The sequence below is a fragment of the Lissotriton helveticus genome, chromosome 3_1 (genome assembly GCF_964261635.1).
Source record: "Lissotriton helveticus chromosome 3_1, aLisHel1.1, whole genome shotgun sequence".
NCBI lineage: Eukaryota > Metazoa > Chordata > Amphibia > Caudata > Salamandridae > Lissotriton > Lissotriton helveticus.
The window spans coordinates 852,486,575-852,630,753 of NC_136061.1; positions in this window are offsets into that span (position 1 = coordinate 852,486,575).

The window sequence follows — 144,179 nt, forward strand, 5'->3', positions numbered from 1 at the left end:
GACCTATTGCATTGCTGTGCTTCTCTCCCCTGCTGCACTCTCCTGCTCTCTAGAGATGTGGCCTAACGACCAGAGCTGCCATCTAAGTGACGTAAATACAAAACATGTTGCATTCCAAATGCTATAGGTGTCACATTCACGAAAGTTATAACTATTGGCATTGTAAATGACAAAGCCATCAATTTAGCAATTTTAAAAACCAACAAATAAATAAAATATGTCATTTACAAGACCAATAACTCCAACTTTTCTAATGCGAGACCTATTGCATTTCCAATGCTTGTTTTAAATGGCAAATATTATGTAATTTGAAAAAAAAGGGATGGGGTTTAAGAATTAAGGAATGGATAAGGGTTATTGGATAGGTATGGGTAAGGTAGGGTAGCAGTACAGAAAGGTAAATGGCTTTAAGGGTTTAGGGGTAGCTAGTAGTAAAGGATAGTACGGTATCTTAGGGTTATGGGGAGGGTAGTGCTCCTCCAATGCTCACCAGTACAAACAGGTGGATCCTCCATAACCAGGGATGCGTAGACGTCATCCGGGTTACAGCGTCCCCCAGGGAGGTGGATCAGCTACCATCAGCAGGTCCTGCAGCCCAGTGGTAGGGCAAATAGCATTGTATCAGACTCCAGTGGCATGCGTCTCACTGCACATCAGCCCATCAGGCCTCCTCCCTCACACCAGACTATCCCTGGGCACCCCATTGGCCACACTTCCAGGCAACTATGGCCTTCCGGCCAGTGGATCGTAAGGCTGGGCGGTGGTAAGTAAGGATGTGGCTCCTTTTGGGGAGCACCAGCCAGACTTGTTGAGTGCCCCTCAGCATATTCTTGCCACCCAGCAATCCTTGAATGGCGGGGGCGCTTAGTTATTGTCGCCAGGACCCACTTCCCGTGTGGGGGCTAGGCCACTCTATAGCTGGCTTCCAAAACAAAGGTCTAATCCAGGGATTAGCATTCTGATAAAAGACAAACATCTACAGTAACCTATGGGGCAATATTCTGACGAAACAATGACATCTACAGTAACTTATGGGCCAATGTTCCCATGAAACAATTACATCTCCAGTAACTTATGGGACAATGTTCTATTGACACAAGAATATTTACAGTAACCTAAGGGCCAACATTCTGATTAAACAAGGACATCTGCAGTAACCTATGGATGCACCTTCTTTAATTTAAAGTGTGTTTCTCTTTTTAATCAACAACGTAAAACATTCGCCACTGTACCCGAGTGACTAGATAGGAAAGAAATTTCTCACTGTAAGTAAATCCCTTCCGTTTACTTTTCATATACTACGAGTAGATCCCTTCCGCCTACCCTTTACACAAGCATTAGAGAACCTGCTACTCCTTCGGACTCATCCACTCCGGGATATATACTAAAGCCAAAGTTTCACCAGAGAACCCCTTTGCTATCAATCAAGCTCAGACGAACCTGCTACTCCTTCCTTGTGATCCTTTCTAGGCGATATCACAACAAAATTTTTGCCAGCCAACTCTTTGCTATCATTTATTCACACATTCATACAGAAAACCCTAAATAGTGCTTCCGGTTCTGCCTAACCATGCACTAACTTCCTGCGAGTAAGCGACCTCACTGCGATGTGGCTTCCATTTACCACCCGCCATTCTGCCCCCGGGATTCCAGACAAACAAATAACAGGTACGAACGATTTTGGTTAATACATAAAATTCATAAAATCAACAATCGATAACATTTCAAAACATTTCAAACAATATCACATTTGATCGATCCATTTTTAATGATGTCCTCATAACCAACTAACTAACTACCTTTATTTAACTAATCCCTAACCTTTCCTCTGCTACCAAAGAAATATACTGATAGAGCTCGCAGGTCACCCAACTATAAATTTACCATACTCACCTGGGCCCATAATCAATTACACATTTAAGTCAGGTAGCCTACGCTCTAAGTACCAGATATTTTACCTACTAGGTCCTATACCATTGACTTACCAATCCTTGTCACTGGTAACTGTAACCTATTGGATCAGGGAGTGAGATTAAATTTTGGTAGCGATATAACATATACACTCATCTAATAACCACAGACTCCGGAAAGTTTAAACTATTTATCTAAATTTCTTCATAAGTCATGATCCAGAGATTAAAAGCAATAAGGCTATCAACAACCAAGATTAGAAACAGTGTATAACTATGCAAGAGATATATTATGCCAATCATTTAGCAATGTAATGGGAAGGTAAGAACAAGGAACATGCTATTTAAACTTCAAAACGGATTTGCACGATGTGTCTAAGGGTAGGTAAAGAAATGGAACATGCTAAATAACACAACTTTAAGCAATTACCAAAGGGTGGGTGAGAAGAGGGAACATAATATGCAATCACGAACAATAATTGGAGCATATAACTACAGGGAAGGTAAGAAAATGGAACACACTATTAAATCAAATGACTAATTTGATCATGGCAAAGGGAAGGGTAAGAAAAGGAACATATGCAATCAAAGCTTTTATCGATTTTGGGAAGGTAAAGAAAAGGACACACAGAAAATATAAGGACGATACCCACACAGATTTATATTTACCTAGAATGGTGTGAAGACCAACCCTGGCCACGGGTCAGTTAAAGACAGAAACCCTGAAAGTTGCTGTTGCCAGTAGGCCAGCAGGTGCAGATCAGAATCAGGACAGGATAAACCAGATTTGGAACAGGACCGGACCACCAAAGGTTAAGACCAGCACCCGCAGTTCAGTTGCAACGCCTGCGCTACTCCCTCTTTGCAAGGAATCAGCCAAAACCCAGATTGGGTTACAGCATATACCAGCAAAGTGCTTCTCCAGGACTTCAGCTTTCCGAACCCCGATTGGGTCAGCAAGTCTTCTGTCAGAGTCCTCCGCAGCCCTCTGCTCTTAGTCACCTATTGAGAGCGTTGGGTCAGTGACAGGTCAGCTATTCGGACAAGTCGGACAATTTCTCTAGCTAAACCTAGGCTAGTTATACTATTTTCCAGGTGAGTGTACCACCCTCCAATGTTGCAAGTGTAAGGATCCCCAATTTCGATTGGACAAAAGAATAGGAGGGGTCGTCGCACCATACCAAAATGTAGAATTTTGCTGTCCCTTACTCAAAGTAACGTTCCCGCCCATCAAATTCAGGTTCTCATGCTGGTTTATTCCACCCAACAATGGATGTTCTATTGAAAAATACATTGTTTATACATTGTATAATTTTGAGTTCATAGGGGCAAGTTCCCAGGAGCATCTTCTCAGTCAGTCAGCTCCTTGGCTATAGTCCAAAGGTCACTGTTCCAGAGACTTGCAAGTCTCGCGCAGTTGCAGTTTCAACAAACATAGAGTACAGCGTTACGAGACAGGCCAGTTTTCAAAGTGTAACATGAAATGGAAAAGAAACAGTTTTAGAACACAGAATAAATGAATACACTGTATACCATGTATTTCTACTCTATACCCATTATCTTAATTTTAACTAAAGCATTAGGATTAGGCAGGACGAACAGCTTGGCGAAAGCAGCAGGGCAAGCTTCTCGCATGTGAGAACATAGAGCAGCCATATTAGCCCTAGTGCGCAGAAGCGGCAGCTTCCCTCCAAATAACGAATACGTCATGTCACGTGAGTATGACAGACGCATGCGCAATAGAAACCCTCGCGTAGCAGCAGCCATTTTAGATGCAAGCGTATTAGGATAAGTAAAACACATAAGCAAGCTTCACTCGGACACCCCGTGCAGATGTAAAATATGCAAAATTAGTAAAACAAACATGTTGGTTACTTTATTAACGTTATTCGAGGTTCATGAATACGAGCAAGTCGCTTCATGTGCGAATCCTTGCTCCATCAATCCCCTTTTTGATGATATTGTATATCATCACAAATTAATGAAACAAATGCCAACTTTTCACATTTCACCCAACTCAATCTCTTCAAATTTTCTATTTTGCTTCTTCTCAGTATTACCATGAGAATTTTTCATTTTCTTGTATATCTTACTATTCATCTCTTCTAATTCGAGTTCGTCAATATTTCTTTTTACTCCTCGCCTATTTACGGAGTATTTCTTTCTATGTTTTCAACATTTGCAACAAATTATTATACCTAGAACTAGTTAGCCTATTCCCACCATTGGCATCAGTATTCTACCTACAATACTTTTTCCTACATTAGAAAGCCAACTACCTACAGAGGAGAGACCATCAGTAAGCCTCTTCCATGCACTATCAACCTCCAGTGGTTTGAGCTCTTTTTCCAAATTAGTAATATTTCTCACATACCTTTTAATTTCAACACTTTTGTCTGGTATGTAAGTGCAACAATGTTGCGCCTTCAACATTCTACAGACTCCGCCCTCTTTTGCCAATAACGTGTCAAGAGCAAGTCGATTTTGTAAAACCATTGATTTAATCTCAACCAATTCGGTATTGACCATTAAGAAACCTCCAGCAGTGTCAGTTGATAACCGATCAACTACTGTTGACAATTTGCAGATTATGTGTGTATGCAGAGCCACTCCCACTGTAGGTATCAATGCACTAAATATATCACCTACTATTTCACCAAAACTAGCTCTTTTACTACGTACTAATCCATTAGTTTCTTCGTTGTTTCCAGTGAGTTTATCCACATGATATATATTTTGGGAAGACTATTCCGAAATAACAACTCCCATACCAGTGATCTGGCAATTTGTAATAAGCCTTGTTTCCACATATATAATATACTCCGGAAAACACAGGTTCAGTTCCATCTTTGAAACCCCAACCGTCAATTACCTTATAATTGTGTTCACACTCACTGGAACCAATGAATATATTGTTATAATAACTAATTCTTTCTCTGTGGAGACAAAGTGTCCGCTTCTTTTCGAAATTCAGCAACATAGCAGCATTAGCCCCACCATTTGAGGTGTTTCCCATGCTTTCAGCCCCTTTAGGAATTTTATTGTTCTTGTCATTTGCTTTTCTTTGGAAACTCTCTCTCCTTTTCTCACCCAATCATCAGAAATATTTTCTCCTTTTCTTGTAAAAAACATGTTAAATTATTCTTGTGTGCGTCAGCTATATCTATCGTACCTATAGTTAGAAAATATTCACTCATGTAACGTGCTACATTTCTAGTGGTATGTACAGGGTTTAGGTTTCTACATATAGGACGTTTAGAAAATATCATGTCCAAATTAGTATAATAATACTGTAAAGGTCCTTTCTTGTAGAATAAACTAGCTAAAACACTCCAGGAATTCCATATCTTAGTGGCAAATGGTGATAGGTTACACCTTCAGCTACCGAAGTAGGCAGTTTCATACAAACATAGCAATCTTCTATTTCCATAGCTTCTACATAGTGTACTAATAGATTTGCAAATACATTCAAATGTGTTCTGTTTTTAATTCTCGTATAATGCAGTCCTTCCTCATCTGGTGCTTCTAAGTCTACCTTCTGTTATCTAATACTAAGTGCTTTTTCTTGTGTGTCTACACTTTTTGGTGTATCTTTTGTTTGTAATTCTTCTGTTTCTAGTGGCAGTTGTTCATTAGTGTTAAGTTTTGTCTCTCTACTCATCATGTAAGGAATAGCTATTGTTAGTCCTATCCAAACTATAAGTACTATTGCTATACTACATAGACAAAAACAATTGAGATTTGGCGTCGTAGACACATACCACAATAATACCTATCATAACCACAAATTATTGTTAATCAAACCTATGGGGATGTGTTTACTTTCGATGCATATTTAATGATACATTTATGATTCTCTCAACCAATGACACATTCATGTAATTAACATGCATGTGAATGCCTCGGGCAATTGTGGTACTGAGTCTTGGAGAGCCATAATAACATGAGCCAGTGTTTCTGGCTCATATGATAATTTATATAATCCATATCATTGATATTACTTACTTTGATTGAAGTGACAGCGACAAAATGGAGGTAGCTTAAAAGTAGCCTAAAAGCGCCATGGTGTCATTGGATGAGAGTAGATATATAAATAAGAGAAGGTAAAGAAAATACAAATGATGTACATACTTCAGACTTTGGCTCTAAAATGAGAGTTTGCCCTGGGAAAGAGCTGAATGGATTGTGGCAACAGTGGCAATATGGAGGTAGCCTAAGAGTACAAAGTGCCTTGGGGCTATTGGATCGCATTAGATATGAAGAAACACCATATTGAAACACATACTCAGATGTTTGTACTTTAACGAGGGACTGCCTTGGGGAAGTGTTGAAATGAAAGGGGTACTAAAAAAACACATACGAACTACAATTGATGATGCTCTGACGTCACTTTGTAGTTCTAGCCTCGGGACTGGGAATTGTCTCAGGAAGTAGGAACAAACAACATCCTGTTAGCTCATTCAAGTAGGAAGACAAGGTATGGGTTGCTTGAATGAGTTCATATGATGGGATTCGTTCCTCATTGATGTTTTAATATCGCTCTAATATCGTACTGTTGCCAACACTATGATCGGCTTTGGAGCAGCGCAGAAGGACGTAAAATAGCCCCAGCTTTGTCGGAACTTTAAATATGCCGTAGCCTGCCGTTTCGGTGCCTCCCCCAAAGACTCAGGCTTGAGCTTTGAGGCACCAACGGACAGGTAAGACGGGGGGCTATCCTGAGGGAAAGCAAGGTACATAACATATTTAACTGGCACCTATTGAGGCCCTAAAACAAACCTAAGTGAGAATAGATTTTCTCAGCATTTTGTGCAGAGTTATGAATAAGTAGGAGGATGTTTTCTACATGACATCGCTTTAGTAATGGGCAATAGATTACGGGTTCTCGCTAAGAACATAAGCTCATGCTTAAAAACAGCGATTGAGCACACACATGAGATATGGTGACACCTATTGATGCTCTATACCATACTTATGTGAGAATAGGCTTTTTCAGCATTTAGTGCACATTTATAAACGAGCAGGGGGATGTATTCCCCATTACATCGCTTTGATAATGGGTACTACACGAGATAAGAGAGCATGGGTTCTCGCTAAGGACATCAGTTTTACGCTTGAAAAAGGGAGATTGAGCCCACACATGAGATATGGTATGGGACAGACTTGCAGGACCTATGATCAACATACAAGCATATATGATTGAGCCCACATGTGAAAGACTGTTGTATTTATTTATTTACTATAAATCTATAAATATCAAGATCACAATATCTATATAATGGTTGAGTTTTGCGGTGTTGAGATGGAGTAGCTTTTTTACCAATGGGTTTATATCTGGTAAGAGATTAGTTTCATAACCATAAAGGACTCTTGAAAATTTGGGAGCATTACCACTATGAGCTCTACAATTTTCCCTACTTGTTTTTTTCTGTTTATTTTCTTTGACCTTTAGAACGGGGTCTTGAAAAACGTGAGCACGGTCCAGGTGAGGTGAGGTCCAGTCCCCGGTCAAGCTGGGTGGGAATATTTAATTATTACAAATTTGTGATGGGAATGGTGCATGGTTACATTCACATACATTATATTTAATTTGTGCATTTTTACCTTTTTTTACATTTCTTTATAGATGTGTTCATGCATCCACTGATACGGATGATTAGTATACCACAGGTTGTATTTGTTCCAACCTCTAACATTTGTGTTACACATTTGGTATTAATTTGTATATCACTTTTTAAGCAGTAGCAATATATTGAGAGCAGAGGCCCTGACGAAAGCCGGGGGACTTGCAGCCCCTTTAGGCAGAAACATGTTGGCCTTTTTTTACCACAGATATTTGTTTCCACTGTCGTTTGCACTGTTCTGGTTTTAATTAGGGGGTGTGTCCTTTGTCTAATAATTTTTTTTAGGACATTTCACTCTATTTTAACTCACCACATTTTTTGTTGCACTGCGCGTTCATCACTTTTATAACCATCAATGATCGGCTGTCATTTGATCGTCCATAAGTGCCTGTGGGCTTGATCCTGCATTACTATTTAGTTTGTGGTTAAATGGTTTCGATGATCAAGGGAGCAACCACGTGATACTGGTGAACCATATGATATGACTGATCACGAAGTCCATTTGATGGTAATCCATATAATAGTTATTGGGATTTTGTAAACTGGCACTGTATGTATGTGATTCCATGTACGCAGACCTACCACTATACTGTATCGTGTTTTGTAGGCTATTTAGGGTGACTAGGGCACTAACTCACAATCTACGTTGGAGTTAAGGATAGCAAGCCATACGAGGTGGTGTTTAGACCCCCTGTGTTCTTCTGTGTATATTATATGGTGTAGCTGGGGACTTGAACCAGGAGAGGTCTTTAAATATATTTTTGTCCCTATGACCCCCCTCTTCCCTGTATTTTATGAGATACTACATAAACATGCTCTACAGCAAGTTTTTAGACAATTTCTTTTCGGTCTTCCATTAACAGTATGATCAGCCATTTCTGACTCAAGGAGATTCAACCCCTCTTTGTAACTTTTACACAGTTTCTTTACCCTGTGTGAATTTCAGGTCGGTCTCACTTCTTCGTCAGTTTGATCAGTAATCAATTCTTCATTACTTTCGTCACTTATCTCCAGATTTTCAAAATCTTCCAAAACAATGTAGGTCCACTTGGGGCCTTTCTATTTATTATTCAGTCTCTTTAACCGGGGACTTCTCCTTCTTGGTTGTATCACAGGTTGATCAGCTTGACTTGATATTTCATCAACTTGTTCAGGTTCTTCATCAATTGTTTTTAAACGCAGTCTCAGTCTTTTGACAAATCTAGGCCATTTGTCTCTTCTTCTGAGTCTTTTAGCTGGCACTGTGTCTTGGCTCTCTTCAAATGTTCTTTTATTTTCATTCAGTTGTGGCACATCTATTTCAATGCTGCTTTCTGTTTCCTTCTCTAACTGGCTAGGTCCAGGTCTTATTTCTGTTTCTTCTGCCTGGTCGCTAATCTGCCCTTGTTCAGGTAGCTGCTGAATTTGGCTTTTGTTTGTTTCACCTTCTTTGTCCTGAAAACGATTTTCTACTCCTGTCTGGTCCTGCTCAAGCTCTTCGAACCCTTGATTTTCTTCTGCTTGAGCCTCCGCCCTAGTTCCTATCTGACCCTTTTCAGGCTCAGGAGCTCCTGGCGGAGTGTCGATTATCTGATCTCTCCCTATCTGGTCCTCCTCAGAATCACTTTGGACTTGGATTTCTATGATCTGAGTACCTTCTTCTACACATGTCTCGTCCTCACTATCACTTTGTCTATCTAGATATATTTGGCTTCTTGTTCTCATATATTCTGCAGGTATGTCGACTACTGGAATCCAATCATCTTGACTGGTGCTCGGCTGTTCCTCTTCAGCTACTTCAGGATCGATCTCTTGTGACCCCTTAGCTGCACAACCTTCCGCCTCAGTTTCATCAGGTTCAGTCACCTTTTTCGTATGACTGGCATGGATCCAGTGTGGAACTCCTGCACACTTTACAGCTGTGGTGATAACAAAAATTACTTGACGTGGTTTTCCCCACCTTGGTGCAAGGCAAGATTTCCGAGTATGTTTCTTCAGCACCCCCCAATCACCTGGGTTCAAGTCATGTGCTGGAGTTACTGGTCTGGCGACAGCGTCTTCCCCAACCTGGTGAGAGATAGAACACACTTGGTCAGCCAGTTCTTTGCAGTACTCCAGTACTAAATCATCCGATATATTTAGCAGCTTGTGTCCTGGCACCCATGCTTGCCGCATTGCTCTTCCCATCAGTATTTCATGGGGACTCAAGCCCGTGTTCCGGTCTGGAATACTTCTGAATCCCATCAGAACCAAGTGGCAAACCATCTGGCCACTCCAATCGGGTTGACTCATACATATTTCCCAATCTTGACTTGATAGTGCTATTCAATTGTTCTACCACTCCAGAAGCCTCTGGGCGATATACACCGTGCAGTTTTTGCCTAATTGTGAATGCTTCCCAAATTAGACCCATTATTTCACTATTAAAATGTTTTCCTCTGTCTGATTCAATTGTTACTGGAAAACTGAACGCGGTATAAGCTCTCTGAGTAAAAGCTTAGCTACAGTGATGCTGTCGTTCCTACGTGTGGGGTAAGCTTCCACCCATTTCGAAAACAGGCAGACAATGACAAGTATGTATTTTAGTCCTCGACAAGGGGGTAACTGAATGAAGTCAATCTGTAATCGAATAAAAGGACCTTCTGCCTTCCCAATTTTTCCTGGTAACACTACTGTTTTCTTCCCTGGGTTCATTTGTTGGCAAATCAAACACCTCTGGCAGAGTGCCTCTGCTATGTTCCTGAATTTTGCATTAAACCATGTTTGTCTGAACACACGTATCATAGCATCTCTTCCCAAATGAGAATCTCCATGAATCAACCTAGCCATAGGAGCAAGCAGACAGTCGGGTAACACTGCCGTTTCATCAAGATAAACAATGACACCATCTTCAGCCCTTCTCTGACACTCTATTTTCCTCCATAGTTCCTTTTCTTTTGGTTCTGCTGCATTCTGCAAATCTCTCACTTCTTCCCATGTATCCACACCTTCCAGCAACATAAGTTGACAGCTGTTTCCGCCCACCTCAACCTTTTTATTAACAGCCATCTTATATTTTGCACAATACTGGGCTAACTGGTCAGCATATCGATTACCAGCTGTCACTTTGTCATTGCTAGATTTGTGAGCAGCACACTTGACCACAGCCACTTCTCTTGGTAACTGGATTGCTTCCAGCAAATCTTTTACATATTTTCCATTCCTAATCGGAGTACCTGAAGAAGTCAGAAACTCCCTTTGCATCCATAGTTGGCCTTAGTCATGCACAACTCCATAACCATATTGGCTGTCAGTGTATATGGTTACTTTCAGTTTTTCCCAAATTTACAGGCTTTTGCCAAGGCAACCAATTCGGCTATTTGTGCAGACTTGACTCCAGGCAAATGGGATGCTTCAACTGGACCTCTCAATGTGCACACCGCGTACGCAGCACTTAACCCTCCTTCCTCATGTCTCATACAAGAGCCATCTACAAATAGCTCATAATATGAATCAATTAATGGCTCTTCTCTTATGTCTGGCCGTGGCTTTGTACTGTACTCAGTCAGATCAATACAGTCATGTTCAACTTCTCCCTTCACTTCTGCATTATGTGACTTAGGTAGCAGTGTTGCTGGGTTCAGGATATTACTCCTAGCAATGGTTACGTTTCCTGCACCTACAAGTATTCTCTCGTACTTAGTCAGCCGACTAGGTGTGAGATACTGAGTCTTAGTCCTTGTCAGCAAAATTACAACTGCATGTGGAACATACACAGTTACAGGATGTCCCATAATAATGGATTCACTCTGTTCAAGGCTCATGCAGGTTGCAGCAACTGCTTTAAGACATCCAGGCAATGCAGCTGCCACTGGGTCCAATGTGGAAAAAAAATATGCCACAGGACGTCTCACTAAACCATGAATTTGAGTCAAAACTGAAAGTGCACAATTATCTTCGGTATCACAGAAAAGTGCAAAATCTTTTGAATAGTCAGGCATCCCTAAGGCTGGAGCTGTACACAGACATTCTCGTAATTTTGCAAAAGCAGACATGCTTTCGTCATCCCACTCTACTGGGTCCTTGGCTCCTTTCTTTGTCATTTGTATCAGTGGGTTTGCTAGGACTGTAAATCCCACACTCCATTGCCTACAGTATCCCACAACTCCAAGAAACATCCTGATCTCTTTCTGGGTATTAGGCAAGTCCATGTTTTTAATTATTCTGATTCTTTCTGAGGTAAATCTTCTGATATCCTTTTCTATCTGGTGCCCGAGATATTTCACTGAAGTGGTGCAGAATTGCAACTTGACTGGTGACAGTTTATGTCCTCCTTTACCCAAATGGTTCAGTAAGGCGATAGTATCAACAACACAGTCATTCCGAGTTTTAGACGCCACCAATAGGTCGTCTATATACTGGACCAAGACTGACTATCCAGGTAGTACTAATGACTCAAGGCACTTTTTCAAAATCTGATTAAAAATCGAAGGACTTTCTGTGTACCCTTGAGGGACACGATTCCAAATATAGACATGACTGTCGAATTCAAATGAGAAAAGAAATTTGCTGTCTGGGTGTAATGGAATCGAAAAAAATGCGTGACACAGGTCAATGACAGTGAACCATCTAGCCTCCCACGGTATCTGATATAAAATCACTGCTGCATTTGGCACGACTGGACAGCATGGGACAACAATCTTATTAATCTTTCTCAGGTCCTGTACTACTCTGTACTTTCCGCTCGGTTTCTTTATACCAATTATGGGAGAGTTACATGGACTGCTCATTATTTCTTGTAAAATGCCTGCTTCATCCAAATGTTTTATTTCTACTGCAACACCTGCTTTTATTTCTGCACTCATTTTGTACTGTCAAGTATTTGGGGAAAAAGGCTTCTTCTTTTATTGTCAGTTTTATTGGGTCAACATTCACCATTAATCCTACATTTTTCCAGTAAAGTCCCATACATCTGGTTTTACCGTCTGTTGCAGTTCTACTGTTAAGTCTTCTATTGTCAGTCTTTTAATTTCTGTCTCTGGTCTTGCTAACATTAATTTCTAAATTCCATCTTCGTCTGGGGTATGAATTTCAACACCATTTGGGGTACAGAAAATAGTGCAATTCATTTTGCACAGTAAGTCTCGACCTAGGAGGTTTACTGGACTTGAATCACAGACAACAAATCTATGCATCTCTTTAAAATTACCTATTCTAACTTCCATTGGCTCTGTAACTGGGGTACTAATTTGTTTATTTGAAACGCCCACTACTTGGATCGCTTCTCCCGAGAGGGGTAGGTTTGGAACGTCTGCTGTTCTCACAGTAGAACGGGTAGCACCAGTGTCCAACAGAAAGGTGACATCATTTCCTTCAACCTTTCCTTCAATGTATGGCCCTGACTGGTCTAACGGCAAGGAGACGCCAAGCGCGCACTCCTTGTCCTACCCCCTCAGGCACCCTCAGTAAGGTTCATCACAAAAGAATGTATCACTTAGAAGAAATTGTGAAGCTACTGTATCTCTTCTTTCCCTTCCTTCCCAATTTGTGGTATCTACACTCTGTTGTGCTTTGCTCCTGTATTTTGGCATAGGTGGAGGGGCTAACTGATTCAGTATTACCTGCTGCTGGGTCTTCCGTGGCACCTCATTCTGCGTCTGTGGATTTAAATCATTAATCGGCACATTACCATTCTGCATAGCCTTACACTCGTCCTTCCAGTGCCCCAACTTGCCATACCTGTGACATGGGAACTTCTTTTTAGCCTCCTCTCTATTGAACTTTCCCCATGGCCTTCCTCCATTTCCATCACCCTGCATCTGATTACCATTTATCTGGTTTAACTGTTGTTCTTGTTGTTCTGCTAATTTTACTTGTGCCCACATGACGTTTTCTTTCAACTCTTTTCGTTTATTTTCTAGCTCATCTTCACAATATTTGGCATATTTAAGGACTTCGTCTATGGGCTTAGCCTCCCAACAAATTTTATTATCTTTAATCCATTGTGAAATTTCATGTCTTAATCCTAACACAAATCGATAAATGAAATGCGTCATGTCCTTCATATCAATGTTATCTAGTCCGCTGTACTGTTTGAATACCTGCAATAAGCGTTCATAATAGGCATGCACAGTCTCGTCTCTATTCTGAGTGGTTCTATCTATTCTCATCCAGTCTGTTTCCTTTGCAGGCACCTTTCCTTTAAGGTAAAGTATTACCTGATTGTACTTTTTCATAACATCTTCGGAAGGTGCCCCTGTCTTTGGGTCTCTAGGGTACTCGTCACTAGGCCAATCAACAGCAATTTTACATTCTGTCCACAAATCTACTGGAACTACAATGTCAAATAATCCATCTAAGTCTTTCAAAAGACACTTTGAAACTTTTACAAATCTGTCGACTTGTCTGTACCATTCTACAGGAATTTGTAAATGACACAATATCCTGTTGGGACCATGGGACATGTACATAACCTCCTCCTGGTACCTCTCGCATAGGACATAATTTTTCCACTTTTTCTGCTTCTTTTAAAACATATTCTGAAGTCACTTGTTTTGATCGAACCTCTTCCTTTTTCTTTGCCCACCTGGCTTTCCATTTTTCTAATTCTCCCCATTTTTGTAACAATGTTAGTAGCTCTCGTATCTGCACTTTTCTTCCGGACACATTCATGTTTTCTAAATCCTTGTCAGAAAATTCTGCTCGATATGGTTTTTGTAATACCTTAGATTTACCCATGTCAATTCCCATGCTAGCTGCTATGTCCATTAACTTTTCATGAAACACCCTTGTATTTCTAGTAATGCTTTTACAGATAAATAATAGTTCATCTTCACTAAGCATATTTAACCTGCCCAATCCCACATTCCCAGCCATCAATTCCTCCAATTCAATTCTCAATTTATATATATCTAACGGCTTCGGCTGTGGTTTTGGTTTCTCTATTTCTCGTGTCCATCTGTCTATTTCTTCAGGAGTCACTACGGTTGCACTTCTCCTACCTGAAGAGGTCTCCATCTGTACTTCTCTTAAATTTAAAGGAGTGGTTTTCCTAATTGAACTACTCTCTGGTTCCCTAATGGGCAAATCCATTAAGGAGATTACTGACACGCATTCACTTGCCTGGTCATCTACTATCAATGGTTCTCTTTTTGGCTGTACTACTGATGTAGTTATAACTGGAGCTTTTGGACTAGCCTGCTTCTCTCCATACAATGGAACAACTGGGCCGATAGTTACTGAAATTGTCAGAGCTTCGGGACTGGTATTTAATTGTGAAATTTTCTGAATTAATTTACTTCTTTGTTTATTTAATGCTTCTTTTTCTCTTTTTTGTAATACTCTTTCAATGGAGGTTTCATGTATCACTTGCGGAATCAAGGGTGTTTTTTTTTTTTCAGAACAAATTTTATTGGAGTTCAGCAGTTGAAAGAATATAAACAAGACACCGCTTCCGTAGTATCAGGAAGGTAGTGAAAATAAAAGAGCAAAGAAGTCAAAATATTCAATCAACGTTCACCCAGGCCCCCCTCCCCGTATCCCAACCCAACGCCCCCCCCCCCCACCCTGCACGGTGTTTACATTGTCCAGAACATAACCTGAGGGATCACATCAGCAACCTGTGGCGCAGTTCACACAGGGGCAGAGCCAACAAGGTCTAGACCCACGTCTCTCGTCGCTGGGGGGTCCAGCAGTAGGCCCCGGTAATCTGCCCATTTCTTCCAGATTCGGTAATGTTTTCGAGGGCAGCCCCTAGCCTCAAAGATAGGACGTTCCAGGCCCATGTTGAAGTCCATGCCTCGCTTCCACACTCCCACCAGCGGAGCTCTGGGTGCCTTCCAAGCCTGAGCTATGTCCCTCTTGGCCACCGTGAGACCCAACAGGAGCAGATGCCGTTTATACCTATTGCCCCCTACTTGCTCCATAACATGGAGGAGGCCCAGCTTCGGCGTGCGAGGGAGGTCCCATGCCAAGACTTCCTCCAGACAGTCCCATACACCCGTCCAAAACCTCCGCAGCCGCACGCACTCCCATACCGTATGTAAGAAGGAGCCTATCTCAGTCCCACACCTCAGGCACTCCGGGGAGGCTATCAGCCCAGCCCTCCACAGCCGTCCCTTGTATAGTATGCTCTGTGTAGGTACTTAAATTGGATGAATCGCAGGCGCACTGCTATTGCTGCTCCTCTAGGGGCTTCCAGAGCCTCCCTCCAGTCCTCCTCCTCTAACTCCCCCAGCTCACCCTCCCAAACCACCCGCAGTTTATCAAGGGAGGGGGAACAATGGGTAACCAGCGTCTGGTATATAGTCGAAATTTTCTTCGTCTCCAATTCCCCCATAAATACTTTAGCTTCCAAGGGCTGAATTCCGGCAAGGACGTTAAAGTCGCAATTGCGGGGGTCAGCGCGTGCCTGAGCTGTAGGTATCGGAAGAATTGAGACTGGGGCATGTCATATTCTACTCGCAATGCCTGTAACGACTTGAGGACTGTGCCTTTCAGTACGTGGCCCAGTGTCGAGATGCCAATAGCGTCCCAACCGTCAAAGCCCCGCAGGGAAGCCAAGCCGGGCAGTCTCCCATTGTGCCACAGGGGGGTCTCACCTGTTAGCCTATTCCACCATCCCATGCGGCGGAGAGCGTCGCGCCACACCTTAAAGACCACCTGGTGACCATCGGGAGTCGTTTCCGGGTGGCAGCCGAGTAGAGGATAGTATGGAGTGTGTCCGGATCCATCAGATACCTTTCCAGGGCATAGGCCGGGTCTCCCCGGTCCCCATACCACCATTCATTGAGGACAAGCAGGTGCGACGCCTGGTAGTAGGACTGGACGTCCGATGTGGCCAGCCCTCCACAGTAGGTCGACAGGAAGCAGGTACGGAGCGCCACTCTTACCGCTCCCCCAGTCCACAGGAATCGACCCAAGGCAGAGTTCACCTGCCGAAACCAATGCGGCGGAACTGGGTACGGGTGGTTCTGCAACTGGTACAACAAGCGGGGTAGTGCCACCATCTTGAAGATGGCCGAGCGGCCATAAACATTGAGGGGCATCCTGGACCACGTCTGCATATCTGAACGGACCCTGTCCCAGACCGGCACTATGTTTCGGGACCATGACACACCCGGTATATCCGTCAAGAAGACTCCTAAATATCTAAGGCCTCCCACTGCTTCTTGTAAGGCCGAGGCCCAAGGACCCAAGGTCCCCCGGTCACCCAGGACCCACAATTTCGACTTCCGTACATTGATCCTGAGACCGGACACCTCGCCAAAAATGCGCATTATATCCAGGACCCTCGGTCCCGATTTATTGAGGTCTGTGAGGAAAAGGAGCACATCGTCCGCATAAAGTGCAATCCTATCAGATGGACCTCCCACCCATTCCACTCCGTGCAGCTGAGCGTCCATCCGGACCCAAGCCGCAAGCGGCTCCATAGCCAAGGCGAACAGGTAGGGTGAGAGGGGGCATCCCTGTCGGGTGCCCCGACCAATGGGGAATGAACCGGAGACCGCCCCTGCGACCCTGACCGCCGCCGTCAGGTCCGTAAACAGCAAGTGGATATACGACAAAAAGCGCGGGCCCAGATTAAGCCGGAGGAGGAGCGCTCGAAGATACGGCCAGCTCAGGGAGTCAAAGGCGCGGTCGATGTCCGCCAGCAGGAGGGCCGCAAGAATGCCCGCCGCCCGCACCGCCTCTATCACTACATGCGCGCGGCGTATATTATGTCGTGTCGCTCTGTGGGGCATGAAGCCCGCCTGGTCCGCGTGGACTAAGTCCGCAATATGCGGGAGAAGGCGATTCACCAAAGCCTTTGCCAGTATTTTCGCCTCGAAGTTCAACAGCGATATCGGACGATAAGATTCGGGACTATCCTGGGGCCTCCCCGGCTTTCAGAAAACCACAATCTCGGCGTGTCGCCAGTCCGCCGGCATCCTGCCGCGGTCCCTAGCCACTTCCAGGGCCTTTTTATAGCGCAGCCCCAACTGAAGATGGAACTGCTTCATGAACTCACAGGGGAATCCATTGGGCCCCGGGGCCTTGCCCGTATTTAGTCCGCCTAGAGCAGTTCCCAGCTCCTCAGCAGACAGCGGAAGGTCCAGCTGCTCTCTAGCTTCATCTGAGAGCGCCCGGGGCGGGAGGTCCGCAAGGAATCTATCGATCTCCTCTGCTGGGAGGGAGTCCTGGGGGGCATATTGCGCCTCGTAGTATTGGGCAAACGCTTGGGCCAAGACCTCGGGAGCTGATATAGGAGTTCCGGCAGCATCACAGAGTCCCGGCAAGGGCTGGGCCTGGTAGGTGTCTCGACATAACCTATAAAGCATCGTACTAGATTTGTCCCCCCATTGATAGATTCGACTCTGTGTAGCTAGCCAGTTCTGTCTGGCTTCATCAAGCAATAGGGAGGTATAAGAGCGCTGGAGGTGCAGCAACACAGTTACCGCGTCGTCGCTCTCCCCTGTCAGGCAGGTCGCCTCCTGGGCACGCACCTGGTCCGCCGCGTCCGCCAGGGCCAAAGTACGGGCCCTGCGATTCGCGGCGCACCACGCAATGTCCACACCCCGGAGCACAGGTTTCAGGGCCTCCCACAAGGTCACGGCATCAATGCTCGGGTCCTCATTCTCTATCCAGTAATGTGCTATCGCCTCCCTCATGTGTGATCGGTAGTCGTCGCGCTGCAGGTGCCACGTGGAGAGTCGCCAACGAAACGGCTGCCGCCGCGCACCCAGACTCAACGTCAGCGCGGTCGGGGAGTGGTCCGACAGACCCCTAGGAAGTATGGAGGTAGAAACAACCCTCCCTATCCAGGGCTGTGGGATAAACAGGTAGTCCAGACGGGAGAAGGATTTGTGGACTGCAGATACAAAGGTATATTCGCGGATACGCGCATGGTAGTGTCGCCAGGTGTCAATCCACCCCATCCCCTGCACCATCCTACTCAGGCGTGTAGTGGCATCTGTCAACTGGCCTCCCCCGGGTCTACAGCGATCCAGCCTCCCGTCCATCACGTCGTTCCAGTCTCCACCCACAATCGTCAACACAAGCGGGATGCCAGTCCAGATATCAAACAGTCGTTCAATCAGAGCGTCTTGTAGTGGGGGTGGAGCATACACACTGCCAAAGACCACAGGCTCACCGCCCAGCTTCCCCTTAACAAACACGTACCGTCCATGCACATCCAGCCACTGTGTATCATGTGTGTAAGGGACCCTGCGGTGTATCAGGATCGCAACTCCCCTGGACCCTCTCGTGAACCCAGCATGAAACACTTGGTCATAGCCATACCTCCGCAGACTAAGAACTTTTGTACCCATGAGGTGCGTCTCTTGAAGTAACAATACATCCGCTTTTTCAGTCTTCCCCAATTGCAGAACCGCACTACGTTTGATTTTGTCAAGCATACCTCTCACGTTCCAACTAGGACGCGTATCGTAGCATGCGGGGGGCTCGCACCCTGTACATCAGCCGCCATCAATCACCCAAATCTCGAGAGTATCGGGCCACCAAGACCACACGCACCTATGCAATCGCCCCCAGGTTCCCGCAAACACCGTGCTAGAGCTAGATCCAACTTCCCCCCCCATGTTTCCCGAACTCCCAAAACCCCGGTTCCCCCCCCTGCACCCCTTCCCCTGCCCCAAACTGTACCAACGACCCCCTCTCCAACCCCCCACCCCATACCTCAGAAACATTGAAGTACCTGTCGCGGTGCAGGCAATCACAGACCTCCAACGGGAGATCCAAGACCCACTACACCAATGGATCCCACCCAACTACCCACAAGGTATCTAACAACCTCCCACTTAACACGTGGGAACGAACTCCGGGAGTAGGCCCGCCCTTGGAGAGGCGTCACCCGACCCACTGTCCACCCATGAGTATGAAATTGTGTAGTCCATCAATGAGTGGCATGTCCGAGAGCAGCGCTTGGCCTATACTATACAGCCAAGCACCTCAATAGTCCTGTAGATCCATCGCCGGAGTCAGTGTGAAGAGAAGGGCGTCAGGATTTCGATGGGGAAGAGTCTGTCTCCTCCGGAGCCTCGGCCGACTCGTCGCGGGGAGGAGGGCGTTTCTGGGAGCGCGCCCTCCAGTTGCTTCTGCTGCGTGACCTTCTGGGTGGTTTCGGAGGTCTCCCGGTGGTCGACGAGTCCGAGTTCCGCCCGGGGGGGGTGTTCACCTTGACACGCACAGTCTCGTCCGTCCATTCAAATACTTCCTCCGGAGAGTTGAAGAACTGGGTGCGGGACTGGAAGACCACGCGGAGGCGGGCCGGGAAGAGTAGAGCATAGGGAATTTTGAGCTCACGTAAACGTGCTTTTGCCGCGGTGAACGACTGCCTCTGCTGTTGGACCAGCTTTGTGTAGTCCGGGAACACAAGGATTTTGTGGTTCTCAAACATGAGAGGGTCCTGGGCGCTGGCCTGTCGCAGGATAACGTCTCTGTCGTGGTAGTTGAGCAATTTGGCAATCACCGAGCGGGGGCGAGCTCCAAGAGGTGGTTTTGGAAGGAGTGCTCGGTGCGCCCGCTCTACCACAAAACAGCGCGACAGGGTGTCTGGGGGGAGCCATCCCTCAAGCCATTGGGTCAGGAAGGCCTCCATATTTCCTTTCTCACAGTCCTCCGGGAAGCCAACGAAGCGCAGGTTGTTCCTTCTGGCCCTCCCTTCCGCATCTTCCACCCGCAGCGCAAGTCCCTTCTGAATCCCCTCCATGGCGGCAACTTTCTTCTTGAGGACGGCCACATCATCCTCGACCTCCGTGATCCTGGATTCCGTTTCGGTGATGCGGGCCACCGCATTGCGTAGGTCCTGCCGGAGCAAGGTCACGTCGGCTCCGACCGCCCCGATCTTCGCATCCAACATGTCCCTCGACTGCGTGATCGCCGCCATCAGCGCCGCGTTGTCGGGTCCCGCGCTTTGGGGACCCCCAGATGCTCCGGCATTCCCACTGGGTCCTGCAAACTTGTCCATTGGGCCCTGCTTTGAAGCATTGCCGCTGTTGCCCCCTCTCGTCATGGCTCGGATAGAGTGATGGTTTCGACCACGAGGGACCAGCAGTCCAATGTGCTCCTCACTTCGTGCACGGCCTCTGATAATGAACGTCTCCCTGACCGCCGTGAACCTTTGGAGATGGAGCGCACCCCCGTGGAGCTCCCGCAAGGCGCTATACGCGCAGTGGCAGGGGATGGTGCCACGCGGTATCGGGACCGTTCACTCCGCTGCGGGCCCGCAGCAATCAGCCCAACACCCGTGCCCCACCTCTCGGTTGTAGTATCAAAGCAATTTGGGGGGCCGCTTGTATGCCCAGGATCGTGCCAGTAGACTGCGAGGGTCTGTCCAGGTCACTTCCCCCCCACCGCGGCCCGAGGCGGCCACCGAGCAGGGGTGTAGCAGTAATCCAGCCCCCAGGAAGAGTCCAGCAGGGTCGCAGTCCGAATATGGAGGGGGGAGGGGGGGGACGAGTAGGGGGTCGGCAGGGCCGCCACCCCCCTAGCGTTCCAGTGTCTCAGAGCCCCGGGGCCCGATCCCGCCGCCGAATGGGGCCAGGCACAGTCCCAGGGCGTCCCCTCCCCCACTAGGCCTTACACCCAGTCTCCTCTCCTTACCCCACCTCCGCTGGAGAACGGGCGCCGACTTCGTCCTCCCCAGCCGGTGTTGCCGCCACCGCAGCAAGTGTCCAGGCGGCAGCGGGGCTCGATCAGTCCCGGCCGCCTCTCCGCCACTGTACTTTCACTGGAGCGGCACCTTCCGGCCGGCGCGCCCCGGCTGCCACACACTTCCGGGCAGATCAGCCCAAAATCGAGGTCCCGGCAGTGGTGTGGAGGCAGGCCCCTTCGCCGTCAGGACTCCCGGCGGCTGTATCTCCCCAGCCGCAGACCGCCGGGACACCGGAGTCACTGCCGAGGCGTCGCCGTCGGATCCGCCGTCTGCCACCAGGTTTTTGGGCGCAGTGCAGTCAGGGCGACGTAGGATGCAGGCAGGATATGCGGCTGGCGGGACGGAGCTCGGTTAGGCTACGTCCGCCATGTTCGCCGTCTTGGCCACGCCCCCATCAAGGGTGGTTTTAAAAACGGCGCACTTGGATTTACTATACTTGGTCCCTCATTATAAGGTGGTGGATTCTTCAGTAATAAATCCTCCATATAATCATCGTCTGAATCACCACTAGTCATTAAATGCTTTGTTTTCTCCGTCCTTTTACTTCCAGTGGGCTCTTCTAACGTTAATACAGGATATAATCCTTCCACTAACATGTTCTGTCTCCATTGTTTCATCTGTTTATCTCTGGTTTCTCCTTTAACTTTAGGGTGGAATTTACTCATCCTTTTGTCGGATCTAGGTCTGTCTCGCTCAAAAGCCTCAATGTCCCATTCCTCTAATGCCTCACATTGCATCAATCTAGGTCTAGGATGTAAATCATTCATTCGAGTCGTTAAATTGAACAAAATTCTGCCATTAAATGTGCCTTCTAAGGGAAATGCCAAAATTCTGTCATCTTTAGTGTATTCCACCCAATTCTCTAACCATACACGAGTGTGGTAACCCCTGTCAAACATCATAAATGATGCGGGAGTATTTGGTGGTGGAATAATAACTCCTTCTCTAGTTTTAAACTGCTTATCTTTTTTAAAGTCATTCTTTACTCTGATTACGAGTGACAATTTTCTTTTGCTTCCACACATTTTGCAAGGTCTGCCCCTCATCATCTGTTCCCTAGCAAACCCTAAATATATTCGGTCAGGTCGAGTTTCTGGACTATTTAATTGCCACATATATTTTCGCAAAAATTCAAGACCGTACAATAATCACTCAACTTTGTTTACAAAATACTTCCAATACTAGCGTGTCTTTTATCTTCTTCAACCAATCAACAATGTGGTTTCAAATAATTTTAACCAATGATTGCGCTGCTTTTCTCGTGAGATGAGTTCCCACGCTCCTGCGCTCACCCCTCCTTTACAATCACTATCTCCACTACACGCCTGCTGGCTCAAACAATACCAGCGCGGCTCTGAGTGACGTCAGCGCAGCTCCACATCTGACTCCCTCCTTCACAAGGTAATGGAAAAATTTTATTTTTTTAATTTAAAGTGCGTTTCTCTTTTTAATCAACAACGTAAAACATTCGCCTCTGTACCCGAGTGACTAGATAGGAAAGAAATTTCTCACTGCAAGTAAATCCCTTCCGTTTACTTTTCATATACTACGAGTAGATCCCTTCCGCCTACCCTTCACACAAGCATTAGAGAACCTGCTACTCCTTCGGACTCATCCACTCCGGGATATATACTAAAGCCAAAGTTTCACCAGCGAACCCCTTTGCTATCAATCAAGCTCAGACGAACCTGCTACTCCTTCCGTGTGACCCTTTCTAGGTGATATCACAACAAACGTTTTGCCAGCGAACTCTTTGCTATCATTTATTCACACATTCATACAGAAAACCCTAAATAGTGCTTCCGGTTCTGCCTAACCATGCACTAACTTCCTGCGAGTAAGCGACCTCACTGCAATGTGGCTTCCATTTACCACCCGCTATTCTGTCCCCGGGGATTCCAGACAAACATATAACATGTACGAACGATTTTTGTTAATACATAAAATTCATAAAATCAACAATCGATAACATTTCAAAACATTTCAAACAATATCACATTTGATCGATCAATTTTTAATGATGTCCTCATAACCAACTAACTAACTACCTTTATTTAACTAATCCCTAACCTTTCCTCTGCTACCAAAGAAATATACTGATAGAGCTCGCAGGTCACCCAACTATAAATTTACCATACTCACCTGGGCCCATAATCAATTACACATTTAAGTCAGGTAGCCTACGCTTTAACTACCAGATTACCAGATATTTTACCTACTAGGTCCTATACCATTGACTTGCCAATCCTTGTCACTGGTACCTGTAACCTATTGGATCAGGGAGTCAGATTAAATTTTGGTAGCGATATAACATATGCACTCATCTAATAACCACAGACTCGGGAAAGTTTAAACTCTTTATCTAAATTTCTTCATAAGTCATGATCCAGAAATTAAAAGCAATAAGGCTATCAACAACCAAGATTAGAAACAGTGTATAACTATGCAAGAGATATATTATGCCAATCATTTAGCAATGTAATGGGAAGGTAAGAACAAGGAACATGCTATTTAAACTTCAAAACTGATTTGCACAATGTGTCTAGGGTAGGTAAAGAAATGGAACATGCTAAATAACACAACTTTAAGCAATTACCAAAGGGTGGGTGAGAAGACGGAACATAATATGCAATCACGAACAATAAATGTAGCATATAACTATAGGGAAGGTAAGAAAATGGAACAAACTATTAAATCAAATGGCTAATTTGATCATGGCAAAGGGAAGGGCAAGAAAAGGAACATATGCAATCAAAGCTTTTATCGATTTAGGGAAGGTAAAGAAAAGGACACACAGAAAATATAATGACGATACCCACACAGATTTATATTTACCTAGAATGGTGTGAAGACCAACCCAGGCCATGGGTCAGTTAAGGACAGAAACCCTGAAAGTTGCTGTTGCCAGTAGGCCAGCAGGTGCAGATCAGAATCAGGACAGGATAAACCAGGTTTGGATCAGGACCGGACCACCAAAGGTTAAGACCAGCATCCGCAGTTCAGTTGCAACGCCTGCGCTACTCCCTCTCTGCAAGGAATCAGCCAAAACCCCGATTGGGTTACAGCATATACCAGCAAAGTGCTTCGCCAGGACTTCAGCTTCCCGAACCCCGATTGGGACAGCAAATCTTCTGACAGAGTGCTCCGCAGCCCTCTGCTCTTAGTCACCTATTGAGTGCGTTGGGTCAAAGACTGCTCCAAAGCTTTAAGAGAGCTGAAAAGCTGCCTTAAAACTAAGCCAAGGGTTCCCTACAAAGTTAAGGAGTGCAGAGAAAGGTATAAAAAGGAGATCAAGAGGAGGAAACTCGCCTTGCAGGCGGAAGCGTGGGCAGATTTACGAGAAGCAGGGGAAAGAAAGGATCTAGCAGGTTTCTGGAAAATAATTAATAATCCAACTTTCCAGGAAAAAGATACTCCTGATTTAGGGGCCAATATTCTCCCAGAGCAGTGGGTTACCCATTATAGGAGCCTATATAATCACGAGCCTGGCTCTACCGTAGAGCTACCGGCCAATCCAACTGAGGCTTCATTGGTAGAATTCTCCATCAAGGAGATCACTGCAGGGATTGAGGGCCTGTTTAAAAATAAAGCGCCGGGGCCTGATGGAATCCCCCCAGATCTGTTCCTGAGTAACATAGAACTCTGGGCTCCCCTAATGACAAGGGTTATTAATACTGCCATTATCTATGGCCTACCTCCATCTTGGTCCACGGCAGTAATTGTGCCGATTTTCAAAAAGGGCAACAGGGATAACCCAAAGTGCTACCGCCCGATTTCCCTGATCGACGTGTCGGCAAAACTTTTGGGGAGGGCAATTCTTAATAGACTGTCTGAGCGGACCGAGGAAAAAAACATCTTCTCGGACACTCAATACGGATTCAGGGCAGGGAGGTCCACTAGTGACCAGTGCCTGAACCTCTACATGCTGACTGCCAAGTATACTATGGCTAGCGATGAACCCGTTTACATGGGTTTCATGGACCTGGCAGCAGCATTCGACCATGTCAATAGGGGAAAATTGTGGGGCATGATGTTTAGTATGGGGATAGAGAGTGGTTTAATTAATATATTGAGGGAACTGCACAGCGATACCACCGCTAAGGTCCGTTTTAATAGGGAGGGGGGACTGACTAGTTCTTTTCCTTGTATGAGTGGAGTCAGACAAGGCTGCATTCTTGCTCCCTTTTTGTTTTCCCTTTACATAAATAATCTGGAACAGTTTTTGTTAGGTCTAAAGGCAGATTGCCCAAGGGTTGGGTCGCGTCACATTCCTGTTCTGCTTTATGCAGATGACGCGCTACTTATCGCACGCACACCAAGGAGCTTACAAACCCTGATTGATGGATTTGTTAAGTTCATGGGTGACTTGGACCTTTCTGTTAATTTGAGTAAATCCTATGTGCTCGTGGCAGGGAAAAAAACCACTGCTAAATACACATACACAATAGGGAGCCACATTGTGGAAGAGGTTAAAACATTTCCCTATCTTGGTGTAACATTTGATGGTGCCCTGCGGTTTGATACCTTGGTGGAGGAACGATGTGGTAAAATGATCGCACCTAACGGGGCAATTGCTAGCTATGGCAGGAGGCTAGGGAGATGGTCCCCGGAACAGGTGCTAAATCTGTATAGCTGTGTATCATGCTCCAAGGTAATCTATGGGGCAGAAGTATGGGGCTTTGTCAATACCACTAGTATCCAACGAGAAGAAAATAAATATTTGAAATCACTCTTGAGGGTACCACAAAGTACTGCTGGTTTGATCGCCCATAGGGAGTTAGGGAGACCATATATTGAAGATCTGATAAAATTGACGCCCATTATTGCTTGGTTAAAAATTTGGGTTAACCCTGATGCGGCACTAAGTAGAGAAATCCTATCGGACTGTTTAGAGAGGGACAAGTGTATGCGTATCCCCTGGCTCCTTTATGTGAAGAAAACCCTCGAGGAGCTAGGTCTTGGGAACCTTTTTACTCATCCTACAACCATTGTAGCCCAGAATAAACTGCATGTTGGGAGAATTTTTCTTGAGCGGAAAAACCTATGCAGAGATGAGGCTGAAGGGTGTAAAAAGACAGTGAGGGCCCATCGCCTAGTGAAGAGTGTGGATGGTATGGAGCCATACTTGTACCTCATGTATAATGCACAGGATAGGTTCTCGATGTGCCGTTTCAGATTAAACCTACTCCCATTTATGTTGGCATCACCAGCGGGATTTGCTACATCAATAGAAGAGAAGGGGCCCTGCAGCTGCGACAACAGGTCTCCGCAGGACTCCCTTCACTTTGTTTTACTCTGCCCCTTTTACTCAATGCCTAGACGCAGATACTTGGTAAACCTCTTGAAAAAAGCTAACTTGGTCCACGCTAGGGAGGCACTAGTATTTTTACAGAAAGCGGCGGAACCATTAATACTGTGTAGCATCATGAATTTTATTAAGGTAGCATTGCGCTTAAGGCTCACCAAAGGAGAAGACTGAATTGTTTTTACTTTAACTTTTAAGCGTTAAATGGGATTAAATTGTTATATTTATGTTTTGCAAATTCAGTGTACAAAGAATCTTGAAATGTTTAATGATTTTTTACTATGTATATATGAGTGTGCTTTTATGGTGTTTTTTAATCACCGAATAAAGATTCTTTGAATTGAATTGAATTGAGTGCGTTGGGTCACTGACAGGTCAGCTATTCGGACACGTCGGACAATTTCTCTAGCTAAACCTAGGTTAGTTATACTATTTTCCAGGTCAGTGTACCATCCCCCAATGTTGCAAGTGTAAGGATCCCCAATTTCAATTGGACAAAAGAGGAGGAGAGGTCGTCGCACCATACAAAAATTTAAAATTTTGCCGTCTCTTATTCAAATTAACATTCCCGCCCATCAAATTCAGGTTCTCATGCTGGTTCATTCCACCCAACAATGGATGTTCTATTGAAAAATACATTGTTTATACATTGTATAATTTTAAGTTCATAGGGGCAAGTTCCCAGGAGCATCTTCTCAGTCAGTCAGCTCCTTGGCTATAGTCCAAAGGTCACTGTTCCAGAGACTTGCAATTCTCGCGCAGTTGCAGTTTCAACAAACATGGAGTACAGCGTTACGAGACAGGCCAGTTTTCAAAGTGTAACATGAAATGGAAAAGAAGTAGTTTTAGAACACAGAACAAATTAATATACTGTATACCATGTATTTCTACTCTATACCCATTATCTTAATTTTAACTGAAGCATTAAGATTAGGCAGGACGAACAGCAGGACAAGCTTCTCGCATGTGAGAACATAGAGCAGCCATATTAGCCCTAGTGCGCAGAAGCGGCAGCTTCCCTTCAAATAACGAATACGTCATGTCACGTGAGTATGACAGACGCATGCGCAATAGAAACCCTCGCGTAGCAGCAGCCATTTTAGATGCAAGCGTATTAGGATAAGTTAAACACATAAACAAGCTTCACTCGGACACCCCTTGTAGATGTAAAATATGCAAAATTAGTAAAACAAACATGTTGGTTACTTTATTAACGTTACTCGAGGTTCATGAATACGAGCAAGTCGCTTCATGTGTGAATCCTTGCTCCATCAAAACAATGACATCTACAGTAACCTATGTATGATGAATGTTCATCTAAATCAATGATTCATACCTCAGGGTCTCAGTCTGCACTCAGTTGTTCTCCTGCTAGGTTTGTAATCTAGAATAGCATTCTATGCATATTTTATGGTGACCTGCGAATCAGTGTTCACTTACAACAGAGAGCAAGAGTGCAATGGTATCTACAGACATTGTCAGTCATCATAACCTACAAATCAACATTCATCTTGGCCAATGGCATTTAGGATAACATATGTACCACTGTAAATTAACATCACTGAGCCCATCCTAAGCTGTGAAGCATTATTCATTTACCAAGGACAGGTTGCCTACAAGACGGATTGTCTTGGGTTGAGTGACTGGCAGTATTTGTTAACTGGACATCATGTTGTGCCCTTTGTCTTCCACTTCTCTCTACAAATCAGGATACAGCAGTAAAGTAATTTTACTTCTGATACGGACAATTTCTTTCAGCATGCATGAGCAGAAGCCAGCTTCCAGCTCTCCCTCTACAGGTTCTCTGCAGGTTCACCCTGTCCACTATTTAGCATGTCTGGCTGAACTATGGAGGCCTGGTGACTGAATGAACCTTCCCGCCCATTCAGGCACACCTCAGTTTCTCTCCTACTAGTTTATATCAGGTCCCTTCTGCTTTGTGGTTTCCAGAATATTTTAACGGATAAAACACAAGCAGTCAGCCTGGCACCTTACTCCTTGGATGGTTGCAAACTCATCTGTGGAGTGCCTCAAGGTTTATTTTTTCAGCCCCAGCCTTTTTAAAGCATACATGATTTCTCTGGCCAAAGTCATCTATGCACCCACCATCAACATCCTTTCCTACGCCAATAACATGCAACAATGGCCGGAATGGGAGCTTAAAACAGCCCAGGCAAAAATCCTTAATTCAGCCCCCACGTGCAGAAGTGCTAATGCACACTAGACCCAAAGCAACTCCTTCAAGTTGCAGCTGAATCGTATAACAAGTACCACCACTGGAGGCTGAAACTGACCTCCAAGTGTCTCTCTTTGAAAAGACCCCCAGTAGAAGGAATAAGTTCGCTGCCTCCATGACCAAAGTCGCTAACTGAAAGAAAGCCAACTATCTCAAGCTCGACACCGACAAGGCAGAAGTGATCTTCAGAAAGAACACCTCAACATTGGACGCCAGCTTGTTGCCGGTTGAACTCTGAACCACACCCAGCCTCCATGCCAGGAACCTCGGAATAATCATGAACAGCAAACTGGGCAGAACAGCAGAAGTCTACGTCGCCACTGCATCCTGCTTCCAAAGCCTGAACATGCCGGGGAAGATATTCAAATGGCTGCCAAGCAGCACTAGAAAGACTGTCGTTAATGCCCTAGTTACCAGCAAGTGTGTCCATGGGAACGCCCTCTATGCCGGGAACGCCAAGCAACTCACTAGTAGACTACAAACCATCCAGACATGGCAGTGAGACTCATCCTCAAACTCCCACACAGAACTCCTATCACACCAAACCTCAGCAAGTTCTACTGACTCCTGATACACAAAGTGCTCATTTCAAACTCCTCACGCACACATTTAAGGCACTACACAACTTACGCCCCACCTAACCGAACAGTCACATCGACTTCCACCAGCCACACAGACAGCTCCTCTCCACAAGACACCTGTTCGCACACATCCCATGCATACGCAGAACCAGATCAGGAGCACAAGCGTTCTTTTACATTGCTCCTAAAGCGTGGAACAGACTCCCACTCCACATCAGAGCCTCCTCTCTTCTTGACTTCCACAAGGAGCAGTACACCTGGCTTTTCAATTAACCAATCTACCATGGGATGGGCTAGGCACACACAGTAGCGGCCGGCATGGCTCGCAGGTGGGGGGCAGCCACAGGGGGGAGGGTCACGCAGGGAGGGGGGGTCATAATAATATATATTATATATATATATATATATCTCCCTTTCTGTCGGGTCCTGCATCTTCTTTCCTCCTGCTGTCCTGTTCTCCTGTCTCCGACAGGAACAGGAAGCAGGCAGCCAGGCTCCCTTGCCTAAGCCAATCACAAAGCTGTAATGCAGAGTTGTGATTGGTCGGGTGGCACCCAGCCAGGGGCTAGTGAGGTGGGCATGTTCTCCATGCAGGCTGAAATGAAGCCTGCATGGAGATGAGCAGAGTGCCCATGACTGGTTTGGGCGGCCTGAGAGGGCCGACCAAACTATCTTTGCACACTCAGGAGTGGGCAAACCCCTCCTCCCCTGCCCTGCTTGGAGAGGAGAGCAGCCCTGCCCACCCACCCGCAAAGCAAACATAAAATTATAAAAACGTAGTTATTACAATTTTATGTTTTGGGTTTTCGCACTGAGAGAAAGCAGTGGGGCTACACTCATCTGCCACAGCGGAAGAGTCGCCCCTGGGCACACACACCTCCACAGCCCCAGGATACCCTCAGGAGTGATAGTGCACTTTACAAATGCACATAACATGTCCTGGTAAGCACTAAACTAAATTTTAGCAGAGAGCTGTCACCCCTGGGTAGTCTCCTGTTTTATGAGTGGGAAGCTCCTACCATCACTGGGCCATTATGGAGGTCCAACTAAAGAACATACATATCAAGTGTCAAATACATTTTTCTAACAATTTTGTCCCAATTTCTACTTTGACGTAGTGTGGATTTACTGTTTGGGCCTTGCTTATTGTCGCATGTATGTGTCCGAATGAAAATCTGACGAGTGATATGAATGAGTAGAGGCATTGAAAGAGAATTGGGAACTGAAGGATTCATCTTTTTGTACTTGTTGATAGTACCCTATTCCTTTGGTTCTGCCAAGGGGTCCCTCTCATTAACGTTTTGACCATTATGGAGGTCTCCACCTCCCTCTTAAGCTTCTGAGCTTCCACAGTCTTTTAAATAGGCAGGCGCTGGTAGGTGCTGAATACTTACACTTTAATTTGAAATGTAGAGTACCTGCACTACTCAGCATGGGTGCAATACTTTTAATGGGAAAGTACTAGCAAGTTGCAGTAGCAAACAAGTGGTTGCTGTGGGACAGGGCCAGCTTTAGCGCTAGTGGCTCCCTGTGTGACAATCATTTTTGGCGCCTCCACACCCCATGACTGTCCCATGGTATTCCCTCACTACCACCAGGCAAAAGTGCCACGTATCTCCCTAATCATGAGTTATTGTTAAACACAGCAACCCCCCTGAGGTCAGCGCCCCCTCCACTGGTCAGCACCCAGTGCGGCTGCACCGGTCGCACTGCCCTGAAGGTGCCCCTGCTCTGGGATAGTGGGTACTTACACTCCGATACTACCATTCCGAACTCTGGAATCCCCACATCAAAGTAAAAAGCAACAGTTTTTAAATGTTTGTAAAAATTTCGATTAGCTGAACAAATAAATGTTGAACATGGAAGCAAAATATTTATTAGGGATAAAGTTGAGACCAGATGCTACACACAAGGCAAGGCCAAGACCAAGTACTTATTGCATCCTTCTAAGTTCCAGAGGCTGAGTAGCATTAAATCGAGCTCTGGTATCTTTCATCACTTACAGCAGTTACAAGCCGCAAACGTTGCAAAGTAGCATGTACTGCGAGAGAACAGTGGTGGAAAAGTGTTACAGTCTCTCTTTGTATGGTAGAATTACGCAGAGGTCTGCATCGGTAACAAGAAACACATGGCCTGATCCTTGCTACGGTTTTCGAAGATTCTAGAACCTAAAGACTGAGTCCAACAAGTGTGCAGTCCGGGAGCGCGCGCGCTTTTAGATGTTTGCGGCGCCACATCCGTTACCTGACGTGCTGAGCCAGCTAGGCGCAAAGGCCAGGCGCGACCTGCGCGAGAAGAAGGGTTGCCCTGGCAACGGCGAGGAACAGGAAGGAATGAGAAAGGCTCGCGCATCTGCGAACACGTTCTGGGGAGTTCATACCCAATCTGTTATCCAAAACAGCAGTAGAGCTACTGGAAAACTGCGCCGAGGAGAGTGGGCGCGCAGCCACGCGGATACAGCTAAGACGAATGCGATGGAGCACGACGATAGAATGCAGAACAAGGTTAGGAGTCGGACACAGGCATTGGCAAAGTCAAAAGGTCTCCACTTTTGAACCTACTGGATTTGCCAATGCTATGTGCCGACACTGTGCAGCATCATGCAAAGAACAATCATTGAAAATGCAATAGGCCTTGCCCTCGTTTAAGTTAAAGCAATTATGTTTGTAATTATGGGGGTTTTTAGCTTTGCTTTTATTAGTGTTTTTCAAACTTTCATGTACATAACATGCAAATGTATACATATATGTATATGCATGCATGCATTTATATGGGGGGACCCAGGGAGAACCGTGCGCGAGCCGGTCTCTCTCTGGGAAGGTTTGCGTGGACGGATTGGCCACAGGTGAGGTTAATTAGGGAGAGAGTCTATACATAGGGCCAGGGCAGGGTTTAGAGAGGGCTTTTCGGCGGGAGGCGGACAGCGGAGTTTGTTTTGCGGAGGTGGGGTGGGCTCGCATAATCCATTCCGGGGGTGCCCCCCCCTTGTGGCCGGAGCTTCTGGTGGCACTGGTTGGACGCGCGCGTCCTTTCAGGACGGCGGCTGGAGGCGTGGCTTCGGCGGTTCTGCCTGCCTGTCTACACCGTCGACTCGACGGACGGCGCTGCTGCCATACCCCATGAGCCGGTAAGTGGGGGGGTCGGGCGCAAGTTGGTTGGTGCTGCCCCCGCGCCGCCGGGCGCTCCTCCAGGGGTCTTTTCTTCCCCTCTCTGGGGCGGGGGGCCCGCTGGGGGGCGGCTGGTGGTGGCGGGGGGGCGGTCCTTTGGCCGGGCTGCTCTTTGGGTGGGTGTGGGTGGGGGCGTTTTTCCATGTGCTTGTGTTTGGTGCCCTTGTGTGGCTTGCACGCACCGCTTTGCCCTTGTGGCACGCGGTTTGCTACCTCTCACATGTTTTTGCCTTTGATGCTGGCACGGGTGCCACCTTTGCCTGCATGGCGCTTGTTCTTGTGCCTGAGTGTCTAGCACCTTTTGCAGTGTTGTACCTCACATGATGCTTTGTTTTCTCTTGTGGCTGCGCACTTGTCACTTTTTCCTCCTGTGCACTTTTTGCTGCCTCGTGTATTTTTGGCTGCTCACGGTTTTTACTGCCTCATGTGGTCTGTTTGCTCACAGTTGTCACTATTGCCTTTGCTGCCTCCTGTATTTTTGGTTGCTCACAATTTTTGCTGCCTCATGTATTTTGTTTGATCACGGGTGTCGCTGTTGCCTTGGGTAACGTAACGTATGGTTTTGTAATGTTTCTCATTGTGTTTCATTTCTGTTCCTTTTGTGGGGCGCTCTGACGCCTTCGGGTGGAGTCCGCGCTATATAAAAATGCATAGGTAAATACATAAAATAAAAGTGGTGGGGGGAGCGAGCCCTGTCGTGGTGAGCAGCTTTCCTTAGCTGTTTCGCACCCCCCAATGCCCCTGCTTCACGGTCTGTCTGGGTCGTGGATGGGTTTTTTGCACGGAGGGGTGGTAGGGGCTGCCTTTTTTACCGCCTGCAGTGACGTTGTCATTTTTCTTTGTGAAGAGATTGCGGACTGAGCATGAGGCGGTTCGGCCTGGGGAGGTGGCTCAGGAGAGGGATCTGGAGCGGATTCCTCTTCTGGGGTGTGAGGCGCAGTGCGCCATGACGATTTTATGGCATTTTTTCGGACATTGCTGCAGTTGCCTACAGGTACGGGGGGTTGGTGGTGGGTGTGGCAATATGGGGAGAGTCTCCCCGTCCGAGCTTTCGATCTATTGATTGGGGATGGGGCTGTTGGTGAGCAAGTTGCTCTTGGGACGCTGCCGGTGCGGCAAGCTGATGGGCATGCTGAGTCTGGAGGGGACGCTATCGCCGTCCAGGATTGGCAGACAGGTGATGCTTATACACCTATGGTTCATGACGAAGGGGACGAGACCATGTACTTCAAATTACCCTATACAGGCCTTGTTTCAGTCTGGGGGGGGGGTGCGCAGGAGGGGGATCTGGAGCTGATTTCCCTTCTGGGGGTGAGGCGCAGTGCGCCATGACAACATTTTTCATGGCACTTTCACGATGGTGAATGATGGCAACTGGCCCAGTGGCAGGGGTTTATGCTGGGCATGCAGATGAGCTGATTCTGGAGGTTTATGATGATGATCTGGAGGTGGGTGCATTCCGAGATGTGGAAGTTCCACTTGTGACAGTCATGACTCGGAGGGGAGTTTTTTGGGGCATTCTGGTTCACTTAGTCTTTTGCAGGAGTCTTGTGCAGACCATGCAAAGGCACGTTTTTTGCAGGAGTCTCGTGCGGACCACGCAAAGGCACGTTTTTGCAGGAGTCTCGTGCGGACCACGCAAAGGCACGTTTTTTGCAGGAGTCTAGTGCGGACCACGCAAACGCACGTGTTTCATCGTTTTCTCTTCGTCCAGCTAAGCCGCGACAGGGGGACCCTGTGGTGTTTCGACGGAAATTGGTTGAAAAGGGGAGAGTCTCCCAGTTACGTGTACTTGTTGGGATTGGGGATGAGCATGTTGGGGAGCAAGTTGCTATTGAACCGCTGCCTGTGCGGCACACTGGTGTGAACGATAAGTCTCGAGGGGACGATGCCGCCATTTCACATGTGCGGACAGGGGACTCTGATCGACACAAGGCCCAGGAGGAAGAGGATACGCTCCACCGTATGACATGGCCTTATTCAGGTATTAGTATGCCACTGGTTTCTCACTTGTCAGGCAAAACAAAAATCCTGGATTTGATATAATGCCGTTGTTGCTGTGTCACCTGACAGTACGGTAGGTATAAACATGTGTTCCCAATGTGGGGGCAGGCACCCTTTCACATACTGCTTCCTGGGGCAGTTTTTTGGATTTCAGGGGGGGGGGGGACAAGGGGGCAGAGGCCAGTTCTTTCGGTTTGTCCCACAGTGCTCCTACTCCTTTCAAGGTGACGGTCTTGGAACTGTGGTTGCGGGATTTCTCTGGACTTTGAGGCAGCAGTGCGCTTGTTATGGGGCTTCGCGGTGGGTTTCACGATTGGTTACAGGGGACCCGGCAGGGTCGGGGTCGGATGACTTGCACTCCGCGAACATGAGTCCCCAGGTTGTTGGGAATGACTTGGAACTTGACCTTGTTGGCATTTGCATCTTCTGGGTGGGGCGCTGGTGCGCTGCAAGCTGGCCTGTTCACTGCAGTGTCAGGGTCGCAGTGTTGCATTTTTAGAGTTGTTCCGTTTGCTGGTGGCCCTGTACATCTGAGGCGCGGAATTCCAGTACAGGACTGGGTTCTTCCAGGTTGATAATTTGGCATTTGTGGACTTGGTTCCCGGGCGAAGAGCAAGGGATTTGTGTGTGCTGCAGCTGTTGTGTGCTTTCCGTTGCGGTGCCTGCAGCTGCATATTGTTTTCAAAGCGCGACATATTCCGGGGACCTCTCATTACACTTGGTGGACACCGGTTTTTCGCACGCCACTATCCTGGTTACATGGCTGGGATTTCTTTTTATGGGCAGCTCAGGTGGGGGAGGGATCCGGTGGGGGGTGTTTTAGGTTGAACAGGTTTTTGGACTGTTTTGGGTAGCCTACAGGCTGGTTCTGGGCGGCTGCGGCAGCCAGTCCTTTTGCCTTCCTTCGGCACATGTTGTCCTAGTTGCCTTCTTGCTGTTCTGATGATTTTGAGTGCGTTATGTTTTGGTTCTGTTTTGTGTGGTTATTTTTGGGGCGTTTTGGGGCTTCCGAACTCTTGGGTTCGCGTACCGGGTCGGGCATGTCCAGTACGGAGGTATTTGTGGAGGGATATGGATTGCGCCTTTGGCTAAGTGTCTGAGATGGATCAGTTGGGTGCAGGGCTCGAGTCGGGGTACCACGCGGGCGGACGGCGTCCCCCCACTTATTTTACCGGAAGCTCGATAACTGGAGGAAATGGAGCCACACGTTCACTCTTTGGCCTCTCTGGGGCAAGATCGGAGCCCATTCAGAATGCTGCTCACGCGCTGGCTTCCCTGATGTAATCGCATCTAAGGGGTGAGCGAGGGGAGGCAATGAGTCTGATGGTGCGAGCCACCTTTCATGATGACTCGTGACGTCAGCGTCCCCCCACTTCTTTTTTTAGGACTTGTGCCCTGGTTGGGTGGGATACGCGGTTTTTACTGGGGAGGAGTGGTTTGGTTTCTTGTTGCCCGGTTTAGGAATGGGAGGTTGTTCTGGATTCCTCTGTTTTAGGCCGGGAGTTCATTTTGCTGTGAGGATGCCAGCCCAATTTTTGTTGCCCAGTTGTTGACCGTTTTCAGGAAGGTACTTTTGGGTTTGGGGTTGACTCCTTTACCATTTAGCACTCATTTCTTTTAGGCTTGGGGCGGTCCTGAGGCTGCACGTTTGGGGGGGATTGGTCTCAGATACGCAGAATTGGGAGATGGAGGTCGAGATGCTGTGAGAAATTTGTCAGACGGTACTGCACCTTCTTTTGTTGATATGTGTTTTTTCTCCTAGGCCCTTTTGCGCAGGATGGTCACAGTTATACGGAGGGTTTGGTTTGTTTGTCACTCCTTCTTGCAATGGGCCGCAATCCCTGCAGCATGCCATATTTGGTGGGAGGTCTCTTGGTCTCAGCAGTTCACGCATGACGTGTATTGGCATGGTACTTGGGGACTGTGTTGGGGGGATTGTTTCATTTTTGTCTCCGCTCTGTGAGGGTAGGGGGGGTCCACCAGTCTTGCTAGACCTTCAACTGGGTGAAAATGATCTAGTTTTCTCTATCTGGTCTGTCTTTGTTAAGAATGCTGCAGATGGTTCCGGACGTCATCGCGGACGCCTGGGAGAGCACCATGGTGATCTAGACGACATTTGTGACACGTCTCCGCTGGAATGGAGCTCTACGTCGCACAGCTATGGGCAGAGCGGGGACACTGAACAACTCTATGCAACTGTTTTGTAATGGCATGATGTTTTCATTTTGGCTCATCCTCACTTACAGGTTTCTGAGCGTCACTTGTTTCATGAGGATGGGGTTCACCTTTCTCAGCTGGGTCAGCCCTTCTCTCTTTTGGAATTGCGGGATTTGATCGCAAAAGTTCTGGATGTGCAGTTTGTGGTGTTCCCGGGCTTTGTTTAATTTACTGTTTTGGTGGGGCAGGAAAACTCTAAAGGTTTTCCTGGGTGGCGGTTTTTAGTGGGGGGTGGGCAGCCTGGAGCGGGTTGGTCCATCCTCAAAGGGCAGGTAAAGGACAGGAGGGGATAGTACAGGATTCAGTTGCCTGGGTTTGTTAGGTTTTATTTGGTGGGGGGTTGACTTCTTATCAGGGTTGCTCAGTGAGCTGAAGGATTTGAGTATTAATAAATAAATAATCGAAATATGTTGAGAGATGTTTTGCCTACACCTGTCTTAATAAAGTGGCCTTTCTTGCTTACCAAGAAGTTGTGGACAATAAGTTCTTGCGTGAGGGGGGACCCAGGGAGAGCCGTGCGCGAGCCGGTCTCTCCCTGGGAAGGTTCGCGCGGACGGATTGGCCACAGGTGAGGTTAATTAGGGAGAGAGTCTATATATAGGGCCAGGGCCGGGTTTAGAGAGGGCTTTTCGGCGGGGGGCGGACAGCGGAGTTTGTTTTGCCCCACCCACCCTCCCCTCTTTTTTGTCTTTTAGGCCTTTTTTCTTGCGATTGTGCTTTAGATAATTTTGTTGTTAGGTTTGCCACGCTAAGACAGGTTGTACTCTTTTCTTTTGTAGGCGGTTTTTAGTGGGGGGTGGGCAGCCTGGAGCGGGTTAGTCCATCCTCAAAGGGCAGGTAAAGGACAGGAGGGGATAGTACAGGATTCAGTTGCCTGGGTTTGTTAGGTTTTATTTGGTGGGGGGTTGACTTCTTATCAGGGTTGCTCAGTGAGCTGAAGGATTTGAGTATTAATAAATAAATAATCGAAATATGTTGAGAGATGTTTTGCCTACACCTGTCTTAATAAAGTGGCCTTTCTTGCTTACCAAGAAGTTGTGGACAATAAGTTCTTGCGCGATTGTATTTATATAGATATGCAGATGTATATATATATATGTTTATATATGTATGTATATATTTACACTTACATATATATAAATGCATATGCATATATATATGTGTGTGTGTGTGTGTGTATATATACACACACACGCTCATCACAGGCACTCACAAGCGAGGTGAAGCGGTCAGACGGAATCCAGTCATCAACAATATTGAAGCAAAAGTGACCGACGCCCCTGTCGCAACTGATATCGGGAGAAAGGGAGTACGAGGAGACTTCACGGCAAGAAACCGGCGGTGAGTGAGCGGGACGCTGTGGGGGCGGTGTCTGTGTGAATCTGAGACGCTGCGGAGGCGGCGCGGGAGGAACGGGGGCCCTTCACGAGTCAGAACCTACATGCACGAACCGCTTGGCGAATGAAGCCGAATGTGGTATTTTTCTAAACGAAAGCCTGATTGTGACAAATGACCCATATTAAATTGCAACTACGCTGAAAACGTATGGGAAAACGCAGGGATTTAGTCACATTTGGTAAACACCACTCGCTTTGAAGCACCCAAAACCTAAGGCGAGAACTGTCTTAATCTTAATCGGACATTAACAATCCGAATGAAAACTGGTAAAAAAGACAAAACGATATATTTTGACCTTCAAAGTATGTTTCAAGAAATGTTACATTAAGAAGAGCAGCAGTTTGAAAAGGTATCTGCCTCTCTCTGGGACAGAGTGAGGCAATCCTGTTGAGAAAAAAAGAAATACAACACAACACCTAAACAAGACAGCAAATAATTGAAAAATGTGTAACCTTTTATTCAGGAATGGCGGAGAAATCTAAAAATCGCCAACAAAGGGCATGCGATTTATTAAATGATGATGAAATTTCTCCCTCCACAAGTGTCAACATGGGAGGAGCGACAGGAGGAAAAGAAAAGGACAAAAGAACCATAACAAACATCATAAGAGAATTACAACAGAATCGGATACTGGAAATCAATAAATGGTGGGAGAAAACAACTTTAGAAAAATATATTGAGTTTAAAAGAGTTCCAAGAGGACTGCGTATACTCATTATGCCCACATTGAACGATCTTGATCCAGATCTGATAAAATTATGGCAACAGGATACCAATGAATGCTCATTTAAACTAATGAGAACACTAATTATACATGCGGAGAGGAAATTAGACAAAATCACAGGCATTATCCAAGCATTGGAACAGGAATTAGCAAAAATCCCTGTATCAGAAGAGAATAAAGAACTAATTGATATCATGGAAAAGAAAATTAACAAACATGAGGCAGAGGTAGAGAAACGAAAAGCAAGTACGTTTACAAGGGATAGGATGGATTATGCCAATGGACAAATTTACAAAAAACACAGTTCATGGACAGAATGTAGAACAATGTCATACATTCACCCCAGTACAAGGATCTGGGCCTAAATCCATCATGTTTTTGCACTCCACACCACCCTGGGTAAGACACTGGCTATATGTAAATCAGCTCTGAGCCTGTGCCTCATGGGAACAGACCAGTCCGAACTACCAAGCCATGTCTTTCCCAGACCGGAATCAAGCATCCAAGGACCGGTTTCTGGCTATCAGCCTTCATCAGCCTGGATAGCTTGACTCCAGTGGTGTGGAGAGCCTGGGACTCACGTCTGAGCATACCCAGCCCACTCGGGGTGAAAATTGGAGTCAAGCTATCCAGGCTGAAGACGGCTGATAGCCAGAAACCGGTCCTTGGATATTTGATTCCGGTCCAGGAAAGACATGGCTTGGCAGTTCGGGCTGGACTGTTCCCATGAGGCACAGGGTCAAGGCTGATTTGCATATGGCCATATCTGACCTGGGGTGGTGTGGAGTGCAAACAAACTATGGATTTAGGCCCAGATCTCTGTACTGGGGTGAATGTATGACAATGTTCTGCATTCTGTCCATCACCTGTTGTTTTTGCCTTTGTCGCTCCGAGTGGGATGGGTATGCTCAGACATGAGTCCCATGCTCTCCACACCACTGGGGTCAAGCTATCCAGGCTGAAGACGGCTGATAGCCAGAAACTGGCCCTTGGAAGCTTGATTCCGGTCCAGGAAAGACATGGCTTGGCAGTTCGGGCTGGACTGTTCCCATGAGGCACAGGGTCAAGGCTGATTTGCATATGGCCATGTCTGACCTGGGGTGGTGTGGAGTGAAAAAAAACAATGGATTTAGGCCCAGATCTCTGTACTGGGGTGAATGTATGACAATGTTCTGCATTCTGTACATCACCTGTGAAGAACTGAAATCTTCATTCTCAGGGGTCTCACTAATACAAAAGAACTTGGCACAGAAGCTGAAATATTAAAAGACATCTTTATTAAACTTAATAAGTGAGACTACGTCACACTGGAGCCTTTAGCACCTGAATGAGGCAGTCTAAAGAATACAGAACACAGAGGTCTTTTATATGCTTAGTATTTACAAACTCAGCATAAAAGAAAGGGGCAGTCCTAGCTTCTGCAAGCATACAAAATACCTAAAATGGACATACAAGATCTGCAAAATATTAGCCAATAGAAAAACATCATGTAACCAGAATGTCCCCTTACGTCGTGTTTCTGCCCAACCCTTAAGTCAATCAACTACAGCACTTATAGGTCGATCAGTAATGGCAGAACATGTCTGTATGCAGTTAGGCCAGCTAGTGTCTGAGATTGCTTTCAAAGCAAGGACAGAGGGGGTTTTTCTACACGTTGCAGTCCAAAGGGCAGAGACACTTCATGAATAGAGCAGGCTGTGTAAAGGCAACGCAAATTGAAGACAAATGTAAGATGGAGTCAAAATCAAAGAACCTCAGACCCCCTTTTGCCATTACACAGGCAAATCCTAAAATTATTTTGCAAACATTATGTATTTCAGTGACTATTGACAATGCCAATAAAGCAATAAGAATCAGTCTCCAAACACCAATTCTATACAATCGCACGGGAAATACCCAGAGTCCGTCAAAGCCTCTTCTGGCAGGCTTCTATTGTCCATCAAATCCTGTTTCTGTTGTTTTCTTCCGCATGGGCCTCTACATTCAGGCCTTTCATGAAAATGATGTTACTCAGTATCCATTGGAGTGCCTTCCTGGCAAACTCTCACAGCTCACTTGAAAGTCTCAATGTCTCAATGCAGTGCACCAATATTTCCTGTGCTGCAGGCACCACAGATAGTGTGCTCTTCATTGATCAAGGGCACAGATCATCTCATGCAGACCCAAATACTATTAATCGGGGAAGAGCAACAGACTGTCACTCTCAGCAACACTTTCAGGCTCCAACACTCTCTTATTCAGTGTCAGAGGATGCTCTGGCTGCTCTTTCATGGGCACCATAATGTAGTGCCTTTTGCCAATCTCAAATCCTCCGGTGCACTGCACTTCCGTTGGAGCAAAGGAAAAGGGGTTGTGTGGCCAAAACTCAAGGCAAGGGGCTCAAGGGACTGCACACTGTCAGAGGTTAACCAGCACATGACAGGTGGGTGGAAAACTGAAGCCTAAAACAACAAGAATCCTTCTCTTTTGCTCTTTGCACTGAAATTCTGGTTCTGTGGCAAAACCAGATCCTCCTTCTTTTCTGATGTTCAACGCCTTCTGATGAAGCAAGCACAATACGTTGGAGATATCACTGATGAAGCACTTTCTGGGTGTTGGGACTGTTCATCTGTTAGTTGTCACTGATGAGAATTAGAACTCATCTTTATCACCGTTCTGCAGGGTATCATTCTCCCTTTGACTCTGGAAGATCCCGCAGAACCTAGTGACGTAGAAAATGTGACACAGTTGTTTCCTTCAATTAAGTACAAAAACAGTTCATTGTACAACAAGGGGCTGCAAGCAAGTGGCCTGCAATCTTTAAAGGAGTGGCCATACCTTTTCTGGTCTAGAACACACTGTCATTCTCAAAGGCAATACAAAGACAAAGGCAGTAGGCAAAACAGTGCCTCTAGCCTCTTTAATTGGGTTTCCATGTGAGAGCATATCCCCTACCATCTAAGGATAGATAGCAACATGGGAATTCTATCTGAATGGATGTCCTCACACATGGTGGCATTGTCTAATGGGGCAAACACATTTTTTTTTCTCTAAATGATTACATATAGTTGATTCTAAATTCCTTATCTAGAGCACCTCAAAAGAGAGATCACATAATACATTTTATCAGAGACATGTAGATACCTCCCTTTAGGAATTGTGCATCAGGTGGACTATGCAATACAAAAGCTAATGAGCAAAATGTGGAAACAAAAGACAAGAACTAGAGAGTCCTGATATTTCCATTATTTAAAATACATCTGGTCCATCAAAAATTAAAGCAGCAGGAAAAAGGAACTAAAAACCAAATTAGAATAGGCATTGAATTTGTCATATTCAAAAAAACGTAAGGTGTCTCCTATTGAGGTGGAAAACCAGTCTGGTCATACAAAAGGGAATTATACATAATATGGGGTCTCTGGTACATTACTGCAGTCTGGAAGTGTGAACCTGAGCAATACACCAACTGGTGAAAGGAATTTGGAAAAGGGAAATGGAACTAGGTAAAAATGAAGCCTTGTTTCCTTTATGGTACAAAACCATACACTACTTAGGAAGAAGAACAAAACTGACTAATGTAAAATAGAAATTAGGTCACCATGTACAAGAGTCACAAATCTATAATTTATCCTTATGTCCAATCAGGATACATAATTTTAGGACTGCCTGTTCCTTTAAGGGAAGAGAACAGTATCGTGACTAATTGCAGATGACACACTTTGATTCTGTATATCTCTTTTTTATTTTCCTTCAAATACCATTAAAGCCAAATTTGACATACACTGATGAAGTGTTGTCTTGTTTTGTTCACAGCATGAAAAAATCATATCTGTGAAATTTAGTATCAGCGCAAAAAACCCCCAACAAAAACACACATATGCCAAGCCATCAGATATACGCGCTGTATATCAATGCACAAAAAGCATAGACAAAACAATAGCATATGTAAATAAGCGGTAACACACAACACTATTGCATGCACTTTTATGCACTGTGAACCTGCAGCTAGCTCAAATCAGAATATTCAGGCCTGCTTAATTTGTCAGGCTTAAAATCCTCGCCAGGAACAATTCATAAAAGGATAAAATGCAAAAATATGTAAAACGCATGAACATTTCTGCACATAACACACAAAATATTAACTGTAACAACCATCTTTTGAAAACATGCTAAACCTTTTTAACTTTCCAAAAACTTTTTCACAGACACTCTGCGTGTCCCGTGCGCCAACACCCTTTGAGGCCCTGCTTTTCCAAGCAATAATTTCTTCATCTGTTTACACTTACTCCTAACTCCCACCTCACTCTAAGGCTGAAAAAGACAAAAAAAAACTTCCCAACTCTTTCTAACCTGCAATAACCAACCCTATTTAAAAACACATGATATATATATTACTCCTGTTAGGGGCTACCATTTATTTCTATACTTAGATTATTAAAACAGTTACTGTGAATAATTCGCAGAACATAATAACACACATACCAGTTTTTAGAACAAATGCTTGTTTGCAATGGTACTCATTTCATCTACCTTAAATGGATGAAGGCTCAGTTAGGTCCAGCAAAAGTTAAAACCTTCCACCCTGATATTAAACTCAAATCTCTGCACCAGGCACATTGGCTCACTGACCTATTTAAAAGGAACCCCAAATGGGAACAACCTGCAAATTTGTATTATACCTAAATGTATGCTTTTACTGAAGCCTAAATCACTTTAAAGCTATTGTAAATGGCAAAATTGCCCAAATTTTACCCAAATTCGACTTTGATATTTGGGGCACTAAAAAATAAATATCCTATAATAATGTTACATATTAATCATCCTCAGAATGTTCTTTACAAATTGCAGAGATTGGACATTGGACATATCTCCTGCAAATCCTGAGAAAAATGAGTTTTTCACGCATGGTCAAGTGAAATTCTATATGCTAATGTCCTTATTATGCAGTATACCATACCTTAAATTAAATTATAATGCTAGGAGGTCACAGTATAAGTATTAAGCTTCATGAATAGTAAAAAACGAATTTTGTAGCACTGATTCTTATAACCCAATCAGTTTTGATAATTCCACATATTAAGGCTCTGTAATTCCTTGAATCTGACTTCATTTTCTTTCTTTTTTTTTTTCTTTGTGCCACTTAGGCTGACGAACAAAGTGGCCTGGCTTCCCCAGGTCATGTACACATTAACCAGATTAAACTGTAAAAAAACTAACTTTTGTCACCCGAAACTGACCTGCAAAGCCAATTTCCCTGATTGATCCTTATCTGAGATTGCCGATCAATGTTCAAGACATCGTTAACTTTTTAGTTTCCTTGGACTTGCCCTATATTGTTTCAGCATCTTTTACGGTTTCTTTCTTTTTAAATGTTTCTTCATTACATGGGTTAATTATTACTTAGGAACTGAGCCAAGAATATGCTTAGAGAAATGCTTAAAGAGAGGAAAACCCTAATTAAAAAGTCTTCCTATATTACAAAATAATGAACCTTAGTTTTGAAACCTTTTTAAAACAACATTCTGAAATTCAAAGTTTCCACCTGTGCAGCTGAGGGGAAAATCCTGGCTAAATAAAAATTCGTGTTCATTTAGCTTGTCTCTAAGTGCTTGTAACAAGCTGGCAGTCTTTTTCAAACTAAAACATATCAATGCGTGTTCTATATTATTTTGAGTTCAGCAGGAATTTACTTCAGCTGATCTGTTTGCCTGTTAATACCTAACACAATGTATCTAAGGAAAATGCTGTAAGTTTATTTTATTTTTTTTGCAAAACACCCAATTTCGTTTTTGGGGGCTTTTTATTCCTAGTGAATGTGAATTTACATTTTAGTTTTTAAACATTTAGACATCTTGCTTAATAGACTGAAAACATCAAAAAGAAACACAAACACAGATTTGAGCTCATTTCAGACAAACAGAAAGGGGTCAAACACTCAGGACACACAATACGGCGCGCTTTTAGCCATGCAATTCGTGAATAGTGCCATCGCTGTTCACTTACAGAAATTGCACTAATGGGAAAACCACATAGACATTTAAACACACATTTAACCCACATATCAATACTCAGGACAGAAATAAAGGACAGCCCACAGACTGTACTTAAACCAAACCATTTGTAAATACTAGTTGTAAGTCATATTTACAAGAAACGCTTCTCAATTGTGTTCCAAAAGACTGCAAAAACAGCCCAACAGACTGATGTATGTCCAAGAAGCGAAAATACACTCAATTCACTAGCTTTGACTAGCAGAACACCAAAAATCGCTCTGCATATCTTCATTCATAAAATTGCACAGAACAAAGGATCCTTGTATGTATTATGTCCATATTTTAATTCCCTGGGGATACAAAATCACCAAGGAAGAAATATGTTTGTAAATCTAAACCTATTTAGATATTCCCTTTAGGGGAAGCCAGCTAATCCAAACGTATACAAAGTTGGCCAACACAAAGCTCCAAATTTGCTAAGATCAGGCATCCTATAGCTCACTAATCTAGCTTCAAACTTCAAGGGGCTATCTCTATCGATACACTCGTAAATATACAAGACCCTCGGTTTTTGAAAATTACAATCTTCAAATAAAAACTAAGGACCAAGCAAAACTAAGAACAAAGAACTGGGAGCGACCCACTTATACTTAACTCTTACTTTTACTAATCAAAAGGTTATCCAAATTCTAACTGTCAAGTTCTAAATGACCTAACGGTCTCTTTATTTTTTTTTTTAATACTCACACCAAAAAGGTTCTCAGTCAGGAGTGACATCATGTGGAGGATCAAAATCAGGAAGAGCAGAAATACACTGGGCTGCAGAGACGAAGAATCTCCAGAATCCCTGTGCACAGAGTACCTTCTTAGCAGAATCCTGTCTTGTCCTCCTCAGTAGCTTTCTGTCTCCTGACAAGATCACTCCCACAGAAAGTCACTTCTCTGATGAAGCCCGCGTTGGCCGCGCCATCTGAAGAACTGAAATCTTCATTCTCAGGGGTCTCACTAATACAAAAGAACTTGGCACAGAAGCTGAAATATTAAAAGACATCTTTATTAAACTTAATAAGTGAGACTACGTCACACAGGAGCCTTTAGCACCTGAATGAGGCAGTCTAAAGAATACAGAACACAGAGGTCTTTTATATGCTTAGGATTTACAAACTCAGCATAAAAGAAAGGGGCAGTCCTAGCTTCTGCAAGCATACAAAATACCTAAAATGGACATACAAAATCTGCAAAATATTAGCTAATAGAAAAACATCATGTAACCAGAATGTCCCCCTTACGTCGTGTTTCTGCCCAACCCATAAGTCAATCAACTACAGCACTTATAGGTCAATCAGTAATGGCAGAACATGTCTGTATGCAGTTAGGCCAGCTAGTGTCTGAGATTGCTTTCAAAGCAAGGACAGAGGGGGTTTTTCTACACGTTGCAGTCCAAAGGGCAGAGACACTTCATGAATAGAGCAGGCTGTGTAAAGGCAACTCAAATTGAAGACAAATGTAAGATGGAGTCAAAATCAAAGAACCTCACCTGTTGTGTTAGCCTTTGTCGCCCCGAGTGGGATGGGTATGCTCAGACGTGAGTCCCATGCTCTCCACACCACTGGAGTCAAGCTATCCAGGCTGAAGACGGCTGATAGCCAGAAACCTGTCCTTGGATGCTTGATTCCGGTCCAGGAAAGACATGGCTTGGCAGTTCGGGCTGGACTGTTCCCATGAGGCACAGGGTCAAGGCTGATTTGCATATGGCCATGTGTCTGACCTGGGGTGGTGTGGAGTGCAAAAAAACGATGGATTTAGGCCAAGATCTCTGTACTGGGGTGAATGTATGACAATGTTCTGCATTCTGTCCATCACCTGTTGTTTTTGCCTTTGTCGCCCCGAGTGGGATGGGTATGCTCAGACCTGAGTCCCATGCTCTCCACACCACTGGAGTCAAGCTATCCAGGCTGAAGACGGCTGATAGCCAGAAACCGGTCCTTGGATGCTTGATTCCGGTCCAGGAAAGACATGGCTTGGCAGTTCGGGCTGGACTGTTCCCATGAGGCACAGGGTCAAGGCTGATTTGCATATGGCCATGTCTGACCTGGGGTGGTGTGGAGTGCAAAAAAACGATGGATTTAGGCCCAGATCTCTGTACTGGGGTGAATGTATGACAATGTTCTGCATTCTGTCCATCACCTGTTGTTTTTGCCTTTGTCGCCCCGAGTGGGATGGGTATGTTCAGACGTGAGTCCCATGCTCTCCACACCACTGGAGTCAAGCTATCCAGGCTGAAGACGGCTGATAGCCAGAAATCGGTCCTTGGATGCTTGATTCCGGTCCAGGAAAGACATGGCTTGGCAGTTCGGGCTGGACTGTTCCCATGAGGCACAGGGTCAAGGCTGATTTGCATATGGCCATGTCTGACCTGGGGTGGTGTGGAGTGCAAAAAAACAATGGATTTAGGCCCAGATCTCTGTACTGGGGTGAATGTATGACAATGTTCTGCATTCTGTCCATCACCTGTTGTTTTTGCCTAATGGACGAATTTACACCTTCGCCCGCAAATACGACACTTTAAGGAGTAGGGTTGTAATGGACAAGTGTGCAGGAACAACAATAAATATGGATACAATAGACAGCTCTGAATTGAGCTCCACAGATGAAGATGCCACAGCAACCCCACTGGATTTTCGCGGGGAGATCCAATTGGCACAAATGATAACGCGACACCGAGGGAGAGGCAGAACCACTACATGGGGGAGAGGTCAAACAAAATCACAATCAAAACCACAAGCAGGACAGGTAGAAGAAGGAGTAAAATCAAAGAAAGGAAAAGGAAAATAGAGAAAAGCCTCCAAAAAAGTGAAAGCAATCTAAATGGAAATCTGGTTGTGAATATATCTGACAGATCATTAACTACAACACAGTTAAAACTTTTGAATCGAGGACTCTCTAACTGTCCAAATAAAGATATTGACATCCCCAAAGCACGCATTGATATTTACAAGTTTTGCAGAAAAATCAAGCTCAAGAAATATTTCTTGGAGAAAAAACCTCAATGAAACACTCGCAAACCTGAAGATATGGATCCCTCCATAATCACCCAAAAAGATTTACCAGCTCATAGAACATTAATATCACTTGAAGCTGACGATCAACCAAATACAGAGAGCAGCCCAAATTCCTTTATGGCAGATATTGAACTTTGTAGGACTACAGGCTTGAGAACAAATAAAGGAGGTGAAAGTGGCCTAAAGAAACAGTTGCGATTTTGTCCACAGTTACCACCAGGGAACAAAATTGATGTGTTCCATGAGATGATGGTGGAAGAAATTATGAAAATATCAGGAAGATCAACCATGATGAAAAATAGAGGAACTAACAATGAAAAAACAATGAACCTCTCACCTGATGAATATCAAGCCATCACAGAACTGAAAAATGATCCAACTATAATTATAAAATCCTCAGATAAAGGAGGGAATATTGTGGTACAGAATGTCTCAGACTACATCAGTGAGGCAAAATGGCAATTGGGGAACAAAGACTATTATGAACAATTGAAGAACAACCCAACTGAAGATTGGATGAAGGAATATCACTCCCTCCTATTGGTTTGGAAAGAGAAGGGCCTAATCGACTTTGACGAATATTCTTATCTTAAGACGGATAACCCAATCACAGCCACTATATACTTTCTGCCGAAAGTCCACAAGTCCACTAAGAATCCACCAGGCAGACCCATAGTGAGCTCTATTGGGTCATTACTAGAAAACACTTCACGTTTTATTGATATTTTCCTAATGAACTATGTAACTAAGCTTTCATCCTACCTAAGGGATACAATGGATTCTTTTAAATAAAATCAGTCAAATTGAGTGGAAACCTGGATACCAGATGGCAACTATAGACGTATCCTCATTATATACGTCTATACGCCATGAAGATGGCATAGGAGCTGTGAAGAAATTCCTAGAAGGAATATCCATTAGTTACTTGGAACATTCTGCCATGCTAATAGACATGTTAACATACTGTCTGAAACATAATGTTTTCCTGTTCCTGGGCAACCTGTATTTACAAAAACAGGGCACGGCAATGGGGACATCTTTTGCCCCAACGTATGCCAACCTTCTGATGGCGACCTGGGAAACAGAAATCGTCGAGGAAGAGAAACAAAGACAGGACTCAAGAATAATAACGTGGTGTCAATTCATCGACGATTTATTCGTAATTTGGGATGGAAGTCCAGAAGATTTGCAAATTTTCATCAACTCTTTGGAAACAAATAAATACAATCTCCATTTCACGTCAAACATCAGCAACATCAATATCATATTCTTGGATGTCGAAGTTTTTATAAAGAACAATAAATTATGCACAAAAATACATCGTAAACCGACATCTTGTAACAGTATCCTTCAGGTGAATAGTGGACATCCCATAAAACTTAAATGGAGCATACCCTACAGTCAAATGCTCAGGGCGAAAAGGAACTGTTCAGAAATGGATGACTTAGAAACAGAAATAGAGTTGATGAGCAGTCGTTTTCTGGAAAGAGGGTACCCCTTGGATGTACCCTGAGACCACGAAACGATCTACTGAAACCTGTGGAAAAAGAAAAGACAGACAGTACAACACGTCTAATAATGGATTATAACAACCAAAGCCAGGATTTGAAAAGAGTACTAAACAGAAACTGGAAAGTTTTATTGTTGGATGATACACTGAAAGAAAATATAACACCTCACCCTTGTGTAACCTACAGGAAAACAGCTTTTTTAGGAGATATTCTAACTCAGAGTCATCTGGAAATAAAACAACCTAAAACAACATCTTGGTTAAACACTCCGGGATTCTGGAAATGCAAGAGATGTAAGGCGTGTGATCATGGTGTGAACATAACTGAATACACACTGCTTAATGGGAGATCTGAAAGAATCATTGATCACATAACTTGTGAATCAAATCATGTGATCTACAGATTGACGTGCCCTTGTGGGAAACATTATATAGGAAGCACGATCAACAAATTGAAACTGAGAATTCTACAACATCTCCGTGCGATAAAGAACGTTGACCCAAACTACCCAATGGCCAAACACTTTAATGAATACCAACAGGGTGACTGCAGTAAGTTACGATACTCTGGTATTAAAATCATAAAACCAGCAGAAAGAGGTGGAGATCGTACACTGAGGTTACGTAAAATGGAATCAAGGATGATCTTGGCAATAGGGACAGAAAACCCACATGGACACAATATGGATGCGGAACTGTATGTACATTTGTAAATATAAGCACGAGTGAAACCCATGCAATGTCAGTAAATAACGGAGAGACCTCTCCTTGCTTGATATGAATAGTTATAAATAGTTGTAAATAGGGCGTGAATATGAACTGACTTCTTCTCTTGTCTAGTTAACAGCTGTTGAATCAAAATGGGTAAACACGTATGTCATTCAGAAAAATGACTTACTATTTGGGGAAGTCTGGGAACAGTTTAGATATGTTGAAAAATCCTGATGGCTTTGGTAATAATTTTGTGAATATGTACTTTACATTCAAAATTCAAATTAGCGACAGGATGACTGAATGACTTATGATGAATGAATGAAAAATTACCCTCTAATGAAATATGTACTTTCTAAATCTAGGAAAAGACGGCATGTCTTTGCATTTAGCAGTATATAATGAATTTTGGAATAACTGTTTGCATTCATCTCTTACACTCGATGTACTTTACAAGTGAAACTAGAAAACAAACAATAATAACAAAAAGGAAATATTGAAAGCAAATTGTACACTAGATAGTACTTTACTTTGTATACAAAACAGCTTTTAAACAAAATGGTGGCGAAAATAGTCCACCTCCTGAAAGAAGGTTACTTGTCTAGTATTTTTTAGAAACTGAAAAGGGTACTTGCACGGAAAACACTTTAAAAAAACGATCTAGACGCATAAGGACTCTATGGTCCAGTTGAAGGCTAGTGAAGTCGAAACGCGTAGGCCGTCCTGTAATTTGCACTTCTTGCACATGGTGTTGTAAATAAATATATTTTAAACTTATCTGCTGCTGTGCCGTGACTCTCTCGCTGGGAGAAAAGGAGGCGGAAGGATTCGAAGGTATATATATATATATATATATATATATATATATATATATATATATACATATATCAATCACACAGTTCTTGGCGTGCTCAAGCCGCTTTACCAGCGGGCTCACGGCGGGGTCGCCGTCCCCTCAAAATTTCTCACACTCCTGGTGCAGATAGTCAGTATTAAATTCAAAAGACCAGAACCGGAGCCCAAATATCGTTCAGTGCTATATTTATTGGCACACGGATAAACAACCCTACGCGTTTCGAAGCGTTAAGCTTCTTGCTCACGGGTACATTTGTTAAAGCGGCCATTCTATTTAAAGTGACAGATTTCAAAACATTCAGTGCACGTGATTACACAGACATAGAAGAGTTACTCTGTAGCGACTGCAATTTAAATCCTTTTTAGCAATGTTGCTTTTCAGAGAATAATATCTGTCTTTCCAGTTGTCACTTTCAAAATGAAAATACGGCTGACGGCCTTCATTTTGCACAGCTACTGTGACATTTTAGTGATATTGCGCCCTAGTGGGCAAACAATACATCAGTTATCAAAAAAGCATAACTAAACAGTTTACATGTCCTGTAAGTATTTAACCAATAGTGGTGGTTACGTATTCAAATGAATTAGCTGTTTCAGCAAAAGTTCGTTTTTAGTATTGTTGAACCCAAGTGGGTTATTGTATTTCAACTGTAGATTTTATCTCCATCTGAAAAATAAAAAACAGAGTACACAATATTTAACTATGTCAATGAAGTTGCTGTGAGTATAAAAACATTAAAAAGTATACAGAATGGAAATATTTTAGAAAATTAGGCAGTTAATTAACCATTACATTACATTTACAAATGAACTGAAAGTTCTTCCCCCATGTTGTGTCCCTCGGGCTGCATTGTGTTGTATCTGATGATGTAACGGGATTCCAATTTGCGAAGTTCCAATAGCCTATTACCACCCCGTTCTTTCTGTTCTACACAGTCAATTACGTAAAATTTCAAAAGAATGGGGTTCTGTTGGTGTTCAGCTAAAAAATGCCTGGCTACAGGATATTGCGGATTAGCATTTTTAATGGCCCTCAAATGTTCCAATGCCCTTAGTCTGGCTTTTTTGGTGGTCATGCCAATATAAAATTTGTCACAAGGACATTGTAATGCATACACTGCAAATTCAGTGTTACAACCTAACCTCTTGCTGATTTTATGGTCTGCTTGGTCTTTACATAGTTTCACAGTTTTACACTTGTGACTATTTTTACAAGCCTTGCATTTAGTACAAGGGAAAAATCCAGTGATGCTGTCAGATTTACAAGGTTCCTTGATTAAGGCATTACTCAAATTGTCTTTAAGCGATTTTGCTTTTTTAAAGGTGATCGATGGTTTTTCATTAAGTACCTCTTTGAGGTCGTCATCCAAACGGAGAATACTCCAATGTTTGTTCAGACTCCTCCTTAGTTGCCATGATTGGTTATCAAAGCCTGTAATGAATCTGATTTGTTCAGAATTCTCACGAGTTTTAGGCACTAACAGATCTTTTCGTTGCATTTGATCAACTTTAGCTTTAGCTTGATCAATTACAGACTTGCTATATCCTCTTTCCTCAAATCTGTTACACATGATGTTTTTCTCCTTGTCATAACCTGCTTGTGTACTGCAGTTCCGCTTGGCTCGAATCAGCTCCCCCAGCGGTATACTCCGTATTAAATTCTGGGGATAGCAGCTTCCTGCGTGTAATAAACTATTACCTGCAGTAGGCTTGCGGAACAAAGAGCTGATAAGCTTTCCATCCTTCACCTCAAGAGTTACATCTAAAAACTCCAGTTTTTCTGTACTCATTTGACTAGTGAATTGTAAATTCAACGAGTTATCATTGAGTAACAGTTCAAATTCCTTCGCCTGGTCAACTGTTCCGTTCCACACACAAAAAATATCGTCGATATAACGGACCCAGAGCACAACATGGTCGGTAAAGTGGGAGATGTTACTCACCACTTGCTCCTCCCACCAGCCCAGGTAGATACCTGCGAAGCTGGGGGCGAAGCAACTTCCCATCGATGTGCCCTGGGTCTGCTGGTACATTTGTTTGTTGAAAATAAAAAAATTGTTTTTCAAACAAATCTCAATCATGTCTAAGAACATGTGAGTGTGGAGTAGATAAGACATTGATCTACCTCTTAAGAAGTACTTACATGCATCAATGCCCAAATTGTGTGGTATGCACGTGTATAAACTCATAACATCAAAGCTGATCATCCAATAATTTTCCTTCCATGTCAATTCATTAATTACCCTCAAAAAATCAGATGTGTCCCTGATAAAAGAAGGAAGGGCTTGAACAAGTGGCTGGAGAAAATGATCTATATAACGGGAAGTATTTTCCAATAGGCTACCATTTGATGATACAATGGGCCTTCCCGGGGGCTCCCTAATATTTTTGTGCAACTTAGGGAGTAGGTAGAGTGCCGGAATTCTTGGATATTTGCATAACAAATACTTATATTCATCGTCCTCAATTATCCCACTGTCTTTCCAATCTGACAGTTTGCAGATATACATTTGCTTAGATACATTAAACTCCTGAATATTCAAAATTTTATAATTATCACAGTTATTCAGTTGCAAGAGGCCTTCTTTAAGATACATGTCCAAAGGCCAAATAACGACGTTGCCTCCTTTGTCGGAGTTTCTTATTACAACGTCTGTCCAAACTTTCATGTCTTGCAACGCCATATACTGTTTTTTATTCAAATTGAAATTCAAATGTGGGGCATGTTTTTCAATCTTTCTCATTTCCCCAATCATCCCTTTTTCAAAACATTCAATGCTGTTGTTGTGAATTTGGGGAACAAATAAAGACTTAGGCTTAAAATTACTTGCACTACTAGCTCCAATGTCAATATTAACATTGAGAAGGTTTAGAACCGGATCCTCTAAAATCTCTTCACAATCAGCCAGTTCATGCACAGTTTGTAATGTCTCTGCATCATTGATAGATAAAGTACTGTTCTTTTGCACAATTAAGTCTTGTTTTAAACGTGGCTTACTGGCGAACCATTTTCTAAGCTTAAGCTTTCTAGTGAAGCGAAACAAATCTATTCGCGCATCAGTGAACTTAAACTTGGCAGTAGGACAAAAGGAAAGGCCTCGTGATAAAACATATAATTGTTCAGGGGATAAAGTGTGATTAGAAAGATTTACCACAGTTTTGTCTTCGTTTCCATTCATTTTCTTGCCTGTTTGCCCCTTGTTACCATTCCCACAGGGCTCGCTGTTCCACTTGCTTTTGCCAATCCTCCTCTTGCTCCTTTGCCTCCTCTGCCGCCTCTTCCACGCCCTCTTGGTGGGGTTTGGCGTCCACGAGCCAAGAGGGCTACCTCGTTTAAAATGCGTTCCTTCGCATTTTGTGGTTCCAATATATCAGAAGTGTCACTTTCACTCTCTCCATCCGATTGTGCTAGCGGAGTGATACCTTCAACTTCTGTTTCTTCTTGAGCTGGTGTTTTATTCACATCAGTTTTGGCTTTCTTTGGTGTTTTTATTGAACCCCGCAAAGCTTCAAACTTTTTTGCAAAAGTCAGAATTTGTCCCTTTTTGTAATCCACTTCGTCTCTATGGAATTTTCTTTGCTTTTTTGCTTTTATTTCCTCCTCAATTTTTTCAAGCTTCTTTTCCATTTTGTTCATTTCCAACAAAAATTCATTTTCATTGTATTTTTCTTTTAGTTTCGTTATCAGGGTTTCACTCTCAGCATTGAGCTTTGCACATTCCTTCTCTGCATCTTCAATAAGCATATGCAGCATGTTCATCGAACAGGAATGATTATTCATCATCCACTTGTCAATTAAATCAGGGTCGGGTTTTTGAAAAGTAGGAATTATAAAAATGCGCAGGCCACGCGGAATTCTATTGCATTCCACGTATTTTGTGAGGGCAGCCGCCTCCCACCACTTTGATTGTTCTCGTTTTAACACCTTCCACAAAGTGTCCCATATTTTTTTAACATCATCCACCCTTGGTTCGGCAGGTAGCGCATCCGCGCTATTTTCAGTTCCATTGTGTCCAAATAGTTTTAATGCTGCCTCTTTTCTTTTACTGTTCCGTGTTTCCGCCATCAAAATACTTTTCGGCGTGCAGCCTGTGCTTCGCCGACCGCACTGAACTTACAGCTGTATTGCCCAGGAAATACAATGTTATTGAATTCGTTCGGTTATTCCGTATGAGAGGCGCGCCCTGTTCCAACCTCACTCACGTTTTTGAAGCCTCGTAGTCAGCCGACTCGATCAGCTCCAAGCGCGGTGTCCGGAGAATGCAGGGAATCCCTCTCGCTTTTCGGAAGCCGTTTAAGTAATTTCCTGGCGGGCAAGAGCGTTTCTTCAACATCAATCACACAGTTCTTGGCGTGCTCAAGCCGCTTTACCAGCGGGCTCACGGCGGGGTCGCCGTCCCCTCAAAATTTCTCACACTCCTGGTGCAGATAGTCAGTATTAAATTCAAAAGACCAGAACCGGAGCCCAAATATCGTTCAGTGCTATATTTATTGGCACACTAAACAGTTTACATGTCCTGTACTAAAAACGAACTTTTGCTGAAACAGCTAATTCATTTGAATACGTAACCACCACTATTGGTTAAATACTTACAGGACATGTAAACTGTTTAGTTATGCTTTTTTGATAACTGATGTATTGTTTGCCCACTAGGGCGCAATATCACTAAAATGTCACAGTAGCTGTGCAAAATGAAGGCCGTCAGCCGTATTTTCATTTTGAAAGTGACAACTGGAAAGACAGATATTATTCTCTGAAAAGCAACATTGCTAAAAAGGATTTAAATTGCAGTCGCTACAGAGTAACTCTTCTATGTCTGTGTAATCACGTGCACTGAATGTTTTGAAATCTGTCACTTTAAATAGAATGGCCGCTTTAACAAATGTACCCGTGAGCAAGAAGCTTAACGCTTCGAAACGCGTAGGGTTGTTTATCCGTGTGCCAATAAATATAGCACTGAACGATATTTGGGCTCCGGTTCTGGTCTTTTGAATTTAATACTGACTATCTGCACCAGGAGTGTGAGAAATATATATATATATATATATATATATGCATATGTATTGTATTGTATTGTAATTGCATTTACATAGTGCTTACTACCCCTGAGGAGGCGTCAAAGCGCTTTTTCGGCAAGTAGCACGCTACTCCGGGAACCATAGAGGATTAGTGTTGAATTAGTATAGTGAAACATGCAAGTACATTTTAAGTGGTGGATAGGTTAGTCAGTCATTTGGATTTGGATTTGGAATGATAGCAGAAGGATAGAGGAGGAAAAAAGGTTTGTATTTATATAGCGCTTGTTACCCCTGATGGGGTGTTGAAGCACGCTATTCCGTGTGCCAATAAATATAGCACTGAACGATATTTGGGCTCCGGTTCTGGTCTTTTGAATTTAATACTGACTATCTGCACCAGGAGTGTGAGAAATTTTGAGGGGACGGCGACCCCGCCGTGAGCCCGCTGGTAAAGCGGCTTGAGCACGCCAAGAACTGTGTGATTGATGTTGAAGAAACGCTCTTGCCCGCCAGGAAATTACTTAAACGGCTTCCGAAAAGCGAGAGGGATTCCCTGCATTCTCCGGACACCGCGCTTGGAGCTGATCGAGTCGGCTGACTACGAGGCTTCAAAAACGTGAGTGAGGTTGGAACAGGGCGCGCCTCTCATACGGAATAACCGAACGAATTCAATCACATTGTATTTCCTGGGCAATACAGCTGTAAGTTCAGTGCGGTCGGCGAAGCACAGGCTGCACGCCGAAAAGTATTTTGATGGCGGAAACACGGAACAGTAAAAGAAAAGAGGCAGCATTAAAACTATTTGGACACAATGGAACTGAAAATAGCGCGGATGCGCTACCTGCCGAACCAAGGGTGGATGATGTTAAAAAAATATGGGACACTTTGTGGAAGGTGTTAAAACGAGAACAATCAAAGTGGTGGGAGGCGGCTGCCCTCACAAAATACGTGGAATGCAATAGAATTCCGCGTGGCCTGCGCATTTTTATAATTCCTACTTTTCAAAAACCCGACCCTGATTTAATTGACAAGTGGATGATGAATAATCATTCCTGTTCGATGAACATGCTGCATATGCTTATTGAAGATGCAGAGAAGGAATGTGCAACGCTCAATGCTGAGAGTGAAACCCTGATAACGAAACTAAAAGAAAAATACAATGAAAATGAATTTTTGTTGGAAATGAACAAAATGGAAAAGAAGCTTGAAAAAATTGAGGAGGGAATAAAAGCAAAACAGCAAAGAAAATTCCATAGAGACGAAGTGGATTACAAAAAGGGACAAATTCTGACTTTTGCAAAAAAGTTTGAAGCTTTGCGGGGTTCAATAAAAACACCAAAGAAAGCCAAAACTGATGTGAATAAAACACCAGCTCAAGAAGAAACAGAAGTTGAAGGTATCACTCCGCTAGCACAATCGGATGGAGAGAGTGAAAGTGACACTTCTGATATATTGGAACCACAAAATGCGAAGGAACGCATTTTAAACGAGGTAGCCCTCTTGGCTCGTGGACGCCAAACCCCACCAAGAGGGCGTGGAAGAGGCGGCAGAGGAGGCAAAGGAGCAAGAGGAGGATTGGCAAAAGCAAGTGGAACAGCGAGCCCTGTGGGAATGGTAACAAGGGGCAAACAGGCAAGAAAATGAATGGAAACGAAGACAAAACTGTGGTAAATCTTTCTAATCACACTTTATCCCCTGAACAATTATATGTTTTATCACGAGGCCTTTCCTTTTGTCCTACTGCCAAGTTTAAGTTCACTGATGCGCGAATAGATTTGTTTCGCTTCACTAGAAAGCTTAAGCTTAGGAAATGGTTCGCCAGTAAGCCACGTTTAAAACAAGACTTAATTGTGCAAAAGAACAGTACTTTATCTATCAATGATGCAGAGACATTACAAACTGTGCATGAACTGGCTGATTGTGAAGAGATTTTAGAGGATCCGGTTCTAAACCTTCTCAATGTTAATATTGACATTGGAGCTAGTAGTGCAAGTAATTTTAAGCCTAAGTCTTTATTTGTTCCCCAAATTCACAACAACAGCATTGAATGTTTTGAAAAAGGGATGATTGGGGAAATGAGAAAGATTGAAAAACATGCCCCACATTTGAATTTCAATTTGAATAAAAAACAGTATATGGCGTTGCAAGACATGAAAGTTTGGACAGACGTTGTAATAAGAAACTCCGACAAAGGAGGCAACGTCGTTATTTGGCCTTTGGACATGTATCTTAAAGAAGGCCTCTTGCAACTGAATAACTGTGATAATTATAAAATTTCGAATATTCAGGAGTTTAATGTATCTAAGCAAATGTATATCTGCAAACTGTCAGATTGGAAAGACAGTGGGATAATTGAGGACGATGAATATAAGTATTTGTTATGCAAATATCCAAGAATTCCGGCACTCTACCTACTCCCTAAGTTGCACAAAAATATTAGGCAGCCCCCGGGAAGGCCCATTGTATCATCAAATGGTAGCCTATTGGAAAATACTTCCCGTTATATAGATCATTTTCTCCAGCCACTTGTTCAAGCCCTTCCTTCTTTTATCAGGGACACATCTGATTTTTTGAGGGTAATTAATGAATTGACATGGAAGGAAAATTATTGGATGATCAGCTTTGATGTTATGAGTTTATACACGTGCATACCACACAATTTGGGCATTGATGCATGTAAGTACTTCTTAAGAGGTAGATCAATGTCTTATCTACTCCACACTCACATGTTATTAGACATGATTGAGATTTGTTTGAAAAACAATTTTTTTATTTTCAACAAACAAATGTACCAGCAGACCCAGGGCACATCGATGGGAAGTTGCTTCGCCCCCAGCTTCGCAGGTATCTACCTGGGCTGGTGGGAGGAGCAAGTGGTGAGTAACATCTCCCACTTTACCGACCATGTTGTGCTCTGGGTCCGTTATATCGACGATATTTTTTGTGTGTGGAACGGAACAGTTGACCAGGCGAAGGAATTTGAACTGTTACTCAATGATAACTCGTTGAATTTACAATTCACTAGTCAAATGAGTACAGAAAAACTGGAGTTTTTAGATGTAACTCTTGAGGTGAAGGATGGAAAGCTTATCAGCTCTTTGTTCCGCAAGCCTACTGCAGGTAATAGTTTATTACACGCAGGAAGCTGCCATCCCCAGAATTTAATACGGAGTATACCGCTGGGGGAGCTGATTCGAGCCAAGCGGAACTGAAGTACACAAGCAGGTTATGACAAGGAGAAAAACATCATGTGTAACAGATTTGAGGAAAGAGGATATAGCAAGTCTGTAATTGATCAAGCTAAAGCTAAAGTTGATCAAATGCAACGAAAAGATCTGTTAGTGCCTAAAACTCGTGAGAATTCTGAACAAATCAGATTCATTACAGGCTTTGATAACCAATCATGGCAACTAAGGAGGAGTCTGAACAAACATTGGAGTATTCTCCGTTTGGATGACGACCTCAAAGAGGTACTTAATGAAAAACCATCGATCACCTTTAAAAAAGCAAAATCGCTTAAAGACAATTTGAGTAATGCCTTAATCAAGGAACCTTGTAAATCTGACAGCATCACTGGACTTTTCCCTTGTACTAAATGCAAGGCTTGTAAAAATAGTCACAAGTGTAAAACTGTGAAACTATGTAAAGACCAAGCAGACCATAAAATCAGCAAGAGGTTAGGTTGTAACACTGAATTTGCAGTGTATGCATTACAATGTCCTTGTGACAAATTTTATATTGGCATGACCACCAAAAAAGCCAGACTAAGGGCATTGGAACATTTGAGGGCCATTAAAAATGCTAATCCGCAATATCCTGTAGCCAGGCATTTTTTAGCTGAACACCAACAGAACCCCAATCTTTTGAAATTTTACGTAATTGACTGTGTAGAACAGAAAGAACGGGGTGGTAATAGGCTATTGGAACTTCGCAAATTGGAATCCCGTTACATCATCAGATACAACACAATGCAGCCCGAGGGACACAACATGGGGGAAGAACTTTCAGTTCATTTGTAAATGTAATGTAATGGTTAATTAACTGCCTAATTTTCTAAAATATTTCCATTCTGTATACTTTTTAATGTTTTTATACTCACAGCAACTTCATTGACATAGTTAAATATTGTGTACTCTGTTTTTTATTTTTCAGATGGAGATAAAATCTACAGTTGAAATACAATAACCCACTTGGGTTCAACAATACTAAAAACAAACTTTTGCTGAAACAGCTAATTCATTTGAATACGTAACCACCACTATTGGTTAAATACTTACAGGACATGTAAACTGTTTAGTTATGCTTTTTTGATAACTGATGTATTGTTTGCCCACTAGGGCGCAATATCACTAAAATGTCACAGTAGCTGTGCAAAATGAAGGCCGTCAGCCGTATTTTCATTTTGAAAGTGACAACTGGAAAGACAGATATTATTCTCTGAAAAGCAACATTGCTAAAAAGGATTTAAATTGCAGTCGCTACAGAGTAACTCTTCTATGTCTGTGTAATCACGTGCACTGAATGTTTTGAAATCTGTCACTTTAAATAGAATGGCCGCTTTAACAAATGTACCCGTGAGCAAGAAGCTTAACGCTTCGAAACGCGTAGGGTTGTTTATCCGTGTGCCAATAAATATAGCACTGAACGATATTTGGGCTCCGGTTCTGGTCTTTTGAATTTAATACTGACTATCTGCACCAGGAGTGTGAGAAATATATATATATATATATATATATGCATATGTATTGTATTGTATTGTAATTGCATTTACATAGTGCTTACTACCCCTGAGGAGGCGTCAAAGCGCTTTTTCGGCAAGTAGCACGCTACTCCGGGAACCATAGAGGATTAGTGTTGAATTAGTATAGTGAAACATGCAAGTACATTTTAAGTGGTGGATAGGTTAGTCAGTCATTTGGATTTGGATTTGGAATGATAGCAGAAGGATAGAGGAGGAAAAAAGGTTTGTATTTATATAGCGCTTGTTACCCCTGATGGGGTGTTGAAGCACGCTATTCAGGAAGCCCATAAAGGATTAGTGGTGAATTAATATGGTGAAATATGAAAGTAATTTCAGTGGCGGATATTAGTCAGTTATTTAGCGTGAGAAGGATAGCTGAGGGATAAAAGGGGAAGAAAGGTTTGCCTTCATATAGCACTTGTTACCCCTGAAGGGGTTTGAAGCACTTTTCTGGCGAGTAGCACACCACTCCGGAACCCACAAAGGAATAGTGTTGAAAATTAGTATAGCAAAATATGAAGTAATTTGAGTAGTGGAAATGTTATTTAGTTATTTTGGTAGAGAAGGGTAGGTGGGGGATAGAAGAGGGAAAGAGGTTTTTATTTATATAGCGCTTGCTACCCCTGTTGGGGTTTTGAAGCGCAAGTAGCACGCTATTCTGGAACCCATAGGGATTAGTGCTGTGTGCGCGTAGAGAGAGGTAGAGAGGTAAAGAGGTAGACAGATAGAGGTAGACAGGTAGAGAGAAGAGAGTAGTAGAGAGAGAGGTAGAGAGAGAGAGAGGTAGAGAGAGGTAGAGAGTAGAGAGTGAGTAGTAGAGAGTGAGTAGTAGAGAGTAGTAGAGAGAGTAGTAGAAAGTAGAAGAGAGTGAGTAGTAGAGAGTAGTAGACAGGAGAGAGTAGTAGAAAGTGAGTAGTAGAGAGTAGTAGAGAATTAGTAGTGGAGAGCAGGGGCGGCTGGTGACATTTGAAAGTGGTGAGCCGTAAATACTGCACAGTGGTGAGCGAGTGCAGCAAGCGAGGCCAAACCACCTATGGGGGTTCGGGAGGTTCTCCCACGAGAACATTTTGAAAAAAGAGTGGGCAAATGGTGCATTCTCAAGCACATTTGAGAAAGAGGTGGCTTGGCGAATACATCTCTGGGAGTAGCCAGACAAGTCTCTTTGCACTTGCACAGATACATCTCTCTCTCTGCATTCACATAGGCACAGTCACCCTGCACTCATAGACCCATTACTCACCCTTCCCTGACACATCACTAAGCCAGCATTCACCCATCCACATCACTCACACTTGATTCACACAGGTACACTGCTCAACCTGCACTCACACAGGCACACTGCTCAACCTGCACTCACACAGGCATCACTCACCCTGGACTCACACAGGCACACTGCTCACCCTGCACTCACACAGACACCACTCACCCTGGACTCACACAGGCACACTGCTCAACCTGCACTCACACAGGCACACTACTCAACCTGCACTCACACAGGCATCACTCACCCTGGACTCACACAGGCACACTGCTCAACCTGCACTCACACAGGCACACTGCTCAACCTGCACTCACACAGGCATCTCTCACCCTGTACTCACACAGACATCACTCACCCTGGACTCACACAGACACACTGCTCAACCTGCACTCACACAGGCACACTGCTCAACCTGCACTCACACAGACATCACTCACCCTGGACTCACACAGACATCACTCACCCTTCACTGCACTTTACTCAATAGGTTTCCTTTATTACAGCCTGTCTAGGCCTGACATTGCCTGGTGACAGACTACAGTAGATAACACCACGTCTGCTGGGGCCTCTGAGCAGGTGGGGGTGCTCAGCACAGACCCGAGAATGCAAGCAACTTCCCCACAGACACTGGCGTTTTTGTAGGCTGTTCGTCACTTCATGCGAAGACGTTCAGCAATTGCCCCCAGCCGTGTGTGCGCCCCGAGGAATGACATCATTCAACCACCATCTGTTAGAGCCAAGAAAACCAAAACAAACATAGACAGAATGACATTTTTTAAATTGAAAAGCGATCAGCTAAAATTAAATTTACTTCAAGAAGATCAATATTCATCTATATAAATTACCCAGGGGAACGCTCAAAACGACATGCAGTTTAAAAGACGTGTTTCTAAAAACTGCGCATATCACACCCCTTCCAACAATGTATGCTCCATGGCCGTATTTCTTAATAATGAAAAATTATAACCTACGTTGTAGTGGCGAACGATTAATATTTGTGCCCTGATGCTCCCAGTTTCTCTCAGAGTTTATATTCAATTCTGATTAGCTTTCAGGGCTCACTGTCTTCTGTGCCCCCCAGACACCAATGATTATTATACATGCACCGCAGACTCGTTAAACCAATCAACAATGCGCAATTATAACAGAATGATGCCCTCTATACTTCTGTGCCACTGCTTGCACACAGCTCTTGCTGCATGCAACATGCTACTCGCCTAATGTTGTGTAGCGGTTTAAATGCTTCCTGACTGGCACGCAGACAGCAGCAGGCACGTCAAAAGCACTAAAGTCTGTGTCTGCCCGAGGCCACCCGGTGGCCATCAGGAGGGCGGGCCCTTAGTCGCAGAGGGCTGCCCCCGCCCCTAGCTGTGGTCAGCCACCCCTCCTCAGGGCAGGCTTGCCCGGTGGAGGTGGGCGGATCCGTGACGCGCGTCCGGGGGCGGCAGGCAGGGAGAGAGTATATCTCTCCCACTCGCCATCGTGGTGGCCTCTTTTCCGCTCGGGACACTCTTTGCGGTGAGTGTACTACGGGCTGAGGCCTACGGGCGTTACCCCCCCTCCGCCTACTCCCTCCCCTCGGAGGTTTCAGAGCGATGGCTAGGCGGCCCGCTTAGCGTCGTGCCGCTGTGGAGGTGGGGGTTACGGGCTTCATTGTCTGCATTTTGTCGGGGACTGAGACCCCGGTTGCTGACTGAGGCCTAAGGGCTGTGCAGCCCCACCCCCGCCGCTTACCCCCTCTCCACGGAGAGACGAGTAAGGACGGGCGGTCCGTGCAACGACGGGATGCTGTGGAAGTGGGGGTTTTCGGGCCTCCTGTTTCCGCATTACATCGCCGGGGTCTGGGCGGCTCAGAGCGGCGTCCAGCTTTGCTCGCCCCAGCCGATGCGGCATGGGGCCACGTGGGTTAGGCTGCTTGTTCCCTTGGCATTACTGCCTTTGCGGGGGGGATCTTTGGCCTGATCCACCCACTCGCTCCCCAGCCACTGTGAGGCGCCCACGTGTTCTCAGCTGGTTACCCGCCCGAGATTTCAGGCTTGTGGGGCGTTCCCTGGGCATAGTGTCGGGGACTGAGACCGTCTTCGGTGGCTAGGCCGGGGCCCGGAGTGCAATACTATAGTGGAATACTGTATGAGTTTTCATACATTTTAATTGTCGGGAAGCCGAAAATAACTTCTCCTGGCCCGGCGGGCCTTACCTTTAGGGCCGTGGTGATTTCAGGCCTGTATCACGAATTTCCATATCTCCGTATTAGATAGGATATCCTGCTAAGGCGGGGTCTCCCCGTACACAATGTAGGCATAACATGCGTGCAAATGTTTTAATTATCAATCATGTTGCTACGCTGTCGCTTTGCCTCCCCTCGTGTTGTTTATTTCGTCATTTGGGGAGTCAGCATAACACTTTTCCAAGGTTCTTACTGTATGCTGTGTTTTCGCGGGTAAAATCGATGATCAATTTTCTACGCTGTTTTAATGCCGCCTATCGCGTTGCTTATAGCATCAATTGGGTGAGCCAGCCTTTCACGTGCACGAGGTTACGACTGTTCATGCTGGGTTGCCATGTTTATATAATGAAGGCAAACGTTAAGAAGTATAGATGCTCATTTTGCTACGCAGTTCTAATGCCGCCTCTCGCGTTGCTTATAGCATCAATTGGGTGAGTTAGTCTTGCACGTGCACGAGGTTCCGACTGTTCAGGCTGGGTTTTCATGTTTAAATAATGAAGGCAAATGTTAAGAAGTGTCGATGCTCATTTTGCTCGCTGTTCTAATGCCGCCTCTTGCGTTGCTTAGCATCAATTGGGTGGGTCAGCCTTGCACGTGCACGAGGTTCCGACTGTTCGTGTTGGGTTTTCATATTTAAATAATGCAGGCAAAGGTTGGAGGTTGATGTTCATTCTGCTACGCTGTCGCACTGCCGCCCCTCGTGTGGTTAATATCTGCAATTTGGTGTGTCAGCTTGGCGCGAGAATATTAATTTCGACTGTTTGCTGGGGGCCACAAAAAAAGTTACCCTGTGCCTCGCCACTGCTCCTAGATCCTGTTATAATTGGTATGCTTGGCGCGCTTCCCGCTGTTCACACGGACACGAGCTAGAGTGTTGGAACAGGCGGATTGGGGGTTTTTCCTCTTCGTGGCCTCCTCCCTGTCCCACTGGATGCAGGAGCCTGCCTCCACCCTCAGCCCTGGCAGGGAGTGCCTGCTCACGTACCACGTTCACAGCTGCTGGTTCGGTGCGCACCCGTGCGATCCAATGCCTGTGCCACGTGGGCACAACGTCAACAGCAATGGTGCTGGTTGTCATTTAGCAGCTCACATATATGTTGTTATCCATGTTTTGTACCTTCTTTTGGTCCGTTCAGCCGCGATAGTTGACCAATATCGTGATGTTTATGTCGCTGCTCCAACTAGGTCGGTGTGACAGGCTTGAGCTTCTACCATTACTGTGTTGTGCTTCTACCAATACTGCGTTTTCTTGTACGTTTCAGGCCCCCCCCCCGTTGCGCGCTCCTTTCGGTCGGCGCACACCCTTCTCGCAGCATCGGCAAGTAACGGAGGTATGTATATGGGCTGTGATGATAAGATGAGAGTGCGCTTTCTTGATCGTTTGGGTGTCACCTGTTGCAGTTGTCATCCGATGTGTGCCTCGCGGGGGCATGTGCCACACGCTTGGTGGGGCCATGGTCTTGCTCAAACCCTTCGGGCGTTCTGGGGGCCTGCAGTTCACTGAGAACAAAATATGAAAGGGGTCCCAGGGGAAGTGATATTTATAGACCTACTTGTATCTTGTCCCTCAACTGAACAATATAATAACACAAGGAAGATACCAAGGGTCTTAAAAAAGTCCTGTAATTAACACTCAATTGTGGTGTGTGAACGAAAAATACCAAAAAATACCCAAAAATACCAAAGGAGAGGAAAAAGAGAGAAATATACCCATCAGCCCACCCATTGGCGGAACTTCATCATCTGGGTTTTTATGAAATGGAAACTGGTATCCGCTAAACACCTCATCAGAATATTTCTTGAGGAGTACTAGTATCGGATCCTCCAGTGAGACTGAGAGCCAGTAGATGAGAATAGTAGGCTGAAGGGGCTGAAGGGGCAGGTTGCAGTGCTCATGAAGTGTGAAAAAAGAAAGAAATAGTGATTTTACTAAAAATACCTGTCGTGATGTCTAAGGAAACTTTATTAGATGTGACCATGACAACGGCATGATTAAAAACAGAGTGAAGATAGTGTGTAAGGAATTACTATCCATCAAGGATTTTAATTGGTCGACATGTTTCAGCCTAAACAGGCTTTCATCAGGACCTATGATGTGCACTACTGCAACAGTGAAAAACAAGCTGTGATAAAAATGATTATGTAGACCTACCAGTATTTTTAACTTTGAGGCAGTCTCATATCATAATATCATGAACTCTCCCATATATGAAGGGGAGAAGACCTCACCTCGCCTGGCGCTCGCTCAGGACAAAGAGGCCACGCTCTATCCGTCGTTACCTCGGTCTGGCATCTGAGCCGAGGGGAAGGCCTGCAGTTCACACCTTGTTAACACTTGCCTCTTCAGCCCTCCCCCCCGCCCCCTCTACAGGGCAGTGGTAGCGAGGCAGTGTCTCTCTTCAAAGGCAGGCAGCACGTGATTCCTCACGGGGCCCGTCACCGTCTCATGTTTTGTTTATCTCTCACACAGAATCTCGCTCTCGTCCATCGGCTTAGGGCCCTGGGAACTGTCCCTTCCCCCTGCACACCCGGTGCTAGGAGCAATTCGTGTGTGGTAAGTGTGGGGAGGCGAGGCCGTCTCTGGTGGGCATTGCGTTCTGGGGGAGCAGGACGGGCTAAGTAGCCAATGTTGCTCCATAGGGATCATGTGGTTCAAAGCGTATGTATTCCCTAGAAAGTGTTGTGTCACGTTTATTTCGGCTAGATACATGCGAAGTGAGTCAGCTCCGTTTACCTTCAAAATTCTTTAGCATTTGGAACTTGCGCTCACAGTCAATCTTGTTTCTTACAGGGGAAGAGCCAAAGATAGGCATGGAGAGTCAGGGGTCCCCTCCGCTCTTTACGCAGACGTCACAGGTCGACGACTCAGGGTTAGGACCCTCGCAGGATGCGCAGATGAAGGCGCTGCTGGACTTGATCAAAGTGAATGGAGTTGCGTGGGCTAGTGAACATTTGACGGCCAATCCCCCCAGAGCCCCCGGGGCCGGCACCGCCCCTGAACAAGACATCGTGGAAGAGACTGGTCACACCAGGTCCAAACGTGTACGGAAGCCGACAGTGAAAGACTTCCCAGCGGAGCCTCCCCCCAAAACCAGGGCTCCCGAACTTGTCAGGAACGTGATTGTGCATGCCCCTGCCTCACCCCCGGCGGTGATCTTGAATAGCGCCCCCCCCACCCCCTCGCCCAGGGTTTTCTCCGCAGACTTCGCCCCCAGGGAGGACCTGGGTAAGCTCACGGATTCCCTCTCTGTATTCATGTCAGAGGTCAGAGCAAGTTTGCTGGCCGCCCCCTCGCCGTCTTTGACACCCGCAGGTCCCTCGGAGGTGGGGCCACCAGTCACAGTCCCTCCGCCCACGGCATCAGCTGACGCATTGGTAGCTCGGGTGTGGGGCGGGTCTCCGGTTCTAGGTGGGGAAATTAACGCATCGCCCGAGTGTCCCCCTGCCGACATGGCTAGCTCCGTAATGGCGCAGTCACCTGCCCCTGTGCCGCTTACCGTTTCCCCTGCGCCCTCGGACTTACCCGCGCTCCCCGCTGCACCATCGACCGCACCCATTTCAGCCGTCCCTGCTCCAGCAGTTAAGATGACCATGGCCCCCCTGTTGTCAGGCAAATGTTCCCTTGCTTGGCAGGTGCCTCAGGCAGCAAAAGAATGCATATGGCGTAGGGAATTTGTTGATATCTTCTCCTTCCTCATGTTGGGTGCCGATGGTTTTGACATCAGGAAAGTGAGTACCAATGATGAAGAAAAGAAAGTTTGTTTTCAGTCTTGGCCTGAGAAGACAATCAAGAACTGGAGACAAGCTTTCTCCATCCTAGCGGCAGTAATCACTGAGCGTTTCCCAGAGCAGGCGCAGGGGCTTTTCCAATATGCGAGTGTTATAATTGATGAAGCAGAGTCCTCCGCGGGCATGGGGTGGTACAGGTATGACTGCGAATTTCGAAAGAAAATGGCGGTCTGCCCCGAATTGGAATGGGACCAGATTGAGGTGAGACTCTGGATGCAACATATGGGTAAGGGTAAATTAGAAGGGGGTGGCAAAGTTAGCACGCAGGAAAAGAAAGCTGAGACAGGTAAGGGCCAGTACACAGAGAAGAAAGGTAATTTCAAGCAGTCCTTTCGTGGGGGGCGCGGCGGTGGAGGTAATAGACAGGCAAGCAGGAAAGGTTTCACAGCAACTTGTAGGTTGTTCAATGCAGGTAATTGCACCTGGGGTAAGGCATGCAGGTTTGCGCACTCTTGCAGTAAGTGCAGCGGGCCACACTCCGGGTCAGCATGCGACAAGCGAGATTCCGCAAGCGCAACCAGCAAAGACAAGTAAAAACTGTTTCCAAGCTTTGACCCCCTGTTCACTTCTTGCTGCTCCCTCCTCATCTCCCCCCTCCCTGCTCGGCCATGTCGATCTAGATACTTGTCTGGTCCCCATCGGGGATTCCCCCTGCCACGCCAAAGGCCCGTCCCCTGTCATCATTCCTAACCTTCTGCCCTTACTAAGGTCCTATCCCAATGAGAAAGACAGGACTGTCCTGGCGGGAGGTTTCCTTGAAGGTTTTAGAATCCCTTACCAGGGTCCCAGGGTCAGTAGGGATGCCGAGAACCAGAAGTCAGTCAGGGACCTCCCTGAGGTGGTAGGTAAGAAAATCTGCAAGGAAGTGTCCTTGGGGAGGGTGGCAGGCCCGGTCGCGTCACCTCCCCTCCCTGATTTTGTGGTGTCCCCGCTGGGTGTGGTACCAAAAAAGGAGCCGGGGGCTTTCAGGCTAATTCACAACCTCTCCTTCCCGGAGGGTAATTCTGTGAACTCCTGTTTAACAGAGGGGGCTTGTTCCGTTTCCTACTGTTCCCTGGACATGGCTATCGACCTGGTTAGGAGAGCAGGGAAAGGGGCCTGGCTCGCAAAAGCGTATATTGAGGCTGCATTCAGACTTTTGCCCGTGCACCCAGATAGCCAGCATCTTTTGGGCTTTAAGTGGAGAGGGGAGTACTATTTTGATAAGTGTATGCCCATGGGTTGCGCCATGTCGTGCGCCTTCTTTGAGGCATTCAGTACCTTTATGCAATGGGCCCTCTCCAGGAAGTATGGTGTCACGGCTGTGTCTCATTACCTTGATGATTTCCTTTTCATCGGTAGGGAGGGCACTCAGGAATGCAGGGAGGGGCTGAATGCTTTCATTGACTTGGCTGGACACCTGGGCGTGCCTTTGGCGCCTGGCAAGACTGAGGGTCCTGCACAGGTTCTAACTTTCCTTGGCATTGAGCTAGATACAGTAATGGGCGTGTCAAGACTCCCCGCTGAGAATGTACAGGACCTGAAACGGGACATTCAGGACTTGCTAGGAAAGGACAAGGCACCGCTGGGGGTCATCCAGAGTCTCCTGGGCAAACTCAATTTTGCGGCTAGAGTCATTCCTGTGGGACGAGTGTTTGCTAGGAGATTAGCCAGGGCCACAGCTAAGGTCTTCAAGCGTCATCATTTTGTGAAGCTGTCTGCGGGCTTGAAGAAAGATCTGCTAATGCGGGCTGAATTTTTGTCAGATTTTAACGGGACTGTCATCTGGAGGTCCCCGTGGGTGGACAGCCCTGAACTCAGCATGTTCACCGATGCCTCGGGCAGGGAGGGTTTCGGGGCAATCCTGGGTGATTTGTGGTGCGCGCAGGAGTGGCCGAATGCCTGGCGTAAGAGGGGGATCATTTCCAACATAACTGTCCTGGAGCTCTTCCCCATTGTGGTAGCGTTGCATCTGTGGCCGGCCCCGTTGTCCAACAGGAAAGTCCTTTTCTGGTCGGATAATATGGCGGTTGTTCAAGCTATCAATGGTCTAACAGCTAGTTGCCCGTTGGTTCTTTGCTTACTAAGGGAGTTGGCTAGTAGGAGCCTGTGCTGCAATTTGGAGTTTAGGGCTAGGCACATTGCGGGGGTCACTAATGTCGCGGCTGACGCTCTTTCTCGTTTTCAGTGGGACCGTTTACGGGCGGCGTGCCCACAAGTGAGAACAGAGATGACCCCCTTCGCACCAGGACTTTGGCGCATCTTGGAGTGGAGCAGGAACTGAGAGAGTTAGGGGAGAGGTCACTAGCCCCAGGTACGAGGAGGCGCTATGGTAGTCACTTGGACAATTTCCGGAAAGCAATTGTCGAGTTGGGTTTGACCCCCCTGCCGCTGGTAGACAGGGTACAGGCTTTTGTTGTCTGGGCCAAGAAACAGGGTAAATCCCACTCCTGGGTTTGCGGACATCTGGCTGCTATCAGTCATGATGCCAGGTTGAGAGGGGTAGGTGACCCGACCAAGTCTTTCGTAATTAAGGCGGCTTTGAATGGGTGGGCTCGTGATGAACCTAGGATCCCCGACAGCAGGTCTCCTATTGAGTTCCCCACCCTGCAGGCCATGTTGGCGGTCCTGCAGTCGGTGGTGCACTCGCATTTTGAGGCTCCCCTTTTCTCTGCGGCCTTCGGCCTAGCGTTCTTCGGGGCATTTCGGAGCAGCGAGCTAGTAGCACGCTCCAAGGCAGATAGGTCTGGGGACGCTTTAGGGTTGGCGGACATAAGTGTCGAGGTAGGCCTGTCCATCACCCTCAGACGGTCCAAAACTGATCAGGCAGGCAAAGGGTCTGTTATCTCGCTGGCCCCTCTGGGTGACCTCCGCTATTGCCCAGTAGTGGCCCTCAAGTCTTACCTCGCCTTACGTCCTGCGGTACTGGGTTACCTCTTCATCCATGCTGATCTGAGTCCCTTAACCAAATACCAAATGGATAAAATAATGCTTGCATGCCTTGATAGAGCTGGTTTGTTGAAACAGGGGAAAAGGTTCTCCAGCCATTCAATCCGAATTGGGGCGGCCACCTCTGCGTTTAAGGCTGGCATGCAGCCAGAGAGTGTTCAGAAAGTGGGGCGCTGGGAGTCTCCCTGCTATAAACGTTATATTTGCCCATGAACAGGTTAACCCGGCCTGGTCACACTATTGTATATATGTTTGCTGTGTTCCTATTTTTAGGCTTGATGCCCCTTGCATTTTGTTGTGCACTCTTGGTCAAATAAACATTTCAAATGAATTGCGTCTTTTCTTTGGCTGGGTCAAGAGTGCGGGTCTTGGGGCATTCCACAGTCGCCAGGTTGGGCCGGTGGGCAGCGATCAGGAACTGGACGCAGGGCTTCGCAAACATTGACTGTGTTTGGCTGGGCTTCCCTGGCATGCGCTGGAATAGTCTGTTGCACAGACTACAGGTAGCTTTAGCTACAGCGGGACCGCCACCTCAACACTTGGTGATTCACCTGGGTGGTAATGACCTCACGAACTGGGGGAGGTCAACCTTACTCCAGAGAATGAAAGAAGATCTTGGGGTCGTCTGCGGACTTACGCGTGAGTGCGAGATTTGGTGGTCGGAAATTGTGCCACGTAGAGTGTGGTTGGGCGCTAAGTCGTGCCAAGCTATTGATAGGTCTAGGAAGAAAATCAACAGCGCCATGAAAAAATTTACTCAACGGAGGGGTCTGGGTTTCATCAGACATGAAATGATTCAGGACAAAGTCAAAGGTTACTTTGAGGCGGATGGAGTTCATCTCACGCCTGTTGGCTTAGACCTATTCCTCCTCGATTTAAAAGAGGCACTTCTGAGCAAAGGTTGCAGGTAAAAGAGGTAGCATTGGTGGGGGGGCGGCAGCGGGGACCATTGCCTGGGCTGTGGCGGAGTTACAGGGCAATCCGGAATCCGGAACCAGAGAGGTGCAACACTGTACTTCAGCGGGCACATAGGGGTGCCAGAGCCTAACCTAGAACCTCATGGGAGGTCCAGGAACCCGAGTCGGCGCCCCAGTCGGGCGGTTGTGGGCCTGTGCAACCGGGGGTTTACCTAGATACGCCCCGCAAGGGGCGTGAGTAGTGTTATTACCATAATGGTGCAGCAGCTGGGTGGTTCGCCACTGTGCTGATTGGCTCATCAGGCGGGCAGGTGGCGAGAATGCGGCCTGCCCTTGGATTGCCCGGAAGATAACCCACCGTGATTACATAATGTTGTATGTAATAATAAATCTGCAGCAACTTTTCCCAATCTTAACACTTGTGTCTGTGTGTTATTTGCGGGATGTTGGTTATGTTGGGGCGGGGGGTTCCTGTGGCCCTGATGTGACTATGTGTCTGCCCGAGGCCACTCGGTGGCCATCAGGAGGGTGGGCCCTTAGTCGCAGAGGGCTGCCCCCACCCCTAGCTGTGGTCAGCCACCCCTCCTCAGGGCAGGCTTGCCCGGTGGAGGTGGGCGGATCCGTGACGCGCGTCCGGGGGCGGCAGGCAGGGAGAGGGTATATCTCTCCCACTTGCCATCGTGGTGGCCTCTTTTCCACTCCGGATGTCGCGCAGAACACCTCGGGACACTCTTTCCCTCCCTACCTCTAACCCTGAGTGTCAGCTAGGGGGGGGGCTCCTGAGGGAGCTTTAATGTGTTTCCTTTTTTGTTGCAGGCGGAGTTACAGGGCAATCCGGATCAGAGAGGTGCAACACTGTACTTCAGCGGGCACATAGGGGTGCCAAAGCCTAACCTAGAACCTCATGGGAGGTCCAGGAACCCGAGTCGGCACCCCAGTAGTCCTTCGGGCGGTTGTGGGCCTGTGCAACCGGGGGTTTGCCTAGATACGGCCTGCAAGGGGCGTGAGTAGTGTTATTACCATAATGGTGCAGCAGCTGGGTGGTTCGCCACTGTGCTGATTGGCTCATCAGGCGGGCAGGTGGCGAGAATGCGGCCTGCCCTTGGATTGCCCGTAAGATAACCCACCGTGATTACATAATGTTGTATGTAACAATAAACCTGCAGCAACTTTTCCCAATCTTAACACTTGTGTCTGTGTGTTATTTGCGGGATGTTGGTTATGTTGGGGCGGGGGGTTCCTGTGGCCCTGATGTGACTATGACAGTGACAGGTAGTGCCTGGAGGCGCTGCAGCTTCATTATTTTTATTCAATGGGAAATGCATAAGCAACACAACTTTCACTCATTTGGCGTAAGTTTAGCAGCACGAAGCTCGCTTTTCTCCTTCGTACACATGAAGTCATCAGACATTGCACAGACAGACCCACAACCGCACCAACTAATCCTGGCTCACGGGGGGGGGGGGATCCACTAAAAATTCATTCAACAGAAATGCGCGCCAAATGGTGGCAGAATAAATGAGCGAATTTGTAAAACTGCACTCTTGCCAAGGAAAGTGGGTTTAGATGCAGCAGCCAGAATAGAACCGCGGGTCAATGCGCCTGTTGCAGCGTGTAGCGTTTTTGGCTGTCGAATGGGGGATATCGAATTACATCTAACTACGGTACATGGATTAGGGAAACAATACAGGTGAAAGTGTTGTGACAGGGGACAAGCTGCCACATGGACATTATATGTAACTCTGCCACTGGATTAGTTAAAGTCGCGTTTTCAAATGCAGTGTGCACCCGTGACGTACCAATACCATTTTAGGCTTACTATAAACTCCACTTCTTTCCATATCTCGCATCCATCTTTTGACATCCTTCCCACCCCCTAGTCCTCTCATTTCTGGTTGTGCTGTCACCCCATGTCTTCCCTCATCTTACTTCACTGGACTCACCGAATGGTGACAACGTTTGCCCTCCCGCTACCTACAGTCGCAACTGAACTAAAGTCAGCATCCAGGCAATGCAATATAGTAAATATGCAGTGCTGCACTGCGCACTTGAGCCTGCTCGGCGCAGCTATTAGTCACTCAGTTAGTAGTAGTAGCCCACTTCAGCCGCCTGCTAACTTCCTTTCGAGTGAGGGGGCATCCTGTCACGTCACCAGGAGCACATGCAAATGCAATGCAGTTCCCTTCAATGCCAGGGACTATGTAAATCTGTTCTTTCAGCCATTGTTTTGCTTTTAGATCAATGCGGGCCCAGCAGCAAGGTTATACACTACACACAAACACTGAAGCTGCACTTGCATATAAAGAACAAAGGACGCACTGAATAAAATAGGTTCCGAAACAATTATTTTAAAGTAGCTATACATCAAAGATGAACTCTGCATTAGCTTGGGAACGGAACATCGGTTAAAATTACACTCATAATACGGTTGGTGTCTTTGAATACTTATGGTGCGTTGCTGTACACGGGTTTGCACATATAGGAAAAGTGGTAGAACAAGATAAACACACAGCACCAGTCGCGGCTTCCGGGGGTCCGGGAATTAATTAAATATAATTATAAACTGAAAATTTACCTCAGTCACAGCCGGTCTGCGCGCCACCTCTGCTGATCCCATTGTCGCCTTCACCAACGGCACTGGAGTGGAGTGGCAGCCTCTCCCAGCCAATCCTGGCGCTGCCAGCAGCGCCAGGATGGGCTTAGGGCATGGTCAATCTTTGCCTGCAGCACGCCCATTAGGAGGCCGAGGGGCTCCTAATGGGTATGCGCAAACAAAGGAAAACACAAGTGCGCATGAGTGGGCACGGTGCGAAAATTCGCCCTCCGTCCCCACTCATCCGCTCTTTTGTTTTTTTATTTTTTTTATATTTTTATTCAAAGGTTTTTACAACATTTATTCCCCTTAACCCCCCCCCCCCCTGCACAGGACATGAAAAGAAAAAAAAACAACACAAAGAATACAATCCAGTTTCGAATTTCCAGGACATTTCTGTATCTCAGGTTTCAATATTTTGGCCTAACATAATATAAAGGGTAACCAAGAGCATCAATCCATCCAAACAATTGGAACAGCTGGAAAAGAAAACCGTAGAGGAGGATCAAATAAACATATACATAACCCCATGGATACAGCGTAATTAATATTCCTGATTTACATTACAGACCCGCCTATAAACCCTATGATGATTCTATATTTCCCGCCACCCTATTCTTCCAGTCTGTTATTGGTTTCCAGGTGTGAAGGCCAAGGGATCTACCCTTCTTCCCTTTTCTGGCATATAACGCTTTTTCCATGTTGTATATATACAAAGCCTGGCCAACCATTGCTGCATAGTAGGGGGGAGCTTATCTCGCCATGCCGAAGTTATGCATAGACGAAATACTGCCATGGCTACAAACACAAAGTTCTCCATCTGTGGTTGCTCTCCTGTCCCATCCAATCCCAATATTATTACCTCGGGTGACATCGCTAACTTACAATTCAGCGATCTATCTAGAAACCCTTCGATTCCTTTTATCAGGGGGACCAGGTTGGGACATTCGCCAAACATGTGCACTATATCTCCCTCCTGGCTAACACATCTTGGGCATGTTATCCCTTGTGTGCCCCCCACTGTGCAATTCTGGCTGGGGTGTAATATAGTTTATACAGGGTCTTGTAGTGTTGAGCTTGCAATGATGAAGAGCGGAGATCCTCCTGTCCCATCTGCAACGACTTCTCAAAGATCCCCTCCGTAATCCCTAACGTATCCATCCATTTTGCATCAAATTTACCCAAGTCGTCTCCCCTGTGTGCTATAAGTTCGGCATAGAACTTTTTAATTGTGCAGCCATATCCCCTTCTATTACTTGTAGTATTGTATTATCTCCAAATCCTAAGGGTCCTCCTCTCTTTCCAGCCAGTAAGCTTCTTATCTGCAGGTACTTGAAAAATGACCTTGTACTGACCCCAAATTCTCTCTGTATCTCTGAGAATTGACGCACTCCTAGCGGGCCTATCAGATCCCCCATTCTTTTCACTCCTAACCGTCCCCATTCCTTGAAAACAGTATTAACAAAAATCTCTGGGGGTAATGTGGGGTCGTTCCCTAACCTAGTAATTGCATGTTTTCTACCCAGTTCAAAACTCTTTTTAAACGCCTTCCACACCTTATAGGCTGCCTCCAGTGTCTTGAATCTGGTCCTCTTAAAGTAGCTCGGTTCGGTATATCTCAGAAACACATTCTGTGCCTCCTCGCCTAGAATCAAACCAAAAATCTCTAACGAGCCGGTGAAAAATTCTACTTCCATCTCAGCCCCACCAGTGAGACCCGTTATTTGCTGCAGCACTGCTGCCCAATAATAGAGTCTCAGATCCGGTAGTGCCCATCCCCCCTCTCTCTTGGTAATGCCATAAATGTTAGTGCCCTTCTTGTTTTGCCCTGTGACCAAATTAACCGATTTATTATAAACTCTATTCTACTAAACAAAAGTGGGCTAAAAAATAAGGGAATAGTTCTAAATAAATATAGAAATTTCGGAAGGGAGTTCATTTTGATAAAATTTACCCTGCCAACTATGGACATGTGCAGATTATGCACCCTATCCAAATCCTTCTTCGCTTTCGCGATGAAAGGAGAGGTGTTTAAGTCCACTAAGTTGCCCAGGTCAGCAGTGATAGTTATTCCTAAGTAGACCCCCTCGGCCACCATCCGTGAATCTATGCATGTTGCATATGTATTCTTTATAATTTGTGTCTTAGCTTTGTTTAATGCGTACCCCGCGACCCGCCCAAATTGCTCTGCCTCCTGCTCTATTATACTAATAGCCTCTGCCGGTGAGGGCGTGATAATCGCAATATCATCTGCGTATGCTAGCACCTTTATCGGTCCTATTTTAGTATCTAGCGGCCTAATTTGATCATTTAGCTCCAATTTCTTAATAAACGGGTCTATATAAAGTGCAAAGAGCAAGGGTGAGCACGGGCACCCCTGTCCTGTGCCCCGTGTAATTCTAAATGGCATAGTGCGACTTGCATTCACCCTTACACACGTATGGTCCTGCATACAGTGATTGCATCGATTTTATAAATCCTGCTCCAATTCTCCCTTTCCTTAGCACTGCCCACAAAAACTCCCACGCCACCCGGTCGAAGGCCTTTTCAGCGTCTAATAACATAGCTGCCATTGGTTTCCCCTCCACCCCTTGTACATCAAATAGCGTGATCATCTTTCTAACGTGAATTGTAGTTCCTCTTTGTGGAATAAATCCATGCTGGTTAACGCTTACTAGTTGTACTATTAGCAAGTCTGTTCGCTAATGCTTTAGAAAAGATTTTTAGGTCAGCATTAATCCATGTAATCGGGCGGTATGACCCGGGCTCTGCGGGGGGGTTTCCCTTTTTTAAGAATTACAACAATATCCGCCCCTGCCCAGCTGGCTGGTATAGAATGCCCTACCTGTGCCTCCCTAAGTGTCCTGACTAGATCTGAGATGATTGTTGCGTAGAATACTTTGTAAAATTCCCTGGGTATCAGATCCGGCCCGGCAGCCTTGCCAGAAGGCAGGCTGAGCATAGCCTCCTTAATTTCTTTTGCCTCTAAACAAATCTCAAGAGAGTCCCTATCTACATCCTGTTGAACCGTACTTGGTAGTTCTTGTAGGTACCTTTGAATATCGGCAGGATCCCTACCCTGCTCCTCCTTATAAAGCTTGCTATAAAACTCCCTAAAAACCTCGAGAATACCTCCCCTATCTGAAACCATATTGCGCCCACTGTCTCTTATCTCCATAATTTCACCTTTTGCCAACCTCTGTCTCGTACGTGCTGCAAATGTCCGCCCTACTCTCTTGCTGTATTCATAGCACTGTTCTCTCTTAGCATTATATATTTTAGCTGATTTTATTGCTATGCTCTCCTCTGCATCCGCTTTAGCCACCATGACCTCCATTAAATATTGTTCCAGCTCCCGCCCCTCTGCAATAGCCTGTTCAAATCTCTGCTCTGCGTTCAATAGGTCGCTGTTTACCTGGTCTACCTTAGCTTTCTCCTTTTTCTGATTGGCTAGGCTAAAGCTCAGTGTTTCACCTTGCACCCCGGCTTTGAAAGTATCCCAATCATTTCCTGAATTGGTGCTTCCTCTGTTGATATCCCAGAAGCCCTTTATTCAAGCATGCATATGTGTAATATAGTCTATATCCGTCAAAAGTTCCCTTTCAAATGTCCATGACTTAGCCTGTCTTTTAAGCCCACTACCCATTATTGTCAATAATAGGGGGTTATGATCGGACAAAATACGGGGTAGTCTTGCTATCGTAAGGGTATTTAAAGGTAGCCCGGAGGTAAAGAAGTAATCCAGACGAACGCACTTCCTATGGGGGGCCGAGTAGTAGGTAAAGCCATCCTCGCCCACTTTAAGCTCTTCCCAGACATCCGTCAAGGCGTTGTTCCTGGCCATACTTAGAATTGCTCTGCACACCCTCTTTTTCCTTCCTTGATATGTGCCCCTAGTGTTCAGTCCCAAACCTGATGCCCCGTCAATGTTGAAATCTCCTGCAAGGATCACTCTTGGTGCCCAGGTAGCCAATTCTATATCCAAGAACTCGAATATTTCAGGGTCATCCTCTGTTGACCCATAAACGGACCCGAGTGTAACCCAGTCCTCACCAATCAAGCACTCAATCAGGGCCCACCTACCCCAGGGATCTTCTAGCTTCTTCCTAGTACTAATATTAAATAGTTTAGTTAGAATGGCCACCCCCCTGACCTTTGCCCCCTGTTTTGAATATGTCAGCACACGCAGCCCCAGTTGTTCCAACAGAAAAGGCTTGTTGCCTTCTATGTGGGTCTCTTGTAAACATATACATTCTTGTTTTTTATTAATAGGGCTACCTTTTTTCTCTTCAGCCTATCATTCAACCAACATACATTCATCTTTAACACCTTAACTCTTGAACTCATCCTAAGTCTTTATTGTTTCTGAACCTTTTGACCCAAAGAGAAAAGATTTTTTTTCCACCCTCAGTACCACCCTTACTGCGAGTGCCGTTATCTTTGCCTTTAAGTTTTCGTCTAGTTTTTTGCCATTTCCTGCTACGTAGTCTAGCTAAAATTAACTCTTTAAGCGTGAATGCAACCCTTGTTTCCCTTACATGTGTCCTGAGTTCCTTCTGCATGGTTTCGTCGTTTTGATATGTCCTAGTTTTTTCCCCTATATTCTGCCCTGTGCCCCTTCCCCCTCCCCCCCGTACAGGCAAATAGGTTAATTCTGACCTAAGTGTGACTGCCTCCTAGCCCTTAGAGTGTCGCTCCCCCCTCTCTCCCTTAGTGCCAAAGTTTCAAAGACCATCTAAAAAAAAACACACAATAAAAACGAACCCCATAACCAACAGTGCATGTGCCAGGTACCCCAATAAGTCTAGCCTCGTGTCTGGCTGATAAATTAAATCTATCTTATCTCTAACTACATATCAGTGATATCCCATTCATTTACCCAGATGAATAGCCTATCGCTAGAGCTAGTGCTAGTGCACTGCCTGAAAAAAGAATAATCATTTAGACATTTAGACATTTAGTCATTTAGTAGCAGGTGCCCCAGCCTCCCCACGATTTCACTTTTCCTTTAACTCCATCAAAAAACCCTGTGCTTTAATTTCAGAGAAAAACATTGTAGTCCGCCCGTTCAGTATGACTTTCAGCCTAGCTGGAAACAAGAGATAGGCTTTGCAACCTATCTTCTGAAACGGATCGATTAACTGCCTTAGCCTCCATCTCCTTTCTACCGTCACGTGGCAGAAGTCAGGTCTTGCAAAAAAGGTTATTCCTTTGAAGGAGCGTTTATCTTGTGGTCTGGCCTTGTCCATGATTTCTTGCCTGGCCAGATAGTTCCCCACAAAAATCAGCAGGGCTCTTGGTTTCTCATTTCGGGAGGCACCATATGTTCTCTTTTGGACCAAGGGAAACCTGTGTGCCCTCTGAACCTCAACCTCCCAGTTCCAGCCAGTGATCTCGGGAAATGCCTCCTTCAGAAGGGTAACCACAAATGCTCTGGGGTCCTGCTCCTCGGCCACCTCAGGGATACCTAACAGTCTAATATTGTTGCGCCTCTGCCTGTTCTCAAAGTCCTCGAGTTTCCACTGTGTATCTTCGTTGATTTTTTCCTGTGCGGCACTGAACTCCTGCCAACGGGACACCTCGTCTTCAAGTTTCCCTGTTCTCTCCTCCACCTCCGTCACCCGACCCGCCATTTAAGCATATAGTTTGTTCATCTTGCTAAGAGAGCCCTCAATCTTTTTGTTAACCTGTTTCGATCTCTTGGACTCTAGCCTTGCCGCTCCCTGCATTTGTTTCAGCGTTGTATGTAGTAGGTCCATTGTGGGGGTTTGGGCCTGATCTTGGGGTTGGACTAGAGTTTGCCGTCTGGAGTGTCCACCTTGTGCCCCCTCATCCTCGTGGTATACGTTGGATGTGGCTGAATAATCCCACACCAGTTTTTTTGCCATCTCCAACTGTGACGGACTGACCGGGCTCCACTGCTTACGACCCATACGACTCCTATGGGATTTCCTCTTCTGAGTCAAAACATGCCGCTGAGTTGTGTCCCCAGAAGAAGACTGCGAGTGTGGTTGGTCCTGCTCTGAGTTTGAACCCCCGCTTGTAGCAGAGTTCTCATCTGACCCGGTCAATACTGACACTGTGCCTTCATTCCCAGAGGATGTGTCCGTCTCATCATTAACTGAGTAAAATCGCTCTTCGTTCAGTGTGCCAGGCTCGGGTATTTCTCCTTCTGGCCGAAGCTGCCCTTCCACAGTCTTGATGCCTTCCGCAATACTCGGGCCCCCAGGGTACTCCACCATCTTGCTTGCTCTGTGTGGGGCCCTCTTCCACTCCATAGCCCTCTCTAGTCGGCCCCCGCTGTCTTTGCTGCCTATACCTGTACCTAGGAGTGACGTATCCTCGGAAACCCTATTCTCCCCCAATTCAATGTCACTAGAGGTCCTGGTCTTATAGGGCAGGTCAACGGGGTCATGAGGCGGTAGTGCCCCCCCTGTATAGTATCATCGCCAGCCAGCGTCCCCTGTGGCGGTGCCTCACTACTATCAGTCCCCCTTGTAGTGGGGCTTACCTCACTGCATTCATTGTGGGCGACCTCTGTGAGCACCGGGAACGCCGCTGGGAGTACCGCTGTCTCAGCCGCTGACTCAGTCTGCTGCTCGCGGCTCCACAGACTTTCCGGATTCTCCTGTCCTGCTCCGTTTGCCTCGGGCTGTCCTACAGCCTCTGCCCTCTGTCCATCCGGGATCACCCTGCTCGGTGCTCCTGATGCGTGCACTCCCCCTACGTTCGAAGCTGCTGCCTGCAAAGGTGAGGGTGTTGAAGCTGGTCTGCCCGCCGACAATGTAGTTTGATCTGATCCGATTGTTTCACAGCCCAGGTTAGCGGCACGACCGCCGGTGAACGCCTCTGGCAATGTAGGTTGCCTTAAGGTATTTCCCTGAACCTTAGGGGTTGCCTTTTTCGTAACACATGCTGCAGTTTCTTTCTGGGCTCTTTTTTCCGCGGCCGCTGCTGCTGTTGCCTTTCGTTCTGCCCTCACCTCGGCTCTTGCCTCCGCATCTTTTTCCTTTTCTCTCGTCCTCAGCTCTTTTCTTTTCGAGGCCGATTCCGTGGCGGTATCTGTACTCCTCGATGCCGCTTGCTGCCTTGTCACCGTATGTGAATCTATGGACTTCCCGGTCTCATCTGGGTCTTTCAGTTTAGCACCGCGTGGAGGCATCCTGCCTCGCTCACTTCCAAACAAGCTGTATCTCGGGGTCTGAATGGCTCTATACTAAGTTTTCTGCTGCAGGAGGCCCAAGGTCTGTAATAGTAAGTTCTTTATCTTTAACCAGCTAATATTCCTCATTGTCCTCATTGGTTATGGCCATTTTCCGTTCGTCGTTTTCTTTTTCCCAAGGCAGAGAGAGCTCTTGGTGACTTACTCCCGCGACTGCCCAGCGGCCATCTTGCGATGCACACTTGTGTTGTGCTGCTGCCTGCCCCTGGTGACGGTCTGACAATCATGTCAGTCAACATGACGCCAGACCGTCCACCCCCATCAGTCTCTGAAGGGGGTGGGCGGTCCGACGTCATGCTGACTGACAAGATTGTCAGTTCTCCCTCAGCATCTTTAAACTGAAGTAAACAGATTCAGTTTACTTCCATTCAGAAACGCCGAGGGAGCTGTGGGCGGGGGGGGCTACGCCCCCACACCCTAATGTACGCACCGCGCCTGGTGGAGAATAGTAGAGAGTGAGTAGTAGAGAGTAGTAGCGAATGAGTAGTAGAGAGTTGAGGGTAGAGTAGTAGAGGGGAGAGTAGTAGAGAGTAGTATAGAGAGTAGTAGAGAGTGAGTAGTAGAGAGTAGTAGAGAGTTAGTAGAGAGTGAGTAGTAGAGAGTGAGTAGTAGAGAGTAGTAAAGAGTTAGACGCGCGTCTTGAAACACCAACACTTGAGGCTGTAGGGTGCGTACGTGTTTATATTGCACTCCTTTTTAAAAAATATTATCTGAAAACTACGGCGCATTTTAGCAAGGGTCATTGTGGGCATTGTGGGCATTTAAAAAAAAACAATACTTTGCACATTATTTTAATTACCTGTACTCGCCTATCCTCCCCGATCCACCGTGACGCAGTCGTTTGAGTGGAGGGAGGACACGCCCCATTTCCGGCGGAAGGTCAGTGCTCGAGCGACCTGACTCCTTAAAACCGGATGTGTTTCAGACCGCAAAGCGGACGCGCTCAGCGGGCGTGCCGGCGGCGCCAAAGGCAAGCCCGTCTGCGCCCGTCAGCGTCCCGGAGGCGGACGAGGCGGGAAACGCTGTCGGTTTCACTCAGAAAGTAATCAGGTATGATGGAATGGAACTTAGAAGGCATTAACCCCTATATAACTGTGGAAATTGCATTGAACTTGATGGAGATAACAGAACCATCAGTTGCAGTAGGTGTAACTGGACCCCCTCCACATTTACAGTTGGGGAGCACGAGCCTTCTGTAAAGAGCAAACATGGGGATGCAGGGAGGTTGGAGAGCATTAGAATTTATTTACTTAATGTTTGCTCCTTGAATAAAAACGCCCAGCATATCTCTGACCTGATCTTAGAATCTAACCCAGATATACTTTTCTTAACAGAAACTTGGCTCTCGGAAAGTTCTAACCCTACTCTGGCAATCGCAATACCACCAGGCTATTCCATTGTGAGGAAGGACCGTAAAACTGGGAAGGGCGGGGGCATTGCTATGATTACCAAAAAAGATATCTCTGCTAAACTCATCCCTATGGATGAAATTCAAGGGGCGGAAAGTCTGTGATTTAATTGTGTCATATCTTCCCATCAATCTCTGGCAGGAGCCCTGATTTACAGAACCCCGGGGTATGCAGGTTCCTTCTTAAAGGGACTGGTTGATGTATTGACACCTCTTGCCCTCAGATTTAACCACTGCCTAGCCCTAGGAGACTTTAACGTCCACATGGACAGACCCGAGAGCTCGGAAGGCTTGTCACTCTACGAGGCTTTAGCGTCTCTGAATATGCTACCCCTCTTCACTAGTCCTACACACGAGAAGGGACTCATACTGTACCAAGTCTTTTCAAACATTCCGGTCCATACGGATGAACCAATTCCTCTAGTATGGACTGATCCCTTTTTAATAAGTTTGAAAATTGCCAAAATCAGAAAGGTTGGACCCACTCTTAACAATCATCCCCCGTTTAAATCAAGACCCTTCCATAAAATCCTCCCTGGAACATTGAACACAGTGCTATCAGCACAACCCCTCTCCAGAAGTAATGAGGTAGAGGCGGACGCAGTGAACTTGGAAAATTGGATAAAACAAGGCGCAGAGCTCCTGGCGCCGGAGTCCCTACGTCCGCAATGGACGGTGAATCGATCTGCCCCTTGGTTTAATGAAAATTTGCGTAAATGTAAAAGTGCCTGTAAACGGCTGGAAAGAGCATGAAGGAGGAATTTTAGTCTTGACTGCAAGACAGTATGTAAAAAAAAAAAATTGTACCATTGCAAAATTCTAGAGGAAAAAAAATTGTTCTTTGCTGCACAGATTGAGGAATCTGCCAATAAGAGCGAAGACATTTTTAAAATTGTAAAACAGTTCACGTCGCCTACGGCAATCACCTCCAAAGACGAAGTATCGGAAGTCTGGAGACATCAATTAGCCTCGTATTTCTATAAAAAAATATCTGACATCCAAACTCTTTTAAACCCTTCTTCCAGCACACTGACTAACCCTCAATTTTTGGACATCAAACCAGTATGTAACTCCTCCTTCCTTCAGTTTCCTCCGATCATTCAGGAACCATCCCTATCGATTATGAAAAGTTTAAAACCAGGCTCCCCATCAGATCCCTGTCCTGCCAAAACTCTGGTGAAAGTGGCAGACATCATTAACACTGAGGTTAATAGAGTACTTAATTTGTCTCTAAGCAGCGGGCAGGTTCCTTCTACTTGGAAGCAGGCCAAAATCCTACCGTTGTTGCAAAAACCCTCAGCGGATCCATTAGTTGCCTCCAACTATAGACCCATCTCACTGCTGTCTTTTTTCGCTAAATCAATTGAAAAATACGTGAACCAAGTCACCACTGATTATATTGAATCAAATAATCTCTTTCACATGAGCCAATCTGGTTCCGTACTAACTTTAGCACGGAAACGGCTCTCCTTGAAATCTCTGATTCCATCAAAGAGACTCTCGACTCTGGCGGAAGAGCGGTTTTAATTCTGTTAGATCTGTCAGCCGCATTTGACACCGTGCCCCATGATAGACTCGTTCAGAGATTGAGGGACAGCGGAGTGGGGGGCACGGAGTTGAAATGGTTCTCCTCCTTTCTGGTGAATAGAAGGCAGGAAGTTTGGATACCGCCTTTCTCCTCCTGTATGCCTCCCATGAAAGTAGGGGTACCCCAAGGGTCTATGTTAAGTCCTCTACTGTTCAATGTATACATGACCCCCATTGCTCCTCTGGCTGAAGAGGCGGAGCCACAATTATATCTTATGCCGACGACACGCAGCTATTATTCACCTGTACAAAAGGAGAAGCTTTTGACGGTGAGAAAATCAATAACTGCCTGAAGAAAATCTTTTCCTGGTTTAGCTTTAACCAGCTTCAGTGTAATTCAGCAAAATCAGAGGTGATTCTCTTTGGGGCCTTTAATCCGGATGAATGGAGGCAGTGGTCGCCATCTGATATGTCCCCCGCCAGTCTTCGGTGGGAGTAGCCAGAAATTTCGGGGTTCAAATGGATGACTCCCTGGACATGAAGAAGCAGGTTCAATCTGTGGCAGGGACCTGCTACGGAACTTTGAAAACCCTCCGTAAATTTCTACCTCCACTGTCACTCGACCACAGAAGGATGGTGGTCCAGGCTCTCATTACATCACGGCTGGACTACGCTAACGTCCTCTATTTGGGTCTCCCGGAATATCTATTGAATAAACTCCAGGTGGTGCAGAATGCGGCGGCTAGAGCCATCCTTACGGTGGGCCGCCGGGTTCACATCTCCTCCCACCTCAGGAATTTACACTGGCTTCCTATTCGCCGCAGAATTCAGTTTAAAGCCCTGACATTGGCCTTTAAAGCTCTGCACGGCTCTGGTGCTCACTATATCAAGAGAAGAGTGAGTTTCTACTCACCTGGGATAGTCCTAAGATCATCCCATCTTTATCTGATGATGAGTGTACCCAAATGTGCACACTCTCGCAAAGGTGGTCGGTCCTTTCAAGTTCAAGTTGCCTAATTATGGAACAAACTTCCGCTCACATTGAGGGAACTGTCCGGCATTTGGCTTTTTAGGAAACAACTCAAAACGTGGCTATTCTTGCAATAACTTTTCTTTAGTCTAGAGTTGCCTTACCTGTTTTTTTCAAACGTTGTGCTCCGCTAGCGCCGGGACACTCTTTTTGAGTAGCTGCGCGCTCTATAAATATGCTATAACATAACAGAGAGTGAGTAGTAGAGAGTGAGTAGTAGAGTGAGTAGTAGAGAGTCGTAGAGAGTGAGTAGTAGAGAGTAAGTAGTAAAGAGTGAGTAGTAGAGAGTAGTAGAGAGTGAGTAGTAGATACTGAGTAGTAGAGAGTAGTAGAGAGTGAGTAGTAGAGAGTAGCAGAGAGCAGTAGAGAGTGAGTAGTAGAGTGAGTAGTAGAGAGAGAGTCGTAGATAGTGAGTAGTAGAGAGTGAGTAGTCGAGAGTAAGTAGTAGAGAGTAGTAGAGAGTGAGTAGTAGAGAGTAGTAGAGAGTGAGTAGTAGAGAGTAAGTAGTAGAGAGTGAGTAGTAGAGAGTAGTAGAGAGTGAGTAGTAGATACTGAGTAGTAGAGAGTGAGTAGTAGAGAGTAGTAAAGAGTGAGTAGTAGAGCGTGAGTAGTAGAGAGTGAGTAGTAGAGAGAGCTTTGAGTGCACATGTGTGACTTCATGAAAGATCAGAGTCACTCGACTGACAACACAAGAGTTTCTAATCTATTCGCATCTGGAAAGCTTTTACTTCATAGGCTTAAGACAAAACCATTTAAATTCATGTGTTTTAAAAAATCACCCCCCAATCCTCCCCTGTGACAGCATTAAAAAAAACATAGAGACAACCCAGTGCCTCGAATGAACAGATGCCGGGGAGGCGCTGCCTGTGCTGTCTTCTGCCTCAGGATGCCGATAGCACCTAAAGGCTGCTCGGCGCACACATTTTACTTCCAGGAGGACAGGATGACGTGTTCTTCATCCTTGTTTCTCTGCGGCGCTGTGCAGCTCCTTAGCAAGCCTCAGAGGGGGCTCTTCCAGGGCCCCCACAACAAGAGCGTGGAACACAGCGCCTCGAATGAACAGAGGCCGGGGAGGCGCTGCCTGTGCTGTCTTCTGCGCCAGAGTGGAGATAGCGCCTAAAGGCTGCTCGGAGCACACATTGTACTTCCAGGAGGACAGGATGACGTAGCTTTATCCTTGTTTCTCTGCGCACTGCGCAGCTCCTTAGCAAGCCTCAGAGGGGGCTCTACCAGGGCCCCCACAACAATAGCAGCCAGAGTAACCACGTCTTAACATGGCAACAGACCATGCATGTGTAAAACATAAATCTTCCGGCTGAGCAATCTCGTGAATCTTGGGCAGAATAATTTACATTGTTTATCGAGCTAATAAGGTAAATGTTGTGTTATTAAACTTGCAAGTACAGCTCTACACAGTACCCAAAACATCAGCAATGTGAAACATAATATACCCGTTCCCGCTGGTGATTTATATTAAATGCACGTGGTTGCAATCATGCAACTAAAAAAGTGATACTATAGAGGCACATATTGTGACCGGATTTTCGTTAAAGCACTGAAACGGGTTTTGCTACAATAATTCATTTCTCACCCTGCATTACAACTAAACTAAAAGGTTAACTGTACAGCAGCATCAGGACTGCGGGCATGAGGCCGTCACTGGGGAAGAAAGGCAAAGCACAGAGAGACCAAACACGAGGAGAGACAAGCGCGGCCCGTCATGGGACGGACAAACGATGTGCACGCGGGAGCTGCCTTTACTGGCGGCGTAAAAAAAGTCCACCAGTAAAGGGTCCAATACCCGCGTGCACATCTGCTGTCACAGTTTGTCTTCCCGCATGCTCGCTGGAATCGTATCGATTCCAAAAGGCCTCTCATGGCTTAGCAGCCAGGCTGAGGCCCAAAAAGGGAAAAACAGGAAGAACACGCATTTACAATGCAATGGTTTCGCCCTTTGGAAAAGTTAGAGTTATTGGCATTGTAAATGACAAAATTTGTATTTATGTGTTGGTTTTGAAAACAGATAAATAAATAGCATTGTCATTTACATTGCCATTAGCTTAATCTCTGCAGTCACTCTGCACTCTCTAGCACTCCCTAGCACTCCCTACTCACTCTGCACTCTCTAGCACTCCCTAGCACTCCCTACTCACTCTGCACTCTCTAGCACTCACTAGCACTCCCTACTCACTCTGCACTCTCTAGCACTCACTAGCACTCCCTACTCACTCTGCACTCTCTAGCACTCCCTATGCACTCTGCATTCACTATGCACTCTGCACTCCCTATGCACTCTGCACTCCCTATGCACTCTGCACTCCCTATGCACTCTGCACTCCCTAGGCACTCTGCACTCCCTAGTCACTCTGCACTCCCTAGTCACTCTCCACTCCCTAGTCACTCTCCACTCCCTAGTCACTCTCCACTCCCCAGTCACTCTCCACTCCCTAATCACTCTCCACTCTCTAGTCACTCTCCACTCTCCACTCTCATTTTAAGCCTAGATTTTCATGATGTCCACTTTATTGACTGGTCCGAAGTTATTAGTTTTAACTAGGTGCAGGCCCACTAACCTGAAAATCAGCATGCAAACTATTTCAACAATTGTGGTCTGAAAAGTAGAGAATCGGTTTGTATTTTGACCTTCCCACACAATATTATAACCTTTGTTAATTCAATTAAAATGAGTACATTTCTCACAAGAATTACAAAGGTATGGAGAATTGTAGGCATCAGCAACAGGTACTGGATATCAGTTTGTGCATGAAGAATTCCGGAAAAGAGTAAGTTAAAACGCTACTCTACTGCCACTGAGAACTGTACCTAAACCAATAACGAGCACTGGCAAAGCCAAAGAGTCTGGCTTTATTATCCGGCCTTAGCGCTTTTGGCTTTTGCAATGATGGTTTTGTTTGATAGCACTTTATCAGTTTTCTAACCAGGTAAGCCAAAGAATTGTTTTCAACACGTCGGCCATCTAGGAACAGTAAAATAATTAAAGTACGGGGGAAAAAAACATTAGGAAAAGCATTGAAAAAATACCAATCCTGCATATGTACATACAGACAGCATGCTCTGAATACTTTGCTAACTTTACCATTCTTTACCCTTCCCAAGATGACTAATGTGTTATGGAGCCATGAGTGACCTATCTTAGAACGCAAAATAATTAGAAAGAATTTTTTTAAAAGTATTCAAAGATAACACCCTATGTTTGCACACCGATGAACAGAGTCTTGATTGCCTGCAGGCTTTTCTTCAACAGAAAGCCTTGTCAGCCACTAACACATATGAAGTTGTAAGGCAGTGATCTATTTAACACTTTCCAATATGCCTGAACACATGTCTTTTCACTTTACCACTCACTAGTGTGACGTATTAACTGGACCACTGCTGCTAACTCCAAGCTGCATTTCAACTAATATTGTAATCTTAAATGCAAATTAAGGAGTGAGGCCAAAAAAACGAACCAGCTATGAGGCTTGCAACCGTAGGATTATTGTGGATACTTTTTTTTATTACTGGTCGAGTCATTTCCTTATTACTCTCCATGTATTCGTCCCGTACAGGCAAAAGCACAATAAAATTCAGAACTTGCCACCCAAAAGAATCAAACAGCATACATGTTTCCATAGTAGAACTCCTTACAAAGTTGACAAGTGCCATCTAACCTACACAGCAGTCTTTTCGACACCCTGGAACATACTCAGTGATGAAGGCAGATTACTATCCAAGGTGCAAAAAACGTTTGCTAAATCTATTTTCCGAGGGGGATGAAAGAACCGCAAATCCCAGCAGACGCCGCTATTCTGCAGCTAGGGATGATGTCATCTACAACAAGTTGGGCACACGGACAGCGGGGGGGGGGAACGGACAGGGCGCGGGAACGGACAGCGGGGGGGCGGGAACGGACAGCGGGAGGGGGGGCGGGAAGGCAAAGAAAAAAACAAGCATGAAAGCAAGAAAAGGTGCTGACTGTCCAAAATAATACACGCTATACAGTGATAGAGGATCCCCACGAACACAAAGTGAATTATTGCTGCGTCACACCCTCGACAGCAGATCCTCGCCTCGGAGCCCCTTAAAATAACGAGCTGCGTGTGATGAAGGGGTGGAGGGGTGTGTGCCTTTGTGAGACTGGCAGCTCCCAGCCATCCTCCTCAATAAAAGATGAAACTGTCCCGATGCAGGGGGTGCCGTGCATTATGTTTGCAGAGTGCAGACGGCTTTGCCAGCACCAACAGATTGCGAGCAGACTGTCCACCCACGAGTTCAAAACGTACAGTTGTAGCTCCAAAAAAACAAATCCGGCGGGAGGGGGGGGCGGGAACGGCGCACGGACAGCGGGAGGGGGGGGCGGGAACGGGCACAGGACAAAATACGTAAACTTACAAAGTGAAAACACGGACAGCGGGGGGGGAACGGACAGCGGGAGGGGGGGCGGGAAGGCAAAGAAAAAAACAAGCATGAAAGCAAGAAAAGGTGCTGACTGTCCAAAATACTACACGCTATACAGTGATAGAGGATCCCCACGAACACAAAGTGAATTATTGCTGCGTCACACCCTCGACAGCAGACCCTCGCCTCAGAGCCCCTTAAAATAACGAGCTGCGTGTGATGAAGGGGTGGAGGGGTGTGTGCCTTTGTGAGACTGGCAGCTCCCAGCCATCCTCCTCATTAACAGATGAAACTGTCCCGATGCAGGGGATGCCGTGCATTATGTTTGCAGAGTGCAGAGCGGCTTTGCCAGCACCAACAGATTGCGAGCAGACTGTCCACCCACGAGTTCAAAACGTACAGTTGTAGCTCCAAAAAAACAAATCCGGCGGGAGGGGGGGGGGGGGGGGAGGCGGGAACGGTGCACGGACAGCGGGAGGGGGGGGGCGGGAACGGGCACAGGACAAAATACGTAAACTTACAAAGTGAAAACACATTTATAAACAAAATGCTCCTTACCTGATCGCCTCGTGGGAACTCGAATCTTGCAGCCAACTCCAACAACAGACACTTGTAAAAGGAAGAAAACAGGCCGACTCGAAAAAAAAAATAACACACACCCACCGCCGCGATGACGATCAGAAGTGGGTGGAGAGGGAAAAAATCGCGGGAAAGCCCCCGAATCTGGTCCGGCCTTGACGGACAGATCCGGCTCCCAATGGCTAGCCTCCATTTATGGAGCTAGCCAATGGGAGCCAGGGGACGTTCCTGAAGCCCATATAGTAAACAATAGATTTCGCCTGCGCCGAAAAGCTGCGCAGAGCGCAGCCTTCGGCAGGCGAAACCTAAAAAGGGCAATGACTTGAATGCGCGCAAGCGTCGTGTCACATGTACAGTGTCATCTTAAGGAGTTTTGGGGCCCTAGCGAAGACATTTGTTGGGGTCTCCTTTTGTAAATAAGTCTTCATTTTATGTACTACCTATTTTCTAATAATTCACGCCTGCATGATGGCAAATTATTTTGCATTGTGTTTAAATGTTCATTCGAAACAGCTGAAATGTGTCTTTCCTGAGTCTCATTAATCCATAAAATGAAAATGGATAGAGAGACTCAATGGGCCAAGATACCTTCCCGGGTGATAGTGCGCTATACAAATCTGCATAACTTAACATAGCGTAAGATAAGATAAGATAACATAAAATAACATGGGTAGAGGCAGAAAGAGAGAGAGGTTGTGATAGGGAAATCAAAAATGAAAATGAGAGAAACTAAAAAATATCACTTTACCAAGGAGTTCCACAGGAGGTGAGGGCAGTTGCCCACTTCGATTTGCATATGGCCATGTCTGAACTGGGGTGGCGAGTGAGCTAAAGAATGATGATAGATTGAACCCAGATCAGTTGACTGGGGGTGAGTGCTTACAATGTTCAACACTCCGTCCATCATCCCCTTTGGTTTTGCTTTGTTCACCCTAAGTTGGCAGGGTATGCCCAGACGTGGGTCCCTTGCTCACTTTGCCACTGGATTCAAGCTAGCCTGGCTGATGACGGCTGATTAGCCAGAAACCGGTCCCAGGATGCTTGTTTCCGGTCCAGGGAAGACATGGCTTGGCAGTTCAGGCTGGACTGTTCCCATGAGTCAGAGGGTCAGACTGATTTGCATATGCCTGAACTGGGGTGGCGTAGTGACCTAAGGAATGATGATGGATTAAACCCAGATCAGTTGACTGGGGGTGAGTGCTTGCAATGTTCAACACGCCGTCCATCATCTTCTTTGGTTTTGCTTACAAATCTGCATCACATAACAAAACATAGGTAGAGGCAGGAAGAGAGAGAGGTTGTGATAGGGAAATCAATGAAAAAGAGAGAAACTAAGAAATATCACTTTAGCAAGGGGTTTCATAGGAGATGAGGGCAGTTGCCTACTTCGCCCATGTCTTAAAACATCTCTGCACATGTGTATGTGTCATGACATGTGCACATATGCTTCACAAGGCTACATCGGCCTAACATGAAGACGTTTGTGTTCAGCATTACTACACACGAGCACGCATATGGCATGATTCAGCTGCTGCTTTGTTTATTGATTTTATTTACAGTTCCAAATGAGTGCCAAACTGACTTCAGGAAAGACAGAGGGAATGCATGAAGGACATAAATATTACATGAGGTAATGAGTGAGCACATGGCTGCCAAGAGATAGAGTGACTGCATAAAGAATGGAGCAATTGTATGAGGTGAGGAGGGACTCCATGAGTGAGAGAGTGGCTACATAAGGCACAGAAGGATTGCACAAGGATGAGAGATAGGGTGTCTGGTTGACATGCAGAGCGACTGCATGCGCAAAACAGTTACTCTGAGACTGAGGGGCCCGATTCACAGAACTAACTTACAACAAAATCGTGAACTTACTACTCATGGTATTCACAGAATGCACTTACGACTGTCCTAAGTTTATGTCTGCACTTGGGCTGGAATTTCCGCACCTGGAGTGTAAGCTCCACACCCGGAGTGTAAGCGCCACACCCGGAGCGAAATTTCCACCACCGGGTCGGAATATCCGCTTCCGGGCCGAAATACCCACAATCTGGTGTTAATTGAGTATATCTGATGTATTGTGGGTATTCCGGCCTGGAAGCGGAGATTCCGGCCCGTTGGTGGAAATTCCGCTCCGGGTGTGGAGCTTACACTCTGGGTGTGGAGCTTACACTCTGGGTGCGGAAATTCCGGCCCGAGTGCGGACGTAAACTTAGGACAGTCATAAGTGCATTCTGTGAATACCATGAGTAGTACGTTTAGGATTTTGTCGTAAGTTAGTTCTGTGAGTCGGGCCCAATGGATGAAAATTATTCAGAGAGTTAAAAAAGGCTGTGTGAGTTAAGATAGTGACGGCTTCAGTGAAAGAGTAACTGGATAAGCGAGAGAATGAGAGCAAACAAGAGAAATGAGTGACAGAGTGACTTCTGAGTGCTAGTGCAAGAGTGATCCCACTCAACACCCAGCTCATCCTCTTGCTTTCATAAAACCCGTCCACCACTAGGACCAACATCCACATCTGCAAGACAAGTGTCTCTGACTGGATGAAGACCAACTGCTTAAATCTCAACACAGACAAGACGGAAGTGGTGATTTTTGAGAGCAACCCATCCCTGTGGAATGACTCATGCTGGCACCCTAACTCGGAACCACATTCACTCTGACTTATCACGCCCACAACATTGGCATCATCCTGAACAGCAAACTCACCATGAAAAGCCAGATCAATGCAGTATCTTCAGCCTGCTTCCACACTCAAAGCATGCTTCATAAGATCTTCAGATGGCTCCCCATCAACACCAGGAAATCCGTCACTCAAGTCCTACTCACCAGTCGGTTAGACTACGGCGATGCACTCTACGCAAAAATCATCTGCTAAGTCCTGAAGAGACTCCAGACAATACAGAACTCCTCTTCCAGACTCATCCTTGACCTCCCCAAATGGACCCACCTCACCCCCACCTCAAGGAGCTCCACTGGCTTCCCATCCAGGAAAGATGCCAGCTTAAGAAGCTGACACACACTTACAAAGCTCTCCATGTCCGAAGATCAGCATTCATCAACCACCATCTGAACCTCCACCACCCTCCAGACACCTGGGCTCCGCCTCCCTCGCTCACAACCCATGCATATGCCAAAGCAACAGTGGAGGACGTGCCTTCTCCTACCTTGCTGCAAAGTACTGGATCCACCTTCCCCTGCACCTCTGAACCTCGTCCTCCCTCCCGGAATTCAGAAAGGGACTCAAGATACTGCTGTTCGACTAAGCCCACCCTCAGTAGCAAGAGACGAATCTATACAAATCCCTGCTGATTGATTGATTATAACATAAGAAGATGACTATAATTTAGAGGGTAACTGCAGACTGCAAGGGAGAGTGTTTGTATCCAAGAGTGACTGCATTAGTTACATTATTACTTGATGCATGAAGGCTAGTGATTTAGTGAATGTATGATTGACAGAGTGGCAATATGTGTGACAGTCACTGCAAATGTGAGAGCAACTGTGTAAGAGAGCGAGAGAATGACTGCATAAGTTCCAGTGAATGTATGAGTGAGAGTGAGTAGTCAGAAGGAGAGGGAATGTGTGAGTGAGATAACAGCTTGAGAGGATGGCAGTGTGAATTAGGGGGTGACTGTATGAATGACAGTGACTTTATAAGTCACTAAAGGTGGGAAATCTCTCTTTGTCTTGGGCTCCAGGGCCTGGAATAAATTGCCACTGCAGCTTCGATTTATGTCCAAAGAGAGCCACTTTAGGAAATCCTTGAAGACATGGATCTTCTCCCTCACTGACGCTGCATGTAGGGCACTGGTGTAAAGTGTGTAATGTCTTCTGTGTTGCCTCCAGTCCACAAACCTATTTTCGAGCTGGGTTGGCCTTGAGCGCCAAGATGCTCCATGGAGTGGTAGTAGCGCTATATAAATGAGACTTTACATTACATTACATTACAAGTAAAGAGGTAACTGCATTGTTGATGAGTGACAGCTACAGCATAGGTGACTGCTTGGGTGACAGAGAGATTGCATGAGCAAGTGGCAGCATTAGAGACTACATGACCAACAGGAAACACTTGAACAACAGAGTACCTAAAGTGCCTTGTAGGTTGGGATTTTCCCTACGGTGTTGCGAGTTCTTGCGACCTTTCATTTGAATATGTTTTAGTCCTAAATTAATCAGGAGTTATATCCGTAGGGTGCTCTGCTGGGGGAGAAAGACGTGATGGTGTTCAGGTCGTATCCACTATGGTAGAATTGTTTGTAATATTTTAAGTCTTGGTGATTGCTAGTGACAATCCCACACCCGCCGATGTGTCTGGCACACTCCAGTGGCACCCTTTATAGAAAACAACGGGACTAACAGACACAAGCTCTCAAAGTGCCCACTGACATTAGTCTGGGTCTTCTCAGATCCTCTTTAGGCCTTTGTTCTAGTTTTATATCCGGTTCGAGCTCACGGGCCTATTTGAATCCTGCTTGGATATGTGATGGCCTAAGCAGCAGTGTGGCAGTATTCTGATCTTCTGGGCCTGGAGCTGCCAGGCTTTCATTAGAATAAACTCTAACAGAAGTCTCCCTAGGCTGCTGACAGCTAGTCTCACCCCCTGCCCTCCATGGGAAAGAACTAAAAAACATATATGTAACAACTTCATGGTAGATGTGACCAGACACTCCCCCCTTTGTCCCGCAATCTTCTAACCCTTTTAGCTTTATGCCCTGCTTTTGTGCATCGGGGACAGCACCATCCACCATCCCCTCCTGGGGAGAATGAAAATGGCTGCAATTTTATATAGCACAAACGTGTCCGGGGGCATTAGAGCGCTGTACATAAGCACGAGAACACGTTACACATATCATTTAGACCTGGGGTGATTAAGTGAATTGCTCAAAATAACAGGACATTGCGCTGAGGCAGGTTATTTGAACCTGGTAATGCTTACTTAGTTGCAGGGTTGGGAGCTCTAGCCCCAAGGCACATCTCCTCCCCAGATATATCCCCAATGCTTCTTCCCCAGGTGCCTCTGACATCTGCTTAACGAGAACTCGTCCACCAATGTTTAACATGTTGATACATGCATGTATCTGTGTGTGTTAAACCTCTAACCAACCTGTAGATCAACATCAACTGAGCACCGCAGAGCTCTTTTGATCTACAGCTAGGTTAGAGTGTTTGTGCTGCCAGCCTAGGTGAGTCACGCACTCTGTCTCAGACTCTACACAGGTCACTCATCTGATTTCCACAGAATGTGCTTTAACCTTATTAGGTCAATGCAATGACTCCAGTTAGTTTCCACAATAGGCTTGTTATTTTCCAAAATGCCGAGGTTTGAATGAATGTCTTGTTTGTAACCAGAGAGAAACATAGTTCAGTACTGGTTGGCACAGTGGTGAACAGCGGCATCTGTATTATAGTGCTAGGAGGCCCAAGCCTGTGACAGGAAGCACTGTGGATATGCACATTGTTTTAAACTGGAATTGCATACAGTATAAGATAGGCTGTTGCAAAATGCAGAAACTCAGGGGCGGATTTACAAGCCCCTTGCGGCGCCACTTTTGCCACTTTTGCGTCACTTCTCCCATGTTAAAAGTGACGCAAAAGTGGCGCAAGGGGCTTGTAAATCTGCCCGTTTGTGTTCTTTATAAACTTAGTCTTAACTATCCATTTCAAGGGTTTTGTAGAAGTTTCAAGTAGTTTTCAGAGCTTCTCATTGCTCAAAAGGGTGTAATTTCTGACATTTATCTCTCTCCATGCACTTCATTGTTTGGATTTACTCGTGAGAAAGTGTCACTCATAGTCTTTGAAATCTCACTCATAATTACACTGAAATTATGAAAATGTCACACATAGCAATCTGAAACCTTGGCAGCTATGGCTGGACAGTCATAGGCCATTTCGCTTTTCCAGTGAACTGTGATGATATGTGTCAAATTATCTTCCCAGTACGGCACTTGGTACTCTTCTGCTTTTTAGATCTCACTTACAGGCAGCTGTAGGCATCTGTTGTTAAAAGTCCTCTTGTGTACAGTAAAATACTTAAAATGGGCTTTTGTGTTCGTCCATTGCTCGTGATTGGTTGGTTTTCATCTCTTTCTTATTTGATTTTCTCTAATTCAATGGCTTTCCCTCCTATTCTTGTGTTAGTCTCTCTCTCCAAGCTTGACAGAGTTTCTGATTGGATGATTTGTATCCTTTCACTGCTTACTTTCAATTAACGACTTTTTTTCTTTTTTTTCCAACACTTCGTAGGAGTGCATGTATTTTCTTATTGTTTCCTGTTTGTGCTGCTTCCCACCTCACATTCTTGCCTGCCTTCACTTTCCATATTGACTCCCTCCAGCAGTATCCTATTAACGATTTTTGCGGCCTGGGCAAGACATAGGGGCATATTATCAAGGACGCGTGATACATTATCGCCGCTTTTATCGGCAGGAAGCTGCCGATAAAACGGCGATAATGGGCTTGATAATATGCTCTATAGAATTCCTATCGAAGCCCATGTTAGATGTGAAGACATCTAACATGGGCTTCGATAGGAATTCTATAGAGCATATTATCAAGCCCATTATCCGCGTTTTGTCGGCAGTTTCCTGCCGATAAAAGCGGCGATAATGTATCGCCCGTCCTTGATAATATGCCCCATATTTCGGGAGTCCCTGTTCGGAACAACTTGGAATTTTATAACCCATTTTCTTCTAATTCAAACCCACATAATACCAAACAAGCTTTCATAAATGGTGTAATTCAAAGCAGTTGAAATATGCCTTGCCTGCATAAGAATGAAAATGCTTACTGTTCATATTGCCAATAAGTTAAGAATGATAAGTGTTTGTAAAAAAATATATGCTTTGCCCAGGGCCCCAAAAACCCCTAAGATGCACCTTTATCCTTTTTCGAAAGACCTGGGAGCGACAATTTTAACCAGGATACTCCTTTCTCTGTAATGTTCTTTCGAGCACTTTCAATTTCTTAATTCATTGCGCCAAGACGGGCATCCTTAGAATTGCAACTCTAAATTAAAAGAAAAAACAAATAGGTGCTACATCATCATGATGCATAATGTGTGCCAATCCATGTGCATACTTTATGTCATTATACTGGAGATGGACATTTTGGCATTTTTTGTTTCTGCTGATGGTGCTCAAGGTTGGCAATACATATTTATTTTAAATCTTTTGCCAATGATGTTCAGTGTCAGCAAAAACCATTGAGAAAGCAGAAACAACGCCTAGCACATTTCAAAGGTGAGGGTGTTTGCCTTTGCCAATGCTTGCTATCTGTTATGTGTGTTCCTAAACTCTATTCCTGTACCTTGTGATTGAGATGGATCTGATGTATTCTGTCTTGTTTCTCTTAGTTTTTTAGGTTTCGCCTGGGCCGGAGCTCCTAGCTCCGCCCAGGAGAAATCTCATGTTCTTACAGTGTTGGGCTTAGTCCCGCCTTGTCTTTCATTGGCTAGCTCCATAAATGGAGGCTAGCCATTGGAAGAGATTGGCCGTCAATCACGTTTTCCAGAGAAAACGCGATTCGGGGGCGTTTCTGGGTCTTTTTTTAAGCCCCGCCCCTTGTTGACGTGTGTCCCGGGCCGCGCTGTGATTGGCTGCAGGCCCGGGACACCCCAGTGACGTCATTTCCCGGGCCGCGCTGTGATTGGCTGCCGGCCCGGGACACCCCGTGACGTCAGCCAATCACAGCACGGCCCGGGACCTGACTTGTTTGGAAAATGTAATGTCTTTGTCTTAGTGATAGTGCTCTGAGGGGCGATCAACAGTCTTGAGTCGTGTGTGAGTGTGAATTTGGACCACGGGAGATTATTCTATATGACTGTTATCAGGATTGGCTGAACAAATAATAATAATAGTAACAACAATAGCAATACTTATAATATCGCAACATTGTAATAATAATACGGGAGGCTTTTTCAAACTCTCTCTCCGCAGGTTATCTAAGAGCAGCTGTGCACGTGCTATGGTGCGTGAAAGGGCCCCCTCGGACCCTGCGCGGCCACCAGCAGCGTCATGGCTGGGATGAGACCAGTGATACAAGGGAGCTGCAGAGAATGAGTTCTGGCGTGAAGTGTTTCCGCCGCGGAGACGCACGTAGATTGTCACGTGCGCACCTCTGTGCTCAGCGTCCTCCGCCCTCACTGTTAAGGAATCAACCTAGGCCCCACACCAGCCGGGGCCAGATTATAAAATATATAAATATGGGATTCGAAGGAAGCAGGGATACCCGGGGGCTGGGTCCGAGGAAATGAGGGGTTTGCTGCTATTTTCGTCCAATTAAGTATATTCCTTTCCTTCTATCATGTTAACGCCGAATGTTGCTGCTGTAAGCCCCCCACTCTACCTCACTTAGGGCTGGAGTGTAATCCCTCACTGTGCCTCACACTGGGCTGTGTGCCTGACCTTATAATTGTGTTGTTTCTTTATGTGACTCCCTCACTGTCTGTACCTCACAGGGGCAAAGCGGCTGTCCTTTTGTTCGAGATGTTCCTTTCTGTGGGCCCCTCACTGTAAGTCGCACCGGGGCTGGGTGTCTGACCTTGCATTTGTGTGGTTTCTTTCTGTGACCCACTCGCTGTATCTAACGGGCTGGGTTGGATGGCTGACCTCTTGTTCTCTTTATTTCTTCTGTGGGCCACTCACTGTAAGTCACACAGGGCCTGGGTGTCTGACCTGGTGTTCGTGTATTTTCTTCGGAGGGGCTCCTCGCGGTACCTCTCACGGGGGCAGACTCTCGGAACGTGTTTGTGTGGCTTCTTCCTGAGCGTCTCTCGCTGCGCGTCACGGAGGTGGCAGTGTCTGGCGATGTGTTTAGTCCGGTAGACTACACTTTTTCTGAGCCCGTGGCTGTGCCTCACACAAGCTAAGTGTCTGTGTTTGCGGCTGTCCCTTCTGTGAGCCGCTCACTTTGCCTCACACGGGTGGACCAGCGATGACTTGGGTCCCCGCAGTGAGCCCCTCTCTATGGTTCACTCACGTGCTCAGTGTCTGACAGTGTCCCCGGGTTTCTTTCTGTGAGCCCCTCACACAGATGCTGGGCGTCCAGCCATGTTCTGTGTTTCCCTTCTGTGACAACTCTCGGTGTCTTAATCCGGTGATGGGTGTCTGTCTTCACAGGTTTTTTGCTCTCCTGTCTGAGCGTCAATCTATGTGACTCACACAGATGCTGGGCGTCTGACCATGTTATAGGACCGTATCTGTGACTGATCTGTGTGTCTTAACCGGCGCTGGGTGTCTGTATTCATGTTTCTTTCTGTACTGTCTGTGCGTCTATCTATGTGCGTATCTATGTGCTCACACAGATGCTGGGCGTCTGGCAATGTTATAGGACCCCCTTCTGTGACTGGTCTGTGTGTCTTAACCCGGTGTCAGGTGTCTGTCTTCGTGTTTCTTTCTGTACAGTATGTGCCTCGATCTATGTGCCTCGCACATATGCTGGGAGTTTAGCCCTGTTCTGGGTTTCCCTTCTGTGATGCTCGCACAGGGGCGAGGCCGGGTGTCTGCCTAGGGACCCATTTCTCTCATCCCTCGTCATTCTGCCTACAGGGACCCATGGGGCACTTGAAAACCTCTACGTCATTGCCTCTTTTTTTTTTTTTTTTGCGATATCTCGCGCGAGCAGCTTTCCAGCGATGCACCCCGCCCCCGGGCAAAATAAAAGAAGAAGAATGATCCCTCCGACATTTCTCTCCGGCGTTTTTTTTCTTTCTACTTCAGAGGCTGCCCCTCCCTAGACATTCAGCGTGGAGGTAGGAACAGGATATGTATTTAATTCAGGCGACCTCGATGCGGCTCGGAAGGCTTTACTTACCTCGAAAGGGAGTTCGCAGAAAAACAGTACCTGACCAGCAGAAATTTCAGGACTGGATTGGAAAAACGTACCCCCCACCCCCTTTAACCTCCTGGATGATGCCAACACTCCTTGGAAAAACAACTGATGCAAGGGTGCGTCTTTCGCGGTCAAACTGTACAAAGATACATTGACAGATAGGAACTGGTGACGAGGACAATAAAAAAGCATCCCCATTATTGTTACTTCACGTGCAACGGAATGTATATATGTGTGTAGAGGTGCCGCACAAAAAAAACTGCACACATTACTTACTGTCGCAAAATATACATCCTGATATATAAATCTGTTTTAAGACACCCCTGGCAATATTATCCCCAGAGCTGCCATGCTTTAAAAAAAAGAGCAGTACATCAGCGGTAAGGTACCTCATGGAAAACTGCACCCTGCACTGACGCAAAAAACGGGTTCCATTCCTGGCACAATATATTCCACAGAACATATAAATTCATGTTAAAGTACCCCTCAGAAACCAGTTGCCAGTTACTGGCACAACATGCCGAACATCTAAATCCGCGTTAAGGTGCCACACAAAAAACTGTCCCGGCACTAGCACAGTATAAACAACTAAATATACAGTGTATGTGAAGCTGACCTACCCTCCTAGAAAACTGCACGTACAATACTGTTCCCATTGTTGGCACACTATGCAATACAGAATATGTAATTCTGTATTAAGGTGCCCCATATAAAACTGCTCTCATTACCTTCAATATATATAGAACAGCATATATAAATCCATACTAAGGTCCCCCTTAGAAAACTGACCCCAGTACCGCCACAATATATAAAACAAAACATGTAAATCTGTGTCAAGGTTCCCCTAAAAAAACTGGTTCTGTTACTGGCACAATATAGCATATAAATCTGTGTTAAGGCGCCCCATAGAAAACTGTCCCCTGCACCAGCACAATATATGCAAAAAAATATATAAATCTGGATTAAGGTACCCCATAAAAAAACTGGTCTCATTACTGGCACAACATAACAAATAAATCTGCGTTAAGGTGCCCCATAGAAACTGTCCCCTGCACCAGCACAGTACATACAACAGAGCATAAGAATCTGTGATAAGGAGGCCCACAGAAAACTGTCCCCTGCACCATAATAATATCTACAACAGAGCATAGAAATCTGTGTTAAGATGCCCCGCATAAAATTATTCCCAATACTGGTACGACATACACAACAGATACACAACTGTGTTAAGGCGCCCAACAGAAAACTGCCCCCAGGACTGATACAAGAATATAGACAAATGAATACACGGTGAATACAGCGTTTATTAAGATGCCCCATGAGCAATGGTTCCCAGCGCTACCAAAATACAGAGCCGGATAGAAAGTTTCTTAAGGTCCCCGTGCTACAGCTGTCATGGTACGTGTAATTGAGTATACAAAGCTGCGTTTAGGTATATATTAAATTGCTCTTCACTGTGGCAATATACAAAACATATGGTGCCTCGTAGAAAATAGATCGAAGCACTGTGACAATATATACATACCACTGAAAATACGGCCTATATTAAGATGTCTCAAATTGTTCTTAGCAGTGTTACCACATAACAGATACATAACAGAATGTATAATTTATGTTAAGATGTCCCATAGAAAAGTGTTCTCAGCGGTCTGTCACGATATATTTGCGACAATGTCGAAACTGTCAAGGGCCCCATAGAATACGGTTTGGCAGCACTATCACAATATATACTGAACCGAGCACGACATTGCCTGGTCAGGCACTCCTTGGAACTGTTCCTGGCGCTGAGAGTATTTACAAATTCCGCTGAGGTGGACAACTGGCCCGCGGGGCTCAAAGGGTAAGATTTAGTATATAAACCACCGTATACCGCTGCTCTGAGGCGCCGTCCGCGGCTCTCCGCTCGCAATAGACTCTTTCTCTGCTGGGGGCTTTGTTTTTGTAGCGTGACTTATATTTAAACCCAAAACAAAATCGTGGTACATTTGTAGAAGGGGGAAGCAGTGATAAGGGCCGGTCGTGCACGCGCGGTAGGGGCGCAGGGCCAATTCTGCACGGATGGCTGGAATCAAGCGGACGGGGGTGGGAGGCAAGTCCCATTTAAATGTACAATTTGTAGCACAGCCGGTTGAGGAGGGGGTGGGGTGAGGCGGTCTCCGAGAGGGAGAAGGGACTGCTGCTGCGTTTGGTTAATTCTAAAAATCGGAAACGGTGTTTTCTCACTCTCTCACTTAGGAGGCGTCTTCAACTGGCAGTTCGGCACCGCGCAGATCTCCTGCGCTGCCAGCCGGCCAGAGGGGTATGTGGCAGAATGGATTTGTACAACCACAATTTGACTTGACCTTATCGATCAGCTGATACTTATATTGACAAGGCCAGTTGGTAAGCCTTAATGTTTGAGCGGTCGACCAGGTTCAAGTCTCTGCAACGATGCTCAACATGTTGTAATAATCAATTATCTCCCAGGGCCTTACAAATGAATGTGCTCTCTGGTAACGGAACTGGTGCTCATGTTACCGCTTTGATAACCGACGTCTCGGTTTAGTTTGCGCTATATAAAACTCTACATAGAAATAAAAGAAATATTCTCAGTTCAGCCCAGAAGGCATGCTAATATCCAGGGACTGGATCTTATGCAGTGATTGACTACATCGTACCAACGGAAGTACCCTTATTGTAGACAGTCATGCAGCTGAGGGCACCCTTTTTCCCCCTGGGATATCATACTCTTGTGCTCCTGTTGTGCGTGGGGAAGCCCTCCGAGAACACCGTATCGCTTCCTCACACCAGGGCCTCATGGTGCTGTCAAATTGCCCATATTGGGTCAGTTTTCGCAGTGATATGGAGGTGATGGATGGGAAGGTTGGGAAGGGGTAGTTTTCCTCGAAGAAACACAGGCTGAGGGTCCGTGACTAAACCGATAAGGTCCTCGCTCACTGTGTGTGTGTGGCTCTGCGTGTGTGTGTGTGTGTGGCTCTGTGTGTGTGTGGTTGGCTCTGTTTGTGTGTGTGGCTCTGTATGTGTGGCTCTGTGTGTGTGTGGCTCTGTGTGTGTGTGTGTGTGGGTCTGTGTGTGTGTGGCTCTGTGTGTGTGTGTGGCTCTGTGTGTTTGTTTGTGGCTCTGTGTGTGTGTGTGGCTGTGTGTGTGAGAGAGACAGCCGTGTGAGAGACCTTTTATTTATGTTTTGGTTTTTAAAACCTAAATAAAACACATTGTTATTTGCAATGTCAATAGCTCCAACTTGCGGAAATACGTGACCTATTGCATTGCAAATGCAATAGGTCTCGCATTTGCGAGAGATTAAGCTATTGGCATTGTAAATGACAATGCCATTTATTTATCTGTTTTCAAAATCAACACATACATAAAACTTTTGTCATTTACAATGCTAATAGCTCTAACTTTTGCAAAGGCGAGACCGTTGCATTGTAAATGCTTGTCTTTCTTTCTCCTTGTGTCTCTTACCTGATACTTCCTGACTTTGGTGTTGTACTGTGTCAGTTTTGCTGATCCCATAGACATGGACCCCATTTCACCCTGTTGCAGGGTTGTTGCCACTTTCACATGTTGTGTGTGCAGCAGAACCAACCACATGACCTTTGGATGTTGGCTGCAGAACCAACCGACTTGTATGTAGAGGAAGTCTAGAACAAACCCCTGATCTGCGCATGAATGTTATGTCATGTAACATGTTTTTTGTACAGTGCGGCGTTTGCTAGTTCCTGTTGCATATCCAGCAAGCAGATTGTTGCCTGCTATTTGTGGTTTACCTCAAAATAAGGCGTCTGTAGTGGGAGCATTGCCACTGTGTCAACTGGAATCGGCTGGGTAGGGTTGGCGGAAAAGAGAGCTTTTAGCTAATGTCTGAAGGCGAGCTACATGATGCCAAGCTACATGATACCAGGTTGTATGCTGCCAAGTTACATGATGCCAAGTTACATGATGCCAAGTAGGATAGAGTTCCAGATTCTTGGACCTGCAGCTGAGGAAGCCTGGGAAGTGGGTTTGAACTTACTGCGGCTGGGGATGGTGATGAGATGAAGTATGGAGAAAGCCAACACAGAAAGAAGAGTTTGGACGAGAGTGTCTGTAATGTGGTCACTCTGAATGGAATACCAGAGACCTGGCAGGCATAATTTGTCTTGCGAGGTGCCAGACTCCAGTAAGGCTGTTCATGGAATCTTATATGTGGTCGGGTTGCTTGAGGCTACTTACTAGGGATGGTGAGGCGCCATGCGTGACCTTCAAGGAAGAGGGGATGTAGTCTGCGACAGCAGTCAGAAGAGATTTTCCAAAGCCGAGCCTTAAATCAATCAAGGTAAGAACATCGGATCGGAAGTCAGAGTTAAGACGAGTTCAATCTTTCGTTGAAATTGAGGTCAGAAGAGGCAGGATTTGTTGGTTGTGTCATTAAACAATGACGAGGGAAAAGTAATTATTTATTTAATTTTCCCTTGTCATTGTCTGTCGAAATACCCCCTGGCCCCACCCGGCCCCACCGCTCTTAATTGCACGGGCTGCGGCTGCAATGGGCTGCCTAGCTCCAATGCAGGCAACCTTGCACGCTGGTGCAAGGGTGCCTGAGTTGCATGCAGGATTGTTTTTGTGCAGGAAGGGGCACCTTCTTGCACAAAAAGAATCCTCAGAGGCATATTCCTCTATCTATGTGTGCATCAGAATGCCACACACGTAGAAAGAGGAAGTAACAAGGAGAAATGAAGAAAGGAAGGTGTATCTTTTTGGCGCATTCCCAGGTCTACCAGTGATCATTGGAGTAATGAAACTTGATGGGGCCCCTTTGCAAAATACATGGAGGGGCCCCCCTCCAGACTCCCTTAGGAGCTCCCAGGTCATGGTACAGTGCTGTGGGGGAGCTCAGTCCTATCCCAATGCGGGGGCTATGGGAACCTTTGTTACGCCACTGCTAGTGATGGTAAATCTGGAGAAACGCCAAAAACCATGGGAGTTGCATGGGAAAACCCACGCAATGCCCATAGAACGCCTTACCAGGGCAGAGTAACATGACGTAGTGAATTGCGCTGTGTTACGTCGCTCCTGATTTTTGATTTATCAAGCCGCGCATGGTCATGCATGGCTTGATAAATAGCATTTTAAGGATTGCGTAGTGCATGCACCATGTTGCATGGTGCAAACATGATACAATCCTTTGGTAAATAAGGCCCTTAGGTTTGAGTGAGTTGTTGTTGACAAGAAACTTATAGCCTTGAAAGAGGATTGCAATGTGTATGTGAGAAAATAGATTCTCCTTCTTAATGGTGTTGATAACGTTTAGAAAGTTTGAAGACATTCTGGATACTGAAAAGGCAGCTGTCCAGCTGGAGGACGTTGTTTACCACAGACATCTTAAAATGTAATTAACTGCTGCCAGCGCTCTCGCATACAGAGTGTCTATGTTAGTTTGAATTGTGTGGGAAATTATGTATTTTAAAGAAGATTAAAGCATAGTGTTTGACAATGTACCTTTGCAATTAAAATTCAATATAGTGGAAGCAGCTTTCAAATTGTTTTTTTTTAGTGGGGTCTTCTCCCTCGAGACCCCAACTGCGCATCCTTTCCTGCACTGTGTTCTATTTTCAAATCTATGTTCTTTTCCCATATAACTTAGCTCAGTCAGATTCTTTCTAAAACCATTTGATTTTGATGATTTGCGATTTGCGATTTGATAACAACGGTTTCGAATCATTCAGTTTTTGTTGTCTTCCCATTTCTGCTGCTGCTAATGAGTACCCCCGGTGTCTCAATCTCTTGCCTTCCTTAACTAATTTGAAGCCTCTGAGTGCGGGTCTACCTAGCAGCACAGACACACTGCGTTACAAAGGGTTTTAATTTAAGTTTGATAATGAATAATCATTTTTTTGTAGTGTTTCATGTCATACTTCTGACATTTCTAAGCACTGTACGTAACAGGTCTTGCAATTGCCCTATTTATTAATACTCGGATACCTCCAGAAGGATAGAAGCTGAGTTTGTTTTATTGCAGTTCAAAGTCACGGACCACAGCACATGTCAGCGGTGAACATTGAAAACAGTGAACCATCCTGGTGGCTGTTCCTTGAAGTATGGACACACTTGTTTCCCTCTACTTATTCAAGGGCTTAAAATCTGTAATTTGGAGACATCTTTAGTAGGTTTGACACTCTCTGTCTTCCTGTATTCGCCAATCTCAAGGCCACTATGTATGCTCTTGCCATAAATCAGCTTACTGTGTGTTCTACCCACAAAGCCGGCCATCACTCAAACTTATGTTTGGTTCTCCTGAGCTTCTTCTCCTTGATAATCCATTTCTTCATATTCAAAGTCTTAATCTCAGACTTGTTTCTAGTAGCATTTCTTCAGCCAGGTGCAAAGTTACCCATTTTATGTTCTCTGCTGCGATATAGGGATGCACTCATAGTTTATTTGGAAGCCCTACATTTGCAGGTATTTGTTCTTCAGGTGATTACTTTGGTTATGACACCTTTACCCCTAAGGAGGTGAAGATTCTGAAAAAAGACAGGTCCTGCAGTGCTCATCTGTACACAAGCTTAGCAACAGCAAAGCCATGTTTGTACACCATGTGCAAAAACCTCAGTCAGCCACTACCTATGAGCTACACGAAAATTGGAGCAGCACGTCCACTAGTCTTGGTTAGGAAGTCAAACTCCCCAAGATAAGGTGAAGCTCATATTTGTACCCTAACACAGAGGCTTTTAAAATCTAGAATCAGTCACATGTCTACGGGCTTCAATACTACAGCGAGGAGAGGCGGAGTGAGCGTGGGAGAATGAGGGCAGACAACCTTCAAAAGTATGAACATACATACAGAAGCAGCACATTTTAAAGTACTTGTTGCATTGGGTGCCAGGAGCACTTCACATTTCAGATAGGAGACAGGATCTTCAGGTTAACAGGTTATTAATGTGAGCAAGAAAACATGGTTGTTATGGGTTACAGTAATGAAATGAAATGAAGGATTTGTAAAGCGTGACACAGACCCGAGGGTATCTAGGCGCTCGATAGACAAGCAGGCAGTGAGGTCGATTAGTAAGGTAAGTTAGTAAAGCCAGGTCTTTAAGCGCTTCCTGAACTGCATCATGTTGGGTTGGGTTCATTTTTTGAGAGAAGTAGGTAGGGAGTTCCAGAGTTTGGCGGTGGTATGAGCAAAGCTTTTGCCTCCCCACTTTACTTTAAGCATCTTGGGAATTATCAGATTGCCACTGTCTGAGGATCTCAGTGATCTGGCCGGGATGTAAGGCTTGAAGAGTTGCGACAATTGCCTAGGGCCCTTGCCCTGTGTAGCCTTGAACGCAATACATAAAGCTTTGAACTGAATGCGTTTGCTGATAGGTAACCAATGAAGCTCAGCAAGAGCCTTAGAAGCTGAGTCAGCCCAAGCAGGACTCTGGCAGGGGCATTCTGCGTCACCTGAAGTTTATGTATACTGCGCTTGCTTGCGCAAGCGAGAAGGGCATTGCAGTAGTACAGCCTAGAGCCAATTAAGACTGTGACCACTGTTTTCCTTAGTTCAAATGGGATGAACAGAAGTACTATTTCAGGATTATAAGGATAAAAAAACCATGCAGCTTTAGTCTGATTAATCTGGGATTCAAAGGAGAGCTTGGAGTCAAAAAGAATAACGAGTTTTTTTACCTTGCTGGCTGGTATTGGAGGGGAGCCCCCGTCACTTGGCCACCAGCTATCTGACCAGATACTTGGCGTGATGCTGAACAGCATGACTTCCGTTTTAAAAATATTTAATTTCAAATGGTTAGCCTACATCCAGTTCCCTATATGACCCATGCAGTCTTGAAACAGAGATGCTGTATCCATGGCCGGGCTGTTGATGGACACAATAATCTGTGTGTCATCAGCGTAGGACACTAGCGAAAAACCAAAGCTTTTTATCAGCTTGGCCAAGGGGGTGACGTACAAGTTAAAAAGAGTGGGGCTCAGTGATGAGCACTGAGGGACTCCACAGGGAAGTGAGAAATCTGGGGAGACGAATACATCATGTGCCACTGATTGCATCCTGTTGGACAAAAAAGATCTAAGTAGGAGGAGTGATTTATCCCTGATTCCCAGTGAGGCAAGGTGCTCAACCAACATGTTGTGGTTGACCGTGTCGAATGACGCCGAGAGATCTAAAAGGATAAAGGCAGCACTACCCCATCTGTCAAGGGTTTGCCTAAGTTCCTCGGTGGCCGTAATAAGCGCCAATTCTGTGCTATGATGGGCCCGGAAGCCATACTGTAAGTGGTCCAGAATGTCGCCTTCCATAAGAAAAGAGGACAGATCCTCATTTAGGAAACTTAATTAGTAGTCTAGCATTATTCAAGGCAATCCACATGAATCTGACAATCCCTCCTCCTTCTTGCATTTTTCTACAGTGCGGCCAAAACACGAACACATGATTCAGTGTTCATTGAATGGAAAAGCCTGTAATCACCCTCCATATAATTAAAATCGCTTTATCAAATCCATGATCAAGAAACATTAATAGAAAGGTGGGGAAATTCTCTTGTCTCTAGTAAAACTTTGTAATGGGGCATTGCATACTAAGATACATAAATAAGAAGAAAACCACAACAAGGACAAAAGTAACTTTCAAAATCTTCATGCCACAGTCTCCAATACACTCTATAAACCGGACCTCAGGTCCCACCATTTAAATCTATCACCAACAGTAAATGAGTCTGTCGCACTATTTTACATTACTGCTCTGCTTGTGGTTCTCCATTGAATTATCCAGTAGAAAAATACAACATCTGCCCCTTCTGTGGCACAGATAACACTTGTTACATGCAGTATGAAGTCAAAAGCCATTCTATTCTGTAGCATAACAGTTCTTTGAGCAACTAATTGAGCAGTTATTCTTTCAAGAGCACCTACAGTAGAAGAGGCTGCTTCATCTACCATCGTAACGACTCTACGGATCTCTTTAATTGACTGGCCCATCCCATAGTTCAGGAATAGTATATCAAAGAATAATGCATAAAGAAATTGCTCTTTTCTTTCTCCTGTCTAAATGTAGACTCTGTAGGCAACAATTTCTCAGCAAGTTTCAGTCGGTTTAGTTGCACTACTTTGGGTAAGCAAAACTCCAGATGAAAAAAAGTGTTCTGGAGAAGTCTCCTTGATTGAACAAAGGAAGCGAAATTAAGACTTGCACTTGCCCACAGTTTTATTGCAAACAATGTGTCTCATAAAGATGCTGCCATGTACTTTCTTGCGAACTAGCCCTTTAGCAGGGGCAGCCAGGTGAATAGCAGACAGTATTTTTTTTATCTGTTCATTGGGTTTTTCAGATTTTAGCGAATCGCTCAGACAGTGAGACATATTACAGTTACACATTTGTTACATCTTCGCAGAAGCGTATTGCTAAGGTTTACAGCAAATTGTGTTCAAAAGTAAAAAGTGGCACCTGATGGAAATGGCCATATATCGGTATGAAATTGTATGTCAACTTGCAAACAACCACATTGGATAGAAGGTTCGATACAGGCATATTAATCCACTGAGGAATTCAACAACATGGATCGAGAATTAAACAAACAATTCTAATGTAGAGAATAAACAACAGTCGAAGAAACCCGGGCCCGCTCCCCCTCCATTAAACGATATGCATTGGAATTAGTCAGGAGAACACATGATTAGACAAGGCAAAACAACAGTTCTAGGTCCTGGAATATAATGCACAGAGGAAGGCTGCATGTCCCGTGAATGCCATGTAGCTGGATGGATCCTCTTTCGTGTTACTAGCAGACACCAATATGTACTAATAATTGTATGGCAGAGTCAAATAAGTCAAACTAACCGTGTTGGCAAAGTTATCGCACTCAGAAATAAACTGCCCATGCAGGTATAAGTTAGTGCAGTGCTTGGCCCACTCAAACGGGACCAGGAGCATGGGCATAGACCCATTCAATTCAATGGGAATGAGGGGAAATATTTCAATTCTGCTTGTATTGGTCAACTGCTTGCAGACAATAGTCGCCCTTGTAAATGAATTGTCCATCTCTAGGAAGGGCAACGAGCATTGTTTCATTTAATTATCCAGATCACTACCTACCCACTCATTCTGAAACATTCACAGGATGAACGAGCCGAACAGGCTTTCTGCAAAGAGGTCTGACCAGACCCATCAAGGCAAGAGATCATTGGGATACGACCCACCAATGGGGTCGCAGATCGTGGTCGCTGAGAAGGAGGAAGCACTTCATCTTCGTTGTTTCTCTGTGGAGTGCCTACGAGGCCAAAGTTCCTCTGTCATTGGGTCCCACTACTTCCGGATCTGTGGTTCGCTTGAAGTGTAATGCATAGATCCCCATGGGTTGTCCTTGGCACTTTACAGCAGGGTAGGTGAGGAGCAGAACCTTGCCACCTAGGTTGAAGGGATGACTTGCACAGATGTATCCTCATGTGCCCCTATTCACCAGGCTACAGACAAAGCAAAGAACATAATAATACAATTTTTGGCCTGGAGGGGATCATTTTGGTGAAAGTGCTTGCACAAAGGAGCCCTTTCATCAAAACGTTAATGTGTGTGCACAGCGATAGCACTTTCAACTAAACTGTAATGCTGGCTTAGTTGCTGCAGGTTATAATTTTATTTGCTTTATCAAAACAAACCCTGTAATACAAAACAATTAATGATCTTGATGTGCAGGATGTTTTCTGTGAGAGGCATCTATTGGCCCACCCTCTGGCCGCAGGGAGAAACGTAGAGGAGTTGAAACGGGCTCCTCGGAGGAGGGCGCAGCAGTTGGTGCAGGAATTATTTCTACCTAGGGTCGTGCCCCCCGCGCCTGCTAGTGGTATGCTACAGGTGGCTTATGGCAGCTTTGGATGAGCCCTGCATCTCATGCCAGACATGCCTCCGTATGCCCCTGGAGTCCACTTGAGCTCTGTGCGAGCATTCAAAGAACAGATTGGTTGGGAGGGAGTGGAGCTGTGGGAGACAGCAGGATTGTGCACCCTGAGCTCCTGGGTTTGCTGGATGGAGTCCTTTTCCCCTTGGATCCGCTGATGGACTATGCAGGCCTCCTGGTGGGCCCCTTTCTAGCCTATAGGAGGCTAGTGGGTGAGATGGAGAGATTGTGAGGTATAGCAGATTTGGAATCTGACCCGCACCTGCTGGTCCAAGCCATGCACACAATGGGTGGCGGCTATTGGCTCATTAAATGGCTAGCCAAGTACCTAGCCCACATGCTACAGGATTCCCTGGATACTCACAGGCTGGCTTGGGAGGGGGACATTGGCAGTGCTTTCTCCTTGTAAGCATGTGGCAGAATAGTGATGTAACCTCTGAAGTTTTCTTGGAATGCCAGCTTCGAATATACAACACAGCATCTTGCACAGGGCGTACATCACCCTGGCCAGGCTTCATAAAATCTATCCTGAGGCTTCATCTGCTTGCCTGCCTGCACTGCCACGTGGCCGGGGCGGTTACGCTGCACATTTTCTGGAGCTGCCCGATGGCCCTCACCATTTGGAAGGCAGACACAAACACCCTGACCAAATTCACCGGTGGCACCGATCTCAACTGCATGACTGTCAGTGTGTTAGGTCTTTATAGGTGCAGAGCGTCATCGATTTGCCATTGTTGATGACTTGTAGGTTAATAGCAATGCACTGGAAGGCAGACATGCTGACAAGGGTAACACATTGGCAGGCAGCTACTCTGAAGTAGGGCACTGCTGAAGCCAGAGCGCTCTGGAGAAAAGATGTGCAAGGGCTACCAAAGCGGCCCATAGTGACGGACCGGGATGATTTGCTGGCTGCCCGCCAGAGACTGGAGGACAGTCTCATCACTTCAAACTGATCACCCGCATGTTGAAACAGCCTGCCGGACCCTTTTTCTCTTCCACCCTTCCCCCCACCCACTTTGTCTCTTCCATGTTTTGCTGGGGAGCAGTGAAGACACACTTTGGGGCATATTTGGTGTAGCGTGGCATTAAGCAAAACTTGCTAACACCATGCTCCCCAATCTGAAAACACTGGGATGCACCGTATTTACAAAGATATGGTGGACCCCTGTGTTTCTGCTAGCGATGGCACTAAATTAAGCTGCCTAGCGTCAATGCAGGCACTCTTGCACCATAGTGCATGGGTGCCTGCCAGCTACGGTCTGTGCAGGTAACAGCGGTGGGGCGTGGGGCCGCGTTGGGGGTATTTCGAGGGACGATGCAAAGGGAAAATTAATTATTTATTTAATTTTCCCTCGGCATCGTCCCTCGAAACACCCCCAAACGCGGCCCCATCGCCCCAACGCTGTTTCCTGCATGGACCGCAGCTGGTGCCTGTGTTGGGGGGAATGATTGTTTATGTGCAGGACGGTGTCCCCTCCTGCACATAAACTATAATTCATAGCGTTTTATTGATCCTATGTGTGCTGCACAATGCAGCACACAAAAAAACTGCAAAAACGAGGAGAAATAAAGCATTTCTCCTCGTGTTGCCATGTTAAGACCAGGTTTTCCTGGTCATAATATTGGCGCTGCCTCCTATTTACGCTGCTCTTTTAAATATGGGGCAGCATCAAAATCAATGGGTGTTGCAGCGGTACGTCCGCCGCAACACCCATTGCCGAACCCTTTCACGCTAAGTATTGCATGAAAGTGTGCCTTATTTACACAGCAGCGTTAAGCTATTTTAAGTGGCTTAAGATTACCTTGTAAATAAGGCGAAGCACCTATCGCCATAGGAAGAACGTAAGAGTGACGTTCCTGTGGCGATAGGGGCTTCTAAATATTCGTTCAAAAACTTTATTTTGGTCTTTACGACCATAAAAGTACAAAATAAACAGCACATACAATTCATTGGAATATAAAAATAATAAAATGAAATGACATTCAGCCCTATGGTTCAACACTGCCACATATACAAATCCATTAGGCTCAGTAAAGTGCATGTACAAAGTGTGTACTATACAGGAGGCAATAAGTGAGGAAACATGCCCTATGTAAGACGTTTCAGTGGAAGTGATACAGGTGCAGTTAATTATAAGCAGCATTAGAAGTACATTTGTTAAAAAAAAATCATTTTAAAGTAAAAAGCAGTAAAAGATTCTAAAATATAGGTTAAACCCTAAAGAATTTGGGGAAATGTACTGCTTGCAGCTAAGCTAACGGTTTTACAAAAGTCCAGCGCCTGCGCCACATTGAGATCAGAAATTGTGACACAGCAAAAACAATGGGTTTGCGGGTATCAGACTTCAGGACTCTAAATGCCTCTACACAGTGTTCAAAACCTAAATTCCTACACAGTTGAACAAGCCAGCGTTTCCTCGCTGGTTTATAACCAGGACAGAAAAAAAGGACATGAAGCTCCGACTCTTCCTCCCAATTGCAGGCTGGGCACTCTCGCAAGGCAGAGTTTGACCATTTGCAGGAGAAGGCACTGAGATGCAAGGTTCCCAGGCTAAACTGGACATAATGTTTTCTTGCCAGGAATGGCTGTATGTCGTCTAAAAAAAGTTCTATTCTATAATCATCTTTCAGAAATAAGAATGGGGCCGTCAGCTGGCCTATAGACGAACACCCCTGTACAACGGCTAGCTGGCTCAGTCGGTAGGCTTTTACCACTTCAAAGCGTCTGGTTGACCCTACATGTTTTCCTTTCGCAGCCGTATTCGGATTGGCTCATAGTTAAAATGGTTTGTTGTGTTGCTAGAACATGCTCTTCCCAGTTACCATAAATGTGTGTTCATGGATATGGGGCTCTGCAACATAATTTCTGTGATGTTATAAAAATGTGCGAATGGAATGATATGTCCACTGAACTGTATGTAATACAATCCAATAAAGACGGTAAAAAAAAAGAAATCTATGTTAAATTCCATTTAGTTAATAAGCAAGTCTATTCAATGATGAGGGTCCAGATTGACACTCATACCAACCCATTGCATGGTAGCTTAGGTAAAATGTAAACTGTGTCGGTGGGCTTACCAGTAGTGTCAATACTTAAAGAGATGATTTTTGTCTGGTTTAATATGTAATCAATGGGAGACCATCAGAGAGGATTGCCACCAAAGGTCCCCCTATGGAATTGAAATCCATAGGGTGCTCACTCATATCGTGGGTAACCTTTACCATGGCAAGTATCTACTATAGCTGAGCTTGTCAGTGAGTGTTAGGTGAGGGGTCTTTCTTTCTCCAGTGGGCCACTGTTGTCACTTTAGCCACCCTCCAGTTCCACATTATGATCTTATCACCTCTTGTTAGATTCTCCAACAGAATCTTACCTAATGTGGTCAACAGTTTGACCCAAAAGAGGATAATTGCACCACATTTGTTGCATATTACCTTGTGTGTCACAGTTTCCCCAGAAAAGTGGGCTACTTGGCAAATTGGTGGATGGAGTTTGTATGTATTATACTGGGTGTGAATACTATTCATGTATCACCTTATAGTGTGTCTCACTGGCTAAGATGCTGGTGGTGTTTCCATAAGGACTTGGTGATTTCTCTATCTACAGTGTGTGGAGTGGTCTCCAACAGCAAATAATAGTATGGCGTGTATGCTTCTAGTGGCCAGGGTTAATTGCACACAATTTCAATGTCTGTCAAATCTCAAGGGACAGCCTCCCTAATTAGAGTGAGAGAGATCCAGTGTCTGACTTGGGCATAGCCTAATAGAACCCTTCTGATTCCTGTAGGCTGCAATCATAAGGCAACCTTCCTTGCGCCAAGGACCTAAGAGGCTGGGTCCCAACACAGTTGTGAATTCAAGTTTAAAATGAACAGGTAGGAATGTCATTAGTTGTAGGCTAGCTTTGAAGCAATCCCATATTTTGAGTGTGGTACTGGTAGGAGTACTGATGTGAACATTTGACCTATCCAATCTGGGTTGTCAGAGTAGGTCCCATATGGTTCGGCCGGCCCTATCCACATGCGGCCACAGTTTGTCCGAGGCTTTCATATGCCACTCCGTTATCGCCCTCTTACAGAGTGATTGGTAAAATATTAAATTATTGTAATGATATAAGTCGCTTAAATTGAGTAGGATGTTTACTGCAGATATATTGTTATATTTAAATTCCCATCAAAAGTGGACTCACTGCTTGAGCTATAGTGCGTTGTCATGGAGTAGATTCAGCTTCATGTTCTCACACTTGAATGCAACAATTTTAAAACCTGCAACTTTTCCATATAATATAAAAAAAATTAAATGTTCTTTATTGGCATTTCGAAATATCAATTGACATTCTCCAATACAAGGATTGTTCGAGTACAGCATCCCCGTTTGCTACATTACATATCTACTGAACATAAAGTAAAACAACAACTATCAAACATAGGGATTCCCTTCAATGACGCAGCACACAACAAGGTTCTGGTTATACATATTTTGCACAGGTTACATTTATACGAGCACCACCAGATAACGATTTTCCCAGAGTCACATTGCGATACCTGTTGCTCCAAAACATGCACAATAGGCTGTTACAAAATCTTACAGCTACTAGGGTGGCCTACGGAGAACCATGCAATATATTACGGGGTCACATGTAATATCTCTCTATTATCTTAATGTATCTGCGACATAGGCTTAGTCTTTTGAATTATAGGTACGCATCCAGGTAAGGAAGGGGGCCCATATATCTTTAGGTCTGGAGGAAGCCGGCATCAATTCCCCAAAAATGGACATCTGTTCTTGACAATAGGATATGTTCAGCACGCAGGCCTTGATAGAGGGCCTACTCGGACGCCCCCAGCACATCGCCACCCTGCGTTTTGCCATAAGTAGCAGCATAGCCAATAGTCTGAGCGAGCCCACTGGTGTTTCTTTCACGTATCCCAGAAGCCCTAGAAGGGGCGTTAGCGCCAGTTGTAACCCCAGGATTTCTCGTATTTTGTCAAATATCTGATCCCAAAATTCTGCGACAAGGGGGCAACTCCAAGCTAGATGCAGAAAAGAGGCATGCTCTACTGCGCACCTCCAGCAGTTCGTGTCCGTTTGAATACCCATGTGGTGTAATTGGGCGGGGTCGCGATAATAGCGATTCAGAAATTTAAAATGGAGGAGCCTGTGCTTATAATTGGGGGATACAATTGTAATTGCTCACAGCAGAATCCCCATTGCTCATTTGTGACAGGTGTCTGTAGCTCAGAGTTCCAGCTCATTTTGCTTCAATAATTGGATGATCTCGCTGCATGAGGGAGTAGTGTTGTGTAAGTAGCTTACAGGGCAATGGTGTAGTTATGTGCTCTAGAGCTGACAGGGTGGGCAGGGGGACTGATTGTTTCTCGCATTAGGTCCACTTGCCGTGTATCTCACGGCAAGTGGACCTAATGCGATAATATACTAATAGGTCCAAGGTATCTCCTGATTGTGTTCCATCTGCTGTGGGGGAGGGGGGTTAAAGAAAGGTGTCTCCCGGGTATAACGTGGCACATGTTGACATTCCCATATGCTTAGACCTGCCCACATTGCCATTATCTATTAATGGTGGCATTTGTGGGTTGTAGGCCAGTGGGACCGAAGGAGCGTACAATACCTCATCCCTGGACCTATTCAAAAGGCCATTCCATGCCCATTGTATAGTTTCAGTAGTGTCAATTGTGTTTCTAGGTCTACGGTATGGCTGGTATAATGCTACCTCAAAAGGGCTAGCTGCAGCTATATCTGTTTCGATTGCAGTATGCGGTTGAAAAGGCGTGGGATGAATCCAGTACTGTAGATTGGGCTTGCGCACAATAGAAATATAAGGGAATATCTGGAGCTCCCAGGCCTCCTAGATTCAATGGTAACGTTAATATTTTCAAAGCTATACTAGCTTGACGACTAGCCCAGACCAAGGATATCATCAGTGACCTGAGCTTATTAAAAAATGCTTGGGTAAGTCGTATAGGTAAATTTACAAATATGTATAAGAATTTCGGTATAACTATCATTTTTGCAATCGCAATTCTCCCTGCCAGGGACAGTGGTAGCTTGGATAATGTTGCAATCTAAACCTCTAGCCAGGATATGGTTTGCCCGTAATTCATATTCCATAGGTCCCGTACATCACTACTGAGCCATATTTCTAGATATTTAACTGGGCCTTCTGCCCATGTGAGGGGTTAATCCAGCACAAAGGGTTTAGTGCTAGTGGTGAGGGGTAAAAGGATTTACTTATCCCAATTAATCTGGATGCGAGAGAAGCCCCCAAATTTGGTGATTTCACGTAAGACAGGTGGTAGGTTTGTTTCGGGATCATTGATATATAGTGTGATGTCGTCCGCATATAGAGAAACAATCAGCCCTCTGGACTTGAACCCCAAGCCTCTGTCCGCATGATGCTTCCTTAGGCAAGCTGCAAATGGCTTATCGCTGCAGCAAAAAGGAGCGGGGAAAGAGGGCAGCCCTGCCTGGTCCCACGGGTCATGAGAAATGGGTCCGATATCAGGCAATTTACTTTTAACTGATATAAATAATCTGATCTGCTGTATATATAATGGACTAATTCCCAAGCATGTCAGGGCTGCAAATAGGCATACTAAATACTAAAAGTGGTCAAGCTACCAGCCAGAGGCGGAGACATTGCACAAATACTCAATCGTGAGGAGCTAAAGACAATGATCCAATTCGATACAATAAGGAATGGTCTGAATCGAGCAGAAGACTGGACCACCTTATTATAATTATAAACACAAACTCACTTGCTCCCGGCTATGGAAACAAGCCAACAGACTTTGTCCGTTTCTGAATAGTGGATTTTTCCAATCTGGTTATTCGAAATTGATACTCCTTGGTCCGTTTGGCAAAATCTGAATTCAAGCTTTGTGGTCTTTAGGCTTTCAAGAAAAGTTTATTTGTAAAAAAGTTTTATCTATCTCCAAATTGGCACAATTATTGTCACAAAATGCACCTACACTTGTGCACGCATGTAATTAGTATGCACCTCCCCCACCACGAGCACCATCACTTGTAAATAATCCCAGCCCAACCACCACCGCTATGGCCGAAGTCCCAGTTCCATAATGGTCGCCACGAGCTGGCCCCTTTCTATTTCCCTCAACATGCGGCCTTAGGCAACACGGATGAAACGCCCGGCCGAACTGCTACCATAGCAGCGGACAGACAGGACATCGTTCCTTTGTCCCCACTGAATCCCAATCACAACGGAGCACTTGATGCCCTAAGGTAAGCCATATCCCATGCGGTACCGTCTATAAAGAGAGGCCAATGTGAGGCTTAACCTGATGGCCAATTATTGACCCGTTCCATTTACCCTTTCCCCCCCCCCTTTCCATCAACAGGCCCCTTGGTGGTACCGCCCTTATCATACATCACATGTGGATATAGGACCCCGTTTCATCTGTTCGCTAGAACCCCGTCGGAATCGTGGCCAACACGCCACGCGGGTAAGCGCTCACCCAGAGAACTGCCTTCGGAACGAATTAATTTCTTAACGAATAAGGGCGGCTGTGACCGCAGCAGCCTACAGCTGACTAACTCGCTCCCCCTCTTTCTACCCCAATCCATAGATGCATCGTCTTCATTAATACAGACCTGTATGTAAACCCAGACTGCCAGCTTGCAGGTAAAAATTAATTATTTACCATAGCACGTCAAAAGAACAACCCCAGGCACGTTAAATGATCACCTTATTTTTCCCTTATGCACCATAGCCAAGCCAAAACCCTTGGAAACTGTGTCGGCAACCAGCCGCACTGACATCACCCTTGCTCCCACCAAGAGCAGAGGAGCGCTATAGAACCACTGATCTACGAGTAAGTGTAAATTGGCAATCTCCCCGCAGACACGGTATGAATGTACACGGGTGCAAGCTCACGGACTCTTTTTACGACTTCTGTACGACGATTAGCATTGTATAAACTCGAGAAACCTAGAATCAATAGAAAGAGTAACGGTGCATGATGAAGTTCTAAAGCAGTTGACACCTTCACTGATGCACTCAAGTATGGAAGCTCCCGATACCGGCACACTAATCTTTACACACCTACTATTACACGTTAAGCCGATTCCGAATAACTGTAAGTTGTACAAAGTAGATGGACTGTTTGACTTGTTGAAAGGATACTTTCTAATTTAGCCCTTGGCTATGACTTTCTTCTTTCCCTCTTCCTCCACAACAGGCGGTCGTATTGTAAATACAAACAGGCAAATGTTTTTCAATGTTGTCCTGATGATGATCCCATTTAATTAGAGCGAAAGGGGATCAAAAAGTCGACTATAATTAGTACTCCCACAACCTAGCCATTGTGTTGTACCTTAGTTGTGTTGTAGTACTAACTGGCAAAAACTTTAATTTAACACTGATGTAAAAGTGGCCAGTATTGCTCTTCTTTGCCTGTGTAAACTTTTTCATGTGGTGTTTGTCCTTCTTGAGTAAGGTACAGGACTGTGCCTTTAACGATTCACATATTTGTTTCTGATTTTGGTTGAAATAAATACCCTTTCCGGCTGGACAGTGGATGAATATAGCTTCCTATTATGGCCTATATTTCATTAACTTTCCTTAATTTGATAAGCTTAGGACCCTTGTCTTCTAAAGCATAATTCCCCACGGTCCTCACCTAACTGTTTGGGTTCCCTTGTTACATTAAGAAACTTTAGCGCAATCACTAGATTGCAAGGGATTTTTTCATAGAAACCTGACCCTCAGCCGAGGGTAGGCTCCCCTAGTACCCTCCTACCCTTTAACTCTCTCTAACCTCTATCCCTTATAAACACCTTAACCTAACATGTCCAAACACCTTTGTACACCGATGATTATATAAAACAACTCTGCCAAAGACCTTCCCTCCTCTCTGATACCCCAGAGACACCTGATGTAACCACAAGTACACTACCAGAGCAATTAGAGAAACTTCGTAAAAAACAGGTGCGATTGGAACTTATGATATTGATGCTAACCGACTATTTAAAAGCCGAAGTAATACCGGTGGGACTCCAGGTACGGAACGTTCCCGGAATTTTCACAGATAATCCTAAGTACATAACTAATTTCAGTTATATAGGGACCACCTGCTCCCGACATTGGTTGGTCTTAGGGATCGATATAGCCACGGAAACATTAAAATCACTGGAAACAGAAATCCTGGATATAGAAAAACAATTATCAGATTCAAACCCTTCCCCTGACTGTAAAAAACTCCTTGAACAACTGGAGAAAACTATATCAGACTTCCATCGCATAGAGCAGAACAAAAAATCAAAAAAATAAAAAAAGACATTAAATCTTATAACGTTGAGAATAACTACCAATACCTTCAGAAGGATTTTTATACCAGTAGAACTTACTCTTTCCCACAGGCAAACAAACCTTGGGGACGTTATAACCGTCACCAAAACTTGGTAGGTTTCTCTGACACTTCGGCCGAGTCATCAGACAGCTCAGACCCAGGCGAAGGTTTAAGTACAAACGCAAGACGAGGAGGTGGCCAAAGTAATTTTTTAGCCAGAGGCCAGCCCAATACCCCCCAACGCGGGCGCGTAAAGAAACCAGAGCGATGGTTCAACCCCCCAGGAGAGAGGAGAACCAGGAGCAATTTCTACCAATGGTGATTGAGAAATCAACAGAGGTTATACCCATCTTTAATCTCTCACAGCACAATTTGTTAGACGTAGAGCTCCAATTACTGAAAAAAGGCCTATCTTTTGTGCCCACCATTCGACCCAACTTTATGGAATTATACACAGAACTGTTAAGATTCTTTAGGACAGTCCATTTAAAAGCATTCTTCCAATTACATCCGAGCCCGAATGCTATCAAGAATACCCCTTTCCGACCACCATCTACCTTCTCACCATCATCGGCGATGATACCCCCGGAAATTATAGCATTCGAGAAACTTGTCTTAAAAGATCTCAATACAATACAGAATAGCAAATTGTTTATCCCGTATAACATCTCTTTTCAGGAGAAAAAAGCACTTGAAACTCTCAAAAATAATAGAGATGTAGTTATTAAGAGTGCAGACAAGGGAGGTGGGATTGTCATTCAAGAAACTGAAACTTATAAGGCAGAAATCATGCGTCAACTAAACAACCCTGAGCATTAAGACTTCCAGGGAACCCCACAAAGCAACTCCAAGAGATCATTACTAAACTTACATCTCAAGCCTGCACAGAAGGTTTTCTGAGTGAAAAAGAATACCACTTTCTCAATATTAAATCCCCGAGACTACCAGTCATATATACGTTACCCAAAATTCACAAAGATCTAACGAATCCCCCGGGTCGGCCCATTGTTTCCGCATGTGGCTCCATTTTGGAATCCTTGGGTGCCTACGTTGACTTTTTTATCAAAGAGTTTGTTCCCACCACGACATGCTATGTGAGAGATAGCATGTCGATGATCAATCTGGTGGAACATCTCGAATATGATCCCTTACTGGAAACACTGTGTACATTAGATGTGGAATCACTGTACACGAATATTCCACAAACGGCAGCACTATTGGTCATTCAGAAAATTCTAGACACTCGCCCACGCCCACACAGAGTGCCCACTTTGTTTATTCTCCAACTACTCGAACTATGTTTGACGAGAAATTTCTTTTTCTTTGATAACACATATTACCAGCAGATTAAGGGGACATCCATGGGGGCTATTTTTGCCCCCAACCTGGCATATTGTTTATGGACCAATTAGAAGTGGGTTCAATACTAACACCATCCAATCCCTTCCTCACAGGTATCAAAATGTGGAGGCGGTATATAGACGATATTTTTCTTATTTGGAATCAGACCAGTGAAACATTAAACAGTTTTCTACATTGGCTTAATAACAACTGTTGTGGGCTCACATTTACCCTAAGCCATGATAAATCCTCTATATCCTTCCTGGATCTCACCATCTACATTCAGAAGGTGAACTCCTTACCAAACTCTTCAGGAAACCAACAGAGCGGAATACGCTTCTAGATTACAGAAGTAACCATCCTAGGGCTCTGAGAGACTCCTTACCATACTCACAGTTTCTTAGGATCAGACGAAACTGCTCCTATAAAACTGATTATTTCAGAGAGGCTGCTGTTCTCTTGAATAAATTAAAAGATCGAGGCTACCCCAAGAAAATAGTCAAACAGGCCCTCAAACGAGCATGGTATTGCCCACGAGAGGTCTTACTGACGCCAAAAGATAAGAGTCAGAATGAAAGAATCGCATGCATCACGACTTTCTCTCCAGTCTCTAACCAAATCAAAAAGTCAATCATTAAACATTGGCAGACAGTTAACGCAGGGTCAGTGCACATTGACATACCTCTTTTTTTTTTTTCACAACGAAATTTTTATTATTCGATTGAGTTAAGCAGAGCAAAAGACGCGGTTCCCCACAATCAGGAGAGCGCCACCAAACATTGTAGTACAGTTTACATTGTCATAACGAAACCAAGTAAGAGTAGAATAAACCAAGGTAGGTAGCCCCCTCCCCTACCCCTGTCCCCCCCAACAACTCCCAATGCCCAACTTCCCCACTACCCGCCCCTTATTCCTCCCTAACCCCATGCACGTGCAGTAGAAACTCAATTGTTATCGGTCGTAAGGTATGACACAGTAAATAGGCCCTCAGGGTACCTCTGCCTATATCTCTTCCTCATGCGCTACAGGGGGATCTAGAGGCAACTCCCTATAATCCGCCCACCTCTTCCAGATCTTAAAGTGTTTACGGGGGCAGCCTCTCGCCTCAAACACAGGTCGCTCCAGTCCCATATAATAATCCAGGCCGGCCTTCCATACACACAGGGGGGGGGCTCGGACTCCCTTCCACGCTCTGGCTAGGTCTCGCTTGGCCACTACCAGTCCCAGGAGCAATAGGTGGCGCTTGTATATGTTCCCACCGACTCCTTCAAGTATGTGGAGTAAACCTAAACGGTGAGTGCGTGGGAGGTCCCATCCCAAAACTTCAGACAAGCAATTCCATACACCCCTCCAGAATCCAATCAGTCTAGGACATGACCACACTGTATGCAGCAGCGTACCCACAGCCGCGCTGCACCGCAGACATTCCGGCGAGCCAATCAGTCCAGCCTTCCAGAGTCGCTCCCGGGTATAATAAGACCTATGGAGGTACTTGAATTGAATCAGTCTAAGCCGCATCGCTATTGCAGTTCCGCGCGGGGACTCTAGGGCCTCCCTCCAGTCATCCTCATCCAGGGGACCAATGTCAGCCTCCCAAGCTGCTTTCAGAGGGAGCAGGGTAGAAGAGCAGTGGGTTACCATCGTCTGGTAGATGCGAGAGATCTTCTTATCACCAAGGTCTCCCATGAATACCTTCGCCTCAATGGGGCTAAACTCAGGGAGCGAGTCCAGATCCGCAATGCTGGGCGTGAGTGCATGACGGAATTGTAAGTAACGAAAGAACTGGGTTTGGGGCATACTGAACTCAGCGCTGAGTTCCTGGAAGGACTTAAGAGTAGTCCCGGACATGACATGTCCCAACATCGATATCCCAATCGCTTCCCAGCCATCAAACCCCGGGAGTGTCATCAGTTCGGGGAGTCGTCCGTTATGCCACAATGGCGTCTCAGCAGTTAGCCTACCCCACCAACCCATGCGACGTAATGCCTGCCGCCACACAGCAAAGACAACTGTCGTGACGCACGGTAATGTCCGCCGCAGCCGGGCCGAGTATAGAATCGTGTGTAATGTATTATCGCCCATCAATGAGCGCTCCAGGGCGTATGCCGGGTCTCCTCTGTCACCATACCACCACTCATTGAGTATGAGCAGCTGTGAGGCCTGATAATAAGACAGCAGATCAGGGGTGGCCAAGCCACCACAATACGTGGAGAGGAAGCACGTCCTTAGTGCCACCCTGGCCGCGCCCCCAGCCCACAGGAAGCGACTCAACGCAGAGTTAGCCTGCCGAAACCACTGGGGAGGGATGCGATGAGGATAGTTCTGTAATTGGTACAATAGACGCGGAAGAGCCACCATCTTGAATATTGCTGATCTACCGAAAATGGTTAGAGGCATCCGGGACCAAGTTTTAATATCCTCCTGAACCTTATCCCACACGGGTACGATGTTGCGTTCCCACGTAATATGGGTGGATTCCGAGAGGAACACCCCCAAATACTTCAGACCGTCGGTTGCCTGCTGTAAGTCTGTCGCCCAGGGGCCTATCTCCGCCGCGCCTCCTAGCATCCAAAGGGTGGATTTGCCTAAATTCAAGCAAAGTCCCGAGACCTCTCCAAAGATTCGCATGATTTCTAACACTCGGGCCCCGAGCGACTCAAGTCAGTGAGGAAGAAGAGGACGTCGTCCGCATATAAGGCAATCCTATCGAAAATAGTTTCAGTCCAGACAAAACCCCGGAGCTGTGCGTCTATGCGCATCCAAGAAGCCAGAGGCTCCATGGCCAGGGCAAACAGGTACGGGGACAATGGGCACCCCTGACGGGTCCCACGTCCAATGGAGAACGCCCCCGAAATGGCCCCAGCGACCCGAACGGACGCCGTAATATCGGTATAGAGCAGTGAAATATATGACAGATACACTGGGCCCAGGTTGAGGCGAGACAGGAGCGCAAAAAGGTACGCCCAGCTAACGGAATCAAACGCCTTATGGATGTCCGCCAGTAACAAAGCCGCTCTGTCCCCCGAGGTCCCCATCGCATCCACCGCTGCCTGCGCGCGCCGGATGTTGTGTCGTGTCGCACGGTGAGGCATAAAGCCTGCCTGGTCAGGATGGACTAGGTCCGCCATATATGGGAGTAAGCGGTTCGCCAGTGCCTTTGCTAGTATTTTAGCTTCTATATTGAGCAATGAGATGGGGCGATACGAGTTGTGTCTGTCAGGGGGTCTGCCAGGCTTTTGAAAGACCACAATTTCGGCGTGGCGCCAGTCAGGAGGCAATCTGCCCCGCTCACGTGCAACTTCCAGTGTACACCGATAATGGGACCCCAGGAGAAGCTGGAATTTCTTAAAAAATTCGCAGGGGTAGCCATTCGGTCCAGCTGCTTTCCCCACATTAAGTTGGCTCAGTGCCTCCCCAAGTTCCTCGGCCGTAAGGGGAGCATCGAGCTCCTTCCTGGCCTCGTCGGACACAGCCCGAGGCGGCAAGTCGTCTATAAATTTAGCTACGTCGTCTGCGTGGAGACAGTCTCGCGGGGCATACTGTGACCTAAAATAATCAGCAAAACTCGCTGCAAGCTCAGCCGGGTCTGTAATCGTCACTCCGTCTTCAGCAGTGAGGCCCGGCAGCGTGATCGGTTGGAGACGTTGCTGACACAACCTATGGAGCATGGTACCGGACTTATCTCCCCATTGGTATATTCTGCTCCGGGTGGCCAGCCACGCCTGTTTAGCCTCATCCATCAAGAGAGAGGCGTAGGACTGTTGCGCTTGGAGAAGCAACCGTATCGCCACTTCGTCTCCCCTCCCCGACTCCGCTGTTCCAGTTCTTCTACGAGTTTGGCAGCTGTAGTGGTCGACTCTCGTCGTCTGCGGCGGGCCGCAGCACACCACGCAATGTCCACCCCCCTTATAGTGGGTTTCATGGCCTCCCACACTACCGCAACGTCCATACCGTCTACTAGATTTTCCCGCCAGTAGTGTGCGACGGCTTCCCGCAGGTGTTGGACATAAGTGGGCTGCTGGAGATGCCACGAGGACATCCTCCATCGGAAAGGTTGCCGCTTCGTAAGGAGTTCTACCGTGATCGATACTGGGGAATGGTCCGATAGTCCCCTTGGAAGCATCGCAGCGTCGCGCACCCTGCTCAGACAAACACCAGGCACAAACACATAATCTAGTCTCGAGAACGAGCCGTGCACCGCATAAACATACGTGTATTCGCGCGCTGCTGGATGCATATGTCGCCACACATCCACCCATCCTAATCCCTCAACCATAGCTTGTAATCGGGTAGGGGAACCTGGAGAAGGGCCAGCGAGCACTCCCTGTTGCCTCTGACGGTCTACACAAACATCCATCACCTCATTCCAGTCGCCCCCAATCACAGCCAAGGACTCCGGGATATCATCCCACACCGTAAACAGCTTCTCGGACAGGGCCCACTGCAGAGGGGGGGGGGGCATAGACACTTCCAAAGACCACCGGCTCAGTACCCACCATACCCTTGATAAATATATAGCGGCCTTGAGGGTCCGCCCACTGCTTCTCATGGATGTAGGCTACTCTGCGGTGTACCAGAATAGCAACACCTCTAGACCCCCTGACGAAACCAGCATGAAAGACCTGATGATATCCAAACCTCTGCAAGCTAAGTACTTTAGAGCCCATCATGTGAGTTTCCTGGAGCAAGAGTACATCAGCAGATTCTCTCTTCCCCCAACGTAAAACAGCTCCCCTTTTAATGGTATCCAGCATCCCCCTGACATTCCAGGTGATTATCCGTAGGGACTCCCCGGGGAGTCTATGAGTCAAGTCAGCCATAGTCAAGTGAGGTCCAACAAGTAGGCCTCCTGTGCCACCCCCACACACCTCGCACTTTCTTCGGGTCCTTAATAAACAGCACGTGCATTTCCCCCCCCCCCTGCCCGTCCCAGACCCTCCCAACACCAGCAGTAACCACCCCGGTATGCCCTTCATTCCCAGTCATCTCTGTTCCTACATGTCCTACCCCCATCCCCTGCCTCAAACACCCCCCACCCCTATACCTCATAGAACATTGAAGTACCTGTAGCGGCATAGGCAGCTCCGGGTCCAAAACAGAGGGCCCAAGACCAACCATACCAATGGATCCCAACACCCCTTAAGAACAGCAAATCCCGCCCCTCCCCTAGCCAACACCCACAACGCGTGGTAGTCGGAGGCCCCATCAAGTCACCCCCAAACCCCTAACCGCCACCCCAGTTACAACTAAATCATCCCCAAGAACAAACACCGTGGGCAGCGCCCACACTGCTAGGGACGAGGCCCGGCCGTGGGCCCTCCGGCAGTTCGAGTTCACTGCAGCAGTGTAGTCTTGCCCAGGGACTCAAGAATTATCTTCAGATTGGTCGGATGCAATAGTCCCACTATCTTGAGTCGCGCCGGCAGAGGCGGACCTCTTCCTCGACCGGGACCTCCGATGTCGGCCATTTCGGGCCGGCTGGCCCCTCCGCTCCTGCGACGAACCTCCAGGGGCACCAGGATTCAGACCCGGCTGGGCATGCGGCCTGATCGGCACAGATTCGTCAGTCCACTTGAAGACATCCTCAGGAGAATCGAAGAAGTGAGTTCGGGACTGATAGACAACCCGTAGGCGGGCCGGGTACAACAGGGAATATTGGATCTTCAATCCTCGCAATTTGGCTTTGGCATCCAAAAAGGAACGACGCTGCTGCTGCACTAACCTGGTATAGTCAGGAAAGATCATGATCTTCCGATTTTCGTACATGATGGAGTCTCTGGCCCTCGCCTCTCGTAGAATCACGTCCGGGGTCGTTCTCCTTCCGGCGGTCGCTGTGTTAAGGCGCGATGTGCACGTTCAATTACAAAGCAATGGGAAAGGGCCCCTGTGGGGAGCCAGCTCTCCAGCCATCGGGTTAGAAACAGTTCCATATTGTCCTTCTCGCATCGCTCCGGAAAACCAACAAAGCGTAGGTTGTTTCTACGTGCGCGACCTTCAGCATCCTCCACTCGGGTCTCAAGGTTCTTTTGGACGTGTTCCATCGCAGTCATCTTGCGTTTCAGGGTCCCCACATCATCCTCCACCACCGAGATCCTCGACTCCGTCTCCGTAATCCGTTCCACGGCATTTCGCAGATCTTGTCGCAGCAGGGTCACGTCCGCGCCCACTGCACCAATCTTTGCGTCCAGCATATCCCTGGACTGGGTGATTGCCGCCATGAGCGCCGCATTATCTGGCCCTGTTCCTCCGCCACCACCGGGCGCTCCAGACCCTCCACTGGGCCCTGTAAACTTGTCTATGGGCCCTTGTTTGGGCGGGCCGCTACCTCCCCTGGTCATGACTGCGTGTAGCTGTAGGGCCACAGTATCAGAAGGATCTACAGAGGGGGCGGGGGAGGTCCTCCACCGATGAGTGGGTCTGTCTATGGTCCCGCAACCCCCGGAGATGAATCAGCCCCCAGCCAAGTCCGGGCAGTGCCAATGGGTCAATGGAGGTCGGTCACCAGGCCGCTTCCTTCTCTCCCTTCCTTCTGGTCACTCCGTGGGTCACTCAGCGGACCGCCCCGGATCCCGCAGGTCCCGCAGGTCTCCGGGCGCCCTAACTGCCCCACCGCCGGCCGCGCCAATGACGTCCCAGGGGAGGATCAATGTAGCCTGCAGGCTGCCTCAATTAGGTTCTGCACCTCAAGTCGTGATATGGCCAAGGGGTTCGCTCCAGAAAGCAGCCCAGCGGCGCCACCCACAGCCGGCCGCCGTCTCCACCGTCACGGAGGCACCTAGACACCTCCTGTTGTCAGCGTCGGCCCTGTCTGCAGCCGGCCCCGGGGGAGCGCGAAAATCTAGGCCCCGGCTTACCGGCAGTGATGTAGGCCTCCGCTCCTCCTAGGCCCTCCAAATATGTCCCTGATGTGCTGCGAGTCAGTTCGGCACCCAGCCACAGCACCCTGGGGCCTCCGCCGCCCAGGGCCAGCCCGCCAGCCGAGTAGGCCGCCGGCTCGGTCAGACCTCCACAGCCGCTCCAAAATTGAGGCCCCGGCCTCGGCGGCAAAGACCAGGCCGCACGTCTCTGCCGGCGGCGCAGCCCCGCCGGATCGCCCAGGGAAGCCGCTTGTGGAGCCGGAGGATCCCCAACGCTACTGCCAGCACTCGCCCCGCTAAGATCTGGTGGAATGGGCTTAGGGGCCAGAATAAATAGACGGATAATGTCCGGGCCGGCGGGAGCTCTGCTAGGCTGCGACCGCCATCTTCGCCCATCAAGCCACGCCCCCGACAAACCTCTTTTTGCATTCCGCAAGAGTAAAAACTTAAAGGACCTTCTTGTTAGAGCAGCATTACCAATAACATCAGGAGGAACCACACTTGAGGCAGCTTGGGGCCTACCACCAGTGATAGGCCATGTTAAATGTGGATGTTGCAATGTCTGTGAATACACGGTGGAGGGAAAAGAATTCACTCACATTGACACCACGTTTGTAAGACGCTCATTTTCTAATTGTAACACCCCAAATGTAATTTATGCAATACAATGTCCCTGTCCAAAACTGTACATTGGCCAGACCACACAAAAGACCAAGACGCGCATAGGCCAACACAGGAGCCGTGTAAGATGCAAGACAACCAATGCTCCTCTGGTGGATCATTTCGAGGAAGCGGGACACAATGAAAATGATATAAAATGGACAATACTAAAAGTGGTCAAGCTACCAGCCAGAGGCGGAGACATTGCACAAATACTCAATCGTGAGGAGCTAAAGACAATGATCCAATTCGATACAATAAGGAATGGTCTGAATCGAGCAAAAGACTGGACCACCTTATTATAATTATAAACACAAACTCACTTGCTCCCGGCTCTGGAAACAAGCCAACAGACTTTGTCCGTTTCTGAATAGTGGATTTTTCCAATCTGGTTATTCGAAATTGATACTCCTTGGTCCGTTTGGCAAAATCTGAATTCAAGCTTTGTGGTCTTTAGGCTTTCAAGAAAAGTTTATTTGTAAAAAAGTTTTATATATCTCCAAATCCGCAAAATTATTGTCACAAAATGCACCTACACTCGTGCACGCATGTAATTAGTATGCACCTCCCCCACCACGAGCACCATCACTTGTAAATAATCCCAGCCCAACCACCACCGCTATGGCCGAAGTCAAACTGACCCATTCCAACATGGCCACCACTGTTGCTGAAACCCAGTTCCATAATGGCCGCCACGAGCTGGCCCCTTTCTATTTCCCTCAACATGCTGCCTTAGGCAACACGGATGAAACGCCCGGACGAACTGCTACCATAGCAGCGGACAGACAGGACATCATTCCTTCGTCCCCACTGAATCCCAATCACAACGGAGCACTTGATGCCCTAAGGTAAGCCATATCCCATGCGATACCGTCTATAAAGAGAGGCCAATGTGAGGCTTAACCTGATGGCCAATTATTGACCCGTTCCATTTACCCTTTCCCTCCCCCCCCCCCCTTTCCATCAACAGGCCCCTTGGTGGTACCGCCCTTATCATACATCACATGTGGATATAGGACCCCGTTTCATCTGTTCGCTAGAACCCCGTCGGAATCGTGGCCAACACGCCACGCGGGTAAGCGCTCACCCAGAGAACTGCCTTCGGAACGAATTAATTTCTTAACGAATAAGGGCGGCTGTGACCGCAGCAGCCTACAGCTGACTAACTCGCTCCCCCTCTTTCTACCCCAATCCATAGATGCAGCGTCTTCATTAATACAGACCTGTATGTAAACCCAGACTGCCAGCTTGCAGGTAAAAATTAATTATTAACCATAGCACGTCAAAAGAACAACCCCAGGCACGTTAAATGATCACCTTATTTTTCCCTTATGCACCATAGCCAAGCCAAAACCCTTGGAAACTGTGTCGGCAACCAGCCGCACTACATCACCCTTGCTCCCACCAGGAGCCGAGGAGCGCTATAGAACCACTGATCTATGAGTAAGTGTAACTTGACAATCTCCCCGCAGACACGGTATGAATGTACACGGGTGCAAGCTCACGGACTCTTTTTACGACGCCTGTACGACGATTAGCATTGTATAAACTCGAAAAACATAGAATCAATAGAAAGAGTAACGGTGCATGATGAAGTTCTAAAGCAGTTGACACCTTCACTGATGCACTCATGTATGGAATCTCCCGATACCGGCACACTAATCTTTACACACCTACTATTACACGTTAAGCCGATTCCGAATAACTGTAAGTTGTACAAAGTAGATGGACTGTTTGACTTGTTGAAAGGATACTTTCTAATTTAGCCCTTGGCTATGACTTTCTTCTTTCCCTCTTCCTCCACAACAGGCGGTCGTATTGTAAATACAAACAGGCAAATGTTTTTCAATGTTGTCCTGATGATGATCCCATTTAATTAGAGCGAAAAGGGATCGAAACGTCGACTATAATTAGTACTCCCACAACCTAGCCATTGTGTTGTACCTTAGTTGTGTTGTAGTACTAACTGGCAAAAACTTTAATTTAACACTGATGTAAAAGTGCCCAGTATTGCTCTTCTTTGCCTGTGTAAACTTTTTCATGTGGTGTTTGTCCTTCTTGAGTAAGGTACAGGACTGTGCCTTTAACGATTCACATATTTGTTTCTGATTTTGGTTGAAATAAATACCCTGTCCGGCTGGACAGTGGATGAATATAGCTTCCTATTATGGCCTATATTTCATTAACTTTCCTTAATTTGATAAGCTTAGGACCCTTGTCTTCTAAAGCATAATTCCCCACGGTCCTCAGCTAACTGTTTGGGTTCCCTTGTTACATTAAGAAACTTTAGCGCAATCACTAGATTGCAAGGGATTTTTTCATAGAATCCTGACCCTCAGCCGAGGGTAGGCTCCCCTAGTACCCTCCTCCCCTTTACCTCTCTCTAACCTCTATCCCTTATAAACACCTTAACCTAACATGGTCAAACACACACCTTTGTACACCGATGATTATATAAAACAACTCTTTCAAAGACCTTCCCTCCTCTCTGATACCCCAGAGACACCTGATGTAACCACAAGTACACTACCAGAGCAATTAGAGAAACTTCGTAAAAAACAGGTGCGATTGGAACTTATGATATTGATGCTAACCGACTATTTAAAAGCCGAAGTAATACCGGTGGGACTCCAGGTACGGAACGTTCCCGGAATTTTCACCGATAATCCTAAGTACATAACTAATTTCAGTTATATAGGGACCACCTGCTCCCGACATTGGTTGGTCTTAGGGATCGATATAGCCACGGAAACATTAAAATCACTGGAAACAGAAATCCTGGATATAGAAAAACAATTATCAGATTCAAACCCTTCCCCTGACTGTAAAAAACTCCTTGAACAACTGGAGAACACTATATCAGACTTCCATCGCATAGAGCAGAACAAAAAATCAAACAAAATAAAAAAAGACATTAAATCTTATAACGTTGAGGATAACTACCCATACCTTCAGAAGGATTTTTATACCAATAGAACTTACTCTTTCCCACAGGCAAACAAACCTTGGGGACGTTATAACCGTCGCCAAAACTTGGTAGGTTTCTCGGACACTTCGGCCGAGTCATCAGACAGCTCAGACCCAGGCGAAGGTTAAGTACAAACGCAAGACGAGGAGGTGGCCAAAGTAATTTTTTAGCCAGAGGCCAGCCCAATACCCCCCATTGCGGGCACGTAAAGAAACCACAGCGATGGTTCAACCCCCCAGGAGAGAGGAGAACCAGGAACAATTTCTACCAATGGTGATTGAGAAATCAACAGAGGTTATACCCATCTTTAATCTCTCACAGCACAATTTGTTAGACGTAGAGCTCCAATTACTGAAAAAAGGCCTATCTTTTGTGCCCACCATTCGCCCCAACTTTATGGAATTATACACGGAACTGTTAAGATTCTTTAGGACAGTCCGCTTAAAAGCATTCTTCCAATTACATCCGAGCCCGGATGCTATCAAGAATACCCCTTTCCAACCACCATCTACCTTCTCACCATCATCGGCGATGATACCCCCGGAAATTATAGCATTCGAGAAACTTGTCTTAAAAGATCTCAATACAATACAGAATAGGAAATTGTTTATCCCGTATAACATCTCTTTTCAGGAGAAAAAAGCAATTGAAACTCTCAAAAATAATAGAGATGTAGTTATTAAGAGTGCAGACAAGGGAGGTGGGATTGTCATTCAAGAAACTGAAACTTATAAGGCAGAAATCATGCGTCAACTAAACAACCCTGAGCATTACTAAGACTTCCAGGGAACCCCACAAAGCAACTCCAAGAGATCATTACTAAACTTACATCTCAAGCCTGCACAGAAGGTTTTCTGAGTGAAAAAGAATACCACTTTCTCAATATTAAATCCCCGAGACTACCAGTCATATATATGTTACCCAAAATTCACAAAGATCTAACGAATCCCCCGGGTCGGCCCATTGTTTCCGCACGTGGCTCCATTTTGGAACCCTTGGGTGCCTACGTTGACTTTTTTATCAAAGAGTTTGTTCCCACCACGACATGCTATGTGAGAGATAGCATGTCGATGATCAAACTGGTGGAACATCTCGAATATGATCCCTTACTGGAAACACTGTGTACATTAGATGTGGAATCACTGTACACGAATATTCCACAAACGGCAGCACTATTGGTCATTTAGAAAATTCTAGACACTCGCCCACGCCCACACTGAAAGCCCACTTTGTTTATTCTCCAACTACTCGAACTATGTTTGACGAGAAATTTCTTTTTCTTTGATAACACATATTACCAGCAGATTAAGGGGACATCCATGGGGGCTATTTTTGCCCCCAACCTGGCCATATTGTTTATGGACCAATTAGAAGTGGGTTCAATACTAACACCATCCAATCCCTTCCTCACAGGTATCAAAATGTGGAGGCGGTATATAGACGATATTTTTCTAATTTGGAATCAGAGCAGTGAAACAATAAACAGTTTTCTACATTGGCATAATAACAACTGTTGTGGGCTCACATTTACCCTAAGCCATGATAAATCCTCTATATCCTTCCTGGATCTCACCATCTACATTCAGAAGGTGAACTCCTTACCAAACTCTTCAGGAAACCAACAGAGCGGAATACGCTTCTAGATTACAGAAGTAACCATCCTAGGGCTCTGAGAGACTCCTTACCATACTCACAGTTTCTTAGGATCAGACGAAACTGCTCCTATAAAACTGATTATTTCAGAGAGGCTGCTGTTCTCTTGAATAAATTAAAAGATCGAGGCTACCCCAAGAAAATAGTCAAACAGGCCCTCAAACGAGCATGGTATTGCCCACGAGAGGTCTTACTGACGCCAAAAGATAAGAATCAGAATGAAAGAATCGCATGCATCACGACTTTCTCTCCAGTCTCTAACCAAATCAAAAAGTCAATCATTAAACATTGGCAGACAGTTAACGCAGGGTCAGTGCACATTGACAAACCTCTTTTTGCATTCCGCAAGAGTAAAAACTTAAAGGACCATCTTGTTAGAGCAGCATTACCAATAACATCAGGAGGAACCACACTTGAGGCAGCCTGGGGCCTACCACCAGTGATAGGCCATGTTAAATGTGGATGTTGCAATGTCTGTGAATACACGGTGGAGGGAAAAGAATTCACTCACAATGACACCACGTTTGTAAGATGCTCATTTTCTAATTGTAACACCCCAAATGTAATTTACGCAATACAATGTCCCTGTCCAAAACTGTACATTGGCCAGACCACACAAAAGACCAAGACGCGCATAGGCCAACACAGGAGCCGTGTAAGATGCAAGACAACCAATGCTCCTCTGGTGGATCATTTCGAGGAAGCGGGACACAATGAAAATGATATAAAATGGACAATACTAAAAGTGGTCAAGCTACCAGCCAGAGGCGGAGACATTGCACAAATATTCAATCGTGAGGAGCTAAAGACAATGATCCAATTCGATACAATAAGGAATGGTCTGAATCGAGCAGAAGACTGGACCACCTTATTATAATTATAAACACGAACTCACTTGCTCCCGGCTCTGGAAACAAGCCAACAGACTTTGTCCGTTTCTGAATAGTGGATTTTTCCAATCTGGTTATTCGAAATTGATACTCCTTGGTCCGTTTGGCAAAATCTGAATTCAAGCTTTGTGGTCTTTAGACTTTCAAGAAAAGTTTATTTGTAAAAAAGTGTTATATATCTCCAAATCGGCACAATTATTGTCACAAAATGTACCTACACTCGTGCATGCATGTAATTAGTATGCACCTCCCCCACCACGAGCACCATCACTTGTAAATAATCCCAGCCCAACCACCACCGCTATGGCCGAAGTCAAACCGACCCATTCCAAAATGGCCACCACTGTTGCTGGATCCCAGTTCCATAATGGCCGCCACGAGCTGGCCCCTTTCTATTTCCCTCAACATGCTGCCTTAGGCAACACGGATGAAACGCCCGGCCGAACTGCTACCATAGCAGCGGACAGACAGGACATCGTTCCTTCGTCCCCACTGAATCCCAATCACAACGGAGCACTTGATGCCCTAAGGTAAGCCATATCCCATGCGGTACCGTCTATAAAGAGAGGCCAATGTGAGGCTTAACCTGATGGCCAATTATTGACCCGTTCCATTTACCCTTTCCCCCCCCCCTTTCCATCAACAGGCCCCTTGGTGGTACCGCCCTTATCATACATCACATGTGGATATAGGACCCCGTTTCATCTGTTCGCTAGAACCCCGTCGGAATCGTGGCCAACACGCCACGCGGGTAAGCGCTCACCCAGAGAACTGCCTTTGGAACGAAATAATTTCTTAACGAATAAGGGCGGCTGTGACCACAGCAGCCTACAGCTGACTAACTCGCTCCCCCTCTTTCTACCCCAATCCATAGATGCAGCGTCTTCATTAATACAGACCTGTATGTAAACCCAGACTGCCAGCTTGCAGGTAAAAATTAATTATTTACCATAGCACGTCAAAAGAACAACCCCAGGCACGTTAAATGATCACCTTATTTTTCACTTATGCACCATAGCCAAGCCAAAACCCTTGGAAACTGTGTCGGCAACCAGCCGCACTGACATCACCCTTGCTCCCACCAAGAGCCGAGGAGCGCTATAGAACCACTGATCTACGAGTAAGTGTAACTTGACAATCTCCCCGCAGACACGGTATGAATGTACACGGGTGCAAGCTCACGGACTCTTTTTACGACTTCTGTACGACGATTAGCATTGTATAAACTCGAGAAACCTAGAATCAATAGAAAGAGTAACGGTGCATGAAGAAGTTCTAGAGCAGTTGACACCTTCACTGATGCACTCAAGTATGGAAGCTCCCGATACCGGCACACTAATCTTTACACACCTACTATTACACGTTAAGCCGATTCCGAATAACTGTAAGTTGTACAAAGTAGATGGACTGTTTGACTTGTTGAAAGGATACTTTCTAATTTAGCCCTTGGCTATGACTTTCTTCTTTCCCTCTTCCTCCACAACAGGCGGTCGTATTGTAAATACAAACAGGCAAATGTTTTTCAATGTTGTCCTGATGATGATCCCATTTAATTAGAGCGAAAAGGGATCGAAACGTCGACTATAATTAGTACTTCCACAACCTAGCCATTGTGTTGTACCTTAGTTGTGTTGTAGTACTAACTGGCAAAAACTTTAATTTAACACTGATGTAAAAGTGGCAAGTATTGCTCTTCTTTGCCTGTGTAAACTTTTTCATGTGTTGTTTGTCCTTCTTGAGTAAGGTACAGGACTGTGCCTTTAACGATTCACATATTTGTTTCTGATTTTGGTTGAAATAAATACCCTGTCCGGCTGGACAGTGGATGAATATAGCTTCCTATTATGGCCTATATTTCCTTAACTTTCCATAATTTGATAAGCTTAGCACCCTTGTCTTCTAAAGCATAATTCCCCACGGTCCTCAGCTAACTGTTTGGGTTCCCTTGTTACATTAAGAAAAAAATGCAAATAGGTATGGCCACTCCAGTGAGTCAAATGCCTTGGTCGCATCCAACAGAGAGGCCAGCGCATCTGACTCTTGGTCCAGATGTTGTAAGACTGCGAACAAAGTACAGAGATTGTGGGCAGTTGATCTATTCGGTATAAATCCCGACTAGTCTGGTCGATCTATAAGAGGCTACAATGGCTGTAGCCTGCTGGCAAGCATATATTTTGGTACCTTTATTTATTAGGGCTAGGGGTCTGTATGAGTCTTTTAGGCATGGGTCCTTACCCGGCTTCAGCAATGTTAGGATAACCTCTTCGTGCATTGTGGATGGCAGCACCCCGTTTTGAAGTGAGTTTTGGTACACATTTAACAAATGTGGAGCAAGCAATGTTGTGCAACATTTATGAAAGGAAGTGGTTAGTCCGTCAAACCCGGGTGCTTTAGCATTAGGGAGGGTATTTATTGTCTGAATTATATCTTCTGTGGTGAAGGGCTCATCCAGGTACGCCCTATGAGCCCTGCTCAGTCAGAGCAGGTCCAAGGAGTCTAAGTATGTTTTAATTTCCTCAGTCATGTCCGGAACATTTGACGTGTAAAGGGATGAATAAAAGTTTTTAAAATGTTCTAATAACTTTCTCATATTTATTTAACATTGATTGGGGTCTGGGTAGTGGCTCAGATAGAGAATTGAACAATAGGAGTACATCATCAGTGAATGGCATAATTTTATGGATATCTGAACCAAATTTGAGTCCCGCTATCTTTGTATCTTCTCTCTCCTTGCTAGCAAAGGGCTCAATGTTATGGCAAATAGGAGGGAAGAGAGAGGACATCCTTGGTGAGTACCCCTCCCCAATGAAAAAACTTCTTAGGTTACCCCATTCTCAATGTGGGTGCTCTATTTCTTATCATGAGTTTGACTATCTCGCATAAAATGTAGGGGGATATTCTCAAGGGACTTTCGCTGAGTTAACAGCACTTTATTGCAGCCAAAGTCATGATAAATTTATCTCCCCATTCACAAGCTGGTGCTAACAGCCCATATCACCAGTCTGCCCGCGATAGCAGCCGCAAAAAACATCGCCACAGGTGACCCCGGCAACTATCGGTAATGAGATGCAGAGTAGGTGTTCCCGTGCCAAAAGCAGCGACAACACCACTCCTCAACATTCTCAACGACCAGCCAGATCTGCGATAAGAGCACAAAATATACGATAGGGCTCGTTAGCAGCAGGAGAGTAACACCAGCTCTGACCTGGTGTAAAGTCAGACCACAGCCTGCACCACAAAAGGGAGCCCAGCCCAGAGCCACGCCTGAAGAACAACAGATGCCATGGAGCCACTGATCATGCAGCCCGGACACCCAAGAGGGCCACAACACCCACCGCCACCACCCCCAGTACCCAACCCCCCGCCCCCAGGCCCTACCCCAAGCACCCAACCCCTACCCCGAACAAATGTACTGGACATCAAAGGCACGAAACCATGAACAAAAGCGCCCGCCTGATGTCGTAACTTGACAACAATTAACATTCATGTGAGTACAGAAAATCTGATTTATGCAATCACCATTGAAAGTCCAAACAAAATATCACATTCTAATTTGTCTCCAAACAACTATTTTGAAGAGTCATGGCGGGGTATCCCTGGACAATCTGTGAGTCACAGCCTGCAAGACAATATCCAAGATACGAAAGTGTGTCAAGCACCCATCAAAGGGCAGAGAGAGAGAGAGAAAGAGAGAGAAAGAGAGAGAAAGAAAGAGACAGAATGAGAGAGACTGAACCAGGAGCACAAGGCCAATCGAGCCCATGGCACATTCAAACAGGCCAAATCCTGCGTGTATTACGTAATTGGTGCAGCCCAAATCACAGACCAGGCCTCGAAGTCAGCGCGAAGGCCACAGCACATATAATAAATGCAAGCAGTAGTAAGTATAAAATTAGTTATGAAAGCTCATTTGTCTCAATAAACAAGGCGGAAGAACAACCAAACCCCAGACCTTGGTCCTGAAAGCGGCTGGCACACCCTGCGTGAGATACAAGACCAGCCTCCGACTACTCCCACACCACGAACTACGCTAATGAAAGACCAACATGCCCACACCACACACACACTTCTCCCTGCACGACCTACACCTGCAAGGGATGCTCTTGACATATTGGTTGAAAACAACCCATACGTCCAAATGTTGCACACACATACGACTCATTGCCCAGCGCTGTACCATATTGTCCACCGAACTCCGCCGGTCTGAGAATTGCCTGTGCTACGAGACTAACAAACGCAATGGCAGGGGATACCGGGCACCTGCACAACCCCTGTCACGTGGAACTGTACTGTGCAAGAATGCTGCATCTGTTGGGATCACTGCCAATGGCAGTGTTGCAAATCAGTTTCCATCTGAGTTTCCGTCTTGCCTACGTCACCTGCGTCCAGCCCTGGCTCCACTGTCGATCATGCACATTTGAGTGGCCCATGGAGGTCTGCCTATCCAACACAACGGTAGCAGAATTGGATTATGACTTGACAGTGCGCTCCCTGTTGGCCCACGAACAGGTGTGTCACTGGGATACCCGTGCACTGATCTTTGGCGTATGTGCTGGCAGTTGTACATGGGAGATTGTACAACTCCTCATGTGCAGTGACCACATCGAGGCGCTCCCCTATTGGGCTGTGGTGCGGATTGGTGAAACGGCATGGACTGAGCACATCTGCCCAGCCCAGTTAATGGTGTTCCTTGAACCCGACAATGACGTACTATTGGAACAGATTGCCCATGAAGCTGCACTCACATTCATGGACGAGTAACTACGTTCCTGTAGCCACATCGGATTGTCACCCACAGCACAGGTCCCAACACCTTGTTGCATCGTGGGGAATGCTCACATATCCCACCACAACAGTTGACATGTCTGCCTTCGTCTGGACTCTGAATGCATGTGCGTGGAACTACACGTGTGTACCCACACCTGTGCAAGGTGATGCAGTCCCATGGGCGAGCTGCCCAGCGTCGTTTGGCAACGTTCCTAAATCTGACATACTGCTGGAGGGAGACTACACACATGGCAATGTAGCATAACATGTGACATTGTTGGACCCTTTCACCTGCTCACTGTCAGCAGAGTACACAGTCGGTGCAGTCCTGCGTTACAGCACTATGCAGACCCCATGGGCTGTAAGTCATGTCCCCTCACACGGGGCAATGAGCAGATGCAAAACATCACATGACTCGTCCAACAAGGCAAGGTGGGCTGAGACCATTGCCATCCGTAATGGTTTTGTGTATATTTTTGCCTCCCCATTTCTTGCACCTCGACATGTTCACATGCTGCGTGTAAGTGTCTTAAGCATTTCCCTGCATGTTGTGGTCCTTGCCTTGTCCGTACTGACACGCACATGCCAATAAAGTCTACGCAACTTCACTGGTGTCTAACTCTGATGAGGGTTGATCAGATTGACAAATCATGTGCCCCTATGGGCATTTTCCCTACACAGAGAGGGACTGACTGATGCATGTACAATGTGGGTGGGCCCCTTTAGACAGCTCCACCCCTGTGAGCCAGACATTGTGTTTGGAATAGTTGCTGGCAGACCTGTGAACTTAAGTGTGGAGCAATGCTATACATCAAAACAGGCTGTGTCTACACAGATGTGTGTGTGTATGTGTGTGTGTAGGTATGCAAAGTGATGTTTTGTTGTCACATGTGATGGAGGACACCACTTCTGGCCTGCTACCGATTTTGTCCTTTTTAAATACAGCCCTATTTCATACATTGACGTGTGCCTACGTTGGGGGGTTGCAAGTTTGTTGTTCACGCTCAATGCGGCCACAGCTAGTTCACACCTTCACAGTCATCTAATTGGCCATGTGGGTCAGGGTTAAACATGTGCATTGATGTCATTTACCAGGGTGTACCTTCTTGTGCAATCAATGTCCCTATATCCATCCATACTTACATACTTGAGTGAACATAGATATGACACATCTGTGTGATTTAAAATGTTTTATTTACATTCTGGTGAATGCCTGAGCTGGAGCTGTACATGGCCATGTCAAGTCCACATTACATGGTAGCCCAGTGGTGGGCCAACCATACTCCTTTGGGGATTGAAAGGTGAATTGGAAGAGGGAGAGTGCAGTCCCCAGCAGGATTGCTGTGTAATTGGCAACCAGTGAAGATATGGCAGTCCATGTCGGGGTCCAGGTGAATGTTGCAGAATGTTCCGGGAGTCAGTGGGAGGTGTTGTCCCTGTGCATGGTGCATAGGGCTGAACCAGGCAGGGGCATGTAATAGGGTGGGGATGGTTGCTTCTACCTCCTTCCTCACACAGTAATTACCATCCACATCTTACTCCTCTGATACTTCTGTGTCCGGTGTGTCCAGTGTGTGTGCTGGTGTAATGGCTTCATCGCTGTGTGCCACTGACACATCTGGGTGTGAAGGTGGTAGGGCTGCATCACTGTGTGCTACTGATACATCAGGGGTTGAAGATGTGTGTGTCAGAGTTCCCGCAGCAATTATCTGTGACAGGCTCAGTGGCAGCAATGGCATGATGAGGAACTGCAAGGCTTGGAAGGTCCCAGCTACATCTCACTGGTGTGCAGTCGTGGCAGCCATACTACCAGCCTGTATCTGCTCCATGGTCTGCAATGTCCTGCAAATCTGTGCTAACTCTGTGCTGTCCTCGCTGGTGCCTGTCTGACTAGACAGTTCATGCATCTGAGTAATGGCCCCAGCGATGTCAGCCAAGGATTGTCGGGCAGCATGGTGCGGACAGTGGTTGTCTGTTAGGGACTGTAAGTGGTCCGTGATGGAACTCAGACACCCCAGTATGGCATCAAGTTTGGCTGCCACAAGCTTGAAACCCACCCGCAGCTGATCTGACATCTCCACCTGGCAACCCAACACACGGCATTGGAAATCCATGTCATGCTCGGGGGGTCATGGGTGATAGCCCTGGTGGTGTGTTTTTCCTGCTGTGTGGTCTGTGCAGGGGGTGGTGTCACCTCGAGGCAGCTGGTCTGCCCTGCTCCTGGGGGTGGTGTCCATTAGCCGTTGGAGGGTGTCTGTGCATAAGTGCAGGTTGTCCTCTTCATCATCGCTGATGAGATTTGTGGTCTGGTCTGCAGAAGGTGTTGATTGTCCCAGTGCATTGTAGAGGGGAGATGCAGATTAACAGAGTGTCCCATGTATGTTGTCGCTTTGTAAATGTTCACATACAAACTGCATGACTATGTACATTGTGACTGTTTTGGAAGAGCTGGATATTTGATGGGAGACAGTGGACATTTTGACTACATGAAGGATGTGAGGTTGTACTCGTACATTTTTATCACAGAGTATCAGGCAATGCCAGATGTGGGTGGGCAGTTACTATGCACATGCGGAACCTGTGTGTCCTTTGTCCTGTGGTGTAGGTGTTGCACTTTGAACTACATTGCTGTTAATGTTGATTTGCTGTGAATGCTATGTGTGTGTGCTGCATTGTGGGAGAGTCGCCCTTGCAGCTCTGACTTCGCAGCCCCTTATCCCTTTGAGGCGATGTGCCTTTGAATTGGGTGATTTTCGGGGGCTGAAATGTTTGCGCCTTGGGTCATTTGTGCTCTTGGACAGATGTTGTGGTCTTGTGCATTGTTTGTCCGCTGAGGTGTAATGGCCGTCATGGGATGTAGGTGCACGTGGATGTTGCAGAGTGTGACCTGCTCCTTTACGGATGTGATCTACCCTGGGCCACCTCAGTGTCGTGTTGTGCACAGTGTCATGTATTTTGACTAAAGCCATGCTATCAGTCATGCAGTGTCACTTGCATTGTCAGTGTGGCTCACAGAACCGCTGCTTTGCTGGATTCAGCACATGTGTATGGGTAGGTTGTGTGATTGGTGATGGGGGGGCCCTTTGTGCACATAGCGGACGGGGGCCTACTTGCTGTTTCTATGTGTGCTACACATGATTGTGCATGTGTGCCATTGTGCCCTGCTCCCCCCTGTCCCCCTCTGGACGCCCAGTCCCTGGTCGTTACTCACCCTGTTGCTGTTTGGTTAGGTCATATTGAGCTGTGTCCAGACCCCCAACTCCTGCCACCGTCTCCACACTGCTCAAGCTCATCCGGCTCCTCCTGTGGTGCAGGACACCCACCTCCATTTGCCGTTGCTGCTTTCCTGTTGGAGGTGAGTTTCTGTTTGGTCTGGCTTTGCACGTCATGCCAGGGCCTCTTCACCTCCTCCATTGTCCTCCTTGACACTCCGACTGCATTGACGTTGTTGACGATGGTCTGCCATATTTCCGTTTGGGTTTACTGTGCCGCAGTGGAGGTGACAAACAGTTGTTGGTAGTGTTCTGTCACCTCCGTGACGATGATCCGGTCTTCCTGTGGACTGAACCCTGTCTTCCTCTTCCTCTTCTCCGTGCCCTTCCCCGTACACGGGGTTCCTGGCTAGTCCTCCGTGGGGCTTGTGGGGTTCGAGTTGTCCTCTGCACTTGGTCCGGGTGTATCCAGGGTGCCACGCAGTTTTATTTGGTTTTGGTGTTTTTTTTTGTTGCTTTTACAGTGCATTTTCCCACATGAAGTGAGGGAATTGCAGGCCTGTCGCTGGTTGTCACTGATTTTTGTATCGCGATTTGGGGCATCGCAAGTTTTTTGGTGTTCGTGTTTCGCATTTACTGTGCGTCCCGTTGATTTTTACGCGGTCATTTGGCGCATGCTCCTGCCACTATCGCATGGTTCCCCCGGGTTGGGAATTGGCCATTAAGACGGTGTTATTTTCTTGTGATATACTGCGATATGCAAAGTTGCGTTAAGCCAGCATTTGCGATGGTTATCACACGTTCTTGAAAATATCCCCCTTAATCTTTTCTAACACTGGCGACAACGTGTCAGTCCACCCGATTGAAGGCCAGTGGCATCCAAATCCACTTAGACTGTGGGAACTTTTGCCTTTTTATCCTTCTTAATCAGGTGGATAACACGTGTCGTGGTGTTGCGCGCCTGCCTCTGTTTAATAAATCCCAACTGGTCTGGGTGGAAAATATCTGTCAACAGACTTTAGACAAAATCTTTGCATAGGTTTCATATCAATATTCAGGTGTGAGATTGGTTGATATGATGTTGGAGTCGATTGTCTGTAGTATTATTAGAGATACAGGCCCCCGTGTGAGGTATTACCACTTCAGCTTGGGTAAAGTATTTAATAGATTTACAAGTTGGGGCAGCAACAAGGCCGAAAAGGTTTTGTAAAACCCTCCAGTAAAGCCGTCTGGGCCCAGAGCCTCATTGAACTTCAGGACTTTTGTGGCAGCTCTCACTTCC